We start from the raw sequence: 144,179 nt of genomic DNA, 5'->3' as shown, positions 1-144,179 counted from the left end.
AAGATTATCTTGCCTACAGTCAAGCATGGTGGTCGGAGTGTCATGGTCTGGGGCTGCATGAGTGCTGCCGACACTGGGGAGCTACAGTTTATTGAGGGAACTATGAATGCCAACATGTACTGTGAAATAATGAAGCAGAGCATGATCCTCTCCCTTCAGAGACTGGACTGCAGGGCAGTATTCCAACATGATAACGACCCCAAACACACCTCCAAGACAACCACTGCCTTGTTAAAGAAGCTGAGGGTAAAGGCGATGTACTGGCCAAGCATGTCTCCAGACCTAAACCCTATTGAGCATCTGTGGCACATCCTCAAATGGAAAGTGGAGGAGCTCAAGGTCTCTAACATCCACAAACTCCATAATGTTGTCATGGAGGAGTGGAAGCGGATTCCAGTGGCAATCTGTGAAGCTCTGATGAACTCCATGCCCAAGAGGGTTAAGGCAGTGCTGTAAAATAATGGTGGTCACACAAAACATTCACACTTTGGTCCCAATTTTGACATTTTCACTTAGGGGTGTATTCACTTTTGTTGCCAGCAGTTTAGACATTAATGGCTGTGTGTTATTTTGAGGGGACAGCAAATTTACACTGTTATACAAGCTGTACTCACTACTTTACATTATAGCAAAGTGTCATTTCTTCAGTGTTCTCACTTTTGTGAGATACTGTATGTTTACCTAGAAAAATGGTGATGTGTTCAGTTCATTTTCCTGGCATAAAGCCAGTCTGATCAATACTAATCAGGGAGGGTAGGAACTACATCAATCTCATATCTCTCAATACTTTAGCTAGTATTTTCAGGTCATAATTTAAAAGTCAGATGGATCTGTAGGAGGTGCCGTGCAAGGGAATTTTACCAGGTTTGGGTATTAGTATGATATGCACTTAAAACATGGAGGGGGGTTAGTGTCTGAACCTCAAAACATTTTGTAAATACATGGCAGAGTCATCGGGTTAATTCCTTAGCATATAACTTATACCAGTTCCTGGGCAATTGATCAGGCCCTGGTGTTTTGTTGAGAAAAAGTAACTGGATGGTCAATTCTATTTCAGAGATAGAAATGTTGTTGTCCAGGGCCGTCCGCCTCTTCCCCTGACAAGGTCAACAGAAAGAGACTCTGAAGAGTATCCAGCAAGGTCAATATTAGGGAGAATAGGATGGTAGAGAGACTGGAAGTATTGCTAAAACTCAAAATACAAAATCAAAATACAAAATATAGGATGGATCTGAAACAGTCCCAGAAGCTACCAAATTAGCAAAAAGCCTGTCATTTTTGTCCCCCCGATTCAAATAGATGCCACGCTCGGGCAGTAACATCAAATTGGGTGTGGGATGTAAGGTGAAGTTCAAACTCTCTACAACAGGGGTCTCAAACTGGTGGCTCTCCAGCTGTTGCAAAACTAAAAGTCCCATGAGGCATTGCAAGGCTGACAGTTACAAGCATGGCTCCCACAGCCAGAGGCATGATGGGACTTGTAGTTTCGCAACAGCTGGAGGGCCGCCAGTTTGAGACCCCTGCTCTATGAGCATGGGCTAACCTAGAATAGTTCTCTTCATTGGCAAAAGTAGCAAACACAGAAGCTCTGTTTGCTGTAGAGTAGCAGTATGGGCAGCATGATCTTCTCTCACAGACTTAATGGCAGAGACATATTGACCATGTATGTAGGCCCTAAATGCATCCCATACCATCTGAGGGGTGCTAGATTGGTCATTAATTTCCCAGTAATGGGCTATTTGGCCAGACAGCAATTCCTACATTTATGCAGGAAAGTAACAAACATTCTGTGTGCAGCTGCAGAATCCCCACAACACTTAACTGAGCCCCATTGTGATCCAGCGATACACAAGAGAGCCTTGGCTCTCCGCTAACACTTCCTCGTTGGCTGAGACAGCAGCGGTACCCCCAATACTTAACTGAGCCCTATCATGATCCACCGATTTGCACGAGAGCCTCAGCTCTCTAGGGTTTCTGGGGCTCTCCTAATTGGCTGAGACAGCAGCTTTAGCCATCGGCTTCCACTATTGTCAAACATAGCCAGTGAGCCAATGAGGAGAGAGCAGGGGGCAGGGCCGAGCAGTACTCCGTATGTGAATGGACACAAAGAGCAGCGGCTCAGGAGCAAGCTGTTTGCTATAGGGGTAACTCAGCAGATGGGAGGGACCAGGGGTGCTGGCGGGGCTGCTCTATACAAAACCACTGCACAGATCAGGTAAGTATAACATGTTTTTTATATATTAAAAAAAAAAAATCTGCCTTTAATAACACTTTAACATTGAAGCCAAAGTCAAGGTAGATATACAGTCAATTACACAGATTAATGTAACTTTGTATGCATTAATAATTTTTTTTATACCAACCGTGTAAGTATTAGCCTTGTGTAGTGCCTGTACAGCAGAGCTGCCTCTCCAGTTCTTATATAATCACAGACTGGGGGAAGGACAAGACCTGTACTTATTACTTTACTGTAGCAGAGAGAAAAAATCCTGCCCATCCAGCCAGGACTGTGCTGTGTGGCATAGTTGTCTAAATCTCAGGACTGGATGAACAGAAAAACAAATGCTTTGGCTGGTAAAACAGCTCTATTATATGTATTCTACCTATGTATCAAGCTGTTTGTATGGAGTTTAGCATTAAATCATAGCTCCGCTAAGTTATATTTGAAAGATAAAGGTGTCCAGTGACATAACTCCAATATAATAAAGTTGAATAAATAAACAATTTAAGTAAACAAAACAAACTTTTATATAATGTATCCATACCTCTGTCATCCACATGGCTACTACATGGGTTGTAATATTCTGGATGGCAATATCGCTGCATTTCCAAAGTTAAGATAAGATTTTAATCAGTATATTAAGTGATATCCATAAGCTTTTCATTTAAAAAAATCATCAACAATATAACACAACTGGAGCGCTTCTTTAAATATTCTTCTATGGTCAGAATTAATTCAGCTTAGAAGTTACATTTAAAAACTGCAACATATTGAACTCATTCTGCAGCCAGTTAAAGTGTATATTCTTGTAGACATCCTTACTTGTCAAATGAACCATATTATAATATGTATTGGGCTCCTATTGAAATATTGGTGTAGAACCCATATATATATATATATATATATATATATATATATATATATATATATATATATACCCTGGCACCAACAAAAAAAGCAAATTCTCCTATACAAGTTTAATTGCACAGTGTACAGTCACAGATCATCTATTCTGCCGTCATACATGGGATATTTATTCTTTCTGAATGACTTGTGAATGGTCTTCTGAGATTCACAAACCTCACTGGGATAAGTCTCTGAATGAAATTTGCTCTAATTATTTTTAATTTTGCAGTAGAAAGTGTTGACTCTATCTATTAATGAAGGGATTAAACAATAAACACATTCATGCACAGAACATCCCCTAGTAAACTAGATGAAGGACCAAATTTGTAAAGTGTCAAAAAGTTTATTATACAAAATTTAAAATAGCACATAACATAAACATGAATGATATTATAGAGAAAACACCAATGTTTAAATAGTGATACTTTCTGTATTTTTCTCATTAACCCCACTGCAGTCATGGCTTTAATACAAATGTCAAATGTCCCATTAAAGATTTATAGTAGGCAAATATCTACAGTGAATCACATAAAGAGGTCAGAAAGAATGTGGTTAAATGGGGCATTCATAAAGAATGTGGTTAAATGGGGCATTCATAAAGAATGTGGCTAAATGGAGCATTCATAAAGAATGTGGCTAAACGCCCCTACTCCACACATTCATGCATTTATGTATGCAGATTGATAGAGATATGTAAATTTTAAAGGATGTAAGATACATTTTGATGTAAAAATATATATACTCAGGCGCGTACTGGCCATTGGGCACAGCGGGCATTTTCCCGGTATAGCAGACAGAGAAGCTGCACAGGCTTGTCTTTCCTCTGTGGTGACTACCGCTCATGGATGGGAAGTGACGGGGAGTACAGCGATGTCAGATACTTAGCAGGACCGGACAGCAGAGGAGGATGCTGCAATTACTACCTGGGCTGGCAGTAGGGGGCCCTATGAGTGGTGGTTGCAGCCCCCACAACCATCCATCTGCACTGTGTTGGAATTGGCTCCTAGTGTACAGCCCGAAGTCACTGAGCTGCAGAGCTCCCCACGGACCCTGTCGCATAGGGGGACACAGGACCAATTAGCGTCTTTTTCCAGGGTGGGGGCGGCATTTAACAGTCAGCCCTGCACTGGGAAAGCTACACGGGGAGGTGGCTCATGACCCAACAAGTACAATAAGGAGGGCATCGCCACCGAGAGAAGTAGTGACAAGGGCAGTCACATCACTACTCCTGTCACTGGCAGGTTGTCAGCCTAACGCTGGTAGCAGGACCGGAAGGAGGGGGGGGGGCATTGGGAGCAGCACCGGGTGGGTACTTCAACACCCCCAGAATTTCTCCTACCACCTTCATCTGCAGCCCATATGACAAGTCATGCTGCAGTGTGTTGCAGCCTTTTGATTTCACATACTGTCTTTCGCTTATGTTCCTTGTCTTTCAGGCTATCTCTGCTGTCCATGCCCCCGGCTCAGCCACACCCCCTCCCTATGTGTAGCAGAGAATGCCCGGAGCATGCAGTGAAGTTTACAAGGTCTGTTTTCATGTGTTGTAATGCAGAAGCCTAAATGTGAAGGGGGTGAGGGGTGCCTGCATAAAATTGGCTGGGGCAGCTGTAGTGATATGGTGTCTGCATGGGGCCAAATATTACTATTGTGTGACATTGATTGTCAACCCTTACATAGCCAGTTTTGTGTCAACCAAGAGCAGATAAATCTTATGGGGGATTTGAGGGCTTCAACATCTGCTTGTCACTGAACTTTATTTCAAGCAAGGACTACTGTTCCAACTCACTCCAAACCTCCAAAGTGTTATGTGCGCACAGCCTGTAAGCATGCAATGTTTTGTAAATGGGAATTCACCTTGTTAAAGATGCATATAGTTCCAGTAAGAAAAGGACACAGAGTTTTTATGCGATTTTACTCCAGTACCATTTTGGTGCGATTTTATTCTCAGTAGTCAGTGCACTGCTGCTGCTTCTTTGCCTTGAAGGAGAGTTGGGGGTTAAACAGCTCTGTACAAGTCTAGAGGAAAAGAGATTTAAACTCCAAATTTGGAAAGGTTTCTTCACAGTAAGAGCTGTGAAAATGTGGAATAGAGTCCCCCAGGAGCTGGTTCTAGCCAGCACAGTAGATTGCTTCAAAGGAGAAGCCCATCCTGGGCTCGTTTGGCTGGGTTCTCCCATGGGTCACAGGAGTGCAATTTGTTTTCTGTGACCAGTTTTCAGCAGAGAGCAGTCTGAAGTCCGCACTCTGATGACATCACCAGGATCAGTCCAGGCTGCACGTCATCCCCGACTTAGGAAGTCTGGATCTGCCAGCTGCCTGGACTGATGGCCGTCTCAGCCTCTCAGCAAGCCACTGAGACAGCCGCTCCCTGCCCCTCCACGGGTCAGCGCTCCAATGAGTGTGGAGGAGCAGAGCAGGAGAGATGCTGACTGACAGGCAGCAGCTCTCTGCTCAGGGAGGTGAGGGAACTGAACGATCAGCGGTGTTTGGTGGCTTGGTTCCCAGCGAAGAGGCGGTGGGGGACAGATGCTTCATCCACCTAGGTAAGTATGAATAGCTCAAAAAAACATACTTCTCTTTTAAGAAAGGTCTGGATTCTTTCCTAAATGTACATGATATAACTGGATACTACCATTTATAGGTAAAGTTGCTCCAAGGAAAATCTGATTGCCTCTCGGGGAATCACGAAGGAATTTCTTTACCCCCACTGGAGCACATTGGATCATACTTTACTGGGGACTCTGGATCAACTGTGGGTATAGGATTGTATATATGGAGATTTTATATTTGTGTTTTTTTTCTATGTTGCTGGATGGACTTGTGTATTTTTTTAACCATGTAACTATGGGGGTAGGACTTTGTGGCAATATTGCAGTGGTACAGATCCCCCTCCTGCATGTAGCCACCATAGTGTTAAAGCCTGTTAGCCCTTATCACTGTAGTTAGCTTGGGAATTTGAAGACTCTGAAGAACCCTATAGGAAGGGAGAGGAAGATGGATCTGACACCAACAATGGGGATTACATTACTTTAGTGACAGTAATGATGGTATTTTAGTTGCTGATGGCACAGATGGAAATATTTTACCCAGACAGTAGCCGCAGAGCCCACTGTAGATGCAAACAAGATGCAAAAGTCAACAAGCTGTAATGTAAGTATTTCAGACTCACAAGTTATGATTTAAGATGACCATACACTACACAGTCTGATTGTACACTCTACTTTAGATCTACCAGAAAATATAGAGTACAGTGGTGTGAAAAAGTGTTTGCCCCCTTCCTCATTTCCTGTTCCTTTGCATGTTTGTCACACTTAAGTGTTTCGGAACATCAAACCAATTTAAACAATAGTCAAGGACAACACAAGTAAACACAAAATGCAATTTGTAAATGAAGGTGTTTATTATTAAAGGTGAAAAAAAATCCAAACCATCATGGCCCTGTGTGAAAAAGTGATTGCCCCCCTTGTTAAAACATACTATAACTGTGGTTGTCCACACCTGAGTTCAATTTCTCTAGCCACACCCAGGCCTGATTATTGCCACACCTGTTCACAATCAAGGCATCACTTAAATAGGAGCTGCTTGACACAGTAAGGTCCACCAGAAGATCCTTAAAAGCTACACATCATACCGAGACCCAAAGAAATTCAGGAACAATTGAGAAAGAAATTAATTGAGATCTATCAGTCTGGAAAGGGTTATAAAGCCATTTCCAAAGCTTTGGGAATCCAGCGAACCACAGTGAGAGCCATTATCCACAAATGGCGAAGACATGGAACAGTGGTGAACCTTCCCAGGAGTGGCCGGCCGCCCAAAATTACCCCAAGAGCGCAGCGACAACTCAACCAAGAGGTCACAAAAGACCCCACAACAACGTCCAAGGAACTGCAGGCCTCACTTGCCTCAGTTAAGGTCAGCGTTCATGCCTCCACCATCAGGAAAAGACTGGGCAAAAATGGCCTGCATGGCAGAGTTCCAAGGAGAAAACCACTGCTGAGCAAAAAGAACATCAAAGCTCGTCTCAATTTCTCCACAACACATCTTGATGATCCCCAAGACTTTTGGGACAACATTCTGTGGACCGATGAGACAAAAGTATATCTGGCGTAGAAGGAACACTGCATTTCAGAAAAAGAACATTATACCAACAGTAAAATATGGTGGTGGTAGTGTGATGGTCTGGGGCTGTTTTGCTGCTTCAGGACCTGGAAGACTTGCCGTGATAAAAGGAACTATGAATTCTGCTGTCTACCAAGAGATCCTGAAGGAGAATGTCCGACCATCTGTTCGTGTACTCAAGCTGAAACGAACTTGGGTTCTGCAGCAGGACAATGATTCTAAACACACCAGCAAGTCCACCACCGAATGGCTGAAGAAAAACAAAATGAAGACTTTGGAGTGGCCTAGCCAAAGTCCTGACCTGAATCCTATTAAAATGGTGTGGTATGACCTTAAAAAGGCTGTTCATGCTCGAAAACCCTCTAATGTAACTGAATTAGGACAATTCTGCAAAGATGAGTGGGCCAAAATTCCTCCAGGACGCTGTAAAAGCCTCATTGCACGTTATCGCAAACATTTGGTTGCAGTTGTTGCTGCTAAGGGTGGCCCAACCAGTTATTAGGTTTAGGGGGCAATCACTTTTTCACACAGGGCCATGATGGTTTGGATTTTTTTTCACCTTTAATAATAAACACCTTCATTTACAAATTGCATTTTGTGTTTACTTGTGTTGTCCTTGACTATTGTTTAAATTGGTTTGATGTTCCGAAACACTTAAGTGTGACAAACATGCAAAGGAACAGGAAATGAGGAAGGGGGCAAACACTTTTTCACACCACTGTATATGGGCCTGTATATTTTATACAAACACAATGCATTGTTTAGATGTGTCCTCATATTTCATTGCTTTTATAAAATCTAAAGGAGATTGTACAATCAGATTTTGTAGTGTATGGCTACCTTAAGTCTCTGGGTGGGAGGAAAACTTTAAGAGAGTAGGCGCTGTGTGTGAATGGACAAGCAGATCAGGATTGAGCCTGCTTGGCTGCCCCCCATTGCAAGCTGCTTGATGTGGGGGCACTCGGCAGGAGGGAGGGGCCAGGAGTGCCGACGAGGGACCCCAGAAGATGGGGATCAGACTGCTCTGTGCAAAAGCGACTTTAATAACACTTTAAATGTCACATTGTGCTGCCCTGCCTCCTCACGTGGTGGTCATTTATATTGATGTGGTGGTCCATAGTATTGGTATGGTTGTCTGTAGTATTGGTGTGTAGTATTGGTGGGCTGAAATATTGGTGTGGTGAGCAGAATCAGCTCAGCTGCCTCCCCCAAAGCATGTACACAGCAAATTCCCAACTCCTTTGCACAGTAAGGAGTGAAGACAGGTCCCATAGGCGTGCACATGGGGTGTGCCTGGGTACACCCTAATCTGAGGGTCAGCAACTGTCGGAAACCTGCTAGTGAGGAGGGTGGTGGGATGGCATTTAGTGGAACTGATTGGCTGTATAGCTTTCTAATAAGCCCGGAGGGGTCTTGGTCCTCCTCTCAAAGCAAGTTTGTGAGAATCATCATCCCTGTCACAGTGATTGAACCAGGCTAAATATAACAAAAACACTGAGAAAGGGTTAGTTGTCATTATATGTAATTTGGTTTAAAAAAAAAATAATAAATTGGTCAGTCCAAAATGCCCAGGCCTATTTTATAGAGGGAGAGTGGGTTACAACTTGACACTTATCATTTCAAAAATAAAGATATTACTCATCAGGTGTAAATAATTTGAACTAGTAAAATATGCAAGCAAAGTATTGGCCACATAGTTAAGCAAAGACAAATCTGACCAAAGCAGATTTGAAGCTTATAGTGTATGTAAACCCTTAGACAGTTATCATGGATGCCAAGCACATTTAGTCTGTTTTGGTTTATCTATAAACAAATGCACATCTGTATCTGTACTGAAGGTTTGAGATCACTTCCCAGAAACCAATAGTCAGATCGTATTGAAAATGAACTGATTGAATGACCTTCACCTCTGGACACAGGATCCTAGCCCCCATCACTAAATACTGGGAAATTTACACCCAACACAAGGCAAAATGACCATATGAGGAGGCCCCGCCCTCCTCATATAAGAAACCTCAGGCTGCCAGGATCCTGCAGTGTCTCCGACAGTGGAGACGGAGGAGGGATGGATGGACTGCACTGCGCTGGACTGGACCCCGGAGAGATGATCATCCGTCACTGGATAGAGTGGATTACCACCACTGGAATCCTTTTTTATTTTTAATAAAGGACTTTTTCAAAAGTGTGTTTGTCTTATTTAACAATTTTTTACACTTTCTTTGTGAAATGGTAGGGGTAATTTTGTACCCCCTTACCATTTCAAACAGGGGGGGCGGGATCTGGGGGTCCCCTTGTTAAAGATTCAGATTCTGATAAGCCCCTCGCCCGCAGACCCCCACAACCACCGGCCAGGGTTGTGGGGATGAGGCCCTTGTCTCCATCAACATGGGGACATGATGCTTTGGGGGGGACCCCAAAGCATCCTCCCAATGTTGAGGGCATGTGGCCTGGTACGGTTCAGGAGGGGGGCGCTCTCTCATTCCCCCCTCATTTCCTGCCACCTGCCAGGTTGTGTGCTCCGATAAAGGGTCTGGTATGGATTTTTAGGGGGAACCCCACGTCAATTTTTTTTTAAATTTGACGCGGGGTTCCCCTTAACCACTTTCAGACCGGACCAATTTGCTGGTCAAAGACCAGACCACTTTTTGCGATTCGGCACTGCGTCGCTTTAACTGACAATTGTGTGGTCGTGCGACGTGGCTCCCAACAAAATTGACGTCCTTTTTTTCCCACAAATAGAGCTTTCTTTTGGTGGTATTTGATCACCCCTGCAGTTTTTATTTTTTGCGCTATAAACAAAAATAGAGCGACAATTTTGAAAAAAACGCATTCTTTTTTACTTTTTGTTATAATAAATATCCCCCAAAAATATATATAAAAAAAATTTTTTGCCTCAGTTTAGGCCGATACTTATTCTTCTACATATTTTTGGTAAAAAAAAAATCGCAATAAGCGATTATTGATTGGTTTGCGCAAAAGTTATAGCGTTTACAAAATAGGGATAGTTTTATAGCATTTTTATTAATCATTTTTTATTAATTTTTTTACTAGTAATGGCGGCGATCAGCGATTTTTATTGTGACTGCGACATTGTGGGGGACCCATCGGACATTTTTGACACATTTTTGGGACCATTGTCATTTATACAGTAATCACTGCTATATAAATGCAGTGATTCCTGTGTAAATGACACTGGCAGTGAAGGGGTTAACCAGTGGGTGGCAGTGTAGGGGTTAAGTGTTCCTAGGGGTGTGTTACTAACTGTGGGGGGGTTGGGCTTTCATTTAGTGAACATTGATCTCTGCTCCAATCACATGGAGCAGAGATCAGCGTCACTAGTTGCTAGGCAGAATGGAGAAATGCTGTTTACAACGGCATTTCTTCATTTGGCCGCTCCGTAAGACGATCGCGGGTATGCCCATGGCGATCGAGTCCGCGGGTCCCGCGACCGGACTCACGGGAGATGGCAGGGCGGCAAATTTAAAAGGACGTACATGTACGCCCATTTGCCTGCCTGTGCCATTCTGTCGACGTACATCGGCGTGCGCTGGTCGGCAAGTGGTTAATATCCATACCAGACCTGAAGGGCCTGGTAATTGAATTTGGGGGTACCCCACGCTTTTTTTCTATATTAATGACTTTCAATGAGTGTTCTCTGTATTACGGGAGCCGACAATTCATTATAGCGGCGAGTGATTTTAAATGACTTTTTTTCCTGCAGAAATTACACTTTGTGCAGGGACAGTTCTAAGCACGGGAAACATGCGCCCCTTCACAGGCATAATATAGACACCTCCCAGGTACGAAATTTAAAGGAATATTACACTTTTATTGTTTCACTTTAATCATTATTAACCACTTGCTTACTGGGCACTTAAACACCCTTCCTGCCCAGACCAATTTTCAGCTTTCGGTGCTCTCACAATTTGAATGACAATTACTCAGTCATGCAACACTATACCCAAATGAATTTTTTGTCCTTTTTTTCCCATAAATAGAGCTTTCTTTTGGTAGTATTTGATCACCTCTGGGGTTTTTATTTTTTGCGCTATAAATGAAAAAAGACCGAAAATTTTGAAAAAAAACGCATATTTCTTTGTTTCTGTGACAGAATTATGCAAATTATTAATTTTTCTTCATAAATTTTGGCCACAATTTATACTGCTACATATCTTTGGTAAAAATAACCCAAATTAGTGGATATTATTTGGTCTTTGTGAAAGTTAGAGAGTCTACAAGGTGTGGTGCGAATCGCACAAAATTGATCACATCTGATGTACTGGTGGCCTATCTCGCTTCTTGTGACCCGAACAAGTCAGGAAAGTACAAATACCCCCCAAATGACCCCTTTTTGGAAAGTAGACATTCCAAGGTATTTAGTAAGAGGCATAGTGAGCTTTTTGATGTTGTCATTTTTTTCCCCACAATTCTTTGCAAAATTAAGATTTTTCATTTTTTTTTCTCCACAAAATTGTCATTGTAATAGGTTATTTCTCTCACGTGGCATGTGTATACCACAAATGACACCCCCCAAAAAATTCTGCTACTCCTCCTGAGTATTACAATACCACATGTGTGTGACTTTTTCACAGCCTGGCCACATAGAGAGGCCCAACATGCAGGTAGCGCCATCATGTGTTCTAGGAACATAAATTACACATCTAACTTGTTGACTATTTATTACACTTTTGAAGCACCAGGACAATGACACGTGACACTGATGACAGATGGCACTGATGACAGATGGCACTAATATGTAGCACTGATGACACGTGGCACTAATACGTGGCACTGAAGACACGTGGCACTAATACGTGGCACTGATGACAGATGGCACTAATACGTGGCACTAATACGTGCCACCGATGACAGATGGCACTAATACATGGCACCGATGACGCGTGAAACTGATGACAGATGGCACCGATAAGTGGCATTGATGACACGTGACACTGACAACAGATGGCACGTGACACTGACAGGTGGCACTGATGACAAATGGCACTGATACGTGGCACTGATGACAGATGGCACTATGTGGCACTGATGACACGTGGCACTGACGACAGGTGGCACTGACAACAGGTGGCACTGGGGGCAGGTAGCACTGGGGGCAGGTAGCACTGGGGGAAGGTAGCACTGGGGGTGGATGGCACTGGGGGCAGGTAGCACTGGGGTGGATGGCACTGGGGCAGATGGCACTGGGGCAGATGGCACTGCTGGGGGAGGATGGCACTGCTGGGGGAGGATGGCACTTTTTGTTTTATTTTTTTACTTTTTTTTTTTTTACTACAGGCAGAACGGCTGCCACTGCAGCCGTTCATCTCTCCCCTCTCACACTGTCTGTGCGAGGAGGGAGAGCGGCGCTGAGAGATGATCTCATATGTTTACATATGAGATCATCTCCCATTGGACACGCCGATCACGCTGTAAACGGCCGCTGTGATTGGCCGTTTACAGCGATCTGTGTTTGCCTGTCCCCGGGGGACACGGCGAACACAGAACTTCCGCGATGTGCGCCCGCGGCGGCGCGCATTGCGGAAGTAAACATCAGGACCTCCAGGGACGACCACCCGGACGAACGCGCCTGCTCTACGGCCGTCATTCGGCCATAGGGCGGGCGCGAGGTGGTTAAAATCACTGCTCCCGAAAAAATTGCTGTTTTTAAAACTTTTTTTTGCATCGGTACATGTCCCCCGGAGCAGGACCCAGGTCCCTAAACACTTTTTAGGACAGTAACTTGCATATTAGCCTTTAAAATTAGCACTTTAGATTTCTCCCATAGAATTGAACAGGGTGTTCCGTGGCTTTTCGAATTTGCCGCAAACACCTCAAATTGTTCACTGTTCGCCGAACAGGCAATGTTCGAGTCGAACATGAGTTCGACTTGAATCCGAAGCTCATCCCTACTGAAAACTAGCACTGCACAACAGGAAACTTCTTAAGAAATTTTAAATAGTAGACACAAAGAAATTGCTCACTACCATTGGACACATAGGAAATGGCCACCAATACTGGACACAGATTACTAGCCATTGCTAGAGAAATAAAAACTGGCTTCTCATGTTATACACAGAAAAACTATTCACTGCCACTAAGTAAGGGGAGGCTAGTCACTACCATCAAACACAAGAAGACTGACCACCATCACTATACGAAGGGAAACTGACCATTAAACATAACACCCACATAAAAAGCCACTACCAGACAAGAGAAACTACAGCCACAAGACAAAGTTAGTCACTAGGAATTTAAGTTCGACTCGAACATCAGGTGTTTGCCCATTTGGTGAATAGCAAACATTATGGGGTGTAAATATGAGCACCGCACAATGCCCCATAATGCGCAGCGAGATCGCAGTGTATTGGTGTCTTATGACCTGACCTGCATTCTTTGGGCAATCACAGCATGCTCTGCTGAGAGAGCCATAATTGGCCAAAGGCAGGGTGCCTTTGGCCAATCGTGCTCAGGGGGCTAAGTCCACGTCCCACATTATATAAGGTTGCTTACTTGGCAGTGTATAATGTAATTATGAATAAAGAGAGATTAGGCAGGTTAGTTAGTGGCATGCAGGCAGTGTATTTGAGATTTTATATATATATATATATATATATATATATATATATATATATATATATATATACTCTGCATTTAGTGTAGATATTCAATGTAGACTCTATATTCAGTCAGTGCAAGCAGTGTACTATATATAACAAAGTGTAATTAAGTGGTTAAGGGGAACCCTGCGCCAAAATTTTAAAAAAAATGGTGTGGGGGGGGGGGGGGGGGGGGGGACCATCCATACCAGGCCCTTAAATTTTCCCTTTTTATTTCTCGGGACTGTCGGACGTTGTGATTGAAGATGGATTTACATTGTGGGACACTTTTTTTTTTAATGAAAGAATTGTCAAAAACTGCTGTAATTTTTCCTTTTTTGACACTTTTTTGGTGAATGAGTATTGGTACCATGTACCTGATAGCCATTCACATGGGGGGTGCAGGACCTGGGGGCCCCCTTCTTAAAGGGGGCTTCCAGATTCTGATAAGCCTCCCACCTGCAGACCCCCACAACCACTGGGCAAGGGTTATGGGGATGAGGCCTTTGTCCCCATAAACATGGGGAAAAGGTGTTTTGGGAGGGACTCAAAAGCACCTCCCCATGTTGAGGGCACGTGGCCTGGTATGGTTCAGGAGGGGGGGGCGCTCTCTTGTCCCCCCTTTTCCTGTGGCCTGCCATGTTGCATGCCCGGGTAAGCGTCTAGTATGGATTTTGGGGGGGACCCCCTTGTAATTTTTTTCCAATTTTTGCACGGGGTGCCCCTTAAAATCCATACCAGACCTGAAGGGCATAGTATGGATTTTGGGGGGGCCCGAACCCCATTTAAAAAAAAAAATGTTGGTGTGGAGTTCACCTTAATATCCATACCAGAGCCAAAGGGCCTGGTATGGACTGGGGAGGGGGAGACCCGCGCTTTCTTTTTTAAATGATTTTTTATGTATATTGCCGGGATACAATACAATACAGCTGAGAGCAATTTTAAAAGACATTTTTTTCTTTTAAAAATGCAATTTTGCTGCGGTACTGTTAAAAACATATGAAAGATGCGCTACTTTACAGGCAGACTAAGGGGACCCCCAGGGATAATATTTATAGAAATATTTCCCTTTTTTTTGTTTCACTTTAAGCATTAATAAGATCACTGCTCCTGAAAAAAACTTTATTTTTAAAAGTTTTTTTTTTTTTTGCATTGATACATGTCCCCTGGGGCAGTACCTGAATCCCCATATTCTTTTTATGGCAATAACTTGCATATAAGCCTTTAAAATGAGCACTTGATTTTTCATGTTTGTGTCCCATAGACTTTAACAGTGTTCGCACAAATTTTTTACCTGTTTACACGTTCTGGTGCAAACCAAACCGAGGGGTGTTTGGCTCATCCCTATTAGCCACTGACCACCACCATTAGACACAGGGAAACTAACTACAGCTGTTAGACACAGGAAAACTGACTACAGTCACCAGACACAGGGAAACTAGCCACCACAAATAGACATGGGGAGACTGGCCACAACCACTGGATTTAAACGGGAAGGATCTCCACTTGTAGACACAGGGAAAATGGCCATGACTACTAGAAATGAGACTGCCCAAACCCCCTCGAATAAGGGGTTACATGCCCCCACCATTTGATACAGGGAGAATGACTATTGCCCTATAAATCAGAGATACTACACAAACAACACTAGACAAATGGATGGAGACCACCACTGGACACACAGAAATTTACCATCAGTAGAAAAAGGAGATGTTCATATTTTCTGTCAAAAGCATCATTAGTTTCTTTCCATTCTCTGAATACTTTCAGTTTCCATTTCTCACTCCTGACTCTTACACAAACTTGTGTTTGCAAACAAAAACCTTTTTATCTACAGCTATTAAAAGGGCAAGGAACTGATTCATTAACTAAGAATTTTACATACTATATTAGCAATAGTTGTTTACAACAAAAAGTATATTTAGAAATACAACAATGCTACCTCACCCAGCCAATTCTTGACTGTGTCAATGTAAATAGGGAGAGGCAAAGATCAAAATTAGCATCATCACTAGATACTGCAGTTTAAAACCCAACCATAGATTCTGGACTGCCAAACGCTCAAGAAGAGATTCAACTGTACACAACACCAGGTCAGTAGTAATCGATTTTACATTTTCTGGTTTATATTTTTATGTATTTATCAATTCATCAACTATGCATACTATCTTTCTATTTATATGTCATGATGAAAGGATAAGAAACTAAAAAATACTGTATTTTGTATGAGGATAACACATGTAATTATGAGTATACAGTATTAGTTTCCTTTTTTAAATTCTGTATTTATATTTGGGGTTTACACAAACTTTAACACTTCTGGATGCGCTTAGAACAATTAGTTTTTAATTACTATTGCTTCAGTTTTTTTTTCTCATGTTGCTTTTTTTTTTTTAAGAAAGTCATATCCAGAATTCTATAATTACATGTATTAACTTTATATGGCTAGGAAACTACATTTTTTGAGACTGTGCCCCTTTCTGATTCTGAAACGTTATGTTCTCCATACCTAGATCTATTCTTAAAAAAATAAATAAATAAACCTTCTTAGCTTGTAAGCCACACAAATGGCTGCTTGTATAGAACCTACTTAGAACAATCAGTTTAAATAACATGGTTTCAATTTACTTCATGTTGTTCTTATGGGGTTTTTTTTTCTTTAAAAAAGTAATATTCTGAATTTTAGCATTGCATATATAAACTTCAGACATTGAAGAAAATACACCATCATTTCGGATTTTGTAATGTTATGCTCTCCTTACCTAGATCCATTCTTGAAAATATATATATAAACTTTCCTAACTTGTAAGCCACACAACTGCTTGTGTTGCATTCTATTAAACATGTTATTTTTGTCATTGTTACAATCAACAGTGTTATTGTTAACAATCAGATAGACAAACAGGTAAAACAAAGGTTATTTTTGGCCCATATGGACAAGTAGTAGTCTAGCATGAATAATTAATACAAATTAAATGTATACAAACCAGGTGACACCTCTAATATGTCTTTACTGACAGGTTCTATTTATTAAGAAGTGTCTCACAGCAATCAGTCATGTTCAAACATTCACTGAGATTAAGTGTTGAAGAATTGTTTGAATACAATAGTGTCTGTGTGTGTCTGTCTGTGTGTGTGTGTATGTCTGTCTGTGTGTGTGTGTCTGTCTGTGTCTGTTTGTGTGTCTGTCTCTCTATCTGTGTGTGTGTCTGTCTGTGTGTGTGTGCCTGTCTGTGTGTGTCTGCCTGTGTGTCTGTCTGTCCATCTGTGTGTCCTTCTGTGTGTCCGTCTGTCTGTCTGCGTGTCTGTCTGTCTGCGTGTCTGTCTGTCTATCTGTGTGTCTGTCTGTGTGTCCGTCTGTGTGTCCGTCTGTGTGTGTGTCTGTCTGTCTGTGTGTGTGTGTGTGTGTCTGTCCGTCCGTCTGTGTGTCCTTCTGTGTGTCCGTCTGTCTGTGTGTCTGTCCGTCCGTCCGTCCGTCCGTGTGTCCTTCTGTGTGTCCGTCTGTGTGTCTGTCTGTGTGTGTGTGTGTCTGCGTGTGTGTCTGTCTGTGTCTTTTCTCACTCCTGACTCTAAGCCCTTGTACACACGGTCGGAGATTCCGTCAGAATGTGTCCGATCGGAGCATTTTGCCGGATATTCCGACTGTGTGTGGTCTGTATCGGACTGTTTCCGTCGGAATATCCATCGGACCAACTTTTTCCGACAAAATTCTCCGATCGGACATACTCCAATCATGTGTAGAAAATTCAGATCAGACAAAGTGCCACACATGCTCAGATCAAATTCCTACACCAAAGCTATTGGCTACTAGCGTGAACATAGTCCCGTCGTAACGAAATAACGTCATCACGTCAGATTTTCCGACAACTTTGTCCGACCGTGTGTATACAACAGTTTCGGACAAAATCTGACGGATTTGGTTGTCGGAATCTCCGACCATGTGTACAAGGGCTTACACAAACTTGTTTTTGCAAACAAAAACCTTTTTATCTACAGCTATTAAAAGGGCAAGGAACTGATTCATTAACTAAGAATTTTACGTACTATATTAGCAATAGTTGTTTACAACAAAAAGTATATTTAGAAATACAACAATGCTACCTCACCCAGCCAATTCTGTGTCAATGTAAATAGGGAGAGGCAAAGATCAAAATTAGCATAATCTCTAGATACTGCAGTTTAAAACCCAACCATAGATTCTGGACTGCCAAACGCTCAAGAAGAGATTCAACTATACACAACACCAGGTTGGTAGTTATCGATTTTACATTTTCTGGTTTATTTTTTTATGTATTTATCAATTCATCAACTATGCATACTATATTTCTATTTATATGTCATGATGAAAGGACAAGAAAGTAAAATATACTGTATTTTGTATGAGGATAACACATGTAATTATATGAGTATACTTTCTGCAGCACTTAGGATCTCTCTATCTATCTATCTATCTATCTATCTATCTATCTATCTATCTTCTATTTCATATAGAATATATGAAATATAAGAATATTGAAAAAATAATAGAATGAAAAATAGCTATATATTTTTATCTTTAAATTGTCATATCTATCTACCCACCCAGCTATTCAATTGTTGATACAACAATAGAAATTAATTGGTGTAAACTATCTCCTTTTCTATCAAACTATCCCTTTCTATTGTACAAAAGTTGAAAAAAATATATATCTATATGTGATTTAAGTTTGTTTTAAATAGCCCCTGACAAGGATAATTCCAAAGTACCTTTGTATTTTCAACTCCCACTATGAATCCCAACTGAATCCTCTGCACATATTACTGTAATGTACATGCATTAATAAAGACATTCTCCTTTTGGGGTTTTCCTTAGTTGCTATGTGTTGTAGTTAATATACTCTGTGCTCTCAGCACCTTACAGACTGCTGCTCTTACACTCAAGCATTGGTCTGCATCCCAAGCAGTCAGTCATGTCCCCTGCACATTGCTCCAATCAGAAAGGAGAGGTAATGCAAGTGCATAGCAGGTTGGTGGGTGTTATAAGGAGTCCATTAATAGTCCATAAAATGAATGGCAGTCATAGAATTCCATGAGGGCTGTCCTCATAACAGACACACGAAAAGGAAAGGTAAGCTCTTTGAGGAGTATAGCTTACTCTGTATGTCCAAAAGGAATACGTAATATCTTCAAGATTGTTTATTAACACATAAAAAGGGAAACTCATAGAATGCAAGAAATCAGGCTCATAGTGACTGGTCGACATCTAGATGGGAAAAAATGTCCAAGGTCTGCACACTGAAAGCCACGATGCAGGAGGAGAAGTCACTGGTCACTCTCTTCCCGAATCGCTCCAGGCAGGACTCAACAGTTACTACAAGTAAAAAAAAATAAAAGGTGCTCACACCTAGTGCATTACCAATTATAATTTAATGAATAAAAAATTCATAAAATGTGGGTACTCACAAAGTATTACTCTCAAATGAGCCATAAAAACACACACACTGTGTATGGACATGTGCAGGACCATATCACAGGGTACAGCTGATGTGTTTCAGGGGCGCACCCCCTTTCTCAGAGCTAGGGCTCAGCAGCTGCCCCAAGGGGTTGGGAATGGACCAATCAATAGTGCCCTAGCTACCTGAGCAACACTATTGATTAAAGCAGTGTGCAGGGGGAAAATCATTGGAAAGCCAGACTGATGCATTGTGTGGGAGAGCAACAGCCAAGCTCTCCAAGGTGCTGCCAGCATGGAGGATTTGCTGCAGCACTTAGGATCTATCTATCTATCTACTGTATCTACAATTCTAGTTTTGTAAAATAACAAAATCTATCTGTATTCTGTACCTTTTAGGTTTTTTTATTACATAACCCTTTACAAGGATGATTCCAATGTCACCTCGTATGTTTTACTCCCACTATGGGCTTGACACCAATCCTCCTGCCACCCATCTTTGCTATGAGGTCTACAGGCAGGCAGATCTGATTGCCTCCGGACACTTAACAAACACTAATGAAGAACACGCAGAAGAAGTTTTTATTGGGGAAAGATTCCAAGAAGCATGGAGAAACTGCACAATTATTTGGTATATCTCTTGGAGCCCATGTGACCACTGCATGGAGATTCTGCTGAACACATTTCTTCCCAGGAATCCTCTGGTCAAGTTGCACATCATTTTTGCCAAGAAGTACAAATTATCTTCAATGAGTAATGTTCGAGAACTTTTCCATAGAGGAGTGCAAATTCATGTCATGACTTTTCAGGGTAAATATTATTAAAAAATACAGTGATAGAGAAAAATTATGCAATCTTCATACTATAATTTTACCTTCAAGGGGAACATACTGCCTTGTAGATATTTGTAGCAAATTTCCGGGCTTTCGGACCAGTTGTGTATTTATTTAAAAAAAAAGAAAGAAAGAAAAAAATATTTTTCTTTTTGTAGTTCTGAAAATCTGGCTCTGAATGTTGAACCTCTCATAAAGCTTACTGTTGTCCAGGGCATCATTTAGCGAACCTTCCCCTTACTATCAAGTCTGACAACTGTAAAATAGAAAAGAAGCGTGGGTAACCTACTCAATGGGTATACTTTTCTCTAGGGAGCTAGGTAAAAATGATAAATGTATATTGTGTGAATTCTCCTTTAATGCATGTGACATAGCATGTGGTTAAAGTGATTGTAAAGTCAAATATATATATATTTTTTTGTTCAAAAGACAAACATGTTATAGGTACCTGCTCTGTGCAATGATTTTTCACAAAGCAGACCAAAACCTCTTTTTTTCTGGTCCCCCACTGGTGCTTCTGGCTCCTCATTTTCTTGATGGTACCCCATAGAGTGCCACTTCCTATTGGGTACCACCTGTGGGCTTAATCCCAAGCCTCACTGCGTGTGTCTATAGATACAGGCAGCACAGTTTAGCCTAGCCTCCCTTGTACCCAGGATCTGACTGACAGCAGCGGTAGCTCCTGCTGCCTCAATATAATCTGTAAGTGCAGGAAAAACTGCTACAGATGGGTACCGTGCTGAATTGAGTGAGGATTCAGGTATGTATATGATGGTTGAGGGGGTGATACTGTTACCTAAACATAATTTTCCTTAATACAGGGAATGCATTAAGGTAAAAAATGTTCAGGCTTATGGATCACTTTAAGAGTTAGTGAACAAAGGCAAACTTGGTATCTATTCTTAAGAACAATATACTGTATGTGCCTACTCTAAAGTCCTGCCTGAGTCAGATTCTGGACAGGTGGCATTGTGGAATAAATTATGGTCATTAAAGCAGTAGTAAACCCTTTTTCCCAATTCACACCTACAGTTAGGCTTATAGTAAGTCTTACCTGTTTATACAGTGAATATCTCCTAAACGTGCACTGTATAGGAGATATTCACATGCGCAGTGTCGCTCTGTATTCAGGAAACACTGAGTGTGCCATGAATGCAAAGCGCCGTGCCATGGTAATGACGTCATTGTGGCCTGGCCAATCAAATAGTCAGAGAGCATGAACCGGAAGGATAACTGTGTAAAGATGGGAGTGTTGGCAGCGCTAACAGTGCAGTGCTGGAGAGCTCCATTTTATAGGCAAGTCTGCCACAATATGCTAGTATCAGGGGCATAGTAGCATATTATGGCATGCAACTGCCGGGGGCCTATTTAAAAAAAAAAGTGGTAGTGTTTACTACCACTTTAAAGCCAATCAACTGTAGTCAGAGAAATAGAAAAGCAGTCAAGTAGCTATTGTACAAACAACATCCATTTGTAGAGTCTTACCTTCACTTTCCAGTTACAGTAGTCAGTATGTCTTAATATGACTGTGCAGTCTCATAGGCCCCAGAGGTAGACCCATTGCTCTCAGTAATTAACACTCAGTGAAAGAACTTGTAAGACATGCCCCTCTCCTCTTCTGCAATACAACTCTACAGTATGTGAGGGTGCTTGTGCTGAAGGATGTGTCTGTTTCTCAGCTATGTCAACACAGAGCACTGCAGTGTGAATGCAGGAAGCAGTAGCTTCATAAAAAAAAGGTATTTAACCTACCTCTAGGCCCTTTAAGAGGATCTAAAAAACATAACATGTGGGGGGCAGGCTTAAAAGGAGATAAAAAAAAAAGCTTGAAACTTTAGGCTTTAATGAAAGGGAGTCCAAACTATTTTACTGCAAAAGGGGAGCATTGCAAACTTTGCCTCCAACTGTGGCAGAATAAAAATGAACCAGTATATGCAACCACCACCTTGGCAAAGTTCTCAGATTTTTTTTTCTTCTTTCCAGATTTTCTTAAGTGTTGGAATCGTTACGTCGAAGCTGAGGAACCTTTTGTGCCTTGGAAGAATATTGACAGAAATTACCAGCGAGTTTCTAAATGGCTTTCTACAGCTATACATGGAACTCATTAACACAGCACCTACATTAAATATATTTATTTTAGCTTTATTATTTTTATCTTATGCTCCTTCTTGTATTTATATTACAATTAATAGAATACATACCATATATTACAATAAACAACAAAGCTCCATTCCCACTTTTACGACTCCAAAGTTGCATTACTTTGGAGTTCAACTTTGATGCAATTTTGGATGAGAAACTGCAAATACAAAAAATATTCAAACAACTGAAATCATAGTAAAATTTTAAGTAGTACTAAACCCAAAACAGTAAAATCAGTCTGTATATGCAGTAAAGCATTCTTGTTATACTCACTGTGGAACCTAAGGAGCTAATCCTCTGCATTGTGTATAAAGGATGTGTGATCCTGTCTATCTGATCCATCCCTTCTTCCAATTACTCCAGTCCATTTCCTGATAGAACAGAGCATTAGGGGACAAACGGCACATGCTCAGTTTGGTGTGTATTGCTAGGGAGTTATTTTTTTTGGGAAGAATGCATGTGATCAGCACAGGGCCAATCAGCACTATCCAGACAAAGGATCAGGAGTCCTGCAGTCTTATAGGTCAATCAGGGTAAAATGAAAACTCCTCCTACAAGTTTTAACCAGACACTGATAGAAGTCACAAGACTACTCTAACTGCTGACGAAAAAGGATATTTAACAGTTAATAATTACATGTCCATGTTCTGTGTATTAGATATAAGGAATGCAGGGTCCTGGGTTTACTAACACCTTAATCACTTCAAACCAGGGCACTTATACATCCTTCCTGCCCAGACCAATTTTCAGCTTTTAGTGTTCTCGCACTTTGAATGCCAATTACTCAGTCATGAAAACACTGTACCCAAACAAACCTTTTTTTTTTTCACACAAATAGAGCTCTCTTTTGGTGCTATTTAATCACCACTGGGTTTTTTATTTTTTGCGACATAAGTGAAAAAAAGAGCAAACATTTTGAAAAAAAAAAAAAAAAAAACTTTTTTTTAATTTCTATGATAACATTTTCCAAATAAGGAATTTTTGTTTATTAATTTGGGCCAAAATGTATACTGCTACATATCGTTGGTAAAAAAAGGATTTTTAAAACAGCTTACCTGTAAAATCCTTTTCTTGGAGTACATCATAAGACAAACTTGGTGGGTTATAGGCCTACCTTCAGGTGTTGACACTGGTATAACCAATACAGGAAGTTGACTCCCCTATATAACCCCTCCTCCTTCCAGGAGCACTCAGTTTTTGTAGCCAAGCAATATAAATAATATACTCTCACCCCATAAAACAGAGGGGCTGGAGCTCTTTGTCCTATGATGTACTCCAAGAAAAGGGTTTTACAGGTAAGCTGTTTTAAAAATCCTATTTTCTTTATCGTACATCATAGGACACAGAGGCTCAAGTAATTACATGGTGGGATGTCCCATAGCAATGCTACTTGAGGGGAGGGAGACGCAACCTGTAGGGTAACCCCCAGACATGAGGACTTATACTGCTGCCTGCAGCACACTGCGCCCGAAGGTGATATCCTCATTCCATCTTACATGCACTTGATAAAATTTTGCAAATGCATGTACTGAAGGCCATGTCGCGGCCTTGCAGATTTGAGACCTGGAGGCCTGGTGGCGCACTGCCCAAGAAGCACCAACCGCTCTGGTAGAGTGCATCTTAAGTTGAAAAAGGGGAATCTTTCCCTTTAAATCATAAGTTTGAATTATAAAACTTGCCAAATGCACTTAGCGACAGTTGATTTTGACGCTGCCTGTCCCTTCTTAGGACCCCCTGGCAGAAGAAATAAGACATCAGTCTTACGAATCGGAGCAGTTTTCTTAAATGCATTTTCACTGCTCTCACTACATCAAGACAATGTAGTGACCTTTCTTCCCTGGAACAAGGTCTTGGGAAAAAAACCCTGGCAGGACAATATCTTCATTCAGATGAAATATGACTCCTTTCAAGAAAGAGCAGCCAATTCTGAAATCCTCCTTGCTGAGGATATAGCAAAAGAAAATATCAGCTTCCTAGTCAGAAGGACTTAGCCCTTGTACACACGGTCGAAGAATCCGTCGGAATGTGTCCTATCGGACCGTGTTGTCGGATAATCCGACTGTGTGTGGTATGCATCGGACTGATTCCGTCGGACCCAAATTTTCCAACTTGTTGGAAATATTTTTCAACTAACTGGTTCGATCGGACATACTCCGATCATGTGTAGAGAATTTTGATCGGACCAAGTGCCACGCATGCTCAGATCAAATTCCTACGTCAAAGCTATTGGCTACTAGCCTGAACGTAGTCCCATCGTAATGAAATTACGTCATCACGTTCTGAATGACCGGATTTTTCGACAACTTAGTCCGACCGTGTGTATGCAACAGTTTCGGACGAAATCCGACGGATTTGGTTGGCAGAATGTCCGACCGTGTGTACAGGGGCTAAGGGAACATGCTGCAACAGTTCGAATTGCTGTTTTTGTAACACTGACAAAACAAAATTTAGGTCCCAAGGGCTTAAGAGTGATTTAACTTGCGAATTAATCTGCAGCAGTCCTTGCATGAAACCCTGGACTAAAGAATGCATAGCAAGCAGTCTTTGAAATAAAAATTGATAAGGCTGAGACTTGGCCCTTAATAATACTCAGGGCCAACTTCATCTCTACGCTTAATTGTAGAAAGGTAAGAATTCTGCCTATGATATATCTCAGAGGGTACCAACCCTTGGACTCACACCAGGAAACAAGCTTTCCAGGCGCTATAATATATAGCTCTAGAAGCTGGCTTCCTAGCATTAATCAAAGTAGAGATAACTGACCTGGAAAGCCCATGTTTATTCAGAATGTGGGTCTCAATAGCCAAGCCGTTAAATTTAGCATTCGTAGAGTAGGATGGAATATCGGCCCCTGACATAGCAGGTCTGGCCTTAGTGGGAAGAGCCCTGGACCCTCCACTGCCATCCTTATGATCTCTGCGTACCATGACCTTCTGGGCCTTGCTGGTGCTACCAGTATTACCGATTTTCTTTCCAGCTTGATCCTGCAAAGAACTTGAGGTAGCAACTGAATCGGGGAAAAGTGCATAGATCAGTAAAAACTGATCCCACGGGGTTGCCAACACATCTGTTCCGTATGCAAGTGGGTCCCCTGTCCTGGATGCAAAGATGACTAGCTTAGTGTTGAATCTGGACGCTAGAAGGTCTACGTTCCAGAGTCCCCCATCTTTGGCAAACAGCCTGAACCACCTTGGGGTGAAGAGACCATTCTCCTGGGAATAACTGCCGCGACTTAGATAGTCCACCTGCCAATTATCTACTCCCAGAATGAAAACTGCCGATTGGCATGGGACATTCTCTTCTGTCCAAGTTAGAATCTGGTTCACCTCTCTCTGAGCTGAGAGACTCTTGGTGACCCCTTTTGATTGATATATGCCACAGAAGTGGCATTGTCAGACTGGATCCTGGCAGGACAATTCTTTAACCTGGAGGTCCAGCTTTCTAGAGCCAGATAAACTGCCGGAATCTCTAGGATGTTGATGGGCAAGGCTTCTACACCCCAGCCTGAAAAGGCTGGCATCTGTCATTACTACCTTCCAGATAATTGATCTGAAGGACTTCAGCAGGTTCCAAGATAGTAACCACCAACTGAGGCTTTGGGACACTCATGGGGACAGCCACATTGACAAGTCCAAAGCTTGAATCGTTTTGTTCCAAGCAGACAGAATACTGCTTTCAGTTTCAAATGGAATTGAGCATAAGGAACTGCTTTGAATGAAGCTACCAAGTGGCTTTAAGGAGGATTTCTTTAGGTTGAGAATCCAACCCAAACCTTCCAGGTAACTGCTTGTGGTGGCTACACCTTGCTTCAAGCAAGTCACTGACTGTCTATTAACAATAGATCGTCTAAGTAAGCCAAGACAGTTATGCCCTGTGCCCTTAACCTGACTAGAGGTGGGGCTAATACCTTAGTGAATACCCGAGATGCTGTAGCAAGCCCAAAGGGCAAGGCTATTGACTGAAAATGCTTCTGTTCTACTTTGAACTGCAGAAACCTCTGGTGAGGAGGAAATATATGGACAAGCAGCTATGCATCTCTGATGTCGATGGACGCCAGAAGTTTTTCTCCTTGCAGGATGGAAACCACTGACTTGATTGACTCCATGCAAATGGAGCGGATTTTCAGGAACCGATTTAGATTACGTAGATCTAGACTTGGTCTGATATCCCCATTTGGCTTTGGCACCGTAATTAGGTCTAAGTAAAACCTCAAACCTTGCTCTTGTTTGGGAATCTGTCTGATCACCCCTTGAGCCAATAATCGGTCTAATACTTGCAACAGGGATTGCCTTTTCCCTGGATCCTTGGGAACGTTTGAACTCAGAAAACTAGATGGTGGAAACTCTCAAAGCTCTAGCTTGTATCCTAGAGACACTGGAGGATAGAGTCCATTTGTCCTGAATCTCCCTTTGCCAGACTTCTGAGTACATCAGAAATCTTCCCCCCACCTTGGTGAGGGGAGATGACTCTTCATAAGGAGGTCTTGTATTCTGCTTTGCAGATTTGTAGCCCCAGGTCTTCCTTTATGCCTGGTTTGATGGCAGAGGCCGAACAGTTTAAATGAAAGACGCTTACATTTTCTTTTGACTGGCAAAAGAGTACCATTTCCGCTGGAAATTGTTTGAATGTATTTATCCAAACTATCATCAAATAATCGTTCTCCCTTAAAGGGGAAACTAGTTAGAAGGTTCTTACAGGGCGTCTCAGCTGACCAACCCTTTAACCAAAGGGTCCTTCGCATATGTACAAGTACAAACGCAAGGCATGATGCCTGGTGAATAGAATGCTTTATAGCGTCTACAGCAAAGCATAATGCTTTAGGTAGCTCGGCCAGTTCCTGTGCTTGTTGTGCAGGGAGCTCATCTGAGAGCATCTGTGAACTGGTCCTTTAAGGACTAACAGATGCCTATAGCTGCAATTGCAGGCTGAGCAACAGTACCTGCTAAGAAAAAAAGGATTTTAACAGACCTTCCAACTTCTTATCTGTTGGATCTTTAAGCATAAGCGCATTGTCCACTGGGTAAAAAAAATATATATATATATTTTTTTTTTCCACATTGGAAATCGCAGCATCAACTTTCCATCATTTAGTGAATCTTTCTTCCATAGGATAGAGCTTTGCAAGTCTCTTTGGAAGGCAAAAAATGCTTATCTGGATGATCCCATTCGGTATAAATAAGCTTTTTTAGTAATGCATGGATGGGAAATGCATGCAAAGGCTGTAAAGGCTTCAAAGAACCCAAGGAAGAGACCGGCCCTTTAGCCAACTCTGTTAGGGGTAGCATGCAAGTAGAGCGAACCATCTTTGCAAGCCTCTGTACTTCAGATTGTGAAGTAGGGATAGTTGGGAACTTCAAGTATTGTTTCCTCCACAGAGAAATAATCGCATGTCTTTCCTCCCGATCATCTGAGGGCAATACCCCATCCTGTCCCCATAATTCTCCTGGACCCTCCACTGACTGTAAAGAGTCTAAGGTGGGGGAGGGGGATCTAGGACGCTTCCTATACACTGGATTGAGGATGCGATTAAAGCCGCTAATCTTCCTTCTAAGCCTTGCAAGGCAGAGGAGAATGCATCTTCAGTCACCTCTACAGGGGCTGAAGTGTGTGAAGCAGTTGCACCACCGCTAGCTTCCAAAGACTCACCCTGGCTTGCCATGTCTGATCTCTCCGAAGAGGAAGACAGTATGGAGGCATAACTGGGTTCCCAGCTCCTGGGGGGGTGACACCTTAGGTACCTTTACGGTAGGTCTGGAAGACATAGTGCAAAGCACAAGCAGAGGTACACACAAAATAACAGTTCTTTTGCTACTAAGTAACAATCTGTCTGGAAATGCCTGTTTACACCCTTACGTGCCCAGCGCTCTGGTGTCTCTTAGTGTGACAGACTGCCTCTCTTCAGTTAAAATGTCTTTCTGAAATGAGAGTGTCTGTGATATAAAGCCTCAGGTGGAACCTGTTTGGCATCCTCAGCGCTTCCCCTCAGCTATGCGGCGAGTGCTGTGTGTGTGTGGACGTTACATCCATACACAGCGCCATGTGACCTTGCGGACATGCCCCTCTGTGTTCTCAGGCCCTGCTAGGGACCCAGATGGCCAACACAAAGTAAGGTGAATGTACTATACACCTCTACAAGGGGGAGCGGAAGGGGAGGGAGGGTTCTGTCAGCAGATTTATATATTTTTTTAAACCACAGAAGCATAGGGCATTTCCCAATGTTATTAGGTGGAAGTGCTGGGTTGTAATTAAACCATGCAGCTAAAGCAGCTGTGTCAACCAATCAGCCACCGCCCATATAGAAGTTTATACCCACCTCTGTATTAGATACTGCTGTATTTTTTACCAAATCCCACAAGATCTATAGTAAGAACCCCCTCTGCCGCTGGGACCACACATGTTCTGAGACAGAGCTGCACTAAGACACATCATAGGTAGTGTAAGTTACTCCTTATAGAGGAGACATTTATAAGGCATATAAGGTATATTGAAGGAAAAAGTAAAGCTTCTCCCCTTACCTTGTCCTCGCTGCAGGATACTGCTGATTTAACAGACAGATCCAACTTTCTCCCATCACGGCGGGCTGCGTTTAAACACGCTCAGAGACTGGGGCCCTTTTAAAAGGGGTTCCACTCCTTTGGGCCTTGTAAACCCCCCTTCAGGACAACTTTAGGAAATGTAGCAAGACCAAAAAGCGTCCTGGTTCCTAGGGTCCAGCTCTCAAAGAGAAGCATTACAGGCAAAACCTCGTTCTTGCATCAAGGTCCAGGTACCATCCTATGGCCTCAGTGGCAAGGATGGATCTGATTGTGGAGGTTTCTTTAAATCCAGCATGGATCCCTCCTGGAGCTCCGCAGAGCACATCTTCACTCGTGACCAACACCTTAGACACTGGCGAAAAAACTGAGTGCTCCTGGAAGGAGGAGGGGTTATATAGGGGAGTCAACTTCCTGTATTGGTTATACCAGTGTCAACACCTGAAGGTAGGCCTATAACTCACCAAGTAATTACTTGAGACTCTGTGTCCTATGATGTATGATAAAGAAAATAATCCAAGTAAGTGTATAGTATTTGGTCTGTGTGAAAGTTAGAGTCTACAAGCTATGGTGCAAATCACTGAAAAATGATCACACCTGATACACTGATTGCCAGATTCCTTGAACATGGCTGAATAACTCTGCTGGCCTTGCACCCCTAATTCTAAATTCTCTATTACCCAATTGAAGGCTGGGCTTAAATATCTTACCCACATAAAACAGGAAATATACAGTACATATACAGTATATTTCTTTATGTCTCTAACTCTGGTATACTCTTACTGCTGCAACTCCAGCTATAATTGCAATATTTAAAACTGCTCTCATTATTATTATTATTATACACAATTTATTATACACTATTTATATAGCACCAACAGTTTATGTAGCGCTTTACAATGTATGGGGGGGGGGGGGGGTGTAACACAATTACAGTACAGTTCAATATAAAAGGTACAGGAGGGCCCTGCTCATAGAGCTTACATTTTAAATAGAGGGGGTGTTGGTACAAAAGGTAATAGCTGCAGAGAATGATTTGATGGGGGTGGCTGAGGGACAGTAGATGTTAGGTGGGTGTGGGATAGGCTTCCCTGAATAAATCAGTTTTCAGGGATCTCCTAAAGGTGGATAGGGTAGGGGCTGATCGGACAGATTGGGGCAGGGAGTTCCAAAGGATGGGAGAGGCTCTGGAGAAGTCCTGAAGGCGAGCATGGGAAAGGGCGAAGATGAGCTATAGAACAGGAGGTCCTGGGAGGAGCGGAGGGGGCGATTTGGGCAATATCTGTAGATGAGGTTGGTTATGTAGATGGGGCGATGTTGTGGATGGCTTTGTATGTTATGGTTAGCATTTTGAATTTTACACAGTGGGGTAGGGAAAGCCAGTGAAGGGATTGGCAGAGAGGGGCGGCAGTCACGGATCAATTAGTGCTGTGCATTAGTCTAGCAGAATCCATAATAGACTGAAGGGGGGATAGATTCTTATGTCTCTTTAACTCTGGTATGCGATTTTGCTTAACCACTTCAGCCCGGAAGGATTTACCCCCTTAATGACAGAGCATTTTTTTGTGATACAGCACTGTGTCGCTTTAACTGACAATTGCGCGGTCATGTGACACTGTACCATGTCGTTGCAATAATTTTTGTTACACTGTATTTGTGAAAGATGATGTTACACCGAGTAAATTGATATCCAACATGTCATGCTTCAAAATTGTGCCCGCTCGTGGAATTAGCGACAAACTTTTACCCTTAAAAATCTCCATAGGTGACATTTAAAAAATTCTATAGGTTGCATGTTCTGAGTTACAGAGGAGATCTAGGGCTAGAATTATTGTTTTTGTTTTAACAATCGTGGTGATACCTCACATGTGTGGTTTGAATATCGTTTTCATATGCGGGCGCTACTCACATATGCGTTCGCTTCTGCACACAAGCTCGTTGGATAGGAGGAAAGTTTAAAAAAAAGAATTTTCTTATTTATTTTACCTTTTATTGTTCATTTTACACTTTTTTAACCACTTGCCTACTGGGCACTTAAACAACCCTCCTGCCCAGAACAATTTTCAGCTTTCGGTGCTCTCACACTTTGAATGACAATTAGTCAGTCATGCAACACTGTACCCAAATTAATTTTTTGTCCTTTTTTTCCCCACAAATAGAGCTTTCTTTTGGTGGTATTTGACCACCTCTGGGTTTTTTATTTTTTGCGCTATAAATGAAAAAAGACCGAAAATTTTGAAAAAAAACGCATATTTCTTTGTTTCTGTGACAAAATTATACAAATTGTTAATTTTTCTTCATAAATTTTGGCCACAATTTATACTGCTACATGTCTTTGGTAAAAATAACCCAAATTAGTGGATATTATTTGGTCTTTGTGAAAGTTAGAGAGTCTACAAGTTGTGGTGCGAATCATACAAAATTGATTACATCTGATGTACTGGTGGCCTATATCACTTCTTGCGACCCGAACAAGCCAGAAAAGTACAAATACCCCCCAAATGACCCCTTTTTGGAAAGTAGACATTCCAAGGTATTTAGTAAGAGGCATAGTGAGCTGTTTGATGTTGTCATTTTTTCCCACAATTCTTTGGAAAATTACGATTTTTTATTTTTTTCCACAAAATTGTCATTGTAATAGGTTATTTCTCTCACATGGCATGTGTATACCACAAATGACACCCCCAAAAAATTGTGCTACTCCTCCTGAGTATTACAATACCACATGTGTGGGATTTTTTCACAGCCTGGTCACATAGAGAGGCCCAACATGCAGGGAGCTCCATCACGTGTTCTAGGAGCATAAATTACACATCTAACTTGTTGACTACCTATTACACTTTTGAAGGCCCTGGAGCACCAGGACAATGACACGTGACACTGATGACAGATGGCACTAATATGTGGCACTGATGACAGATGGCACTAATATCAGTTCATGCCGGAAGTTGACCTAGTAGGAACACACGATCTGTCTCTCCTCTCCTCACAGAACAGGGATTTGTGTGTTTACACACACGTCGCTGTTCTGTTACCCCCACAGGGCAGCACGCGCCTGCTATCATGCTTAAAAGGACCAGCGTACAGCTATGACGGTTCGGGGGAACGCGCCGACCTGCCGCAGTATGATGACAGTGGCTGGTCGGCAAGCGGTCAAAGCGCCCCGTATTCGCGTGCAGAAGCGAACGCATGCATAGGTCGTGCCCACATATGTAAATGACATTCAAACAACACGTGACGTATTGCCATGAACATTAGAGCAAGAGCAATAATTATATATATATATATATATATATATATATATATATATATATATATATATATATATATATATATATATAATGTTTGGGGGTTCTGAGTAATTTTCTAGCAAAAAAAATTATGATTTTTACATGTAGGTGCGAAGAATCAGAATTGGCCTGGATAGCAAGTAGTTAAATATACTTTTTAAATACAAGCAGTGTAAGGGCTCTTTCACATGGACAGACTTTGCTTTGCTCAGCGATGGCAGCGCTCACTGTGCATAGACAGACCTGTCAGAGCCCCACTCTCCTCTATGATCCGATCCTCCAGACGGATGGAAAATAGGGTTTCCATCCAGCTGGATTTCATGGACAGGATCAAATCGGATATCAGCTGATGCCAGCGGACATATCACTGTTGACATCCGCTGCTCCATAGAGGTGAATGGAGCGTCCAGTCAGGTCCACCTGAAAAACTGACAAGTGAACCTGATCGGAAAGCCCGTGCAAAAGGGGCCCAAGGACCTCAATTTGACTCGTCTTGTCTTGAGCAATCAATGCGTAGCAGGGCTGGAATGTGGGAGAAGAAGCAGTGCAAGGAGCCATTCAGTTTGTGTGCCAGCAAAAAGAGAAAATAAAGTTGCAGAGAGATGAGCTTTGCTGCTTCTTTTTTCCCTGTCCAGTCACAAGCTAGGATGAGTCCCGGATGACCTTGGAAGTGGCTTGCATGATGTTGGCCATCAGATTGAGGGCATCTAGTGCTAGGAAAAAAAAAACTGTGTGGGGAATTTCTGGGTTGAAGGTGAATATTGCAGCAAAAGCCGGTTTTGTAATTTTAGCTTTTTTTCTAGTATCTATTCTATTTAATTTTTTTCCTCAAGTATATGAGAAAGTGCTAATACTAAATAATTTAAGCAACTCCAATCACGGCACAACTTAAACTTGAGGCGCAACAGGATTTAAGAAAGGTTTTAAATGTCATCATCTACTTCCACCTTACACTTTACCATGTTCTCTCTGCATGTCCTTTTCATCTATTTTTTTTTATATTACATACTATACATATTTGGAGTCTTTTTGATCCTTGTGCCATCCAACATTCTTATATTGTAAAACTTTGCATATAGATGCAAAGGCTGCATGCACTGCCTGAATGCTGGTTTTCCAGCGGGACCTTTTGACTGAAGCTTCTGTTTATAAGAGAGAGAGAGGTAAACACCTGCTGAATTGCAATACATGTGTACCCAGCTGTAGTGAGAAGGAGGGAAGAGCCACAGCTCTCAGACAGCACCCCTGACCAATCAGTAGACTAAGATACTTGCTTCGACCTGGCTGTGGAGAAATCGGAGGGGGGAGCTAGCATATGAAAGAAATCTCTGACATCATGACATCTCCAAGTCAGGATATTGAGTTTTCCCCATTTTAAATAGTCAATGGGGCGAGTAATAGATCCTATTTAAGTATTTAAGTTGGATTAATTTATAGCCTGCAGTGATAACCTTGGTAAAGTGGGACTTCACCACCTCTTCCCAGATCTCATCCTCCAGATTCTGTACAGCAGACCTCCATTGTAATTTAATTTTATCCAACGGTGGGGAAGAATCAGACAAAAGGAGAGAATAGTATCTAGAGATTAGTTTTGTATGATCTCCATTTATTAGCTCTTTCTCCAATCTTAAGGGATATAGATGAACTGCCCTTAAGCCGAATTGCTCTGCCACTGCATGTCTAATTAGAGAACAATGCATATAAGAGAACAAATATTTGGACAGGACCCCCAATTCAGCCCAAAAAATGGAGAGAGATTTAAACTCTCTTTTGGAAAATAACTGATGAGCATATTTAAGGTCAAACTTTGTCCAGCATTGGACTGCAGCTAGTTTGTACAGTTCTCCCAAACTTGGGTTATACCACAAAAGGGACATTAGGGGATTTACTTAGAGATGTTCCATGCAGCCTTTTATTGCAGGTGTGAAATATTTTGCATGAGAATACTGCCCCCTAAGGTATGGACCATTTCTATATAATATAATATTAATTGGAGCCTCATATGATTTCATTAATGCTGCTTGGGTTGTAACCACAGTATTTGGTAAACCCAGGAAAAAACACACATGTATATGCATTAGTTGGGATGCCAAATAGTACCTTTGTAGATCAGGCAACACTAACCCTCCCCCTTGAGTAGGCAATTTCAGTGTATCCAGTGAAATTCTAGCAGGGCCCCGGACCCCACAAAAAAGGAGGGAAGGGCATAAACCTCCGAAAAAAGCTTCTTAGGGAGATAAACCAGGGCTTGCCAGAATAGATATAAAAAATGAGGAAGGTATATCATCTTGAATATGTTAATTCCCCCCAATAGATTTAGGGGCAATTTGGTCCAGGTAACTAGAGTATGCTTAAGTCTTTGTATCAGCGGGGAGATATTATTAATTACATAGCATTGTACAGGTTGCTGCACCTCTACCCCAAGTATCTAAATTTAGCAACCACCTGTAGAGTAATTGATGGGGGCAGCTCTGGAGTATATTGGGGATCAAAAGGAAATATAACAGACTTATATAATTATATTATTATTATATTATATTTTTGACTCAAACTAGAGAAGTGTCCAAAATGAGCAATTGTCTCTAAGGCAGTGGATAGGGGAGTGTCATCATCTGCTAAACATAAGAGCATATTGTCCGCATATAAGGATGTTTTCTCCTCCAGAGTGCCAATTCTACAACCACGGATAGATGTATTCTGCCTCAGCAGTGCCGCCAGTCACTATCACCAAGGCAAACAGCAGGGGCGATAATCCAGTGGATTGGAAATGGATCTGTAATATGATTGCTGACCCCAAGTCGAGCCACAAGGTGGACATATGACATCTTAACCCATCTAATAAATTTGGGACCAAACCTGAGGCGGTCAAGGACCATAAACAGATAAGGCCACTCGATGGAATTGAATGCCTTGTGCGTGTCTAAAGAGACAACAATTCTTGTGTCTGGAGGGTCTGATGAGATCGTTAAGTTAGTAAACAGACTGCTCAAATTTATAGCCGTAGAACGGCCTGGTATAAAGTCGGTCTGATACAGATGAATAATCTTAGCAATTTCCACATTTAATCTTCTGGCTAAAACTTCCGCTAGAATTTTTATATCAACATTAATTTGAGATATTGGAGGATAGGATTCGCAGTATCCCAGGTGTTTTATTTGTTGTGATGGTGGATATAGCCTTGTCTATTTCTTCTTCAGTAATAGGCAAGTCTAAGGTAGTGGCATCCTCATCAGACAATCATGTTAATGAGGCATCATTCAAATACAGAACCAGCTCATCTTGAGTGTATGTTATCCTGGCAATATATATAGGTCAGTATTAAAACTTTTGAAAATATTGACTCAGATCATGGAGGCCACCAAATTCTGGGTATGATACACCCAGACTCTGGGTATGATACACCGAAGAACCATCATATATAAGGGAAATAGAGGTAGGGGAGACTCAGTTCGGGAAAGATATGCCAGAATTTTACTATTCTTATCACCATGTTCAGAGATGTTGCTTCTGGTATAAATGTATTTTGGGTTTTCTCTAGCAGAACCAATTTAGTTGCCTAGCACAATTTCTCTACAGACCATAATTTGAGGAAGAGGGATTCTTAATATACTCCACAGCATTAACTGCTTGTTCATGAGAAGCCACTTTTCAGGCCCTTGTTTTCATCCATTCCATCAGAAATTCCTCTGGCTGTCTACCCTCTGATCCCTCTGGGAAACCCAGGAATCGTAGGTTATGGTGGTGGAGACGGTCCTCCATGTCCTCATGCTTTGCAGCCTGAGACTTTTGATCCACCTGGAGGTCTCTAATGGATGCTGGTATGGGAAAGAGGTCATCCTCCACAGAGCTTATGCACTGTTCAGCATTAGATACACGATGGCACAGCTTACACACATCTTCCTTCGTAAGTGAGAAATCAGCTCTGAGTGTATCAATCTGGAAGGTTAAGGAGGAATGGTGGAATTTGGTGGCCTCCATGATCTGAGTCAAGCTCGGTTCTGTTACCTGCTGCTGTGTTGAATCTGTCTCATCAGGCATAGTGTCAGCAGATAGAGCAGGATCCACAGGTGAACCCGAGGAGCACGGCCACTCCATGTCCCCCTCCTGCCAGGCTCCATCCACAGTATGTGCAGAACTGCTCCCTGGAACCACAACACAGGCGCCATCTTGAGACATCTGGGAGAATCGAGTCAGATGGATATTTAACCATACCGGAGTGTGGATGGGCAGATGAGGAAGCAAATGAAGTCCCAGCCCTCGGGTTAGCAGAAGCTTTGCGGGATCAACGTCAGAATAATCGTGCTGCAACAGAGCACAGATTGAGAGCTCCCCACATCCCCCATACAAACCATCAGAATATTGTACAATATTGTACAAAAAATACCACTTTCGAAACGATCGTACAATAATCTGATCGTTGGTACACAGCTGTCATCCGAAATTTTCCAAATGGACAAACAGGAAAAATTTTCTTCTACAATACCAGATCATAAAATGTTTGGTTAATCAGTACAGTTTTCATCTGAAAATACAATACAAATACACTACTACAGCACATTACATCACTTTCAAATTTTTATTGACGTACGAAAATTTTTGTACTTTGGTAACCTATTCATTTTTGATATGGAGACTAGCATCCAAAAATGCGCTATGGCCCATTTGCTGAATACAATAGCTTAGTAATACAGATTACCATTTATAGTATCTATAGCTTACAGATGGCTTTCTGCCCTGGGTATTTGGCAGATGAATACAGGGACAGAATGTATCAGTGGAAGGGGAAATAAAAATGCCTGTCCCTGTATTTAATGAGTAAAGTGACAGATGCCCTACTTCCCATCGCCCCACAGATTGACTACTGGTCACTCCATTTAAAGGAGGGTTATTTAAAAAAAAAAGAAAAAAACAGATCAAGCTAATTGGTTCAAAATAATACATTTGGTGAAGGCACAGTTCTAATACTATTAGAGCTACATTTCTGTGACTACACATGATCATAAAAACATCTAATAAAAAAAAATCATACAAAACATCCAACACAAGAGTGCTTGGAACTTACTGCAGTAGGGAGCACTGTATCACTTAATTAATCACTCAGTTAATTGTTACTACACATACAGTATATTATTCACAGAGTATACTGCATAGGCATATAATACTAATATATATATATATATATATATATATATATATATATATATATATATATATATATATATATATATATATATATATCATGTGTATATATATATATATATATATCATTTGTATAATATACATATACAGTATATATATTTGTTTTAAGTTGTGTGTCTAATTGCGTAAGGTATCCAAGCCCAGCTTTCAGTCTGGGGTGAAGGGTAATAAGGGATTTAAGATCAGAAGTCCAGGGCTAGCAGAATTATTCAGCGCTTTCAATAAGTCTGGCATCATTTCAGTTGTCAGGAATGTCCAGTAAATTACCAGGATCCATCCAGTTCAAGACATCTGGTGAAAATATTCTACATCCCATTTATAATAGAATATATAATGTCAAAGGCAGAAATCAGACCAGGGTAGACAGTACCATGGAGGGACCATGAAGGTTTTTTTGTAGCTTCCAGCCTATTGTACTTACCGTAATTCTTCTATACAGTATAAGCTGTGACAGTGGTGATTGGTGGGATATTGAGGGAACTACACTTTCTTTGTGAAATGGTAGGGGTACTTCTGTTCCCCCTTACCATTTCAAACAGGGGAGCTGGGATCTGGGGGTCCCCTTGTTAAAGGGGGATTCCAGATTCTGATAAGCCCCCACCCGCAGACCCCCACAACCACCAGCCAGGGTTGTGGGGATGAGGCCCTTGTCCCCATCAACATGGGGACATGGTGCTTTGGGGGGGGGGGGGGGACGCCAAAGCATCCTCCCAATGTTGAGGGCATGCGGCCTGCCAGGTTGCGTGCTCGGATAAAGGGTCTGGTATGGATTTTTAGGGGGAACCCAACGTCATTTTTTTTTAACGCGCGGTTCCCCTTAATATCCATACCAGAACTAAAGGGCCTGGTAATTGAATTTGGGGGAACCCCACGCTTTTTTAGCAATGACTTTCAATGAGTTCTCTATTACGGGAGCCGACAATTCATTATAGCCGCGAGTGATTTTAAATGACTTTTTTTCCTGCAGAAATGACACTTTGTGCAGGGACAGTTCTAAGCACGGGAAACATGTGCCCCTTCACAGGCATACTATAGACACCCCCCAGGTACGAAATTTAAAGGAATATTACACTTTTATTGTTTCACTTTAATCATTAAAATCACTGCTCCCAAAAAAAAACGTCCGTTTTTAAAACTTTTTATGCATTGATACATGTCCCCTGGGACAGGACCCAGGTCCCCAAACACTTTTTAAGACAGTAACTTGCATATTAGCCTTTAAAATGAGCACTTTAGATTTTTGAACGTTCAAGTCCCATAGACTTTAATAGGTTTCTAAAGTTCACGCAGTTTACGTCTGTTTGCAGGTTTTGATGCGAACCGAACTGAACATCCTTACTGAACAGTGCCTGCATCCAGAAGCAAGCACTGTTCAGGTATTTTAACAGCCAGTGTCACCAGCTGTCAGAACAGAATAGTTGATGCAGGAGATTCGTCCATCCGCACCGTTTAGAGTGGACAGAAGAAACTTTTTTTTTCCTTTTTATGTTTGGCGCACCTAAAGATGGCCTCTCAGAAAGATTACACTTCTACATGAATACATTCCTGATATGTCACCATATTAAGCAAACGCTATGATTGTTTTAAGAAAAATTGGTCATTGTAGGGAAATTAAACCCTCCTCTCAGCTGTGGACGATGCCATCTTGAATTTAAATCTGCAACTGCCATGGTGGTGCACATGCGATTAGCTATGACACCGGCCATTTGAGGGCTTGAAAGTGTGGTTGAGAGTTCACACAAGCACATTGGTAATTGTGATCGTTCTCACCGAGGCATGCCTTTAATGTAGCATACACTGCACAATACTAGAACAGTGGTCTTCAAACTGAGGCCGTGGGCTAAATGTGGTCCTTTGCTTGCCATTACCTAGCCCTTAGGGCACTGTTTCTCCCACTGATACAAGGACATTGTACTTTATATAGATTTTCTTGATTTTTTTTTTTGCTGTTGTATCACCAGATAATACAGCTTGTTCTACAACAGCTTTTGAAGAAGAAATTAAGTATCTAAGCATATATTGTGAAACATGTTGGGACTTCTGTGTACATGGACTTTGTTTGGCCTCAAACAATGAGAGCAATACTCCCACTAATATCAGTTATGGGCATCTATTCCTACTAACCACAAGTGCTATTTTTTTTTTTTTACTCCCACTAACCACCGAGCCTGAGACATTGTTTATTCCCACTCACATTACAAATTTTATTTTCCCCCTTGCCACAGTTTGGCCCCCTTAAAGTATGAAGGGCAGCAAACTGGCTCTTTGTTTAAAAAGTTTGGAAACTCCCTGTGCTAGAAAGTAGATTGTAAATAAAAACACTGCATAAAACACTGGCATATTTGATTAAACATTAACTTTATTGAACATTTCTATGTCAGACATTTGTGAATACAATCAAGAACACAACAGGAACCAGGATTTACATGATGGGTCATCTCTGAGTCAACATTAGTAGTCGAGGATGCTGGTTAACACCTGTATACTTACGGTTCTGGCCTTCTGATTGGAAAAGAAAATGAAGGCATTGTTGGGGGATATATTGTCATCACTGAGAGGTAAAAAATACCTGTAAGGTCTCGTTCAGATATCAAGCTGCAGGAATGAGCGTTCCTGAATGCAATTTACAAGGGGTTAGCACTTCTGGATTTTGCATTCTACACTCAAACTACAGCACTACCAACCTGGATTTTGCATGTTCTCCAGGTATTCCAGGTTTCCTCCCACACTCCAAAAACATGCTGGTGGGTTTATTGGCTCCTGTCTAATTTGTCCCTAGTATATGTGAGTTACGGACCTTAGATTATAAGCTCCTTGAGGGCAGAGGCTGATGTCAAAAAAAAAAAAATATATATATATATATATATATATATATATATATATATATATATATATATATATATATCTTCTTAAATTGACGGCGCTATACAAGTACCTGAAAAAAATTAAATAAATAAAAAATTCACTTCAATGGGCTTCTCTATGTGCGTTTGTCTCCCAAATGAATTTCCTGCTCCTTTTTGTGCAACAATCTTGCAGAATCGCACCACGTTTGGGGTGCTTTTAAGAATAATGGCACCCAAATGTACATTGCAAGTTTTTGATGCAATTCCAAATCGTCTAACGTGAACAACTGTTAGGCGATATACACATTACTTTGCAAGCATGCGTTTACAGCGGAACTAAACCCTGCCATCATTTCAGTCAAGGAAGCTGTCATCTTGTCTTCTGTTTGATCTGCAGTTGCTATGATGCTGCACATGTGATAAGTTATGACACCAGCCATTTGATGGTTTGACAGTTTGGTTGAGAACACAAGCGAATGTGACAACATTCCCAAAATGCCCAGGAACGTAACTATTTTTTTGAAACTGTTAAATGGATGTGTTTAGTTCCACTTTACCATGAAAACATATCTGGGTTTACATTTAAAGCTCTTTTTAAGTTCTTATGACCCTACTCCTGCTCCATCAAGTAATTCCATGATGATCCCTCCCTATACAGAGGTCTATAACCTGCACATTGTTATCTTTCCTCTGCGTTTCAGTTTAAAACTAGAAAAAGGCACAAAAACATGTAAAATTTACATAAAACATATGACAATTTACCAATAATACACATTTACATGCCTTATTGCAATATGAGCGTTAAACACAGACTAACAGGAATAACTATTACATAGGAAAGACACCTTGTGACTCTTGTAACAAAAAAGTATTGTATAAGTGGGAATTTTGGGACAAGATTATATGACAGTTCTAAAGATGTCCAAGAGGATCTTGTGATTTTTTTTCTCTATACGCTTATCAGTACAGTTGTTCTGAGGAGCACATCAGCCACGTTGACTGCGTCTTCTTTTCTGAAATGTGTCCTATTAATTTTAATGAATTTTATAGTTCAAGAGCGAGGCTGAGGACAATATATGCTGAATTGCTGCAAGCAAAAACCAGTGACAATATAGAGGGGCGTCTAGAGAAGAAAAAAAAGCCGCCAGAAAAAATCTTAGGTTAGCCTTCAACACAGCATGGCTGAAAAATGAAAAAAAATAATATAAAAAAAAGCAAGGATTGAGTTTTTGGGGAGTGACCATTTTTTACATACACGATTAAAGAGATAGCCATACAGATTGAGGTAGAGAGTTCCAGAGGATGGGAGAGGCTCTGCAGATGTTCTAAATGTAAGCATAAGATATGGAGACAAGGAAGCTAGAGAGCAAAGGGTCTTCTTGTTTGAGAAATTTAAACTCCGTTGTTCATCAAGCACAGGTTCACCAGATGAGAGGAGAGTCTTTAAGAATTGCCTAAAGGCAATCACCTCAAAAAGTGGGGGTAACAAATGACAATGACAGGAAAGAGTTATGAAAATATCCCTCTCCACTATACCACCTTGGTTTTACATGGTCACCTTTTGCATATTCAGGGAGAAGTAAGGGTGCCTTTGCAATGGGCCTCCTTGAACCCCCGAAGGCCACTCTTTCAGGTATTTGTATAGTTATAAGGGGAAAGAACTCAGATAACCCACCTCATCCAAAGTAGTATAACAATATCAAAATCTCAAGAAACCCGTGGTAATCACAGAAGAGAATTTTAAAGGTGAGTGGGCCCTCAGAAATAGGTCACGATAAAAATCAAAACATTTTAATTCCATAGAAATCTTAAAACAAATAGGGGATATACCTTCCCCCGTACCTAAAAAAAAAAAAAAAGAGAAGACATACATTGGAGCATAATTCCATATAAGACATCAACCCATCAATATAAGGTAATATGTAAATTGCAACACGTTTTGCCTGAATAAGGCTTTTTGTTTTTTGTTCTGTAGAATGAAGACAAATACTATAGAAATTATATAACCGGGTGTAGGATAGAGAAAAAACACAGAAAGATGGAACCTTACATAATTTAATTTACATAGTATTTGCTTTGACTCTATAGAACAAAAAAGCCTATCCCCAAAAGTAGCCCTTTTCGGGCAAAACACGTTGTATTGTTGATTTAAATATTTCCTTATATTGATAGGTTGATGTCTCGTATGGAATGATGCCCTAATGTATGTCTTGTTTTTAAGTACAGGGGAGGTATATCTCCTATTTGTTTTAAGATTTCTATGGAATATAAAGGATTGATTTTTTTAAGTTGTTTGTGACATTTTTCTGACCACCCACCTTTAAAATCAAGTTCCATGATTATCACAGGCTTCCCGAAATTTTAATGTTGGTCTTTCACATATCTCCTACCTCCATTCCAGCAGATGAGAATACCCGGAGCTTCTGAGTATGGGGGAGCATGTGATCTCTTCCTATTTACTCTGTTGTAGTCTAGCAGCCAATAACTAGGCCTGAGCACTGTCACATGACCAGGGCAGTAAGAAGTTGCCATTTTGCTCTGCATGGGCATGATGGCAGTGTGTCTTTAAAGGAGAAGTCCAGCCTGAGCTTTTTAGGCTGGGCTTCTCCTATGAGTCACAGAAGTGCAATTCGTTTTGCACTCCTGTGCCCCATTTTCAGCAGAGAGCGGTCTGAAGTCTGCTCTCCAATGACAGCACTGTAATCAGTCGAGGCAGCGCTTCATCCCGACTTAGGAAGTCTGGATCCGCCAGCTGCCTGGCCCGATGCCAGTCTCAGCCTCTCAGCACTCCCCATCCCTCCACAGCTCAGCGCTCCACTGAGTGCGGAGGAGCAGAGCAGTAGAGATGCTGACTGACAGTTAATAGCTCTCCGCTTGGGGAGGTGAGAGAACTGAGCCATCGGTGATGTTCAGTGGCTCGGTTCTCAGTGCAAAGGCGATGGGGGACAGATGGAGTATTGGTCCAATGCTGCATCCACCTAGGCAAGTATGAATCTAAAAAAAAAAAATCACCATACTTCTCTTTTAAACATCTATTCTTCTAAAAAGCCCCCCCCCCCCCCCAAAAAAAAATCTGACAAACATTACAAAAGCCTCTTTATGTATGGTCAACTATAAAGCCTGTGTGGATTTATGGAGCAGTCAAAGGCCAGAAAACTGCACTAAAAACTTTGCACATCATGGAAATAGGACACATCTCAAGGTTGTTGAGTAGATATAAGATGGCGCATGCACTACAGAGCAACTGCATTGAAAGAATGTGACTAAATATCTATTGTTTGCTGTCTGGATACTAGAGGGTCCACCAATATCAGTTTATTCGTCATCTAGTGCATGCGGTACGCTCAACCACAAATCCATAGTTGTACTGTAAGACAAAAGCAACATATTGGATGTTAGAAGTTCACTCTGTTATAAGGTATGTAAGGATCATTTTGCAACCTTGGTTTTACAGTACAAAACACTGAATACTTATCTAGTGCATTTGTCATTGTATTTGCCTGGTCATTTCCATATTAATTTGGTTATAAACAATCAGCATGAAAGTAGAACTAAATCCCACTGTCACAAACATTGAGCAGGCAGCCTTTTTATTGCAGAAGGGACATGCAATGATAAAATACACCTACCGGTCTGCTCACAGTCCTCTCTGGTGTGCAAATTGAGCTGTGCATGCGCAGCACATCTTATATCTAGTATGGTCCCTGTGTGTTGGGATGACTGCACATGAGCAGGAAAGATATCATACTGTGCTGGCCAATAAATTCAGCTAAAGACACTAATAAGGCACAGGTACCATTGAAGTAAAAGTAAGTTGGAGCCGTTTAGAGTGTGAGCAGCAGTACATTTTAGGCTGCAGTGACCTTCAGCAGGGGGTGGTGTGTTGTGCTTTTTACAGCATAATACAGCTTCCTTTTTCTTTTTCAGGAACTTTATTTGACATGTATAAAGTGACTCTTCATACATATTATCGCACAGCAGCACATTGCATTACAGTACCGCGCACCGACTGTGTTGTAGTGAGAACAGGAAACAAAAAAACTATTGATTTCTATGTGCTCTAGCTGATTTAGGATGAACAGGCCCTAATTGGACACTTCCAAGGAATATAATGTGAATGGAAGGAGTGGAATTTGCTTGAGAACTGAATCTTCCTGGAGTAGTTCAAAAAGTACATTACAAGTGGATAAAAAAATAATTCACGGAAAGAAAAAAAACGCTCCAAAGCATTTAAAAGTCACATTTTTTCTGCTGTGGCTGGAAAGTGCACAGCGTGATGCTAATATTTAGGATACTTTGACGAATCACTGTAATGCCACGTACACACGATCGGATTGTCCGGTAGACCAGAGTCCGCTGGACAATCCGCCTGTGTGTGGGCTCCGGCTGACTTTTTCTTCCCAAAAGTCCGGTGGACTTAGAAAGAAGTTTTGACTCAAAATTGTCCGCTGGACTCGGCAGTCCGGTGGACAATTCTCCAGTCTGTGTGTTAATTCGCCGGACTTTTGAAAGGAACGGACTTGCCCACACATGGAGAAAAGACCGTTCATTTTGAACGTGGCTCCAGGTAGACAGAACTAGCGAAGAAGGTCAATGTTGCCGCCTCCATCGGCGAGATTGACACCTCACTAGCCCCGTCGCCTGGTATGGATTTAAAGGGGAGGCCTTACGCTGAAAAAACGGCGTGGGGCTCCCCCCAAAGTCCATAACAGACCCTTATCAGTCCACGCAGCCTGGCCGGTCAGGAAACGGGACGGGGATGAGCGAGCGCCCCCCCTCCTGAGCTGTACCAGGCCGCATGCCCTCAACATGGGGGGTGCTTTGGGGAAGGGGGGTCCTGCGGTCCTCCCACCCCAAAGCACCTTGTCCCTATGTTGATGGGGACAAGGGCCTCTTCCCGACAACCCTGGCCATTGGTTGTCAGGGTCTGCAGGCGGGGGGCTTATCAGAACCCGGGAGCCCCTTTAATAAGGGGGCCCCAGATTCCGGCCCCCCACCCTATGTGAATGAGTATGGGGTACAATGTACCCCTACCCATTCACCTGGGGAAAAAAAGTGTAAATAAAAAAAAAAACACAACACAGGTTTTTAAAATACTTTATTAGACAGCTCCGGTGGTCTTCCATCTTGATGGGGTCTTCTTGCCGGACTCCTCTGCTATCTTCTGCTAGCTCTTTTACTAGCGGAGGAGCCCGGCTTTCTCCTTCGTCGCCGCCGCCGTCCGGGGGTCTTCTTCCGACTTCGGGGGTCTTGTCCCGCTCTTCGATTCTTTTTGCCGGGCCTCCGCTTTCATCTTCCAGCTCTTTTACTAGCGTTGGCCCGGTCTTGTGTCGCCACCTTCTGCTTCTTTTCTTCTTCTTTCTTCTGATGTTGACACGACGCTGTCTCTGGCCATAATGCTGGGGCGCGTTGTGCGGCAACTTATATATGGACACGGGGCGGGGGTCACTGGGTGATGTCACATGGTGACCCCGCCCCTTTATGATGTCACAGCCCCGGAGGATGCTGGGACTGTGACATCATAAGGGACGGGGTCACCATGTGACCCCACCCCCTGTCCACACACATATAAGTCGCCGCACAACACATCCCCAGCATTACGGCCGGAGACAGCGCCGTGTCAACATCGGAAGAAGAAGAAGAGAAGGAGAAGAAGAAGCAAAAGGCGGCTGCGGCGACAGAAGATGGGGCCAACGCTAGTAAAAGTATTATAAATTCTGAGGGAAACCGCGCTACTTACGCACAGGTAGAGGGGAAAATGGGTGGAAAATTTTTTTTACGGATAGAAAATGTCCTTACAGTAAGGACTAGACAGGTTGCAGCCCCCCACCAAAGAAAACCCCCAAACAGGGTTTTCACAATATTATAACCTAAGAACCGGGGTATCTGGCGCTACCTATGATTAAGTAAAAATTAGATAAAGTATAGATTGGAGATACAAAGTGAGTATTTTTATAGTCCCTAACAATACCAGCAATCTCATAAAATGCGCTCTATATCAGATATCCTATTCCCACACTAATGGGAATATTAGCCTCTATCAGGGACAAGGTTCAATAATCCCAAAGACTGCTGGGAGCCAAAAGCTCTATGTGATTTAACCAATGTGAACCCCTATGCGACTTTAACAATAAAATCACATAAATAATCTTGGATGTGGCCTGGTCCGGAAATAATATGCACTTGTATCAGAAGGACCTAGACCTCAGCTTCCAAAAGGTGCTTATGTGCAAAAATATATAGAAATATGTGATATGGTGCTCACATGCAACTTATGTCAGAAATCGCATAGATGTTGGTGCATGTGAACTCATCCAGCTACAACTCACCCTCACGTATAAGCAAATCTACTCCTAAAGTGCAAATCTGTAACAGATTAAATCAAACATACAAAATGGGTGTGCCTCTATCCGAAGTGAATCAGAATTATAAAGTGCAAATTATTGTAAACATAGGCTCCAAATCTTCCTAGTGAAATACCCAACCACAAAAAATATATTGAGTAAGACTGAAAAATAAATAAAATGATTAAAAAAATAGAAAAAATAGTCAGAATCTAGAAAAAAACAACAAAAAAAAAAAAACAGAGCCTGAAAACAAGAAGAAAAAAAGCACAAAACAAACAGGCACCACACCCTAGATTGAGGTGTATATAGAAAAGACCTAGAAATCATAGGCCAAAAACCCTATCACAAAGTGTAAATGTATATTACAGATCAAAAGTCCATATATAAAAAAGAAAAAAAGGAAAAAAAAATAATAAAAAAAATCCAAAATATAAAAATGTATGGCTAAGTGTACCACACCACCCTTAAAAAATATATATAACCAGAAACCAAGAACCACAAACATTAAATTAATATATTAGATGTCCATTGTTGAACAATCTGCTATTGTGCAAGTCCAAAAATTATATTCATAAGGTGACTTTCATGCTGGCTGTATATCCTTCAAAGTGACTTCCGTGCTCGCCCACAAGGTTCCCCACTCACCAGAAAGATGCACCCCAGCTGGGGTAATTCGCCTTTAATCAGCCTTTTAAAATTCCGGCTCCTCGCCCATGTAATCCTTCACATCCAGACGGGGGTTCCATTTATCCCTCATAGGAAAAATATAAAGTCTCCATAGTGTAGTATGTACAGTGCCTTGCGAAAGTATTCGGCCCCCTTGAACTTTTCAACCTTTTGCCACATTTCAGGCTTCAAACATAAAGATATAAAAATTTAAATTTTTTGTGAAGAATCACCAACAAGTGGGACACAATTGTGAAGTGGAACGAAATCTATTGGATAATTTAAACTTTTTTAGCAAATAAAAAACTGAAAAAGTGGTGCGTGCAAAATTATTCGGCCCCCTTTACTTTCAGTGCTGCAAACTCACTCCAGAAGTTCAGCGAGGATCTCTGAATGATCCAATGTTGTCCTAAATGACTGATGGTGATAAATAGAATCCACCTGTGTGTAATCAAGTCTCTGTATAAATGCACCTGCTCTGTGATAGTCTCAGGGTTCTGTTGAAAGCGCAGAGAGCATCATGAAGACCAAGGAACACACCAGGCAGGTCTGTAATACTGTTGTGGAGAAGTTTAAAGCCAGATTTGGATACAAAAAGATTTCCCAAGCTTTAAACATCCCAAAGAGCACTGTGCAAGTGATCATTTTGAAATGGAAGGAGTATCAGACCACTGCAAATCTACCAAGACCTGGCCGTCCCTCTAAACTTTCAGCTCAGACAAGGAGAAGACTGATCAGAGATGCAGCCTAGAGGCCCATGATCACTCTGGATGAACTGCAGAGAACTACAGCTGAGGTGGGAGAGTCTGTCCATAGGACAACAATCAGTCGTACACTGCACAAATCTGGCCTTTATGGAAGAGTGGCAAGAAGAAAGCCATTTCTCAAAGATATCCATAAAAAGTCTCGTCTAAAGTTTGCCACAAGCCACCTGGGAGACACACCAAACATGTGGAAGAAGGTGCTCTGGTCAGATGAAACCAAAATCAAACTTTTTGCCCACAATGCAAAACAATATGTTTGGCATAAAAGCAACACAGCGCATCACCCTCAACACACCATCCCCACTGTCAAACATGGTGGTGGCAGCATCATGGTTTGGGCCTGCTTTTCTTCAGCAGGGACAGGGAAGATGGTTAAAATTGAGGGGAAGATGGATGCAGCCAAATACAGGACCATTCTGGATGAAAACCTGTTGGAGTCTGCAAAAGACCTGAAACTGGGACGGAGATTTATCTTCCAACAAGACAATGATCCCAAACATACAGCAAAATCTACAAAGGAATGGTTCACAAATAAACGTATCCAGGTGTTAGAATGGCCAAGTCAAAGTCCAGACCTGAATCCAATCGAGAATCTGTGAAAAGAGCTGAAAACTGCTGTTCACAAACGCTCTCCATCCAACCCCACTGAGCTCGAGCTGTTTTGCAAGGAAGAATGGGCAAGAATTTCAGTCTCTCGATGTGCAAAACTGATAGAGACCTACCCCAAGCGACTTGCAGCTGTAATCGCAGCAAAAGGTGGCTCTACAAAGTATTAACGCAAGGGGGCCGAATAATTTTGCACGCCCCACTTTTCATTTTTTTATTAGTTAAAAAAGTTTCAAAAATCCAATAGATTTCGTTCCACTTCACAATTGTGTCCCACTTGTTGGTGATTCTTCACAAAAAATAAAATTTTTATATCTTTATGTTTGAAGCCTGAAATGTGGCAAAAGGTTGAAAAGTTCAAGGGGGCCGAATACTTTCGCAAGGCACGGTATATATTTGAGAGAAGCACTAATGGTTTATTTAGGCAAAAAAACTGTTTATTTCCACAAAAATGTATAAAAATATAAAAAAATATATCAAAACAAGCTACGTATAGCATATATATGTATTTAAGAAAATATAGTCCAGGACTCCCACTTTCTAGAACATCCGTGGGTCAGTGACCATCAGAAAAATCAGAGAGCCCACAAGCAGATCAAGATATGAGCTGGGAAATATAGAAATACATTTTAACCATAAAAATGAAAAAGACCAAGTTAAGCCGCGTACACACGGGCGGACTGTATGGCCAACTTAGTCCGTCAGACAATCCGACGGACAGTCCGTCCTACTTTCGAATGAACGGACTTGACCACACACGGATGCACAAACAGTCCATCGAAAGCTTGCGCGATGACGTGTACAGCACGTACGACGGGACTAGAAATAGGAAGTCCAATACACAGCAATGCAACCTTTCGCCGTGTAAATCCTTTCTGAGCATGCGCCATACTTAGTCCGTCGAGCTAGCCTACTGAAGAGCGGATTGTCCGCTGAAACCAAAGTATGACGGACAGTATTTCGGAAATTCCGAAATACTTAGTCCGCCAGACTGCACGCTGAAAAAGTCCGCTGAAGCCCACACACAAGCGGACTGTCCGCTGAAATGTGTTTCGATGGACTAAGTTGGCCAGACAGTCCGCCCGTGTGTACGCGGCTTTAGACTTACCGGTAACTTGTTTTCCAGAAGTCTTTCAGGACAGCACCTGAGAGATAGCGACTCCTCCCTCCTCGTTAGGAAACACCTTCTTCCTACAGACTTTAAAGGGAGGCACCTCCCTACCACACCTCAGTTGTAGAAGAGAACCTCCGGCCCCGGCTGGAACACATAAACATATGTTAGTCACAGCGTAGCATAATACAATACCATGGGGCGGGATGTTGCTGTCCTGAAAGACTTCTGGAAAACAAGTTACCAGTAAGTCTAACTTGGTCTTTCCCAAGGTGTCTTTCAGGACAGCACCTGAGAGGATAACAGAGACTTACCCCTTAGGGCGGGACAACAGCTTGAAGGACCTTTCTGCCAAACGCCTGTTCGCTGGCCGAAATGAGGTCCAGTCTATAATGTTTCACAAATGTGTGAAAACTCGACCATGTCGCCGCCTTGCAGATCTGCTCAGGGGTGGCACCAGCTCTCTCTGCCCATGTAGACGCCAGAGCCCTGGTTGAGTGTGCACAAATTCCTGCTGGAGGGGATAATCCTGCCTGGGAATATGCCTCCGAGATAGATAATTTCAGCCATCTAGCTAAAGTGACTTTAGAAGCTTGGAAACCCTTTTTGCTTCCTGAGAAAAGTACAAACAGTGAATCTGAACGTCTGAAGGACTCCGTCCTTTCTAGATAACTCAACAGAGTCTTCCTGATGTCCAACATATGGAAAAAAAGAGTCTCCTTATCTCCTTTGGGGTTAACGCAAAAGGTTGGAAGTACTATGTCCTGTATACGGTTCTGAACTGAAGCTACCTTCGGTAAGAATTTTGCATCTGTTCTAAGAATAACTCTGTCAGAAAAAATGGATAGATACGGTTCTTTAACTGACAGAGCATTTAGCTCACTGATCCTGCATGCAGAGACAATGGCAATCAGAAAAATGGTCTTTAATGTGAGAAACCTAAGGGGCGCCTCCTCAAGGGGCTCAAAAGGACCCCTTGTTAGAGACTGTAGGACTACCGACAAATCCCATCTAGGAAAAACCTTAATAGGTGCTGGCCTAGACCTTTTAAGGGCTCTAAAGAATCTGATCACCAGCAGATCTGAGGCCACAGATCTTTCTAAGAACACTGTCAGAGCTGCTACCTGCACTTTCAGGGTACTAACTGCTAGTCCCTTGTCTGCTCCATCTTGTAAAAACTCCAAGATGGAGACAAGGCTCCCTGGCACCTGGGCGGCTGAAAAACACCATGTTTTATAACGCTTCCAAATCTTAGAATAAATGGCCCCTGTAACCCTTTTCCTACTTGCCAAAAGGGTTGAGATCAAACGGCTGGAAAACCCCTTGCCCCTAAGGAGCTGCCTTTCAGAAACCAGGCTGTGAGGGCCAAGCTGGCCACTCCTGGATGGTTTACTGGGCCCTGCAACAACAGATCGTGTCTGAGGGGCAGATGCCAACAAGGCTTGATTGCCAGACCTAGAACTGTCGAAAACCAGGCCCTCTTTGGCCAAAAGGGCGTGATTAGAATAACTGGCACCTTTTCCTTCTGAATTTTCCTTAAAATTAACGGGATTAACTGAAATGGGGGGAAAGCGTAGCAAAGACGGAATTCCCATGGATATGCTAGCGCATCTGTGCCCAGCGACCCATCGCGACTGTCCAGGGAAAAGAACTGGGGAACCTGGGCGTTCTCCTTTGAGGCGAACAGGTCCACCTCTGATAGCCCCCATTTCCCGGCAATCATTGCCAATACCTCCGGGTTTAGAGACCATTCCGCTTCCCGAATAGCGTTTCTGCTTAGGAAGTCCGCTAACCTGTTTAGATCCCCTTTTAGGTGGACTGCTGATAGAGATAACAAATGTTTTTCCGCCCACCGAAGGATCTCCATGGCCAGTACTTGAAGCGACCTGCTTCTTGTACCCCCCTGCCTGTTTAAATAAGCCACCGCCGTGGCATTGTCTGTTAGGACCTGAACGTGATGAGACTGAAGCTCCTGGACAAACAATTCCAGAGCCAAGGCAATCGCCTTGAGCTCCCTCCAGTTTGAGGACCTTACTGCCTCCTCTTTGGCCCAGGATCCCTGAGTAAAACGTGTTCCTAGATGGGCTCCCCACCCCCAGGAACTGGCGTCGGTTGTTAGTCTTTTCTCGACTGGAAAAGCCCAGACTAACCCTTCTGACAAGACATCCTGTCTTTTCCACCACCATAGGGACCTTTTTACCTGGGTTGGCACCCTTACCTCTGCCTCTAGGGATGCCACTGTGTGATCCCAAGATTTTAGAAGAAAAGCCTGCAGACACCTGAAATGCATTCTTGCCCACTGGACTGCCGGCATTGTTGAGGTTAGAACCTCCAAAGCTGACATAACCAGTCTTACTGTCAGATTTTGGCTGGTCTGCAGTAAAGACACTGCACCGGAAATCCTGTCCTTTTTGTCTAAGGGAAGGAAAATTTTTTGATCCACCGAATTTATTAGATACCCTAAAAACCGAATCTCCTGGGATGGGTTTAGGGACGACTTTTGGAGATTCAAAATCCACCCCAGAGCCTCCAGATGGCTGCGAGCTTTGCCTAGATTGATCTGCAATTCCTCGCTGGATGGGGCGAAAAACAGCAAATCGTCTAAATAAGGAATAACTGCGATTCCCTGAAGTCGCAGCGAAGCTAAAGCTTCTGCCATTACTTTGGTAAAAATTCGGGGAGATGATGACAGACCGAAGGGTAAGGCCCTGAACTGGAGATGATGAGCCACACCCCCCAACCTCACCGCCAGCCTGAGGAACTTCTGAGACTGGGGAGAGATCGGAACATGTAGGTATGCATCCTTTAAATCCACTGACGCTATAAAACATCCTGGCGTCAACAGATTCCTGACTGAAAAAATTGAGTCCATCTTGAACTTTCTGTACCTGATGGACTCGTTTAACGGTTTTAGGTTGAGAATCAACCGAAATTTTCCTGTCTGTTTTTTTACTAAAAAAACATGGGAATAAAACCCCTCCTGCTGTTCTTGCAGGGGTACCTGTACCACTACACCCTGCTGCATCAGTTCCTCTAGAGAGGACTTCATGGCCAGGGCCCTTACCGAGTCCCTCGGGGTGCTTGTAATCAGGAACCTTTTTGGGGGGTTGTTAGCAAACTCGAGTGTGTAACCCTGCGCGAGAGTGGTCAGAACAAACTGATTTGAAGTTATCCCTGACCACTGCAGAAGAAATTCTTGTAGTCTTCCGCCCACCCGCAGAGACGAGTCATTGAGATTTTTCGGCCTGCGTAGGAGGACGGAAGAGAATTCCGCCTCTACCTTTCGGCTTCGGGGCGGACCAATTTTTCCTTCTCCCCTGCAATTTGCTGTCCTGATCCTGAGTTTTTTTAGGTCGAAAAAGACGTTTTGGTACCTGCTTTTTCTTTTTGACCGGGAAGGATCTCTTTTTATCGGCTGTCTAGTCAAGAATATTATCGAGGTCAGGGCCGAAGAGAAGGTCCCCTGAAAAGGGTAACCCACACAGCTTGTTCTTTGATGCCGAATCACCAGGCCAAGTTTTAAGCCATAAGGCTCTTCTTGCAGCAATAGTTAGAGCTGCTGACCTGGCTGACATCTTAATTGCCTCAGCTGAGGCATCTGCAATATAAGCAACTGGAAGGGTAGGAAAAGAATCTAAGATTTCCTGTTTGGGGGAATCTGCAGCTATATGTGACTTTAACTGGTTAATCCAGTATTCAAAATTTCTGGCTACACACGTTGTGGCTATTGCTGGTTTTAAATTGCTCATAACTGATTGCCATGATCTCTTGAGCAAAAGATCCACGCGTTTGTCCATCGGATCCTTCAAAACTCCCATGTCTTCAAAGGACAGATCCATGGACCTTGAGACCTGGGAGAAGGCGGCATCCAGTCTGGGCGCCTTGTTCCACACTGCTGCAGGGTCCTCCTCAAAAGGAAAAACGCCTTTTGTGGGCTTTGGAGAAAAAGGGCTTTTTCTCTGGATCCTGTCATTCTTTCCTAATGGCCTCAGAGATGACCGGATGAACTGGGAACGTTCGGCCCTTAGGCTCATCCAACCCAGCATACATGCGGTCATGGAGTGATAATTCCTTTCTCTCCTCACTTAAGCCAAGCGTAGCATGAATGGCTTTAAGGAGCACATCAACCTCTTCAAGGGACAGTTTGAATTTAGAGGGGGCTACCTCGGACTCCTCCAACTCCTCTTCCGAATCTTTAACGGAAAGAGCAGTGGACTGCTTTTCCCTATCTGAAGGGTCTTCAGGCAGAGATTCCAATACCGGGATAGAGAAAGACCCCTGGGAAGACTCTGAAGTGGAAGGCTGACTAGCAGCCGGGTTTACTAGTGAGTCACGAAAATTCTGAATCGTGGCGTATAGCTCCTTCTTTACAGAGGCAACCAGATCCTCGCATACAGAGGCTGATTCCTCTTTAACTAAAGAAGTAATGCAGGCACTGCATAGGGCTTTCTTCCAATTTTCTCCCAGCTTGGCCCTGCAAGAAGGACATCTCTTCTTTGGGTCAGAGCTCTTAGCCTATGAAGAAAAAGACAAAAAAGGGAAAAAAAACAGGGAACCCTTAGAGAGACCCAGTCTCAGCCTTGATAGGGATCACCACACAGGTGCACCGAGAAGAAACCAGTCAGCTTCTAGTGCCCAGACAGGCCCCTTGCCACCAGGGGGGAAAGAAAAAAAGAGAGAGACCAAAAGCCAGGAAATAGGAGAAAAAAAAGGCAGACTTTAACCGCTGCCTCCTACCTGGGCTTTGCTGGTGCCTGTGCCTGTCCCCACCGCTGCAGACGCTGAATCTTCCATAACAGGTGTGCAGAATTCCACTTGTGGCTACACACCGCCTCCGGACTCCCATAATGAATCTGCACCGGACCGGAAGCGGAAATAGGCACAGGCTCCTGTCCTCCCTCCTCCCCCTGCGTCCACGCCGGAAACGACGTTTCAGCCGACCCAGTGACCCGCTCTGTCATTTCCAGCACGACCGCCGGAAAAAAAAATTGGCGGCGGCACATGTGCGCCGCCGCGCCTACGGACGTGCGGGCCACCGAATCTTCGGCTCTCTCCGAGCACCAAGAGGGGGAAGAGGAGCCCGCTTGTTACCGCTGCCGAGGCCTGGGTAGGTCGGGAGGACAGCGGGTCCCTTAAGGAGGAAAAAAAGGGAAGGAAGCCTTGTCCCTCAGGAACACCCAAGAGATCTGACTCTCTCCCAAAAGATGTTCCCTCCGGGCCGGAGGAAACACAATAACTGAGGTGTGGTAGGGAGGTGCCTCCCTTTAAAGTCTGGAGGAAGAAGGTGTTTCCTAACGAGGAGGGAGGAGTCGCTATCTCAGGTGCTGTCCTGAAAGACGCCTTGGGAAAATAAAGATAAAAAAATATATAAAAATAAAAATCAAAAATGTAAAAAATAATAAAAGCTGCACAAATGGCTGTCCAACCCAAAGGGATCAGGATCAGTTCTTACTTATGGTCACACTTCACTATAGGAAAACTCAAATAGTTAATTTTGGTTAGTGAGCCTTCTTAGTTGTAGGTGACCTTTAAATTCCGGGACTATCCCGTGTGCAAACTGCAATTGTAGATTCCCCTAGGGTAGGGCCATGTATTTCGCCTTCATAGCATATGTTAAAATACTCCAGGGTTTGCTCAGTGGATGCGCTGCGTGCGTGTCAAGTGACGTAGTGTGCCTGGTTCCGTCGAACGCATTTCGTCATAGACGTCTTCAACGGCGGTCTGAAAGTACCGCCGCTGAAGACGTCTATGACGAAACACGTTCGACAGAACCACACACACGTCACTTCTGGGTCGGTTTGAATGGTGGAGCGCAGATGACACGCACGCAGCGCATCCACTGAGCGAACCCTGGAGTATTTTAACATATGCTATGAAGGCGTAATACATGGCCCTACCCTAGGGGAATCTACAATTGCAGTTTGCACACGGGATAGTCCCGGAATTTAAAGGTCACCTACAACTAAGAAGGCTCACTAACCAAAATTAACTATTTGAGTTTTCCTATAGTGAAGTGTGACCATAAGTAAGAACTGATCCTGATCCCTTTGGGTTGGACAGCCATTTGTGCAGCTTTTATTATTTTTACATTTTTGGATTTTTAATTTTTTTTTTAATATATTTTTTTATCTTTATTTTTTCATTTTTATGGTTAAAAATTTATTTCTATATTTCCCAACTCATATCTTGATCTGTTTGTGGGCTCTCTGATTTTTCTGATGGTCACTGACCCACGGATGTTATAGAAAGTGGGAGTCCTGGACTATATTTTCTTAAATACATATATATGCTATACGTAGCTTGTTTTGATATATTTTTTTATATTTTTATACATTTTTGTGGAAATAAACAGTTTGTTGCCTAAATAAACCATTAGTGCTTCTCTCAAGTATGAACATACTACACTATGGAGACTTTATATTTTTCCTATGAGGGATAAACGGAACCCCCGTCTGGATGTGAAGGATTACATGGGCGAGGAGCCGGAATTTTAAAAGGCTGATTAAAGGCGAATTACCCCAGCTGGGGTGCATCTTTCTGGTGAGTGGGGAACCTTGTGGGTGAGCACGGAAGTCACTTTGAAGGATATACAGCAAGCACAAAAGTCAGCTTATGAATATAATTTTTGGACTTGCACAACAGAAGATTGTTCAACAATGGACATTTAATATATTAATTTAATGTTTGTGGTTCTTGGTTTTTGGTTTTATATATATATATATATATATATATATATATATTTTTTTTTTTTAAGGGTGGTGTGGTACACTTAGCCATACATTTTTATATATTGGATTTTTTCAAATTTTTTTTTTTCCTTTTTTTCCCCATTTATATATGGACTTTTGATCTGTAATATACATTTACACTTTGTGATAGGGTTTTTGGCCTATGATTTCTAGGTCTTTTCTATATACACCTCAATCTAGGGTGTGGTGCCTGTTTGTTTTGTGCTTTTTTCTTCTTGTTTTCAGACTCTTTTTTTTTTTTTTCCTAGATTCTGACTATTTTCTATTTTTTACCGTATATACTCGAGTATAAGCCGAGATTTTCAGCCTCTTTTTTGAGGCTGAAAGTGCCCCCCTCGGCTTATACTCGAGTCATCGCCGTCTGACTGCTCGATCAGCGTATCGAGCAGACAGACGGCGGACATACTACAATTTGAAAGCCGCGCCTCCTTCTCCGCCTCCGCCTGTGATAGGCGGAACACTGAATTTCCCAGCAGCCTGTGTTCCGCCTATCACGGACATCGTCTCATCCTCGTCCGTAGTACGAGGATGAGACGATATCGGTGATAGGCGGAACACAGGCTGCTGGGAAATTCAGTGTTCCGCCTATCACAGGCGGAGGCGGAGGCGGGGCTTTTGAATTTTAGAATGGCCGCCGAGGCGATCCTGGCAAGGCACGGGACGGAGGCAAGGCAAGGCACGGCACGGGACGGGACGGAGGCAAGGCACGACACGACACGGGACGGAGGCAAGGAGGCAAGGCACGGCACGGGACGGAGGCAAGGAGGCAAGGCACGGCACGGGACGGAGGCAAGGAGGCAAGGCACGGGACGGAGGCTCGGGACACAGGTAGGCTGGACACACACACACACACACACACACACACACACACACACACACACACACACACACACACACACATGGACACACACACACAGGGATGGATGGATGGAGACACACACACACAGGGATGGATGGATGGATGGAGACACACACACACAGGGATGGATGGATGGATGGAGACACACACACACAGGGATGGATGGATGGATGGAGACACACACACACAGGGATGGATGGACGGACACACACACACACAGGGATGGATGGATGGATGGACACACACACACACAGGGATGGATGGATGGATGGACACACACACACACACACAGGGATGGATGGATGGATGGACACACACACACACACACAGGGATGGATGGATGGATGGACACACACACACACAGGGATGGACGGACACACAGGGACGGACACACACACAGGGATGGACAGGCATATCTCACCCTCGGCTTATACACGAGTCAATAAGTTTGCCAGTTTTTTTGGGGGTAAATTGGGGGCCTCGGCTTATATTCGGGTCGGCCTATACTCGAGTATATACGGTAATCATTTTATTTATTTTTCAGTCTTACTCAATATATTTTTTGTGGTTGGGTATTTCACTAGGAAGATTTGGAGCCTATGTTTACAATAATTTGCACTTTATAATTCTGATTCACTTCGGATAGAGGCACACCCATTTTGTATGTTTGATTTAATCTGTTACAGATTTGCACTTTAGGAGTAGATTTGCTTATACGTGAGGGTGAGTTGTAGCTGGATGAGTTCACATGCACCAACATCTATGCGATTTCTGACATAAGTTGCATGTGAGCACCATATCACATATTTCTATATATTTTTGCACATAAGCACCTTTTGGAAGCTGAGGTCTAGGTCCTTCTGATACAAGTGTATATTATTTCCGGACCAGGCCACATCCAAGATTATCTATGTGATTTTATTGTTAAAGTCGCATAGGGGTTCACATTGGTTAAATCACATAGAGCTTTTGGCGCCCAGCAGTCTTTGGGATTATTGAACCTTGTCCCTGATAGAGGCTAATATTCCCATTTAGTGTGGGAATAGGATATCTGATATAGAGCGCATTTTATGAGATTGCTGGTATTTTTAGGGACTATAAAAATACTCACTTTGTATCTCCAATCTATACTTTATCTAATTTTTACTTAATCATAGGTAGTGCCAGATACCCCGGTTTTTAGGTTATAACGCTAGTAAAAGAGCTGGAAGAAGAAAGAGGAGGCCCGGCAAGAAGAACCAAAGAGCGGGACAAGACCCCCCCAAGTCGGAAGAAGTCCCCCGGACGGTGGCGGCGATAAAGGAAAAAGCCGGGGCTCCTCCGCTAGTAAAAGAAATAGTAGAAGATGGCGGATTGCTAGTTCCGTCTAGCTGGAGCCATGTTCAAAATGAACGGACTTTACTCCATGTGTGGGCAACTCCATTCATTTCAAAAGTCCAGCGGACTCCCGCCATAGTCCAGCGGATTGTCCTCCGGAAAAGTACGGTCGTGTGTGGGCAGGTCCGCTCGTTTGGAAAGTCCGGCGGAGCTCTGCTGCAAAGTCCAGCAGGTTGTCTGCTGGACTAAGTCCGCCGGATAGTCCGATCGTATGTATGCAGCATAATGCAGACTACCTAAATAAAAACATAAAAATGCACTCACATTAACTCCAGTTAAAATCAGCATTGAAAATCCACTTGGGAAAGTCTCCAACCTAAAAGGCCCCGACTACATCTTTATTATGATGAAACACATAGGGTGGAGGCTGGCATGTGAGGTCATCGTGGCACAAGAACAAAGCGGAGTGCGGCCATGCTTTAGGTTGGAGACTTTCTAAAGTGGATTTTCAATGCGGATTTTAACTGGAGTTAATGTGAGTGGGTTTTTATACTTTAAATTGTGCTATAAAAAACTTATTAGTCTATGAGGAGACCTTATTTGTTTTAAGGCGAGATATACATTGCGGACCTCGGGTGCTTGATGGAGAGACATCTCTGGCGCAGACTATTAGGATCTGGAAAGGAACCATATTTGACAGGGTAGCAGAGGAAGGGGTTAAATTCTTGAGCTGCCTGGGAAACACGTGTTTGACTCTCAGTAATAGTAGTCAACCATATTCAGTAAGAGGCTGCGTGTGCTGATTGTGGAGGTTTCTAATCAAGATCTCTGTTCCTGCTCACTTTATCAAGCTGTGATTTCTCCTAAGGGAAATGGACTTTATGTGCACGTTAGTTTATTAATGAAAGCGCTTCATTTTTATGTTGTTCTGTTTGTGACCAGCAAATGTGCTAGCAGCTGTCGGGACTTGTTAGCCAGTCTGAGCACAGATAATCTTGTGTTTTACATTGCAGACTACTTGCATTCTGGGCATTTATCCCTGGGCACATACAGCCCTAAACATTAGTACCACTCGGTGTACTATCCAGTCCTGTGCAGCTACAGCAGGTTTCAGAGTTCTTCAAGCTGCTGGAAGCTGGGCTGGATGGTATTTCAATGCCTTCTGCTCACACCTAAACACCAGGCTATCATACATTGCATGCATGCATGAGGCTTAACCAGTTAAAAAAATAAAAATAAAATAAAAATCTCACATAACCAAGCCCTAAAGCAAAATTTTTAAGTTATCTTACCTCATTTTCAATGTCAGCCAGGGTTTTGATTCGAAGGTCATGCAAGCTTGGTGAGATTATCTAGTACGGGAAGCAATAAGAACACATCCGTTGAAGAGATACACTTTGGATATAATTTAAAGTGACTATCACATATCATATAAGTTTCCTATGTTTCAAAACTATAACTTTGAAAATCCAAAGAAAGTGTTTAAAGTGGTTAGCACTTCCGCCTAGCAGCACTGGGGTTATCAGTTCAAATCTTAAACCACAACACTACCTGCACAGAGTTTACATGTACCTGAGTGGGTTTCCTCTGGGTACTCCGATTTTCTCTCACACTCCAAATACATGAATGAATGTATGTATGAAAAAAATGTATGAATGTGAGTAGGAACTTGTAGGAATAGGAGTAGGAATGTGAGTGGGAACTTAGATTGTAAGCTTCTTGAGGGCAGAGAAGTTCCCAGCTAGATGTTATTGGTAGGTGGTGGGCCTGAATTTATTTTTCCACATTGGGGGAATGCCACTTGAATGTGATCACAACGATTTGCAAAATTGGGTTCCTCAGCTTTTCCATCATCCTGTGATGAAGAGTAACATGAATCTCAATCGGTGATGTGACTAAGTCATGATCTGAAGTAACTATATATTTGTTTTTATTGGATTTCTAAATAGTCAGGGAGGGGGTTGCAGAACCTCAATTTTGTCTTTAAAAACACATTTTTGCTCCCAATTTAAAGGGCTGGCTTTAGAATTCTACATAAACCTGTTCACTTAATACTGGTGAAAAAGCAATGCCACCTGAGAAAGATTAGAAGATTGATCTAATGATTTCTGTGTCATTTCAGTGCAAAAATCAATAGGCAATGCTCCCATTTTAATTAACATGCAGCTTTTTTTGGATCAAATAAATATTTCTGATTGGATCTATTGCATGTAATAAAAAAGCTTTAGATTGTAAGCTCTAGTGACCAAGGACATCATACCTTTTCTTCCCTTTATTTTCTGTATTAAGGTCCAAGAGGTTGATTTACTAAAACTGGAGAGTACAAAATCTGATGCAGCTCTGCATAGAAATCAATCAGCTTCTAGGTTTTATTGTGAAAGCTTAATTGAACAAGCTGAAGTTAGAAGCCAATTGGCTATCATGCAGAGCTGCACCAGATTTTACACTCTCCAGTTTTAGGAAATAGACCTCTACATCTCTTGGCAAAACAAACATTTTATCAAGGCTTTTCTTTTTTTCACCTGATGCAAGTACAGAAAAATACCTCTGAATCCTGCCAGAAACCCAGCAAGCTCCCAACTTCCTGTAGTGAGCTGTGACCAGGATTCTTCCCCTGCCCTTAAATCTCAAGCAGTGTTGTCGGCCCTGCATGAGTTCTCCAATGATAGACCAAAGAACACCTCCCCTTTTTCATAACATAAAAGAGGGGAGTACTGCATTTTTTTGGCCAGGCATGCATCGTCACCATTTATCTATAGCTGCTTTACACATTACTGTAAAATACTGTGGTATGTCATGACATCATATGATGACAGTAACAAATACCAGAGGTAGAATAGGTAACACAAAGATGAGTTGTTGAAGCTGCGCACCCCCCATTCATTGAATTGAATAGAAATTCCCTCAGGGCAAGGAGGTATTAATGCAAGCAACAACTATTTTTTGTCTTATTTTTTTCTTATAGCTGTAGTAACCAGAAAAAAAAAAAAAATTATATCATGAATATGAATGCAATGCCAGCCATTATCGGCACCTTTAGTGCATGAAAAGCTCAAGAAAAATGCATCCCTTTAAATTATATGTATGTCTTCACACTGGTCCCTTGCGCTTCAGTTGTGGTGTTAAAAAAAATCTTGCTTGCTGCATTTTAGGTCAGTTAAAATAATAAAAAAAACGCACCAAAAGCACATTGAAATGCATTGAAAATTCAGCAAGAATGCATCAATGATGCACCGAAACATTTGATTCCGTTTTTGAGTCAGTTGATGTATGAAAAACACAACGTAAGCACAGTAAAATTGAAGTAATTTTTCAGCCATCATCGTCACTTTTCTTTCGATTGGCAAAATGCCGAAAACACAATTTTCTGGCCGCCAAAATTTTGTTGCATCTTTTAACAAATACCACATGAAATCACGTGCTACAGTCTTATTATATAGTAAAAATTGCCCAAAGAACAATGGTGCCATGTAGAAACTGATCATTTTGAATTGAAGGCAAGACATAAAATAGTTAGTGGGGAATTTTACAGTGATTTGCATAATACTCACAGAAGGCTCTACAATTCTGCTTTCAAACATTGGGTGGATTGTGAATGGAATTCCATCAACAGCTGGAAAAGAGCATTGTGATTAAAAAACAACCACTATATTCACCGTATTGATTTTCATGACCATAAAATAAATATTTAATATATTTTTTTCCCCCTAGGCATTAATAACCTATAGTCAAAAGAATTCAGACATAAGACTTTAGCTGACCATGCACTAGTAGAATTTTGTTGGGAATTTTTTGTGTTAGGAACATTTGTTCGATGTGCTAATTGTTAATGGGGTCAGACTGGTTTTCCACAGTAGTGGTGAGGAAATTTGAATGAGGTGAAATTTTTTTTTTATCAATTGCTAATAGTAGGGTTTGATTTACAAAGACTGGAGAGTGCAAAATCTGGTGCAGCTGTGCATAAAAACGAATCAGCTTCTAGTTTTTTCTTTGGCAAAAAAGCAGATTTTCTACCATGCACAGCTGCACCAGTTTTAGTAGATCAACCCCAAAGTATGTGGCTTTTTTTCGTTAAATTAATTCCAAAATGTAATGTTAAAAGCAAACAACATTTTGTCTTGTTAAAAAGATTTTATTGCATGTACAAATGACATACCGTATTTTTCAGACTATAAGACGCATTTTTTTCCCCCAGAAATATGGGGGGAAATGTGCCTGCGTCTTATGGGGCTAATATACAATTGGCACCGCCCCCCGCCACGATCCAGAGCGCTCCGCGGCCTTCAGAAAGGCCGCGGCTTCGGCCTAGCTCCGGAGCGGCGGCCATCTTGGTGCACCCGGCGGCCGTTTACAATGTGATTGTTCCGTCAAATGACGGAGCGATCACTTGTAAACAAACCGGCATCATGACGAGGTCGGTTCCTCTCTCCCCTCTGTGTACAGATCTGTACAGTGGAGGGGAGAGATCGGATGGCAGCAGCGCTGTGGGCTGCATCTATAGTGCCCACAGCGCTGCTCTGCGACAAGTGCAGTGACAGCCATCCCTCCATTCCCTGCCAATACTCTATCAATATTTTCTATGGTACTGGTCACTCTGCATTTTCTATGGTAATGGTCACTTTGCATTTCATGGGCACTGGAAAAATGTTTAGTACACCATTGTGTTCAGAATTTTTTTTCTTGTTTTCAACCTCTAAAACCTAGGTGTGTCTTATGGAGAGAAAAATAAAAGGTACATATTAGATACAATAATGATTATACAATCAAGGTAATGAAGTTTACTCACTCAGATCCAAAAGTATTATTATCATTATCTGATTTCATTTAAAGACATAAATGGTAAATTATTAATAAATCCTTAACTAACAATAATATGATTAATAATTTATAAATCAAGGATCTTGCAAAAGTAGATGCAATCCTCTGAACTATAAGATAGAAACAACTTGTATGCATATTTTTATAATGATATGTGAGTATGAGTATAGTAAAAGAAAAGAAGATGAGAGAGAAATGAAAAGATATAAAGAGAAAAAAGGAAAGGAAGAAAAGAAAGAGGGGAAGGGAAAGAATCCGCGGAATTGGGCCGAGAGCCGCCACTATTTCTGAAATGAGTGTATTCAGGATGATATCTTTTCAATTAACTACCTTGGCAAAAGCACTTTCAAATCAAATGATGGAGATAAAAAGTTATCTATCCATGGCTGCCATATTTTTCAAATTTAGGAATTGTGTTCGACTCGAGAGCTATCCATTCAGCATGAGACATAGTATTGTTCATTCTATTCACAGCTTTGTTAGTCACCAAGTCCGGAGTTCTCCAACAAACAACATTTTGAAGTACTTTCAAACAACAATTCGTCCAGTCGTCAAATTTTCTTAGGAAGGTTTGCCAGCGTATAACCAGGTTAACATCCAATTCTCATCCCAACTATTTAACCCTTTATACCACACTGTATTTATATTGCATCTTCTCTTTCCTCTTAAAAAAAAAAAATAATAATTTCCCAAACAAAGGCATTACATGTGACCCCCAGCTATAGGATGGAGGCTACTGTTTCACACTACCTATATTGACAACTCACCAGTTGTTCCATAGACATTGGCCTCATATATAGGATGTTCAGTGACGGAAGATCCTCGACTCAGTTTTGGAGCAGGAGTTTCCTTTGTGCTGTGGTTGGAAAAAATTGATAATTCGCAAAAAGTCAGTAAAAGTAGATCAATTACTTTTTTTTTTTAAATACATGATATTACCAAAAGTATTGGGATGCCTGCCTTTACACGCACATGAACTTTAATGCCATCTCAGCCTTAGTCCATAGGGATCAATTTTGAGTTGGCCCATGCTTTGCAGCTATAATCGCTTCAACTCTTCTGGGAAGGCTGGAAAAGCTGATTGGTTACCATGCACAGCTGCACCGGATTTTGTACTCTTCAGTTTTAGTAAATCAACTCCATTGTCTTAGGGAAAGACGGAATTCCCAAATTTTACAAGCAAATCTTCCAATGAAGATCCACTCCTACCTCTCTAATCACGACTATGGAAAAGCTCCGCAGACCCAGAAACTCTTGGAGCTTCTCCTAATGGCGCTCAGATCAGCAGAGGTACCTAACACAGGTCTTCTACTACATTCCATTGAGATTCTAATGCCACGTACACACAACTGGACTTTCTGGCAGACTAGGTCTGAAGGTCTTCCCGACGAACTTTCGGCGGAGTTCCGACGGACTTTCCCGAATGAACGGACTTGGCCACACACAATCACACCAAAGCCTGATGAATTTGAACGCGATGACATACGACCGGGCTAGAATAAGGAATAGGGATGTGCTTGGATGTGTTCGCACACTCCACTTGCAAAGTCCGCCATGAAGTCGGCACAGCGCTGCGCTAATCACAGGCAGTGAGACATTGTCCCGATGCACGGCTGCAGAGATCGGGAAATATCTCACCGCCTGTGATTAGCGCAGCACTGTGCCGACTTCCTGGTGGGATCTGCGCGTAAAGTGTGCGAACACGCCCGAGCTCATCCTAAATAAGGAAGTTCATAGCCAGTAGCCAATAGCTGCCCTAGCGTCGGTTTTCGCCTGTCGGACTAGCATACAGACAAGTGGATTTCTCCATAGGTACTGGGTCCGGCGGAAAAATTTGAAACATGTTCTATTTCTAAAGTCAGTCAGATTTTTGGACAGCAAAGGTCCGATGGAGCCCACACACGATCGAATTGTCCGACTGACCTTTGCTGTCGAAAGGTCCGGTCGTGTGTACGCGGCATAACAACATCTACTGCTCAAGTCCTGAGAAGGAGGAGGCTTTCTTTTCTCTGAAATGCGTTGGCTGTATTAGATTTTAACCAATAAATGATTTTAAAAAAATATAACACAAACACTTGTGTACTAGGCACCCCTCAGTACACATAGGGGGGGGGGGGGGGGTCTTACCAAGTCCAGGACACTTACACTGGCTGAGCTGGACTGTTGCTGTCTAGAGAAAGTCCTCTGACACCCGTTGTAATGTTTCGAGGCTTTGGTGTCGGTTTGGGGGAAGTTACTGGAACCTTCTTGCACCATAAAGCCAGGCCACTCATATCACTGTGGGTATAAAACACAGAAAATAGAGTTGATATAACACTGAAAAAGAAATGGTAAGTATCTATGACGTCCATTCTTTAGATTCTCCAATTTCTTTTCGAACCAGCACTAGTGAGAATAAAACTATTGTTGTCACCCATTCTATTTCCCAATTTTGGAACTGGGTTTAAAGGCTTAAAGAAAATAGTGGAGAAAGGGGGAATCTGGAGACATTTTTATTAAAAGTGACTTTTCGGTCATATCACTGGTCTACAGGAATGAATTCCTGATGTATCGGAATATACAGTAACAATATAATTTCTTAGAAAAGCTACACCTTATTAAAAAAAAACTTTCCATGAACTCCAATCAGCAAATCTGGCTAGGCTGAGAGGATGTCATCTTTTTGCTGCCAGAAGCAGGAAACATTTCCTCAGTGCCCAGGTGATCAGGCTGCAACATTGTTACATCTGGCAAATCAAAGGTGAGAGGCTGGAGCAAGAAATGCTCTGCACAGGTGGCAGGATTTACATGATTGCGTCATCTCTGTGCTGGAACTTCAGTCGATTTTGACCCTGGGTGAGGACTGAACATAGATGCATAGCTCCCAACTGTCCCTGATTTCGAGGGACTGTCCCTGATTTCGAGCAATGTCCCTCATTTTGGTCTGATCTATATAGATGTACCGTATATAAAATGCACTTTTCCGCTTTCAAAAAAGTGTTTTCCAGCACTAAACCTTTTACCCAAATTTCTAAATTGCTGCATTTGTAAATTGCAAAAGCCAATGTAAAGGAATAGTAGTGGTAAAAAAAAAAAGGCTTGTGGGTTTAACCAATATTTTGTACAATCCTCCTTTAAGGGGGAGTGGCAAGGGGTGTGTCCTATGCCTGCATACATTTGCTCATAGAGGTCCCTCATTCCCATCTCAAAAAGTTGGGAGGTATGTTGATGGCCATAAATACTTTAACCACTTCAGTACTAAATGCATCTTACATTTGCCTTAGTTTGTCTCTGCATCTTTGAAGGCTGCCATTTCTGACCTTTCCTTTAAAAATTCTGAATTTTACTTAGAATGCATTGAAGTCAGAAGGAGGCAGATGATCAGATTTTCCAAAAGAAGATCCGTCATGGGGACTCATATTTCTTTGTAGGGAATTCCTTTAAACAGGAGTCGGTTTCAATGGCAATCACTTGGATTGTGTGCTGCATTTTACAGCAACGTAGCGGTTTCATTAAACAATATGATCTTCCCATATTAAAAATGTATGTCTGGGGGGAAACATACATTCAGCCCATCTCTAAGTCACATGCACATTTCATCATGTTTTGTTTCTTTAAACACTTACCTATTGGGCACTGTTATCCTCTTCCTGCCCAGACAAATTTTCAGCGCTGTCACACTTTGAATGACAATTGTGCAGTCGTGCAACACTGTACCCATATGACATTTTTATAATTTTTTTAGACAGATATAGCTTTCTTTTGGTGGTACCGTATATACTCGAGTATAGGCCGACCCGAATATAAGCCGAGGCCCCCAATTTACCCCCAAAAAAACTGGCAAACTTATTGACTCGTGTATAAGCCGAGGGTAAGACATGCCTGTCCATCCCTGTGTGTGTGTCCGTCCATCCCTGTGTGTGTGTCCGTCCATCCCTGTGTGTCCGTCCATCCCTGTGTGTCCGTCCATCCATCCCTGTGTGTGTGTGTCTCCATCCATCCATCCATCCCTGTGTGTGTGTGTATCCGTGTGTGTGTGTGTGTGTGTGTGTGTGTGTGTGTGTGTGTGTGTGTGTGTGTGTGTGTGTGTGTCCAGCCTACCTGTGTCCTGAGCCTTTGTCCCGAGCCTCCGTCCCGTGCCGAGCCTCCTTGCCTCCGTGCCTCGCCGCCGTGCCTCGCCGCCGTGCCTCGCCGCCGTGCCTCGCCGCCATGCCTTGCCTCCGGTCCCGTCCCGTCCCGTCCCGTGCCGTGCCGTCCTGTGCCTTGCCTCCGTCCCGTGCCCTCTTCGTTCGTCGGCGGCCATTGTAAAATTCAAAAGCTGCGCCGCCGCCTTCGCCTGTGATAGGCGGAACACTGAATTTCCCAGCAGCCTGTGTTCCGCCTATCACAGACGTCGTATCATCCTCGTCCGTAGTACGAGGATGATACGAAGTCCGTGATAGGCGGAACACAGGCTGCTGGGAAATTCAGTGTTCCGCCTATCACAGGCGAAGGGGGAGCCGGAGGCGCGGCTTTTGAATCAGAATGGCCGCTGTCTGTCTGCTCGACACGCTGATCGAGCGGGCAGACAGCGATGACTCGAGTATAAGCCGAGGGGGCACTTTCAGCCTCAAAAAAGAGGCTGAAAATCTCGGCTTATACTCGAGTATATACGGTATTTAATCACTACTCTTTTTATTTTTTGCTAAACAAACGAAAAAAATACAGAAAATAAAATGTAAAATTAGTTTTTCGTAGTTTGTCATAAAATTTTGCCAACAGGTAATTTTTCTCCTTCACTGATGTGCGCTGAGGCTGCACTGATGCTCTTTGATAGGAAGCCCTGACTGACAACACTGGTGGGCACTGGCGGGACTGCACTGAAAATCAGGACACTGATAATCAGTTCCGATGTCCCTTTGGACGCAACCCGGTTATCGGCTCTCCTCTTCTCACCTCACACTGTCAGCACGAGGAAAGAAAAGCTAATAACCAGCTTGTGTTAACATCCAAGATCAGTTGTCATTGGGCACAGCTGATCACATGGCAGAGGGCTGCTGCAATTGGCCCTTTATCCCGATATGTGATCAGCCGAGTCCAAAGGACTCAATCACAGAGCGCGGTGTGCATGCAGCGAAACCATGGGAAGACGTCATGGGAAAGCAAGCTTGCACTATAGCGATCTTTCGGTTATAGCGTGGGCGGGAAGTGGTTAAAATTGCAGCAATACCAAGAAATACTTGTTGATCTGCCAGAAATCCAGTGAGCTCTGCCGCACTAAAATTTCAAAATGTGATGCTAGCCCTCCCCTAATCTAATTTTTCATTTTTTTAATGTTAATCATCAGTGGCTGCTCTATGGCCATAAGAGAGCATCACAAGACTGAGAAGAAGTAGTGAGGAAGATGGCCAAGGCAACATGACAAGAGCCCCAACTCCCTTCCCAGCCAACCAGATTTAGTTGCTTTAAAGTGGTTCTAAAGACTGAAGATTTTTTTTACCTTCATGCATTCAATGCATAAAAGGTGAAAAACCTTCATTATGCAGCTCCCCGGCAGCCTCCCCGCACCCCCCCCCCCCCCGCCCCAATACTTACCCGAGCCCGAACACAAGCCAGCGATGTGATAAGAGCCCCTGCTCACCCAGGTCTCTGCTACCTCACTGGCTGAGAAACACAGCTGATGGGGAGGGAGGGAGCAGTGTGGTGAGGCTCAGTAGCAAGCACATGTGTGCCCCCATAGCAAGTGGTTTGGCGAAGTGGAGGAGGAGCCAGCAGATCAGGGCTTTTTTTTTATTTTTATTTATAACCTTTAATAAATACCTTTAATATTTAAAATTTAAAGAATAAAACATTGATAAACCTTCATTTACTGCAGAGCACTATACACGTTAACAATATCAGGCCAGGGTAACTTTTCTTTTTTAAGAAAAGAGTCAATGAAAGATGAGGACATACTACAGTATACATTTTGTTGGCCTTTCACATACCCAAGTCGTGTATATGGTGCACCAATCGACTTATTCTTCACAGTCAGTTTAAGATCAGCGACGGCAGATTCTGCAGTATGTATCGGAGTCAGCTTCATGCAAAGCCTTTTCTTCTTTGGCACAGTAATCTCTGAAGAGGCAGGAACAGTGAGTGTAACAAAACCAAACCTAACCTAAAAAGATCTGGTAATATCTACAGTGGTTCTTGGACCTAGTAACTCCTCATATAGTCTTTAAATCCAAGCTAAATCCTTTAGAGCTCATTTACACTATATGCAGTGATCTGCATTTTCTGTACAAAACGCAATCTCTGCTAGGACACATAGAAAACAATGGTTTCTTTGTTCCTCAATCACAATACAATGTTGCGTTGGTGTGCAGTAGAGAAAAATGCAACTTGCTGCATTTTGCAGCAGCACATCAGATGGCATACTCTGGCGACTCTAAAATTATTGGGAAAGGATGATAGTAATGAAAACTGGCTAAGTATAGCAAAAACAGTACTGCTTCAATGAATAACCATATCCATGGATTGCCAGATCCATCCCTGTGAAAATAATCCCAGCACAACAGAACTATTATGGACAGTCAGTCCACTTTATTGACTCACAAAAGACTGCATGTAAAAACTTCACAACGGACAATATCTATCTTAATATGTGGCTCACATAATGGTTAACCAAGCTCCGTGGTGCAGGGAATGATGTCAGATTAGGTTTCACCATTTGGGCCTGGGAGCGGACACCGTTCTTCAGAAGCGACTTTTCTCTCCAGGGATTGGGCACCCCAAAGAGCAGCATCATTGCTCCTTTGTCATCATTTTTCTTTTTTACATCATTAGGACCTGGCTATCTCTCCTTGCTTTTTCAGCCATACCCATCCCACCCCCTGATAATGCGACGGCAGGTGTTACGCATGCACATTAGAGAGGTCTGGGGGCGGAGACCATTTACACACAGTTCTATGAATGGAGAATAGTATTGCCTCATAGGATATCAACAGCACATATCCTGGGGGCATGAGGTGTTTCCTCGATTCACAGAACTGTACTGTATGCAAACAAACAGTCACATAGCCACATCTCTCTCTCACACACACACACACACACACACACACACACACAGTATCTCACAAAAATGAGTACATCCCTCACATTTTTGTAAATATTTTATTATATCTTTTCTTGTGGTATAACCGGTATAAGTTATATACGAAGGAATTAGCCCGATGACTCCACCATGTATTTACAAATAGTCTTGAGGCTCAAACACTACTACCCCTCTATGTTTTAAGCGCATATCATACCAATACCCAAACCTGGTAAAATTCCCTTGCACTGCACCTCCTACAGATCCATCTCACTTTTAAATTATCACCTCACAATACTAGCTAACGTATTGGCTATGAGATTAATGTAGTTCCTACCCTCCCTAATCAGTATTGATCAGACTGGCTTTATGCCAGGAAAAATCAAGTGACATTAATCTACGTAGAGTCTTCATGCATATTCAACTCCTGCCTGATTCAGTTTCCGAGTCATAGTTATGCTGGATATAGAGAAAGCGTTTGATTCAGTAGACTGGGTCTACTGCCATAGGCTCCCACAATTGATCTCTGGAAGTCCTTAATTAATGTGGCAAACCACTTATATACAGTGGGTAAAATAAGTATTGAACATGTCACCATTTTTCAAGGTAAATATACAGTATCTCACAAAAGTGAGTACACCACTCACGTTTTTGTAAATATTTTATTATATTTTTTTTATGTGACAACACTGAAGAAATGACACTTTGCTACAATGTAAAGTAGTGAATGTACAGCTTGTATAACAGTGTAAATTTGTGGTCCCCTCAAAATAACAAAACACACAGCCATTAATGTCTAAACCGCTGGCAACAAAAGTGAGTACACCCCAAAGTGAAAATTTCCAAATTTGCCGCAATTAGCCATTTTCCCTCCCCATTGTCATGTGACTTTCTAGTGTTACAAGGTCTCAGGTGTGAATGGGAGCAGGTGTGTTAAATTTGATGTCATCGCTCTCACTCTCTCATACTCATGGAAGTTCAACATGGCACCTCATGAGGATCTGAAAAAAAAAAAAATATATAGGATTTTTAAAAACGGCTTACCTGTAAAATCCTTTTCTTTGATGTACATCAGGGGACACAGAGCCATAGTAATAACTATGTGGGTTATATTGGCATATCAGGTGCTGGACACTGGCACGCACCTTAAAAGGTGTGAACTTCCCCCATATAACCCCTCCCATTACTGGGAGTCCTCAGTTTTGTAGCCAAGCAATCAAAGTGTATAAAAGAAGAAAGGAGGGACCTCTGTGCCCCCTGATGTCCATCAAAAAAAAGGATTTTACAGGTAAGCTGTTTTAAAAATCCGATTTTCTTTTCTTACATCAGGGGACACAGAGCCATATTAATAACTATGTGGGATGTCCCATAGCAATGGCAACTGAAGGGGTGGGGGACAGAATCAAGGAAACAGGAGGCCAGAGGACTCATACTGCAGCCTGCAGTGTATGCTGTGCCCAAAGGAAATATCCTCGTGACCTTTAATATCGTTTTGAAAAAATAAAAATAAAAAAATAAAAATCGGATAAACGTCTGAACCAAAGACCAATGTTGCAGTCTTACAGATCTGAGCCATAGAGGCCTGATGATGCACCACCCAAGAGGCACTAAATCGCCCTGGATGAATGTACTCTTAATATGAGAAGGAAGAATTTTCTTTAAGCTGAAGCTTGATCAATCACATGACAAACCCATTTGGAAAATAGTGGATCTTGACGCTGTCTGTCCAAATCTTGGACCCTCTGGCAGTACAAACAAAACCTGTGTTTTGCGAACATGAGCGGTCGCCCTTAAATAGATTCCGATCGCTCTTACTACATCAAGAGACTGTAGTGCTTTCTCTTCCCCAGATTAAGGCTTCTGGGAAGAAACAAGGAAGAATAATATCTTGGTTTAAATGAAAACCTGTTACCACTTTTGGTAAGAATTCAGGATGAGGACATCAAACCACGCGTCCTTCCTTATGCATGATGAAATATGGCTCTTACAAGACAGAGCCGTCAGTTCCAATACTCTTCTAGCAGAAGAAATGGCAACCAGAAAGTTTACCTTTTTTGTCAAAGAACCAAGAGAATTTTCTTGTAAGGTTCAAACGGCTGATTTAACAAAGCCGACAAGACCAATTTTAAATCCTAAGGCTTTAGAGGTGCCTTGATAGGGGGAATAAACCGTGTTACCCCCTGAATAAGCTACGCACCAAGAGTGGGAAGCAAGAGGCCGTAGGAAAAGACAGACACAGCCTGGACCTGGCTCTTGATAAAAGTCAAGGCCAGCTTCATTTTAGATCCCATATGCAGGAATTAGGAATCCTGCCTACTGACATACTTCCTGGGGTACCAACCCCTGGATTGATACTAAGAAACCTATGCCTTCCAGATTCTATAGTAAGTGATTCTGGAAGCTGGATTTCTGGCATTAGTCAAAGTAGACACTACCGAAGGAGATCACCCACAATCTTTTATAGAGTGGGATTCAACAGGCAAACCTGTTAAACTCCTTGTCCATAAAGTAGGATGAAATACCAGACCTTGTGCAAGAATTGCAGAGTCCAAGGACTTCTACTGCCCTCTTTATGATCGATAAGTTAAGATCTTCTGGGACTCAGCTGGGGCCACCAGAATCACCTCCTCATGTCCCTGCTTAATCCTGCAGAGAAGGCGCGGAAGAAGCAGAACTGGAGGAAAAGCATAGATCAGTGAAAACTGATCCCTGGGAAGACGAATGCATCTGTTCCGCCTGCTAGCAGAGACGCCTTGTTTGACATAAAGTTGTTGACCTTCTTAATGAATCTGGACGCGAATAGGTCCATGTCCGGAATACCCCATCTGACATATTGCTAGGAAGATGTCGGGGTGAAGAGATCATTCTCTCGGAAATAATTGTTGGCGTCTTAAGTAGTACGCCTGAAATATTAAAATTACCACTAGGCAAGGAGTGTTATGTTCTGCCAAGGCTAGAACATTATTCACCTCTTTTTTGGGTAACACGACTACCCATGCCTCCTGTGGTGATTGATGTAAGCCACTGCCGTGGCTCTGTCAGACTGAATCCTGTCAGGACAGTCCTGTAATCTGACCACCAAGATTCTATGGCCAGCTGTACTGCCTGAAAACTTCCAACAAACTTGATAGTCAAGGTCCTCTAACCTGGACCATCTCCCCTGGACAGAATCTTCTTCCAGGGCTGCTCCCCAGTCTAGAAGGCTGGCATCTGTTAACACCTTGCAGGATAAAGATTTTCTCTCCTGCTGGATAACAACCACCAATTTAGGCTCTGACCTATGTTAGGAGTAAGGATGAGCCAAACACCCACCTGTTCAGTTCACACCAGAACCTGCGAACAGACCTAAACTTCGTGTGAACTTTAGAACCCTATTAAAGTCTATGGAACGCGAACGTTAAAAATCTAAAGTGCTAATTTTAAAGGCTAATATGCAAGTTACTGTCCTAAAAAGTGTTTGGGGACCAGGGTCCTGCCCCAGGGGACATGTATCAATGCAAAAAAAGTTTTAAGAACGGACGTTTTTTCAGGAACAGTGATTTTAATAATGATTAAAGTAAAACAATAAAAGTGTAATATTCCTTTAAATTTTGTACCTGGGGGGTATCTATAGTATGCCTGTGAAGGGGCGCATGTTTCCCGTGCTTAGAACTGTCCCTGCACAAAGTGTCATTTCTGCAGGAAAAAAAAGTCTTTTAAAATCACTTGTGGCTATAATGAATTGTCGGCTTACGTAATACAGAGAACTTGTGCGGCTACTTCCTCTCTGAAGAGGAAAAATAAGTATCTTCCAATATTTGGGAAGATCTACCTGATCCCAGCCTCCTGCACCTCAACAAAAGGGCCCAGAGGACTAGATGGGAATCTGCTATGTTTAGTCCTACTATGGAGAGACATCATAGCAATAATCTTTTAAATGGTAGAAGAAAAACCTGTTTGTATGAAATACACAGGGACAGAAGCAGAACCAGTACCAGCAAAAGAATGTTTCACTTGCTAGGTTATAGTACAGTACAATAACTGCTATTAGTCCTAGCTATACAGTACAATGTTGCCAAAAGGAAAAAATGCCTGTGTTACCAAACCTGACCAGCAACCACTCCGCTCTGTCCCTCCACCGCCAGGCAGTAGCTTCTCTTGCAGAGCTCTAACTACTTCCTACAGGTGTGGCCGGCTTCTGACGCCATTTAGTCACGCCCCCCCTCGTGTTTTAAACAGGGAAGCGAATCTTCTTCGTGAGCACCGGCATCATGGTGGGCGGGGGGGGGGGGTAAATCCTCCGCTCGGCGAGCGGCTGCAACTTGCCCAAAAAAACAAAAAAAAAACACTTTATTTCTTTTTAAAGAAAAAAAAGAGGCAGCTGGCTGGCATTCAAATAGACCAAAATCACCAATCTGGGGGCCCAGGAAGTGATCAGACCCCCCTTCATACCTGAGGGTCTGAGCTGGCTTGAACGGAGAGGAGAGTGGAGTTTCTGCTGTTTCCAGAGTCAGAATGGTGAGTGCTCAATACAGCCTCCAGTGGTGATACAGACATGACAACATAAATACATGGAAGGAGAGATTCCTTGCAGAAAATCTCCCCTACCTTTCTTCGCCCCAGGGCTTTATCAGAGATAAAAAATAAAAAAAAAAATAAAAAAAACTATCTTCGCCCTTCACGGTAGGCTCCGAGACCTTGAAAGGAAACCTTCAGGAACAGGGGTACACTCAGGTAATCCCGCAATCCTGGACCTGCGAGAAGACCCTGCCAGTAAACTTTTATTGGCCTCACTACCAAAAAGCACTGGATCCCAGGGCCCAGCTTAAAAGCATTCGCAAGAAAAACCTTGTGTCTTCGGATGACGATGCCCGGGTACCGTTCATTTAGTCCATTATGGAGACATCAGAACGGATCCGATCAGGATGGCTGGCTCTCATCAAAGTATTACTGCCCGTGGAGCTCAGTACACATATCCTTACATGTGCCCAACACCTTAGACACTGGCGAAAAAAACTGAGGACTCCCAGTAATGGGAGGGGCTATATGGGGGAAGTTCACGCCTTAAGGGGTGTGCCAGTGTCCAGCACCTGATATGCCGATATAACCCACATAGTTATTAATATGGCTCTGTGTCCCCTGATGTAAGGAAAGAAAGTATTGTTGCTTTACATAAAGATGGCCCAGGCTATAAGAAGATTACCAAGACCCCGAAACTGAGCTTGCAGCAAAGTGGCTAAGACCATACAGCAGTTTAACAGGACAGGTTCCTCTCAGAGCAGGCCTCGCCATTGTTGACCAAAGAAGTTGAGTGCCCGTGCGCAGCGTCATATCCAGAGGTTGTCTTTGGGAATAGACGTATGTGTGCTGCCAACACTGCTGCAGAGGTTGAAGGGGTGGAGGGTCAGCCTGTCAGTGCTCAGGCCATACGCCACACACTGCATCAAATTGGTTTGCATGGTTGTCTTCTCAGAAGGAAGCCTCTTCTAAAGTTGATGCACAAGAAAGCCCACAGTTTGCTGAAGACAAGCAGTCTAAGGACATGGATTACAGAAACCATGCCCTGTGGTCTGATGAGACCAAGATAAACTTATTTGGTTCAGATGGTGTCAAGCGTGTGTAGCAGCAACCAGGTGAGGAGTATAAAGACAAGTGTGTCTTGCCTACAGTCAAGCATGGTTGTGGGAGTGTCATGGTCTGGGGCTACATGAGTGCTGCCGGCACTGAGGTCGGGTTCCAGTTCATTGAGGGAACCATGAATGCCAACATGTACTGGGACATACTGAAGCAGAGCATGGTCCCCCTCCCTTCCAAGACTGGGCCGCAGGGCAGTATTCCAACATGATAACGACCCCAAACACAACTCCAAGATGACCACTGCCTTGCTAAAGAATCTGAGGGTAAAGGTGATGGACTGACCAAGCATGTCTCCAGACCTAAACCCTACTGGAGCATCTTTGGGGCATCCTCAAATGGAAGGTGGAGGAGTGCAAGGTCTCTAACATACACCAGCTCCGTGATGTTGTCATGGAGGAGTGGAAGAGGACTCCAGTGGCAACCTGTGAAGCTCTGGTGAACTCCATGCCCAAGAGGGTTAAGGCAGTGCTGGAAAATAATGGTGGCCACACAAAATATTGACACTTTTGGCCCAATGTGGACATTTTCACTTAGGAGTGTACTCGCTTTTGTTGCCAGCGGTTTAGACATTAATGTGTGTTCAGTTGTTTTGCGGGGACAGCAAGTTTACACTATTATACAAGCTGTACACGCACTACTTTACATTGTAGCAAAGCCCCATTTCTTCAGTGTTGTCACATGAAAAGATATAATAAAATATTTACAAAAATGTGAGGGGTGTACACACTTTTGTGAGATACTGTATATACCCACACATGTTGTATATATGTCACACATGTATATACTGTATGTCACTATGTTTCCCAAGGTCTGTGTGGTCTTTACAGAAAATAATCCCAGAGGGTTAAACACAGAAGGTCAGACAGTCCCAAGAAGTGATTACTTGGAGGAGTACAATCCTTAACTGATCAATAAAGCACAATTGTCAAGCTTCTGCTAACAAATCACTCCAGACACAATACATACATCTGGTGTAAAATATAATTATGGGATAAATGAGTGAGCTTGCTAGGGTGACTCAAGCACTATGTAGTCTTGGGTTATAAATCGACAACAGGTTATTCAGGAATCACATGGTCCAGGCAAGTTATACCAGTATTATTAGTCAGTCAGCTTAAACAGACACTATATGTTTGTATATATGTATGTGTGGTGTTATAACATATGTTCTATCCAAATACATACTTGGATCTATGTATTCCCCAATAAAAGCATATCCAATCGGTAAAGGGGACTTTTCGGTCAACATAATAACATCTGTGATCACTTGTTCTATATTCTGGAAATAAAAAAATAAATAAAAACAACACACAATGTGAAGATCATTGTTTCTAGAGATTTCATTTTCTCTCAGCAATTCATTAATATACAACTCCAGGCACAAAAACAAAATATAACCTTGCAGTGTACCCCACCAGTTACATTTTCACTAAAGAATCACTGAAGACAAAAAACTTTTCATTTTTTTTTTTTTTAAGTTTTAGAATGGAGAGGGATTAGAATACCTGTCATTTTTTATTGCTGCCTGTGCCCCCACTGGGGAGAGTTACCATCTCTATTTGTCTTGTTTACCATTATCATCAAAAGCTAAAAATAAATAAATAAAATAATAAAAAACAAAAAACTTTTGGGTTACCATTAAAAACAGGAAGAGAGTGGAAATCTTCAAATGGGGACACTAGTTCTGGTGACACTCCCTGGATTCCTTCACTTTGGTGGAATTTCTTCTAGTTATGGCTATGCCACGAGAACTGAAGGGAAATCACCCAACTGAAGGGACACATGGCAAAAAAAAAACGAAAAAAAAAAAAAAAAAGACAAAAACTACACCAACAAGGGTTATAACCCTTCATTGTGCTATCAGAAAAAACGTTTTACCTTTAGTTCTACTTTAAGTCTAGGGGTAGAGGAATAATGTGTAATAAACAGTTCTGTCTTTCTGTGTGACTGTTCCCCCACAGCCTCCTTTCCAAGGTGCTCTCAGCCACTGTCCCATTCTTATATCCCTGCATAAAAAGAGACTACATTGTACATGATGACACTGGACCCATGGCCTGGAGCAGAAGAGGAGAAAGGAGAGCACAGAGCGGAGAAATTATGTCAGTAACACAGCATGCTGGACTACCCCCCTAACATTATCAAACATATAACCCTTGCAGTGCTGTGGAGCTCCACTGGGCTTTAATGTTTTATAAAGTTTCTTATCAAATTCTAATAACTTTAGTTAACCACTTACCTACTGGGCACGTAAACCTCAATCCTGCCCAGGCCAAATTTTCAGCTTTCAGCGCTGTCGCACTTTGAACGATAATTGCGCATTCATGCTACACTATACACAAATTCAATTTTTATCATTTTTTTTCACACAGACAGCTTTCTTTTGGTGGTATTTGATTACCACTGGGGGTTTTTATTTTTTTCCAAATTAAAAAAAAAAGTTTTCATAGTTTGTTATAAAAAATGTCCACACCCCTGACGTAAAGATCTGCCTATTTATATTGAAAGACCTCCATTCTGTCTCTCTCAGGAGCGATCTCTGGTGCCCCGCGGACTTTGCGACCGTGGAGCACACACACATTGGTTGTCGTGCCACGGGTGCCCCCTAGTGCTGTTAAAGTGGCCGACGTACAGCTACGATGACTCGCCCAGGGGAGCCAACCTGCCGCGGTATAACTGCGGCAGCTGGTCGGGAACTGGTTAAACCTTGAATCTGAACTCAAAAAAATTATACCCATTGTGCCCAAGTAGTACCCTAAAAAATCTACTCTTTGTCTGAAATTTCTTCTGAAAACCTACAGTGCACTTCCTAGGATGTGAGGGTGCCTAGGCACTCCTGCGCCCTATAGGCTCATAGCTGTATATATACTGTGTGAAATCAAAAGCACTGCTGCTTATGATTGTAAAGCTGGCCATACACCTATAGATTATCTGCAGATTTTCTATGGTTAGATGGAAAAAGTGGGAGATTCCTCCAACCACACAGTTTAGCGAACATGGAGAAATCTGTTGCACTTTTTCCATCCAAACATAGATTATCTGTAGAGTTTCTATAGGTGTATGGCAAGCTTTAGTCTCAGGAGATTTGCTGATGACACTATTGTGCTGCTCACTGTTCTCCTTTCTGGAGGTTCTGATATCAGGAAGCAAAACCCTGCCTCTAAACAGGATGCCCACCTCCACACACACACACAGACACAACACAGAGCAAAGTACAAGGGTTCTTCAAAAAGTTCCCACACTTTTTTTTTAACTCTAGTAAATAAAAAAAGAGCAGAAACTTTTTGAAGTCTCGTCAGAAAAAGATCAGCTGCGGGGGTGTTTTGCTTAAAGAATTTGACAATACCTCCGATGTTGACTCTGTGCTGCAAGTCAGATACAGAGCAGATTTCTGATTAAATCCCTTCAGAAAATTGGCAGATGCTCCTTCCACGGTGGCTACAATCTGCAGGAACATCAAATCAAAGTAAGCAAGCAGAAATAAAAAGTACAAAATTTATATCAACACCGAGACAATCCCACTATTTGTGGCTTAGTGGCTGTAGTAGAGTATTGGTGTGTGTTATCCACTGCACTGACAAATGAAGAAAGTTTGGAGTTCAAATGTTACCCTTTATTGGCCAATTTTACCACTGAGATTTGTTGTTTACATGTTAAAACTGTTTTTTTGCTAGAAAATCACTTAGAACCCCCAAACATTGTCCATTTTTTTCTAACACCCTAGAGAATAAAATTTCAGTCGTTGCAATACTTTCTGTCACACTTTCCGTTTGTCACATGCAGCGGTCTTACAAGCGCACTTTTTTTTGGAAAAAAAATAAATAAATACTTTTTTGAATTAAAAAAATAAGACGATAGTAAAGTTAGCAAATTTTTTTTTTTTTATATTGTGAAAGATAATGTTACTCCGAGTAAACTGATACCCAACATGTCACCCTTCAAAATTGCGCCCGCTCGTGGTATGGCAACAAACTTTTACCCTTAAAAATCTCCATAGGCGATGTTTACAAAATTCTACAGGTTGGATGTTTTAACCACTTGCCACCCGCCCTATAGCAGAATGACGGCAGCAAAGTGGTTTCAAAATCCTGACCAGGCGTCATATGATCAGCCGTGTCCAATCACGGCTGATCACAGTGTAAATAGGAAGGGCCGTTGATCAGCTTTTCCTCACTCACGTTTGTCAGATGCGAGTAGAGGAGAGCCGATCGGCTGCTCCTCTGATGGGGGGGGGGGGGTGGTCTGTGCTGATCGGTCAGCGCAGCCCCACTGAGGATGCCCACACTGGACCACCAGGGACGCCGCCAGACCACCAGGGATGCCAATCAGTGCCCACAATGGGCATCACTGATTGGCATGCATTGTTTGGCATCCATCAGTACAATACAATGCCGCCCATCAGTGCCACCTATCAGTACCCATCCATGCCATCTATCACTGCCCATCCATGCTCATCCGTGCCGCCTGTCCATGCCCATCTGTGCTGCCTATCAGTGCCCATCCATGTCACCCATCCGTGCCAGCTATCAGTGCCCATCAATGCCACCTCATCAGGGCCACCTCATCAGTGCCCGTCAGTGCAGCCCCATGGGTGCCCATCAGTGAAGGAGAAAAACTTATTTACAAAGTTTTGAAATTGAAAAAAAAAAAAAATATATATTCATTTTCAAAATTTTCGGTCTTTTTTTTTTTTATTTGTTTAGCATAAAATAAAAACCGTAGAGGTGATCAAATACCACCAAAAGAAAGCTCTATTTGAGGGGAAAAAAAATGATAATTTCATTGGGGTACAGTGTAGTGAGACCGCGTAATTGTCATTCAAATCGCGACAGTGCTGAATGCTCAAAATTGGTCTGGGGAGGAAGGTATTTAAGTGGTTAAGTTACAGAGGTGGTCTGGGTCTAGAATTATTGCTCTCGCTCTAGCGATCACGGCGATACCTAACATGTGTACACGAGAGCTCATCGGGAGGGGGCGCATTTAAAAAAAAAAAAATGTACACAAAAATGCATATTTAGACTAAAAGGCAATAAAAAAAATTAGCATTTAAAAAAATAAAAAAATAAATGGCCCCTTAAGAGCCATGGGCAGAAGTGACGTTTTGATGTCGCTTCCGCCCTGCAATGATATGGAGACGAGGGGGGGCCATCTTCCCCTCACTCGTCTCCATGTTAGGCCACAAGAAGGACACGATCGCCTCCGCCACTGCCGGCGGCTCAGGTAAGCGGCGAAGGGCACCAGAGCGCGGCAGGATGTTCTCTCCCGCCACCGATAAAAGTGATCTTGTGGCAAATCCACCACAGAGACCAGTTTTATCTGAAACCGGACCGCTCACTGAAGAAGAGGTTATGGCAGCTGGCTGCTGCAACAACAACAACGATATCCTCCTTCAAACAGCAGTCATATAACGACGGTGGGCAGTTCGGAAGTGGTTAAAGCATTACTTCCCTTACTAAAGGAAGTTCCACTGACTGTCCTCCTCCCTCCGTAACAGTACTGAATATATTTATTTCTGGGAGCGGATACCTACAGTATTTCTCCTACTTCCATTTGGCTTGCCTAGGCAGTCCAAATGGAAAATCGTTCCTCTACCCCAACCCTCCCATTTCTCCTAACCTCCTGGGACACATCACAGGTCCCGGGATGCTGCAGGCCATTCATAAAGCGCAACGGGGAGCTGGCTGCGAAGCTACAAGGAGTCACAGCCAGCTTCCCACAGTCAACATGGCGGCACCCGGAATCCAAAGACCAGCAAAGAACTGGCCTGGGTGAGGACAGTGCTAACTTATATTTAAGTTAGCAAGTAAAGGGCTTGTTTAGACTTGGGATGCCTTGTGAAGAGCAATCTGAAGTGGAATGCTCCTCAGATGATGTTTGACAGGTGGTGAGGAGATGTTATGTTTCCTCCTCTGCACTGTTTTTAAACCCTAAGGGTCCACACCATACGCAACAACTTCAACTACATGCAGCTGTGGGGTGATTGCAACAAGGCTCCGTTTAGTTGAAAGGGTCTTGTTCAGAGGGCGGTACAGTTGGCTTCCTCTGGGTGGGTGAGGTGGAAACTGATCTCAGCCACCCAGAGAAAGCCTTGTATTCATTCATAGAGCACTGCTCAGTCTGACTCGGTTTTGCTCCAGGAGCAGAATGGGATGTCCCCGTCCCGTTGTCAGAGCACAGCGCTGCTATATACAGTTTATACAGCATAGATAGGGCACATGTACTGTATTAGTAAAGGAAATCACCTCTTTGGGCTAGCCCGGCGAAAGTAAAAATAAAAAACTTAGAGTTAAGCTTTAGATTATGAAGGTTTTGTTATGAAAGATTTACAGATTTAAAAGATTTACAGCCTTGGAAAAGTATTCATTCCCCTTGACATTTTCCACATTTTGACATGTTACAACCAAAAATGTAAATGTATTTTATTTGGATTTTATGTGATAGACCAACACAAAGTGGTACATAATTGTGAAGTGGAAGGAAAATTAAAAAAGGTTTTCCCAAATCTTTTATAAATAACTATGTGAAAAGTCTGGCGTGGATTTGTATTCAGTTAATACTTTGTAGAACCATCTTTGGCTGTAATTACAGCTGCAAGTATTTTTGGGGATATCTCTATCGGCTTTGCTCATCTAGAGTGACTTTTTGCCCAATCTTCTTTGCAAAATAGCTCAAGCTCTGTCAGATTGGATGAAAAGCGTTTGAACAGCAATTTTCAAGTCTTGTCACAGATTATCAATTGGATTTAGGTCTGGCCTTTGACTGGGCCATTCTAACACATGGATATGCTTTGATCTAACATAAAAAAGGGAAGGCGCACTGACCTAGTGCATTACCATAAAAAGAGCTTTATTTAAAACAAAACAAATAGCAAAATTTAAATAGCAAAAGCTATTGATCTAAACCATTCCATTGTAACTCTGTATGTTTAAGGTCATTGACCTGCTGGAAGATGAACCTCCATCCCAACCTCAAGTCTTCTAATGCTGTGTACACACGACTCGACTTTCCAGCAGAAAAGGTCAGACAGAATCATTTTGTCGGATATTCCGATTGTGTGTGGGCTTCATCTGACTTTTTTCTTCAAAAATTCTGACGGACCTAGAAATAGAACATGTTTCAAATCTTTCTGACGGAACTAATTTCTATCGGGAAAAACTTTGTATGCTGGTCCGACGGACCAAATACAACGCAAGGGCACCTACTGGCTAGTGAACTTCCTTTTCTAGTCCCATCGTCATCATCACGTTCGAAACGAACAGACGTGTGATCGTGTGTGAGCAAGTCTGTTCGGTCGGGAAGACCGTCTGACCTTTTCTGCCGGAAACTCCAGTCGTCTGTACACGGCATAAGATTGTCATGTATTTGCATCCATTCATCTTCCCATCAACTCTGACCAGCATCCCTGTCCCTGCTAAAGAAAAGCATCCCAACATGATGCTGCCACCACCATGTTTCACAGTGGGGATGGCATGTTCAGTGTGATGTGCAGTGTTCGTTTTCTGCCACACATAGCGTTTTGCTTTTAGGCCAAGAAGTTCGATTTTGGTATCATCTGACCAGAGCACCTTCTTCCACATTTGCTGTGTCCCCCACATGGCTTCTCGCAAACTGCAAACGTGACATCTTATGGCTTTCTTTCAACAATTACTTTCTTCTTGCCACTCTTCTATAAAGGCCAGATTTGTGGAGTGCACGACTAATAGTTGTCCTGTGGACAGATTCTCCCACCTGAGCTGTGAATCTCTGCAGCTTCTCCAGAGTTACCGTGGGCATACTGGCTGCTTCTCTGATTAATGTTCTCCTTGCACGGCCTGTCAGTTTAGGTGGATGACCAAGCCAAGCCGCTGTTGTGTGTCCATTGAGACATGGAGCCGTGGCTCAGCCCTGCCCCCTCTCTCTCTCTCCTCATTGGCTCATTTACTTTGATTGACAGCAGCAGGCGCCAATGGTGCCCACTGTGTTTCTCAGCCAGTCAGGTGGGAGAGCCGGACAGCCGGGTCTCCCGTCCAACATCGCTGGATTAAGATGGGGCTCAGGAAAGTATTGGGGCCTGCCGCACACAGAACGTTTTTTTATGTTAAAGCGGAGTTCCAGGGAAAAATTTAACTCGCAAACAAAACAAAACCCGTTATTTATTTATTTTACCTTTTTGGCATTTTTACTTCTGGTCTTCCGTCCCATGTCATCGCGGTGGGTTATATCACTTGCGTTTTTATCACGCTCTACTCCCCCCCCCCAGTTGCCTTCTGGGACTTGTGTTTCTCCCAGAAGATGATGGGACCATTCAGGAAGTGCCGCGCGACCGCTGCATGAGCTTCACTGCCGGTTGCCCTCGCTTTCAATGCCAGTACCTGCACCCAAAGCTGGTAGACGAATCCGCTTGGGGTGCCAGCATCCTTATATTAAAAGTCAGTAGCTACAGTATTTGGAAGGACGGCAGGAACAGTCCACTGCTGGATGTGGGAGAGCGCTGTTTTCTGGAGGATCGAAGGATCAGGTAAGTATAGTCTTTCTGTGCACACCTGGACAGTTAACCCATGCAGTGCGGGCACAGGCCCACTGCATTGGGGGGGGGGGGGCACAGGCCCACTGCATCTGCTTTAACCTTTAATGCCTATTTAGTATCATCATAGACAATAGGAGTGAGGGTAGATGTGAGGGTGGGTTGGAGGATATTACCTTCATCCCAATAAAGCGGATATATTACATTTGAAAATCCGCCCTTTGGAATCGCCAAATTCTCAACAGACAACACTGGCCTCTGCTTTCGTGGCTGTCCAGAAAAAGTTACCTATATACATACCTGGTGGCATTGCTCAATTGTACAATCATTTTGGAAAAAGATCTTTCTGATAATTACAAAATTTTTTGACCGTCCAATTTTTCCAGACCCAATTATAGCTCTCCTTAATTTAAAACCAGCCTTTCTGAATCAGAAACAATTCAAATTAGTTCTTACACTCCTGATAGTCGCAAAACAGACTATAGCCAATGCATGGAAAACAAATGTGGTGAATATTGCAGAAACCAAACGTAGAATGAATCAATCTTTCATCCATGCTAAAATGGACGCTATAGATAAAAACCAGATGACAAAGTTTGATATCATATGGAAACCCTGGATTAAATATTATACGTCAGATAATATTGACAACCGAGTTTTATTGTTATGGTGATTACCGTATATACTCGAGTATAAGCCGAGATTTTCAGCCTCTTTTTTGAGGCTGAAAGTGCCCCCCTCGGCTTATACTCGAGTCATCGCTGTCTGCCCGCTCGATCAGCGTGTCGAGCAGACAGACAGCGGCCATTCTATGATTCAAAAGCCGCGCCTCCGGCTCCGCCTTCGCCTGTGATAGGCGGAACACTGAATTTCCCAGCAGCCTGTGTTCCGCCTATCACGGGCATCTTCTCATCCTCGTACTACGGACGAGGATGATACGACGTCCGTGATAGGCGGAACACAGGCTGCTGGGAAATTCAGTGTTCCGCCTATCACAGGCGAAGGAGGAGGCGCGGCTTTTGAATTTTACAATGGCCGCCGATGAAGAGGGCACGGGACGGAGGCAAGGCAAGGCACGGCACGGGACAGGACGGGACGGGACGGGACGGGACGAAGGCAAGGCACGACACGGGACGGAGGCTCGGGACAAAGGCTCGGGACACAGGTAGGCTGGACACACACACACACACACACACACACACACACACACACACGGATGGAGACACACACACACAGGGATGGATGGATGGATGGAGACACACACACACAGGGATGGATGGATGGATGGAGACACACACACACAGGGATGGATGGATGGATGGATGGAGACACACACACACAGGGATGGATGGATGGATGGACACACACACACACAGGGATGGATGGACGGACACACAGGGATGGACGGACACACAGGGATGGACGGACACACAGGGATGGACGGACACACACACAGGGATGGACAGGCATGTCTCACCCTCGGCTTATACACGAGTCAATAAGTTTGCCAGTTTTTTTGGGGGTAAATTGGGGGCCTCGGCTTATATTCGGGTCGGCCTATACTCGAGTATATACGGTAAGATTTTTTATAGAATTACAACATTAGATGATATATAAAACCTCCTCCGGAGAATTATTCCCTCCCCTTCCCCTCCTATATACCTTTTATGTTCTTCCCTTACTATATAATACTTACTATAAACATACTTTAGAAGTTATGGTCAAAACTTTAAAATCATATATTTTCTTTTAGACATATTTATATTTTCTTGGGATTAAAATGTTTAAAACTCAGCTATAAGAATGTTTTCAAATTCTAAAATATATAAAGGCCATTTATCGTCATTCCCACGAGAATATCTTGAAATTCTTCTTTTCTTTGTATCATTCGTACTTCAATATGTCTACTTTTAATTTCTGGTATCACATAATTTGTCTTATATTCTGTACATGTAATTTATTTTAACATAAAATAAAAAATTTTGAACGAGAAAATCCGCCCTTTGGAGCATAGCTCTTTCATAAGGTGGATTTTATCAATGCGCAATGCCAACTCTATAACTTCACTCAGAGGCGATTTTGATGCTCCCCACCGTTCAGGGATTAGGTACTGCATTTAGTAAATAGGGAATAGTGTTTTTTCCGTACTTGGGGGATGCATCCTAGACATATTGTGAACCCAAGTATCCCATGGGAGGGTACCCAGTAAGGTTGAGCATAACCACCAGATGTGCAATAACGTTCCTGGAACTAGTCCACACCTCCATCAGAGTTTAGATCAAGATGTTCCATTAACTCAGGCCCACCAACAAGCCTTTCAGTTCTGATTTCTTGCCCTGTAAACAATCTTAGCACTCATAACATTCATCAAGAAGAGAACCCAACAGTGAAGACAGAATATGCATGTATATGAATAAGCCCAGCTGTGATAAGTTCTCTTCAAAATGGCTGTAGATGGTAGGAGCAAACAAAACAATAATAGACATGCATATCAGCTGTGCATTTAATTGTTTGAGCTAGAATTACCCTTATATAAAAAGGAAAATAAATAAATAAAACTTACTATGTTGTGGCCTTTGGGGCACAGTGACTGGCCCGATGTCCATGCAAGGCCTGTAAAAGGCTTGGAATTGCCCTCCATTTTATGGAATGGCCTATAAAAGGCACTGCAATAAAATTATGGAATTATTAAAAAAGGTTTATCAAAACAAGCCTGGCACATTTATCTGCCCATGTAGAGTATTCAATAGCCGCACAGAAACTGCATTTTTTGCACTCAATCTGACTCAAGTGACCAAGGCCACCCCTTGAGACTGACCACGAGTAACCCTGACCATCCTTAGAGCATGCCCACGAGTGACCCTGACCATCCCTAGAGCATGAGTGACCCTGACCATCCCTAGAGCATGAGTGACCCTGACCATCCCTTGAGCATGCCCGGCCCTGACAATCCCTAGAGCATGCCCACGAGTGACCCTGACCATCCCTAGAGCATGCCCACGAGTGACCCCGACCATCCCTAGAGCATGCCCACGAGTGACCCCGACCATCCCTAGAGCATGCCCACAAGTGACCCTGACCATCCCTAGAGCATGAGTGACCCTGACCATCCCTAGAGCATGAGTGACCCTGACAATCCTTAGAGCATGAGTGACCCTGACAATCCTTAGAGCATGCCCGACCCTGACAATCGCTAGAGCATGCCCAACCCTGACAATCGCTAGAGCATGCCCGACCCTGACCCTCCCTAGAGCATGCCCACGAGTGACCCTGACCATCCCTAGAGCATGCCCATGAGTGACCATGACCATCCCTAGAGCATGCCCACAAGTGACCCTGACCATCCCTAGAGCATGAGTGACCCTGACCATCCCTAGAGCATGAGTGACCCTGACCATCCCTAGAGCATGAGTGACCCTGACCATCCCTAGGGCATGCCCGACCCTGACCATCCCTAGAGCATGCCCGACCCCGACCATCCCTAGAGCATGCCCACCCCTGACCATCCCTAGAGCATGCCCACAAGTGACCCTGACCATCCCTAGAGCATGAGTGACCCTGACCATCCCTAGAGCATGAGTGACCCTGACCATCCCTAGAGCATGAGTGACCCTGACCATCCCTAGAGCATGCCCGACCCTGACAATCCCTAGAGCATGCCTGACCCTGACCATCCCTAGAGCATGCCCACGAGTGACCCTGACCATCCCTAGAGCATGCCCACGAGTGACCCTGACCATCCCTAGAGCACGAGTGACCCTGACCATCCCTAGAGCATGCCCACGAGTGACCATGACCATCCCTAGAGCATGTCCACGAGTGACCATGACCATCCCTAGAGCATGTCCACGAGTGACCATGACCATCCCTAGAGCATGACCATTCCTAGAGCATGTCCACGAGTGACCATGACCATCCCTAGAGCATGTCCACGAGTGACCATGACCATCCCTAGAGCATGTCCACGAGTGACCATGACCATCCCTAGAGCATGCCCACGAGGGACCATGACCATCCCTAGAGCATGCCCACGAGGGACCATGACCATCCCTAGAGCATGCCCACGAGTGACCATGACCATCCCTAGAGCATGCCCACGAGTGACCATGACCATCCCTAGAGCATGCCCACGAGTGACCATGACCATCCCTAGAGCATGCCCACGAGTGACCATGACCATCCCTAGAGCATGCCCACGAGTGACCATGACCATCCCTAGAGCATGCCCACGGGTGACCCTGACCATCCCTAGAGCATGCCCACGGGTGACCCTGACCATCCCTAGAGCATGCCCACGGGTGACCCTGACCATCCCTAGAGCATGCCCACGAGTGACCCTGACCATCCCTAGAGCATGCCCACGAGTGACCCTGACCATCCCTAAAGCATGTCCACGAGTGACCCTGACCATCCCTAAAGCATATCCACGAGTGACCCTGACCATCCCTAAAGCATGTCCATGAGTAACCCTGACCATCCCTAGAGCATGAGTGACCCTGACAATCCATAGATCATGCCCACGAGTGACCCTCACCAAAGACTGACTGGGAGTGAACCAACCCATTCCTAGAGCCTGAACATGAGTGACCCTGACCATCCCTAGAGCCAGACCCCATACATCTGACTCCTACACACTGTCCCTAGGCTCAAGTTTTACGCCCCTCCCACTATTACCTACATTTTGCCACACCCACTATTTGCCAGTATAGTGAGCATTCCCAATCCCTACAGATCGTCCTGCCGGTACAGTGATCAGTCCTGTACAGAGAACACTGCCTGTACACTACACACTGTAACACACATTATGGCAATGTCATGTACATCCAGCCCCCATCCGTGCCCGGATAATAACAATTCCCCATGTACCTTCTATAGGACGAAGTTCTGTACAAGTCCAACAAGTTCTCCTCTTCCTGGATGGGAGTTACCTAGGGACAGGTAAACACTCCCCCTATAGCACAGAGAGCCATGCCGCGCAAGCGCGCACCCCTGGATGAGTGACAGCTGTGGGCGGGGCAGATCGTGGTAAAGTCTGAGCGAAGTGACGAGGAAAAGGCGGAGCCAAGCGGGGAATATCCCCGAATCACTCTGATTTCTAACGTGCTGTGTAACCGGAGAGATGACGTCAGCTGAGCGGATCCCTCCCCTTGTCTCCTCTCCTGATAGAGCCAGTAATGGGAAGAGAGGTTTCCTATAAAACGGTTCCCAACTTTTCCTGCTTTTTACAATAATGACAACTTGATTACCAGGACTTTTCTGGAACTTTTAGTTTAAATTTGTATTTTTTGTTAGAAAATTACTCATAAACCCCAAAGTTTTATATATATATATATATATATATATATATATATATTATATATATATATATATATATATATATATATATATATATATATATACCTAGAAAATAAAATGATGATCTTTGCAATATTTTACGTCACACTGTATTTTCACAGCTGTCTTTCCAATGGAAATTTTTGGGAAAAAATTCACTCTTTTGAATAACAAAACAAAAGAGTAAAGTTAGTCCAATTTTTTTATATAATGTGAAAGATGATGTTATGCTGAGTAAATAGATACCTAACATATCACTCTTTAAAATTGCGCATTCGTGGAATGGCGGCAAACAATGGTACTTAAAAATCTCCATAGGTGTCACTTTAAAAATTTCTACAGGTTCCCAGTTTAGAGTTACAGAGGAGGAATTATTGCTCTCGCTCTAACTTTCGCGGTGATACCTCATATGTGTGGTTTGAACATCGTGTACATATGTGGGCGTGACTTAAGCATGCACAGAGGGACGCTTATATATATATATTTTTTTTTTAACTGCCCATATATTTATTTATTTATTTATCACTTTTATTCCTATTACAAGGCATGTAAACTTCCCTTGTAATAGAAATAAGCATGACGGGTCCTCTTTATTGAGAGCTCTGATGTCAATAAGACCCCCAATCTTTTCTTTACCTCTAAAGCAAAAGAAAAAAAAAAAGTCAATTTTGACTTTAGAAAAAAAAAAGTTTATCTGCCAGAGAACCTGGAAGTGACGTCGGAGGTCGCTCCAGTCCTCCAAGTGTGTAGAGCCGAGTGGGGGGCCATCTTGCCCTCACACAACTTCCTGCCTAACCATCGGCCAGATTGGAACATGTTCCATGTTTTCCAGTAAGCTTGGAAACGACCGAGAAGCTGGTGGGGGGGGGGGGGGTGTGGTGGGGGTTGGTGGCACCTTTCCCGTGTCCTATAAAAGTGATTCTGTATCAAATCCGCCACTGGGACCACTTTTATCTTGTAGAGAATATTATTGTTATTTATTATTATTAATTCATTACGTTCCATTCGTTTGCATACGGCATGCGTTATTTCGGATAAATTTGCATTTGTTACATTCACTAACAGCCAAATATGAAAGGAAATTACAATACCTATAATTTAATAGTTATTAATAGTTAAGTTATTGTTAGTTAAGTATTATTTCAGATTTACAAATTTATGAACGTACGAATGTACAAATTTACGAATGTACAAATTTACGTGTGAATGTACGAATGTGCAAATGTATGAATTTACGAATGTACAAATTTTTGAATGTTCAAATTTACGAATATTCGGAAAAATTATTTAAACGGGTTTTTGTTAATTTGGATATTTCCAAAATAATGATTTTGTTGAAATTTGTTAAAAAACTAATTCGGAACGAAACAAATTGCACATGCCTACACAGGACCCTTTTCCAATGCGGCCTTTTAATAGTCGGTCAAGAGTCTCCTGTCAAGGAAACCCACCTCCAATTCACATCAATGTGAACTCTGCCTCAAAGTAATGATGTATATTTCCTGTGGGCTGTCGGCAAGTGGATAATAATAATTAAAGCAATTAAAGACTTGTCCCCAGCGGATGTATTAGCCTGTTTCCTACAGCACAGCTACAATCCATACATATCAGTACATCCATTGCTTTCCATAGTGTGTTTCCACATACAGTTGTGTGAAAAAGCACTTGCCCCCTTTCTGATTTTTTTTTGTTGCATATTTGTCACACTTAAATTACTCAGATCGTCAAACAAATTTTCTTATTACACAAAGATAAGATATTTCCAACACATAGCATTTACATAGCAAAGATGACACACCACCCCAAAAACACCTCACATTCTGCCACTCCTTCTGAGTATGGCGATACCAAATGTCTGAGACTTTTACACACCCTGGCCACATACAGAGATCCAACATGCAAGGAACACCGTCAGGTGGTCCAGGGACACATAGCATGCACATACCAAGATTTACAATTCCAAAATACATTATGCTGAGCAAATTGTAAACAAAAAATTACCTGTGGTTTAAGTAGTGCAGTAGTCAGCAGGAGGATAACACTGGTCCAGGCAGCAGGCAGGGACTTGGTCAGCAACGGCAAACACAATTGTCCAGGCATCAGGCAGGAATACTGTCCATATACAGTCCAGGGTCAGTGCAGGCAGGGATATAGTCAGCAGTGCCAAAAATATTGGTACTGGTAGTAGGCAGGAACATGGTCCATGTGCTGTGGTCAGTGCAACAGGCAGAGGTATGATGGCAGTAAGTCCTACAGGCAGAAGTACAGAATGGGGACGGGGTAGAGGCTTCTCCCACCTAAATCTCTTTGAAACCTCAGAGTCTCCAGACCCTAGTATAGAGAATGAGAAAACAAAAAAATAGTTTTCTTCATCCAGAAAAACTATTCTGGAGCCCTTTACATATGTGAGACCCCTGTGTTGAATCTCACTAGTACAGTAGCAGGGTACAAGATCAGTCCAAGAGGCAGGCAAAAAACATGGTCAAACAGTCCAAGGTCAGTTCCAGATCAGGCAGAGGTATGTACAGAATCATTAGGCAGAAGCATGGTTGAATAACAGTCCAGGGTCAGTTCCAGGTCAGGCAGAGGTGTGTACAGAATCGGTAGGCAGAAACATGGTTTCGAATAACAGTCCAGGGTCAGTTCCAGATCAGGCAGAGGTATGTACAGTATCGGCACGCAGAAGCATGGTCAAATAACAAGCCAGGGTCAGTTACAGAGCAGGCAGGGGCATAAAAAATGTGAAGGTAAATGGCAGGAACTGAGGATTACATTTACCATACTTCACTAATAATTTACTGAAATATGGTAACGACGAAAACAGTCATCTATGCAGAGGCCTGGTTGGGAAGAACACTGGGGGCAATAATAAGATGTGTCTCTTCTGACTCCTCCACTGGTACACACCTTACATTTTTTTGATGTCTTTGACTTGTTGGTTTGGGAGGGATTTTATCGTGAAAGTGGCATTTGGAGAGTCGACTAAGAACATCTGATCTGATGTTTTCTGGTGGGCCGTTTGGGAATATAAGGGCAGTAAAAAATACAAGGGGTTACTGCAGATCTCGTGGGAAAAGGTCTGCCTATTAGAGCTGCAGGCGCCAGCTGGTCTGGAAGCTTGGGGGTGGAGCCACACCCCAGTGGAGACCTTCTCAGAGCAAGAGAGAGAGGAGCAGGATGGCGGAGGGAGCTTGTGTGCTCCCAGTGCTGACCTGGATGCCTGACATGCAGGAACAGACACTGGTGGACACCGGTAGTGATGGCCGAACGGTTTGCCCGGCGGTCGTTTCGCGGCAAATTTCGGCTGTTCGCGGTCCGCCCGATCGGCGGACTTCCGTGTTTTTACTGTGTAAAAGAACTTTGACCTGATGACACATCCATCATGGGGTACAGGACAGCCAATTGAGACATTACAGCACATGGACACTTGGACATTCCCCCTAACTTATAAATACACCCAATCCGGCGACCATTTTACATTCTTTCTTCTGTCACTATAGGGAGAGGTTGCTGTGTGGAGCAGGGAGAGATTGCAGTGACCCAAATCGCTAGCTATTTGGTACACAAAAGTTCTTTTCAGGACTGGTATAGGTGTTAGGTGTATATAGGTTTGCTGTGCTACTGATTGTTGCAGCAGCCTGAGTGTCTTTTGTCAGTTTAGAGAAAGGGACAGGACGGTGTGTCTGCTGTAGGGACAGTCAGTTTAGTCATCATCATTAGCTGTTACTATCAGGTCCACAAAAGTGCTATTCCAGTTATTGTTCCAGTAGTCTCTGTTTTGTCAGTTTATATAGGGACAGGCAGGAAGCAGTGTGTGAGGCAGAGAGGGTCAGTTTAATCAGTAGCTGTTACTATTAGTTCCACAAAGGTTCTTTTCAGGACTGGTATGGTAATAGGCTTGTACACGTATAATATTCTTTCTTCCAAATATAGAAACAATATTATACTTGACTGCTGCCCTTCTGCTGCAGTCTGCTAATCACTCACACACAACCTAATTGTTCCACAAAGGTCCTTATAAGGACTGGTAATGACCTGGTGTAGGGTGCTATAGTACATAGGCTTGAGTGAGGTACAGTCTGCTATTCTATAAGGACTGGTATAGGTCCACAATACATAGGGTTGAGGTGCACTACTGCTGACCGCTGCCCTATACTGCAGCAGTCCTTCATCAGTATAGGGACTGTCGTACAGTCTGCTAATCACTCACACACAACCTAATTGTTCCACAAAGGTCCTTATAAGGACTGGTAATAACCTGGTGTAGGGTGCTATAGTACATAGGGTTGAGTGAGTGAGGTACAGTCTGCTATTCTATAAGGACTGGTATAGGTCCACAATACATAGGGTTGAGGTGCACTACTGCTGACCGCTGCCCTATACTGCAGCAGTCCTTCATCGGTATAGGGACTGACGTACAGTCTGCTAATCACTCACACACAACCTAATTGTTCCACAAAGTTCCTTATAAGGACTGGTAATAACCTGGTGCAGGGTGCTATAGTACATAGGGTTGAGTGAGGTACAGTCTGCTATTCTATAAGGACTGGTATAGGTCCACAATACATAGGGTTGAGGTGCACTACTGCTGACCGCTGCCCTATACTGCAGCGGTCCTTCATCGGTATAGGGACTGACGTACAGTCTGCTAATCACTCACACACAACCTACTTGGTCCACAAAGGTCCTTATAAGGACTGGTAAGGTATAGGGTACTACAGTACATAGGGTTGAGTGAGGTACAGTCTGCCATCCTATAAGGACTGGTATCGGTCCACAATACATAGGGTTGAGGTGCACTACTGCTGACCGCTGCCCTATACTGCAGCAGTCCTTCATCGGTATAGGGACTGAGAGTTTTGTCACAGGGTCATTTAAAAAATGACAGGCAGAGGAAGAGGCAGGCCCTTCCGCAGGGGTGGTAGGGGTAGGGCAGGAGCAACAGGCTTGAGCCAAAGTGGGAAGTTGCAGAAGGTGCGTTCAATTACTTTAAAGGACGCACCAGACTTGGTTGAGTGGCTCACTCAGCCTTACTCTTCTGCACCCTCCTCATCCTCTCGATCTGCACCCTCTTCTTCACTCTCTGCTATGTGCACGCCCAAAGACACTACCACCAACAACACCACCACCACCACCACCACATACCTTCCGCTTGAGTCACAGGAATTATTTTCCGATCCATATCAAGAAGACATTTCTGATGCGCAGCCACTCTTGGTATTGGATCAGGAAGAGGAGGCAGCAACTACCGCTACTCAGCAGTCTGACGGCAGTACCCAGATCAGCCCAAGGAGGAGGTTGGTCCCCAGTGTTGCTGCCTACTCCGAGATCTCTACTTATAGCGGTGGGGAAGGTGACGTTGATGATGACGTGTCTAGTGATTTCACGTCGGTGCCCACACGAGAGGAAGAGGAGGGGAGTTCAGAGGGAGATATGGACCAGCAGATAGGGAGGAGAAGCAGGAATAACTTACATTGCACAGGAGGGACAAAGCAGACTGCAAATGTATCAGGAGCGAGTCATCGACCATGTACGGTCACATCTGGCACTCCCAGGACACCGGCACATGGCTCCGCAGTGTGGGCTTTTTTTAACGTGTCCGCTGCTGACAATAGCGTTGCCATCTGCAATTTTTGCAGTCAACGCATTCGTTGCGGTAAGCCCAATACTCACCTAGGGACGACCGCCTTAAGAAGGCACATGAGCAGCCATCACCAAGCCCAGTGGGAGCAACGGAACACACAAAGCCACACTCCAGGCTCTCACCGTCCAGCCTCGACTTCTACTTCTCCTTCTCCTCTCTCCTCACAATTGTCCTCCACTCCACCTTGCATCATGCCAAGCTCACGTTTTTCTGCAAAAAGGCAGGCTTCCGTGGGCCTAATGTTCGAGCGTAAAAAAATGATGAAGCCGTATAACTCTCTTGCCCAACGGTTGACGGCTGGCTTGTCAGAACTCATAGCCCGCCAACTACTGCCATATAAACTGGTGGACTCGGAGGCCTTTCACAAATTTGTGGCCATTGGAACACCACAATGGAAGGTCCCAGGAAGGAAGTATTTCTCAGAGAAGGGCATCCCAGAGCTATATGGCCATGTTCAGCAGCAAGTGAATGTATCTCTGGCACACAGTGTCGGTGCCAAGATACATCTGACCACAGACATGTGGTCTAGCAAACACGGGCAGGGAAGGTATATCACTTTTACTGCCCACTGGGTGAACCTTCTGACGGCCGTCAAGCATGTAACCCGTGGCACCCGTGGTGTAGATTTGGTTTTACTGCCACAGATTGCATGCAGGCCTGACTCTTCTTCTCCTCCTCCTCCTCCTCCATCCTCCTCCCTCTCCTCCTCAGCTGACTCCTCCTTTTCCGCTGCTAGCGTCTCTTCCGCTGCACCGCCCAAGCTCCCCAGAACCTATTCGACATGCCAGGTGAGAGTTTGCCATGCCGTGCTGCGTCTGTTGTGCCTGGAAGCCAAGAGCCACACTGGCCCGGCACTCCTTTCAGCTTTGCGTTCATAGGCAGATCAGTGGCTAACACCGCTCAATTTGACAGTTGGTAAAGTGGTGTGTGACAACGGTGCCAATCTGCTTAGCGCATTGAAACAGGGCAAAATCACGCACGTGCCATGCATGGCACACGTCTTAAACTTGGTCGTGCAGCGATTCCTTGTCAAATACCCTGGGGTCCAGGACATCTTGCGGCATGCAAGGAAAATCTTGGCCCTTTTTTAGAAGATCTTACACGGCCATGGCTCGCCTTGCTGACATTCAGCGGTGATACAATCTGCCGGTCAGACGTCTTATTTGCGATTGCCCGACGCGATGGAACTCAACCTTCTATATGCTTGATAGGCTGCTCCAGCAGAAACGTGCAGTTAACGTCTACCTGTATGAACTCTGCGGCAGAACCGGTTCTGGGGAGCTGGGTTTTTTTTCACCGCGCCAGTGGCTGCTCATGCGCGACGCATGCATACTTCTGCGCCCATTTGAGGAGATCACCAAACTGGTCAGTCGCAGCCATGGCGCCATCAGTGACATGGTACCTTATGCCTTCTTTATGGAGCGTGCATTGCATTGTGTCATTGATCAAGCTGTGGAGGAGCAGGAGCGGGAAGATGAGGAAGTCGCAATGCTGGATGAATTCCCAGGGGGGCTACTCTATCTGAGACAAGTCAACAACAGGAGTCTGAAGAGGAGTCAGAGGAGGATGGTGCCGGGGCGGATGAGGAGGAGCAAGAAGAGCATGCTTTAAACCTTTCTGGGATCCCTGTTGTGCGTGGATGGAGAGATGAAGAAGAATGAAGAGGACGACATTATCCTGGATGATGAGCAGGAGCCAGGCCACCACACAGCTTCCACTTTAGTGCAAATGGGGGCCTTCATGCTCCAGTGTTTTATTAGGGACCCCCGTATAAAAAGCATAAGGGTCAAGGACCAGTACTGGGTGGCAACATACTTAGACCCCCGGTACAAATACAAAATGGCGGAAATGTTACCGCCATCACAGAGGGCTGTCAGAATGCAGCACTCCCAGGCCTTGCTTCGAGAAATGCTGCATTCTGCTTTTGCGTGCGCTGGCAGAGGAGCAATTCCCACTCCCAGAGAAGGAGTTGCGGGTACCAATCCAACAGCGCCTGCAAGAAGAGGCCGGTTTGAAGATGTGTTGGTGACTTCGGATATGAGGTCATTCTTTCAGCCGACCCATCGACAGGTGTCATCCGGATCCAGCATCAGGGAACGCCTAGACTGTCAGGTGTCCGACTACATCGGGTTAAAGAGGAAGTAAACCCTGATGAGTTTACTTCCTCTTTTTTTCCCTGCAAAGGCAAAGCATAATGGACTACTATGCATCGCATAGTAGCCCATTATGTGTCACTTACCTGACACAGGAGCCAGCGAAGTCGCGCTGTCCCCTGTAGTCCGCCGCATCCATCTTGCTTGTGGCGTCTCGCAGCTCCGCCGCTGTCATTCGGCGAAGTCGCGATGACGTCACTCCCGCGCATGCGCACGGGAGTCGACAAATGCGGCAGCTCCATTTTTGGAACTGCCGCGTTCAGTGCGCCTGCGCGCCGCTGTCTTCAGGCAAATATCTCCTAAACCGTATAGGTTTAGGAGATATTGCTTGGACCTACAGGTAAGCCTTAATCTAGGCTTACCTGTAGGTCAAAGTGGTTTGTAAGGGTTTACAACCACTTTAACGGCCGATGTGGACGCTCTGAGGAGTGATGAACCCCTGGACTACTGGGTGGGCGGGCTTGACCTCTGGTCAGAGCTTGCCCAATTTGCAATCGAACTGTTGGCTTGCCCCTCATCCAGTGTCCTGTCCGAAAGGACGTTCAGCGCAGGGGGGATCGTGACCGATAAGCATACTCGCCTAGCTCACGACAGTGTTAACTACCTATTTCTACTGGGGCTGCTTATTATGAGGGGTTCCCACCATCCCTGTGCTGTGCTGACATCCTCCTGGGGCTGTACCTCTGCTGTGCATATTATGAGGGGCTCCCACCATCCCTGTGCTGTGCTGACTTCCTCATGGGGCTGTACCTCTACTGTGCATATTTTGAGGTGCTCCCACCATCCCTGTGCTATGCTCATTATGAGGGGCTCCCACCATCCCTGTGCTGTGCTGACTTACTCCTGGGGCTGCTTATTATGAGGGTCTCCCACCATCCCTGTGCTATGCTCATTATGAGGGGCTCCCACCATCCCTGTGCTATGCTGACTTCCTCCTGGGGCTGCTTACGGTGCAGGTGTCAGTGCTGTATATCACGGTGCTGATGTCAGTGCTCTCTATCACAGTGCTGCTGTCAGTGCTGTATATCACGGTGCTGGTGTAAGTGCTTTATGTCACGCTGCTGATGTCAGTGCTCTCTATCACGGTGCTGCTGTCAGTGCTGTATATCATGGTGCTGGTGTGAGTGCCTTATGTCACGCTGCTGATGTCAGTGCTCTCTATCACGGTGCTGCTGTCAGTGCTGTATATCATGGTGCTGGTGTTAGTGCTTTATGTCACGCTGCTGATGTCAGTGCTCTCTATCACGGTGCTGCTGTCAGTGCTGTATATCACGGTGCTGGTGTGAGTGCCTTATGTCACGCTGCTGATGTCAGTGCTCTCTATCACGGTGCTGCTGTCAGTGCTGTATATCACGGTGCTGGTGTGAGTGCTTTATGTCACACTGCTGATGTCAGTGCTCTCTATCACGGTGCTGTTGTCAGATGACTCTATCACGGTGCAGGTGTCATTGCTGTATGTCACGCTGCTGATGTCAGTGCTCTCTATCACGGTGCTGGTGTCAGATGACTCTATCACGGTGTAGGTGTCATTGCTGTATGTCACGCTGCTGGTGATCATCTCCTGCACCCTCTTCTTTGCCTTCCCTGACCTTCCCTCTCCTCCATTGCCTTCATGCGCTCCACAGTCCTGAATTGTCACAACAATTTCCCATATAAAAAAAAAGAATGCTTGTAGTTGTCGATCCTAGATTCACCTCATACATGTGTTATGTCATTGGCCATGTGGTGGGACTATGTTTGCACAGCTATTAATTATTTTGTGACTGCAAATTTGACCTGTAGGTTTGCAAAGTTCGCCTCCCATTGAAGTCAATGGGGCCCGCTGCGAACGTTCCGGTTCGCAAACTATCGGCCGCGTTCGCGGTCTGCGTTCGCGAAACCTCCCGTCGGAAGTTTGTCCATCACTAGACACCGGTGTCAGATTGGAGCATCGCGGGGGATTTGCCCTCGGATTAATAGAAGGGGCTGAGAGACTGTGCTTGCTATGCCCTGACTGCAGGAGGCTGATTGCAGTGATCGGTGCTTGGACCTAGTGCGGGCACTTCAATGAGCCACTTACCAAGCTGGTACTGAGTGAGCAGGAACTGCTTGTCTACATCATGGACCTGCAATCTGCAGGATTCTGCAAGAAACAGCCACGAAAAACCCAGAGGGCTGGAACGGGCCTACAAGTAATTGCTCAATGTGGGATTGAGTCTGAGCCTGGTGACTTCCCTGCAAAGAACAGTGATACAGAAAGTTGGAAGACTGGCACAGCCTGCAGCCCAGTTGGGGACCTGGCGCTTCTAAGTACTGCCCAGCGGGAGCCAGAAGACAACCCTGAAGCCCTGGTCGTGTCCGTTAACCCTGCCAGCCCGCTAGGAAGGAGCCTTTGTGGGAAGACAATGTTTCTTCAGGTGAGCCTGTGGAGAGTGGTAGTGGTGGGTGCATAGACGGGGGGTCGCCCAGACTGCAGGCAGAATTCGGGCCCTTGGATGATGAGTTTGCAGATTGGTCATCGCATAGCAGTTCAGAGGCAGAGTGGGGACACTCAGGAGAAGATGGAAGTCCTGTCTGAGGTGCTAGACATGGCAAATCCAGCTCAAGGGACTGGGGGAGCCGCACAGCCCCTAGTCAGTGTCAGAACCTTTTTAAGCAGACCCTCTACCACCCAGACCAGAGAAGCTGAATATAATCAGTGGGTAGTAAGGTCACCCAACGCTTGCGTACTTCCATGAAAAGGGAAGCCAAGAGAACTGCTCAGGTTTTCCAGATTCCAGAGGGAGGTACAGCGCAAAACAGCTCTGGATGGTGTCTGGACTACCCCTATGTCCGTCCCGATATTATGGACATTGTTGAGAACACCTGGGGAGAGTGGGAGGATGATATGGTGCAGGATTATCTACGGGTTCCCAAGCCTCTGCGGGTGCTGGATTGTGAGAAGACCGGGGCCTGGTTTCAGGACATTCGTCAAGAATGGAGGCTGGGGCTGGCAATCAACAAAAACATTGTGGTGGTTGTAAAGACAGGACAGTCTCCTAAGAGCCGCTCTGTTGCTGTTCAGTAATTTGAAAAGGTTGTCCAATCCTAACTTTTACCTGTGTAGGAATGATGGGACATTTCAGCTTGCAGGTAACCTTTTTGTGCAAGGACAGCTGGGAGATTTCTGCCTGATGGATGACCCATTACCACCTGAAGAACTCTGGGTAAGGCCTAGTGTACTGACACCATGCTTTTTAAAAGAGCCAAACAGCAAAGAGGAGGGGCTCCTCCCACCAGAGACTCGTCATAACCCATAACCCCCTGCTGACAGACTCTACCTAGAAGTAGATAGCAACAGTTAGTGAGATAGTATGTTGTTTCTTCTCTGTTTGCAGGTATCATTGTGAATGGCTGTTCATCCTGCTCTGATGGATTCAAGACTTACAGCTTGCACAGTGTGCACATTTGCTTGATGCAAGACTGCAGAGCATAGATGTAGACTGGAGAAGGCTGCTTTTACAGCTTTCTCCAAGTTTTGGTATTACGTCATGGGACTCTGTAGTTTGGTGATTCCACAGTGTCTTGTGTAGGACGGGATCTCCAACCCTGTGTCCAGATTTTGTAGATGACCAGCAGGGTGTGTGCTCAGGTGAGCACAGCCCTTATAATGAGTTTATGGGAATACTTTAGGGCTCCCAGTTGGAGACTGCTCCACACTAAGAGACAGGAGGTCTCCAGAAGTCAGAGGGGCTGCAGGAGGCAGCCAGAACATGTGTGAATGCAAGAGGCAGTGAAACAGCCTGAGGACTAAGGCCAGAGTGGAGCTGTGGGCACTAGATTTTTGTTATGGGTAACAGAGTAAAGGAGGCTGAATGAAAATACACATCACACTTTTCAGATATGTACATTTGTTGATTATTTTCCTTCCAATTCACAATTATGTATCACTTTGTGTTGGTCTATAACATAAAATCCCTTTAAACTACATTTACGTTTTTGGTTGTAACATGACAAAATTTAGAAAATTTGAAGGGGTATGAATACTTTATTAAGACACTGTATGTCTTACTGAGCTTCCTCAGGACCTTTTATATCTTGGTAGCAAAGACAATGGCCAAAATAATTCCTGGGAGAATATGCCTAGAGAATGGTGGCGAGTAGTCGGTCAAAGGAAACATCTAAAATCATTTATGATAGCTATAAAGGGTACTTTAAAAGAAATTGTTCCAACACCAATTAGCCAAATATTGTGCCATATTGTATGACTAGCGACTATATCAACAGATAGTAACCCATCTGCGACAATACTTTGCCCACATAACATTCGATCACAGTGGGAGAATTCTCAACCAACACAACAAAAGGACCATTCAGAGTGTATGCAAAGAGATTAAGGTTCATTGCCAATGTACCACTCTTCTACCTCTCAGCTGACTATAGTCCAGCCAGACTGCCATGTGCCACCATAGAGCACAAACATTAGGTGGCCCAACTGTTTGGAACATCTTTAAAAAGAAAGAACGCACCAGTGAGCTCAGCAACACCAAAAGAACCAGAAGACCATGGAAAACAACTGTGGTGGATAAACAAAGAATTCTTTCCCTGGTGAAGAAAACACCCTTCACAACACTTGGCCAGATCAAGAACACTCTCCAGGAGGTAGGTGTATGTATGTCAAAGTCAACAATCAAGAGAAGACTTCACCAAAGTGAATACAGAGGGTTCACCACAAGATGTAAACCATTGGGGAGCCTCAAAAATAGGAAGGTCAGATTAGAGTTTGCCAAACAACATCTAAAAAAGTATTCGAAGTTCTGGAACAACATCCTATGGACAGATGAGACCAAGATCAACTTGTACCAGAGTGATGGGAAGAGAAGAGTATGAAGAAGGAAAGGAACTGCTCATGATCCAAAGCATACCACCTCATCAGCGAAGCATGGTGGTGGTAGTGTCATGGCATTGGCATGTATGGCTGCCAATGGAACTGGTTCTCTTGTATTTGTTGATGATGAAACTGCGGACAAAAGCAGCAGAATGAATTCTGAAGTGTTTAGGGCAATATTATCTGCTCATATTCAGCAGAATGCTTCAGAACTCATTGGACTGCGCTTCACAGTGCAGATGGACAATGACCCGAAGCATACTGTGAAAGCAACCAAAGAGTTTGTTTAAGGGAAAGAAGTGGAATGTTATGCAATGGCCAAGTCAATCACCTGACCTGAATCCAATTAAGCATGCATTTCACTTGCTGAAGACAAAACTGAAGGGAAAATGCCCCAAGAACAAGCAGGACCTGAAGACAGTTGCAATAGAGGCCTGGTAGAGCATCACCAGGGATGAAACCCAGTGTCTGGTGATGTCTGTGCGTTACAGACTTCAGGCTGTAATTGACTGCAAAGGATTTGCAACCAAGTAGTAAGAAGTAAAAGTTTGATGGATGATTGTTAATCTGTCCAATTAAGTTTGGTCCCTTAACCACTTCAATACAGGGCACTTAAACACCTTCCTGCCCAGACCAATTTTGAGCTTTCAGCGCTGTCGCACTTTGAATGACAATTGCGCGGTCATGCTACACTGTACCCAAATTAAATTTTTATCATTTTTTTCCCACAAATAGAGCTTTCTTTTGGTGGTATTTGATCACCTCTACGGTTTTTATTTTTTGCGCTACAAATAAAAAAATACCAAAAATGTTATTCTAGTAGAGAATGGATACAAAGAATAGAATACATCAATAATATGGAATATCTTAGCAAAATGGAGGAAAATAAAATGAAAAGATACGGCGTAATGTGGGAAAAGTGGAGAATATTTAAAAGGACGAAACATTATACACAAGCACTAACAGAATAAAAGATAGTGGATTCAGGAAGGGCCAACAGATTAGAGAGAAGAGGGTAGGGGGGGAGGGGTAAAATAAATAAATAAAATAGTTTAGTAAATAAAATATAGTATCTTAAACATGAATGTAAAAGTATTTAATGAGATGGTAGTTTTATTCTTTCTTTTTGTAAAGCTCTCCCTTTTTTTTTGTGAAGGAAAAAGGGAAGGAAAAAAAAAAAAAGAGAGAGAAAATGGAGAAAAGAAAGGAAAGAAAAAGAGAGACTGCCACAATGATGTTAAGTTAAGCGGGATTCTGAGAGTCAAGCTGATTAGAATCCGTCAGTACAAAGAAACTTACTGAGATGGCAAGAAAAAAAAAGAAAAAAAAAAAAGAAACCCTCTGCATTGAACTGGATCGCCCCCAAATCGATGGGGAAGCAGATCAGAACCAGGCATACCTCTTATAGAGGTAGTACTCGAGGCGGTTGCCTGCATAAAGACTGGCGCTGCAGCAGGGATGGCCTGCGACTCAGGTTGTACTGGAGCAGCCACAGTGGGGGATTCCAGGTGAGCCGTGCGACTCAGGAGCGTTTGTAACGCCAAGGCAAACTGATCCATGCGGTGATCTTGCTCATCCAATCTGGAAAAAATATTACCAACAAGTGGATTGACTGTATCTACTGAATTCATGGCCTTCGTCTACTGTCAGAAACCATGAATCAGACCGAGACAGAAGTACAATTAAATCACACTTATGTTTATTAAATAAAAATAAAAAGATAAATAGAGAAAGCGTAGTCAAAGCATAGCCAGAGTCCAGTAACCGAATCAAGTGGTCAGCAAGTCCAGAGTTCAATAACCAGATCAGGTAATCAGCCAGGCCAGAAGTCAGCCAAGCAGAGCAACAGCAAGCAGGATAAGGAGCCAGAAAGGATGTCAGCAATCCAGTCTTTAAACAGAACCGCAGGAGATGGTTTCTTGTGATGTGACCAAGGCGCAGGCAGATATGAAGTGAGCTGGACAGCTTTAAGTAGGCAGGTCAGACGCGCTGGATAAGGAAAAGCTGGTAACTGTGGAGAGAGATGGGAGCTGGCAATTAGCTGCCAGCTGAGCAGCCAGCCCAGAGAAGGAAGAGCTAAGCCAGCCCTGACACTGTCACAGTAGTATATGTTTGTCTGTATTGTCTTGTCTCTCACCTCACATGGAAAGAGAAATGCTCAAAAAATTAGCTTTAGGCAGTTCTCTTCCCTGCAAAGAGCTAAAAAGACATTGTAGACAGTCCACTTTGGGACTACACTACACTAATGAGAATACAGTGTTTGTCCTGCTGTCCTGTCTGTGTGTGCAGTCCCAGCTGTGAAGTGTGGGAAGAGGAATTACCACTTTACAGAGGATAGACAGCAAGACCTGTTCACCCAGAGTACAGTCAAATTGTCTAGAGATGAGAAGAGAGCACACTGGTCAACAGACCCATAAGAACAAAGAACAAAGAACACATTGCAGTACACAACTACTTCTCAAAGATGATGAAGCCAAGCATGCACACACAGACAAGACAGCAGAGAAGAGACAGCACAGTACAGCAAACACTGTATTCATATTTAATGTAGTGGAAGAGAACTGCTGAAAACTCATGTTTGAGCATTTATCTTTCTATGTGAGGCGAGAGACAAGACAGACAAACATATACTACCGTGACAGGGCGAGATTCAGATTCTCCTTCTCTGTGTGGCTTCATCTTCTTCAAGAAATAGTAGTGTACTGTTTTTTGTTCTTATTGCCCAATTTGCTCTCTTCTCTTTTCCAGACAATTCTACTGTACTGTGGGTGAACAGGACCTGCTGTCTATCCTCTGCAAAGAGGTACACCCTCTTCTCACACTTTACATCTGAGCGTGCACACACAGTCAGGACCGCAGAGATGAGATGTACAGCAAACACTGTATTCTTATGTAGTGTAGTCCCAAAGTGGACTGTCTACAATCTCTTTTTAGCCTTTTGCACAGAAGAGAACTACCTAAAGTTTATTTTTTGAGCATTTCTCTTTCTATGTGAGTGCACGTTGGCCCCTGTACCACGTGACCACTGAGACTAATCACAGAGATCACAAAAATACACAATGAATGGCTAGGCTACAAATAAAAGTCAATGTGTACTATTGGCATGTGATCGCTGAAATTGGTTGGTGATTGGTTTGTCAAGTGTCTGGTGGACACAGCAGGTAACAGATCACGCTGGTGCACCTTCCCTATCAAGCACGCAAGGCAGGTGAGTGGGAAGACATCATATGATGCCTTCCCAGGATTAATAGTTCTCCTATCCAGCTGTCATTTTAGAACGGTAGGGCAGGAGGTGATTAAGATATTTTTGCTGGACAGTACACAATTTCACTCATTGGGATTTATGATAATTGTATGGTACACTTTATTTTGACTGGATTATTGTTGTTTTCTACACCTTATTTTGGTTTAAGAGTAGCACTGCACTATATTTGAAATAATTTATAAATCTACCACTACCCCCATCCAAGGGGGTTCTTCTCCTACCAACCACCAATCTCAGGGGGCTGCACCAGTAAAGGGGGACTTCAATGACCCCTAATGTAAAGGGGCACTTTTCTACTAAAACGTTGTATGTATGCTGGAATCCATGTGCACCTACCTATGTGCATCATGGACACATAGTAAATATTTAGTCATATGGTCTGCTCAATTGGTCAATCAGATGTACTGTCACAGAACATAAATAGTGCTATGTTGGCATTTTCATTATGTGGGCAGCTTGTAAACATTTTTTTCTTGCATATGCAGAACATTGAGATATAATTATTTTATTGAATGTCTGAAAATTGTGGGAACTTTATTATTTACCTCTACAGTTCAACTGTTGACTAAATGGAACTTGCTTTATAATACCTATGTTATACCCATTATGAAATAAAACCTGTGATCCATCAAATATACAACAACATTTTAATAACATTCGTTGAAGAAAAGTTGAAAGGCTAAAAGAATGGTTTATTGGTCTTATTCACCAGTCGAAAGAAGGCGAGTTTCACATCTTTGTTTTTCAAACTGTAGATTAGTGGGTTTAACATGGGCGTTAGTGCTGTATAGAACAGCGAAACTAATTTATCAGAGTCCAGTGTGAATGCCGAGGTGGGTCTCATGTACAAACAGAAAAGTGTCACATAGAGCAAAGATACAACAGTGATATGAGAGGAACATGTGTAGAAAGCTTTCCATCTTCCGGTACTGGAGTGGATCCTAAGAATGGAACGGATGATGTAGATGTAAGACATAATGGTAAGAGAGAAGGGCAGGACCCCAACAAACAATGACATTATATATATCAGAAGTTCCATTTTATTGGCACTGTGGCAGAAAAGCTTCATAATAGCCAGAAGATCACAGAAAAAGTGGTTGACAATATTAGATTTAAAGCAATAGATGTCATAAATGATAAAAATAGCAGGAAGGACTTCCAGGAATCCCAGAATCCAACACACCGTTGCCATAAGTGTGCACACATTCTTGTTCATAATCATAGCGTACTGTAGAGGGATACAAATGGCAACATAGCGATCGTAACTCATGGCAGTTAGCAGCAAAAACTCACAGCAGAGGAAAGCAACATAGAAATACATTTGAGCAATACAAGCTGAAAATGAGACCCCTTTATTCCCAGAGACATACGTATCCAATGTCTTGTGCATTGTTACTGTACTGTAGAAAACATCCATGATTGATAAATGACATAAGAAGTGATACATTGGTGTGTGCAGTTGTGTATTCATGCATATTAGAAGTAAAATCATTAAATTTCCACCAAGAATTATGAGGTAGATGAGTAGAACTTGGAGGAAGATAGGAGCTTGCAGCTGTAATAAGTCAGTAATTCCACTTATGATGAAATAATTCTGCCAAGTAAGATTCTTCTCTTCCATCATGAGCAGTGTAGCTACAGTACCTAGAAATGTTAATTTCATATAGCCATAATATCCACTTACAATCGACACAATGGGTTTGTTTTATTGAAGAAGCAGAAGCTTTTCACTGGTAAATAAAGAGAGACCATGTTAACTCTGAATACCCAATAATATGCAAAGAGGGGAAAAAAAGATTCTAGCTTGCACATGATAGAATCATTTTACCGAGCACAGCATCAACTTATTCACTGAACTAAGCCAACCTTTACTTTAAGAAGTGACTATACTCTTTGCTAAGTATAAGAATAGTCATTACCGTTTTAGTAAATCAGTCCCCACTATCTAAGAAGATCTTCTTTCATGCAAAATGTGAAAACAATATTTATAAAGTTATGACAAGTACTAATAGCTCAGGATTTGTATGGCATAGTCAGTCAGTGTTATGGAGGTCAATATGTAGATTTTGCAGTCTAGTGTCAGTAACCTCTACATTAGCCGAATGTTTTCTCTGCATTATCATGCCAACTAGTAGATATGGAGATTTAGGACCGTATAGTGCCTTGAAAAAGTATTCATACCACTTGATATTTTACACATTTTGTCATGTTACAACAAAAAACATAAATGTAATTTATTGGTATTTTATGTGATAGATGAACACAAAGTGGCACATAATTGTGAAGTAGAAAGGAAAAGGATAAATGATTTTCACTTTTTTTTTTACAAAAAAATGTGTGAAAAGTGTGACATGCATTTGTAATCAGCCCTCTTTACTCTGATACCTCTAACTAAAATCTAGTGGAATCAATTGCCTTCAGAAGCCACCTAATTAGTAAATAGAGTCCACCTGTGTGTAATTTAATATCAGTATAAATACAGCTGTTCTGTAAAGCCCTCATAGGTTTGTTAGATAACCTTAGTGAACAAACAACATCATGAAGGCCAAGGAACACACCAGACAGGTTGGGGATAAAGTTGTGGAGAAGTTTAAAGCAGGGTTAGGTTATAAAAAAATATCCCAAGCTTTGAATCTCTCACAGAGCTCTGTTCAATCCATCATCCAAACATTGAAAGAGTATGGCACAACTGCAAAACCTACCAAGACATGGCCATCCACCAAAACTTACAGGCCTGGCAAGGAGAGCATTAAATGGATAAGCAGCCAATAGGACCATGGTAACTCTGGAGGAGTTGCAGAGATCCACAGCTCAGGTAGAAGAATCTGTCCACAGGACTATCATTAGTCATGCACTCCACAAATATGGCCTTTATGGAAAAGGGCAAAAAGTGGCAAGAAGAATCAATTTTTTTTTTTTGCCTAAAAGCAAACCGCTATGTGTGACGGAAAACAAACACTGCACATCACCCTGAACACACTATCCCCAACATGAAACATGGTGGTGGCAGCATCATGTTTTGGAGATGCCTTTTTTCAGAATAGACAGGGAAGCTGCTCAGAGTTGATAGGAAGATGGATAGAGCCAAATACTGGGCTATCTTAGAAGAAAACCTGTCTGCAAAAGACTTGAGACTGGGGCAGAGGTTCACCTTCCAGCAGGGCAATGACCCTAAACATATAGCCAGAGCTACAATGGAATGGTTTAGATCAAAGCATATTCATGTGTTAGAATGACCCAGTCAGAAACCCTAATAATAAGAAGAAAGCTCAAACCATTGTTGGACCAATTAAGAGAACTAAACATTAGATATAGCTGGGGGTTCCCTGCAGCATTGATAGTACATAAGGAGGGGAAGACAGGAAGGTTGAGATTTTTAGAAGATGTACAGGACTTTTGTAAAAATTTACAGATTCCAATACCAAAAGTGTACGAAGGGTTAATAAGAGAGGAGCTGTCGGGGGGAGGAGGGGGTGTGGCGGGGGTATGGGGGGGAGGGGGGAGGGGAGGGAAGGAGTATTAAAAAGACTGCTCTAAAGCCATAGAAGCATATTGAATATGGTGAAGGCTTTCCTCTGTGGGGGGGGGGGGGTCAGGGAAGGGTCTCTCTAGGAAGGCCCACTCCACTCGCTTCGCCCCGGGGGATCCCAGGACCCGGGGGTGGACACGGGGCGCCGGGTTGGGGTCTCCACCTCAAGGGAGGAGGTGCAGACACCAGGATGGGGATATATCCAGGTTGGAGGCACAAGGTCCGGATGTGGGCCATGGGGGGGAGGGAGGAGAATAACCTATAGCTCAAGACCTCGCGTAAAAAGGGCATTATCCGGGTTCTAGTATGACAATAGTAAACTGTGTGTCGTATAACGTGAGAGGTCTGAATGTAGCAAACAAACGGTTTAAGGTGCTAAGAGAATTGGAGCAACTTAACGCAGAGGTTGTGTTCTTGCAGGAAACACACTTAACCCATGAAAGTAAAATAAGAATGTATTCCCCAAGGCACCCGACATGGTTTTATGGAGACTCAGTTTCAAGTAGAACAAGGGGGGTAGCGGTGGGGCTAGGCCGGGATATACAATTTAAGGTAGAGGGCAGGATGGGGGACCCGGAAGGGAGGTTCCTGTTTTTAAAAGGAAAATTATGGGGAATAAAATATACCTTGGCAAACATATATAGCCCGAATAAGAACCCAATAACCTATCTGAGAAAGACACTGGGAAAACTCTGGGAATTTAAGGAGGGGAGGGTGATTGTAGCAGGAGACCTGCATTTTCCGATGAATCCGAGACTGGATAGTTCGTCCCATGCACAGGGGACGGGGAACGGACAGCGGAATGTAATTAAACAACGGATGGCCGAGTTACAGCTGATAGAGAATGCAACATCCGAAGAAACAAGATTATTCGTTCTACTCTCCTGTGCATGGGACGTACACCAGGATAGATTACTGGTTGGTGGAACACCAGCTATTGGAAGAAGTGGTAGATACTGACATCGGAATCAGGACCCTGTCAGATCATGCACCCATAAATATGAGAATTAATATTCCAGAGGTGAAGAAACCCCCGTTTACTTGGAAACTTAATATTAGAATTATTAGATGTAGAAGGAGAGGAAATAATAAGAAAGGAGTTGGATTTTTTTTTTGCCTCAAATGGGAAGGGAGAGACGGCGAAGAACATACTATGGGAGGCCCATAAGGCTTACATAAGAGGAATATATATTTCCCTTGGGGCAAAAAGAAAAAGAGAAAGGAATAACAAGGTAAAGGAATTAAGAGAAGAAATCAGAAGATTAGAATTAAAACATAAAATAGAGAAACAGAACGGACAAGGACAGATACAGGTGATACAACGGAATTTAGCTACTAAAAAATTAGAGCTAGAGGAAATAATGGAGCAAGAAGCGAGGAGAGAATATTATAAAATAGCGAAAGAGCGATATATGTGGGGAAACAAGAATGGTAAGAGCTTAGCTAGGATATTGAGGAAAAAGAAAACAAAATTTTTTTTCGAGAAAATATTAGATAAAAATAGTGAGACCAAGTATAAGACTAAAGATATAGCGGAGGTATTCAGGGAGCAATTATACTGGGTTAAAAAAAAAGGAGACAGAACAACAAGAGAACATTAGAAGGGGGAAAATTAAAGAATATATAATAAACGCCAAGGTCCCTAGATTATCACAGGAAATAGCACAGGAATTGGAGACCCTATAACAGTATCTGAAGTAAACCAGGCAATAAAAGAAACGACAGGAGGGAAAAGCCCGGGCCCTGATGGCTATACAATAGAATATCTTAAGAAATTCAGGGAAATACTGTCACCAAGGCTATGTGTGTATTTTAATGGCCTAGGTATAAACTATGGTCTGGGTAAGGAAGCCTCTCTAGCGATTATGACTAAAATACTGAAAGAAGGAAGCGAGGGCTTGATATGCTCAAACTATAGACCAATTTCATTGTTAAATACTGGCATAAAACTGTTTGCAATAATATTAGCTACTAGAATTAAAAAATGAGTCCCGAACCAGGTCCACCCAGACCAAGTGGGGTTTGTGGGAGGCTGAGAGAGAAGGGATAATGGAGTGAGGACATTATTGCTTCTCCAGAAAACCCAAGAGTGCAGAATCCCCAGTCTGCTCTTATCAATAGACGCAGAAAAAGCCTTCGATCGAGTAGACTGGGGATTCATGATGGGCACACTGAAGGAAATGGGATTTGGTACCCGAATCCTGAGAGGGATAAAAACACTCTATGACTGTCCAATGGCAGTGGTAAGGGTAAATGGTAACATGTCTGCCCCCTTTAGGATGTACAATGGGACTAGACAGGGATGTCCACTATCACCTATATTGTTTGTATTGACATTAGAACCACTGTTGGAGACAGTGAGGAAAAATCCTGACATAGGAGGAATAGAGGTCGGGGAAGAGACACATAAGGTAGCCGCATTTGCGGACGATGTTCTATTTTATGTGACGAAACCTAGAATCTCTATGCCAAACTTGGTAAAGACGATCGAGCAGTATGGAGAATTATCAAACTTTAAAATAAACTTAAAGAAGACAGAAGTGTTGAATGTTAATATGAGCAATAAAGAAGAACAGAATATTAAGGGTGAATTTCCCTTCCTGTGGAAGAAGGAAATTAAATATCTCGGCATAAAATTGGTAGCCTCATTAAGGAAAATCTATGAGGTAAATTATATTCCCCTACTGGATGAAGTAAGAGAAGATACGAAAAAAATAATGATGAAACCATTGTCCTGGATGGGTCGGATAAATGCCCTAAAGATGATCATACAACCAAAAATATTATACAAGTTACAGATGTTACCGATATATATCCCTCCAATCTATTTTAATATCATTTAATCCTTAATAACTAAGCTCATTTGGAAAAATAAGAAACCTAGAATAGCCCTAAAGGTACTACAACTGGGAAAAGAGAGGGGAGGTCTAAAGGTACCGGACTTTAAGAAATATTATGAATCTATAGTGTTAACACGGGTGGTGGAGTGGACAAAACTAGATAATGAAAAGAGATGGGTGTCAATAGAACACAGTTCAGCAGAGACACGATTAGGAAGGGAAATCTGGATACTCCCAAAATATAGATCACTATGACCAATAACACTTGCACTTACAAAAAATTTGTTTAGAATATGGGATGGAATTCATAAACATAAAAAATGGAAATACAATTCCCCATTAATTGCGTTAAAAGAAAATAATTTATTTCCACCGGGGGAAGAGCACTATGGGAGGGCACTGGGTTAAAAGAGAAGACACTCAATTGAGACACATAATAAAAGAGGGTAAAATAATCACTTTAGAAACACTACAAAAAGGAAAGGAGTATATGGATATAGATGGATGGCGGTACCTCCAGCTCAGACATTTTGTCTCATCATTGCCGCAACCGTTGAGAAGTGGAGAAGTCCTGAATGCTTTAGAACGGATGTGCGAAGGGAAAATAATAAGGGTAAACATCTCACAGATATATAAGATGCTGGGAGGAATGGATGAGATGGAGGAACCCACCTATATAAAAAAATGGGAAGAAGAAATAGGACCCCGAGGGGAGAAACAGAATATAGAAAAAATGTTGCACTTAACACACGGGACATCTAAAAACCTTAGCACAATAGAAATGAATTATAAAAGCCTTGTTAGGGGGTATAGGACACCAGATATGATGAAGAGATATCAAGAAGATCAATCCGGGAACTGCTGGAGAGGGTGTGGACAACCAGGGAGCGTGGCACACATTTGGTGGGAATGCCCAAAAATTAGAAAGTTCTGGAGAGAAATATTAGATCTGATAAAAATAATAACAAGAACTCAGGTACCAGAAAACCCTTGGACATGTCTTTTTCACAGTACAGATACCCCAACCCAAAAGTATAAAGAGGCCCTCACAGGACATTTAATAAACGCGGCAAAGAGCCTGATCCCAAAAAATTGGAAGCAGGTAGAAGTCCCAAAACTGAGGGAATGGATAGAAAGAGTGGAAGATATGTATAGAATGGAGGTATGGGAAGAAGATGAGGAGAGTGGAAAAAAAGAAATTCCGAAAGAAATGGGAACAATGGAAATTGTTCAAATTAACAAAGAAATATAGCGAGGCAGTAGGGCTATAGGTGGGGGGGGGGGGGGTGAGGGGGGAATGGGAGGGGGGAAATAAAGGAATCAGGTTGGGGTATTGAAGAATAAGGAGAAAGAAGTATTATATTTTTACCAGCCTGGAGGGGAAAGGGGAAGACAGGGTGGGGAAAGGGGGATTCGCTCCCCCCCCCCCCCCCGCTAGCTCAGAAAGAGGTATTAAAAAGGGAATCCCCTCAAGGCTTAAGGTTTAGGATGCTTCTTCCTTGCATACTATGTTTTATATTTTGTGTATAAAAAAAATATATAAAATAAAGAATAAAAAAAAAAGAATGACCCAGTCAAAGTCCAGACCTAAATCCAATTGAGACTCTGTGACAAGAATTGCTGTTCACAGACGTTCTCCATCCAATCTGACAGAGCTTGAGCTATTTTTCAAAGAAGAATGGGTAAAAATGTTACTCTCTAGCTGCGCAAAGCTGGTAGAGACGTCCCCAAAAAGACTTGAAACTGTAATTGCAGTCAAAGATGGTTCTACAAAGTTCTGACTCAGGGGGGCTGAATACAAATGCACGCCACACTTTTCAGATATTTACCGGTATTTGTAATACATTTTGAAAACCATTTATCATTTTCCTTCCACTTCACAATTATGTGCCAATTTGTATTGGTCTATCACATAAAATCCCACTGAAATACATTTATATTTTTGGCTGTAACATGACAAAATATGGAAATCGAAGGCACTGCTGCACATATAAATAATGCATGTGCACTTGAAAGATGAACTCCTTGCAAACAGCTAAATACGCAGATGAAACGCCTATGTGGAAACTTGTTTTTACCTTCCGGAAGTTTTGCATTTATATCCAACCAGTTCTGGGATTTACATAGCTCTTCCATACAGCATTTTTGTCTGCTGCAGTTAAGTTACAATTACAAGTCTTTTCCTTCTCCCAACATGTGCCTGGACAGTGAAAGGAGAAGCAGCAGACTGATGAGCTCATCTCTCTGTCACTGTGCTCCCCCCTCCATCAGTATGCACTTTGCTAGCTTCTCCTTCTCCTTTATGACTCTTTGTTGTACAGGGACTGCAAGAGGCTGATACTAGGTCAAATTTAGCTACTAACACTGCTTGTATTAAAGAGGAAGTAAACCCTGATGGGTTTACTTCCTCTTTTTTTCCCTGCAAAGGTAAAGCATAATGGACTACTATGCATCGCATAGTAGCTCATTATGTGTCACTTACCTGACACAGGAGCCAGCGAAGTCGCCGCTGATCCCTGTAGTCCGCCGCATCCATCTTGCTAGTGGCGTCTCGCAGCTCCGACCAATGACAGCGGCGAAGCCGCGATGACATCACTCCCGCGCATGCGCACGGGAGTCGCGTCTCGCAGCTCCGCCGCTGCCATTCGGCGAAGCCGCGATGACGTCACTCCCGTGCATGCGCACGGGAGTAGACAAATTAGGCAAATCCATTCTTGGACTTGCCGCATTTAGTGCGCCTGCGCGCCGCTGTCTACGGCGCATGCGCCGTAGACAGCGGTGCCCATTTTCGGGCAAATATCTCCTAAACCATATAGGTTTAGGAGATATTGCTTGGACCTACAGGTAAGCCTTAATCTAGGCTTACCTGTAGGTCAAAGTGGTTTGAAGGGGTTTACTTCCTCTTTAAAAGACCCAACCTTTTCTGGAACTTTTTGTTCAAAAGTTTAAATTAGTGTTGGTAGAGGTCTTTCAAACACAATGTTTTTGTAACAAAACACTTTAGTTACCCCAATTGTTTTCTGTAGTCACATTTTTCTGTAGGTCAAATTTAGCTACTTACACTGCTTGTATTAAAAGACCCAACCTTTTCTGGAACTTTTTGTTCAAAAGTTAAAATTAGTATTGGTAGTGGTCTTTCAAACACAATGTTTTTCTAACAAAACACTTTAGTTACCCCAATTGTTTTCTGTGAAAGATGATGTTCCACCGAATAAATAGATACCTAACAAGGCATGCTTTAACCACTTGCCGCCCGCCCTATAGGCAATTGACGGCTGCAAAGTGGTTGCATAATCCTGACCGGACGTCATATGACGTGATCAGGATTATGAGCCGCTGCGCGCCCCCGAGGGCGTGCATTGCGGCGATCGTTGTTGCAGGGTGTCAGTCTGACACCCGGCAACTACAATCTCGGTAAAGAGTCTCCGACGGAGACTCTTTACCACGTGATCAGCCATGTCCAATCATGGCTGATCACAGTGTAAATGGGAAGAGCCGGTGATCGGCTTTTCCTCACTCGCGTCTGTCAGACGCGAGTAGAGGAGAGCCGATCGGCTGCTCCTCTGACAGGGGGGGTCTGTGCTGATCGATTATCAGCACAGCCCTCCCGAGGATGCCCTTACTGGACCACCAGGGACGCCACCAGACCACCAGGGAAAAGGTAATCCTCCCTAGACCACCAGGGATGCCAGTCAGCACAATGGATGCCAATCAGTGCCCATAATGGATGCCAATCAGTGCCCACAATGGGCATCACTGATTGGCATGCATTATTGTTTGGCACTGATTGGCATCCATTACTACAGTATAACACCAATGCCGCCTATGAGTGCCCACCTGTGCCGCCTATGAGTGCCCACCTGTGCCGCCTATCAGTGCCCACCTGTGCCGCCTATCCATGCCCACCCATGCCCATCTGTGCCGCCTATCCATGCCCATCTGTGCCGCCCATCTGTGCCGCCCATCCATGCCAATCAGTGCCAGCTATCAGTGCCAATTTGTGCCACCTATCAGTGTCCGTCCGTGTCGCCCATCCGTGTCGCCCATCCGTGTCGCCCATTAGTGCCGCCTATCAGTGCCGCCTATCAGTGCCACATATCAGTGTCCATCAATGCCACCTCATCAGTGCCACTTCATTGGTGCCACATTGGTGCCCATCAGTGCCGCCTTATCAGTGCCCATCAGTGTAGCCCCATCAGTGCCTATCAGTGAAGGAGAAAACTTACTTATTTACAAAGTTTTGAAACTGAAACCAAAAAAAAACATTTTTTTTTTTCTAAATTTTCGGTATTTTTTTATTTGTAGCGCAAAAAATAAAAACCGTAGAGGTGATCAAATACCACCAAAAGAAAGCTCTATTTATGGGAAAAAAATGATAAAAATTTCATTTGGGTACAGTGTAGCATGACCGCGCAATTGTCATTCAAAGTGCGACAGCGCTGAATGCTCAAAATTGGTATGGGCAGGAAGGTGTTTAAGTGCCCTGTATTGAAGTGGTTAACATTGGAATGGTGGCAAACTATGGTATGTAAAATCTCCATAGGCGAAGCTTTAAAAATATTTTGATATCTTACATGTGTGGGTTTAACGACATTTACATATGCTTGCGTGACTTACGTATGTGTTCGCTTCAATTTTTTTTTGTTGTTGTTTATTTTACTTTAATTTTTTAATTTTTACACTGTCCCTTTATTTTTTATCACTTTTATTCCTATTACAAGGAATGTAAACATCCCTTGTAATAGGAATAAGTATGGCAGGTCCTCTTTATGGAGAGATTTAGTGTCAAAAAGACCCCATTTCTCTCATTTACCCTTAAAAGAACCTTTTTTTTTCTTTTTTTAAGTTTTATGTCAGACGTCCTCCAAGGGCATAGAGATGAGTGGCGGCCATCTTGGCCTCATTTGTCTCTCTGCCCAGCTAACGTCTGCATCAGATCATTCTCAAGCTTTACCAATGGGTCAGGTAAGCCCGGGAAAGGCCAGGAACACTGGTATTTAACGTCAAAGTAATGACATATTTTTACTATGGGCCTGTCCACAAGTGGCGATGTTATAATGACTACAGAGCTGCATTCATGTCTGTCTGTTATAGCTGCCCGGTATTTAATAGTTTTGTATCCTGTTCATACTATACTGTATGATAAAGCGGCGTTCCACCCAGAAATGGAACTTCCATTGATCTGGTTCCTCCCCCCACTCCTGTGTCACATTTGATACCTTTCAGGGGGGAGCAGATACCTGGCATTTTCTCCCACTTCCGGCGAATCCACAACGATCATGTCCGGCCCCTCCTCCGTCCCCCTGCTGTCTTCTGGGAGTCACACAGGTCCCAGAAGACAGCAGGGACCATGCCCAGTAGGGACTCGCACATGCCCAGTAGGGAGCCAGACCGTGAAGCCGCAAGACTTCACTTCCGGATTCCCTTACTGAAGATGCTGCCCCCCAGAGCCAAGGGATGGGTCGGCTTCGGGTGAGGACATCACGGGCACCCTGGACAGGAGTAAGTGTCCTTATTTTAAAAGTCAGCGGCTGTAATATTTGTAGCCGCTGACTTAAATTTTTTTTCAGCTGGAACACCGCTTTAAGTGTGGTAGTGCAATGCAAAGTTAACCACCCTTCCCTCCAGGGCAGTTTTCAGTAGACATGTGCAGAGTAAAATATTTCGTTTCGGAATTTAGTTTTCGTCCGAAAACTTAATTTATTTAGTTACTCCCGAAATTCGTTTTTATTTATTTCGTTTTTCGTTCAAAAATTGCATTAGTCCGAAAATCCACATGAATTACGGTCGAATCTGTCTTGGAAGGCTTATGGTGTCTGTCGAATGTATAAAGAAGATTCGACGGAGCTAACTATATAACATACTTTAGAACCCTATTAAAGTCTATGGGACTCCAACGTTCAAAATCTAAAGTGCTAATTTTAAAGGCTAATTTGCAAGTTACTGTCCTAAAAAGTGTTTGGGGACCCGGGTCCTGCCCCAGGGGACATGTATCAATGCAAAAAAAAGTTTTAAAAACGGCCGTTTTTTCGGGAGCAGTGATTTTAATAATGATTAAAGTGAAACAATAAAAGTGTCATATTCCTTTAAATTTCGTAGGGGGGGGGTTGTATATAGCATGCCTGTGAATGGGGGGCATGTTTCCCGTGCTTAGAACTGTCCCTGCACAAAGTGTCATTTATGCAGGAAAAAAAGTCCTTTAAAATCACTCGCAGCTATTATGAATTGTCGGCTCCGTAATACAGAGAACACTCATTGAAAGTCATTGATAAAAAAATAAATAAAAAAAAAGCGTGGGGGTCCCCCAAATTCAATTACCAGGCCCTTCAGGTCTGGTATGGATATTAAGGGGAACCCTGCCTCAAATTTAAAAAAAAATTTGACGTGGGGTTCCCCCTAAATATCCATAACCAGACCCTTTATCCGAGCATGCAACCTGGCAGGCCGCAGGAAAAGAGGGGGGGACGAGAGAGCGGCCCCCCTCCCTCCTGAACCGTACCAGGCCACATGCCCTCAACATTGGGAGGATGCTTTGGGGGTCCGTGACCCCTCAAAGCACCTTGTCCCCATGTTGATGAGGACAAGGGCCTCATCCCCACAACCCTGGCCGGTGGTTGTGGAGGTCTGCGGGCGGGGGGCTTATCAGAATCTGGAAGCCCCCTTTAACAAGGGGACCCCCAGATCCCGGCCCCCTCCCTGTTTGAAATGGTAAGGGGGTACTACCCCCTACCATTTCACAAAGAAAGTGTAAAAAATGGTTAAATAAAACAAACACACTTTTGAAAAATTCCTTTATTAAAAATAAAAAAATAAAAAAAAGATTCCAGCGGCGGTAATCCACTCTTGCTATCCAGCGACGGACGATCATCTCTCCAGCGATGTCTCATCTCATCCAGCGCAGCGATCCTCCATCCTTCTTCTGTCTCCTCCACGGAGACACTGCAGGCATTCCGGCGGCTGACGTTTCTTATATACGGAGGGCGGGGCCACCCGTCACCTGACCCCGCCCCCCTCTGACGCAAGGGGAAACCCGGGGTTCCCCGTGACGTATGGGTGACCCCGTCCCCCTCTGATGTAACGGAAACCTGCCTGTGTTACATCAGAGGGGTGCGGGTCACCCCTACGTCACAGGGAACCCCGGGTTTCCCCTTGCGTCAGAGGGGGGCGGGGTCAGGTGACGGGTGGCCCCGCCCTCCGTATATAAGAAACGTCAGAAGCCGGAATGCCTGCAGTGTCACCGTGGAGGAGACAGAAGAAGGATGTATTCGCTGCGCTGGATGACATGAGACATCGCTGGAGAGATGACCGTCCGTCGCTGGATAGCAAGAGTGGATTACCGCCGCTGGAATCTTTTTTTTATTTTTTTATTTTTAATAAAGGAATTTTTCAAAAGTGTGTTTGTTTTATTTAACCATTTTTTACACTTTCTTTGTGAAATGGTAGGGGTACTTTGTACCCCCTTACCATTTCAAACAGGGGGGGGGGATCTGGGGGTCCCCTTGTTAAAGAGGGCTTCCAGATTCTGATAAGCCCCCCGCCCGCAGACCTCCACAACCACCGGCCAGGGTTGTGGGGATGAGGCCCTTGTCCTCATCAACATGGGGACAAGGTGCTTTGAGGGGTCACGGACCCCCAAAGCATCCTCCCAATGTTGAGGGCATGTGGCCTGGTACGGTTCAGGAGGGAGGGGGGCCGCTCTCTCGTCCCCCCTCTTTTCCTGCGGCCTGCCAGGTTGCGTGCTCGGATAAAGGGTCTGGTATGGATTTTTAGGGGGAACCCCACGTCAATTTTTTTTTTATTTGATGCGGGGTTCCCCTTAATATCCATACCAGACCTGAAGGGTCTGGTTATGGATATTTAGGGGGAACCCCACGTCAAATTTTTTCTTAAATTTGAGGCAGGGTTCCCCTTAATATCCATACCAGACCTGAAGGGCCTGGTAATTGAATTTGGGGGACCCCCACGCTTTTTTTTTTTTTTATTTATTTATTTTTTTATCAATGACTTTCAATGAGTGTTCTCTGTATTACGGAGCCGACAATTCATAATAGCTGCGAGTGATTTTAAAGGACTTTTTTTCCTGCATAAATGACACTTTGTGCAGGGACAATTCTAAGCACGGGAAACATGCGCCCCTTCACAGGCATACTATAGACAACCCCCCCCCCCCCCTACGAAATTTAAAGGAATATTACACTTTTATTGTTTCACTTTAATCATTATTAAAATCACTGCTCCCGAAAAAAATGGCCGTTTTTAAAACTTTTTTTTGCATTGATACATGTCCCCTGGGGCAGGACCCGGGTCCCCAAACACTTTTTAGGACAGTAACTTGCAGAATCTTTTCTCTCTGTCAAATCTTTTTTCTCTGTCGAATATTTTCTCTATATAATCTTGGACTAATAGAGGTAAGGTTAAGCACATTCGACCACAGGTTCTATAGACATAGATTGTTGGCAGAGTCATGTCGAATCTTCTATTCTATATCGAACTGTTGTAACAATGAAAACAAAAATAAAGCATTTATTTATGTCGGATCTTTTGTTTTTCGGATTTTGTGCTTTCGTTATCGTTTGTCAAAACGAAAACGAAAATAGCTGAAATTCGGACGAAAATGCATTCGGACGAAAACGAATGCACATGTCTAGTTTTCAGCACTGTGATATATTGACTAACATTTTCCCAGACATGCAATACTGCTCACTAGTGATGGACGAACTTCCGATGGGACGTTCCGCAAACGCGAAACGTGAACGCGGCCAAAAGTTTGCAAACCACAGGTTTCGCAGCGGACCCCATTGACTTTAATGGCAGGCAAACCTTAAAAACCTGCAGGTCATATTTTCAGCCACAAAATACTTACTAGCTGTGCACACATAGTCCCACAACATGGACACTGACATAACAAAAGTATTAAGTGAATCTGGGATCGACAACGACAAGCATTTTTATCTGTGAAATTTTGACAATTCAGGAGCGCATGAAGGCCATGGAGGAGAGACATGGTCAGGCCAGGCTATGAAGGGGGTGCAGGAGATGATCAGTGCCACAGTCAGGGCAGCGCAGGCCTGTGCCAGTGTCCCAGTGTGCCAACCTGTGCTTGAGCCCCTCCCTCTGCCCGGCCCTTACCCCCACCTATGCAGGGCTCCACTGCGGTGATCCGGAGGTGCTAGTCCAGTGCTGATCCTCAGCCATGGTGCTGGCACTGCCTGCTGATTGGCATCTCCGCTGCTATCTCCCTCACTGTCTGAAACCAGAACCGCGATAGAGACTGAGCACTGACACCAGCACCGTGATAGAGACTGAGCACTGACACCAGCACTGATATAGAGAGCACTGACACCAGCACCAAGCTAGAGAGTACTGACACCAGCACCGTGATAGAGAGCACTGACACCAGCACCGAGATAGAGAGCACTGACACCAGCCCTGTGATAGAGAGCACTGACACCAGCACCGTGAGAGCACTGACACCAGCACCATGATAGAGAGCACACCAAATAGTACACCTAGTAGTAGCTAGCTAGTAGCTAGTAGCTAGTAAATTGCAGACTGTCCCTGCTCCAAACACCAAACTGTCCCTCCCTACACTGAAAAACGACAGCTGCATAATCGGTCAGCAGCACAGAAGTGCAGTGCACTATAATATGCTTTCTATATTTGAAAGAAAGTATATTATACGTGTACAACCCTATATAATGTACACCTATACCAGTCCTTAAAAGGACCTTTGTGGACTTAGTAGCTAGTGATTTGCAGACTGTCCTGGGCTCCAAAACACCAAACTGTCCCTCAGTCCCTACACTGATAAAAGACAGCTGCAGAATCGGTCAGCACTCAGCAGCCCATTTAATAGAACACTGTGGAAGACAGCCCAGGATCAGAAATGCGACTTTCTGTGTGTGCAAGAAATGCACTTTTCCAGTCAAAACCCCCCTAGATGCTCTCATAACAAATATCCACATATTTTCACAGCGAATGATTTTGGTAAACATAATGGTGTCTTAATTGCCATTAGAGATTCAATCACTTTCAACCTAATAGGCAAAATGATAGACTGTCGTGGTAGGTATATTATTGTTATAGCTGAAATCAACCACAAACTTTATACTTTGGTAAATCTGTATGCTCCTAACAAGCAGCAGATGAAATTTATTCGCAAATTATTATGGAAAGTTAAAGACATACAGAAAGCTAATCTGTTAATATGTGGGGACTTTAATATACTTATGAACGAGGTAATGGACTCCTGCTCTGTGGGGCGTAGGTGTAGACCGTCTCTGGGACAGTACTGCCTTTCAGAAGATCTGTATGACCCATGGCGATGCCTCCACACCACAGAAAGAGATTTCACTTATTATTCGCCAGTTTATGCAAATTATTCCAGAATTGATTTCTTCCTCAAGGATAAATACTTGTTACAATATGTACTAAAAGCTAGTATTCATAATATTACGTGGTCTGACCATGCCCCAATTAAAAATGATATAAAGGACTCTATTAAGTCAAATTCGGTGCCCCTATGACATAATAATACTTACCTCCTATCCCAACCTCAAATCCAGTCTGAAATCCACAATAACCTTGAAGAATACTTTAGACTGAATGAGCACCCAGGAACCCACCCGAATACGATCTGGTGCACCCACAAGGTGGTTTCCAGGGGAACTCTGATCAAAATTTCAGCTAGGGAAAAGAAAAAAAGTCACAACGCATAACACAACTGCAGGATCAGATTTCCGACCTGGAAAATAAAGACAAACACACAGCAGATCATTCCCTACTGCAGCATCTAGGCTCCTGTTGGGAGGATCTCAAACACATTTAAAAAAATGACTATGACCTCTACTTTAAAAGACTCAAACTAACATACTATTCACAATCCAATAGAGCAGGAAAACTATTGGCCTCACAATTAAAGAAACGGCAGAATCGCACAAATATCTCAGTGCTTACACACCACATACACAAGCGTCCATGTCACAACCCCAAAGACATTGCCAACACATTCAAGGATTTTTATGAGTCATTATATAATTTAAATCTAGATAAGCAAGTTTACCATCCCACTGAAGTAGAAATTAATAATTTTCTGAACAAAATTGACCTCCCCTCCTTAGATGAGAAATCAATACAACAACTGAACAAGCCCTTTACCGAGAATGAATTACATGCGGTGATTAAGAATTTGCCTAAACCTAAATCCCCAGGAGCTGACGTTTTTTTGGCCGAATATTATCAGGCATTTGAGAAGATACTTACTCCCAGACTAGTAGAGCTTTACAACATGGCTGCAAACCCTGGTATATTCCCCAAGGAAATGTTGCAAGCTATAATAGCGACTATACCAAAACCTGGAAAAGACCCCTCCCATCCCCAAAACTATAGACCCATCTCCTTACTAAATACTGATCTAAAAATTTACGCCAAAGCACTAGCAAACAGACTAATGACAGTGACCCCCGCCCTTATAGGATTGGAACAGGTAGGATTTATCAAGGGTAGACAGGCCCCAGATAGCACGAGAAGAATGATAAATCTGTTGACTTATGCGGAAATTACCAATAAACCCAGTATATTCTTTGCCCTTGGCACGGAAAAAGCATTTGATAAGGTACACTGGCAATATTCATCCAAAACACTCACCAAATTTGGAATGAAAGGCTTTGTCCATTCAGCAATAATGTCACTCTATACAAACCCAACTGCTAAGGTATATACTTCGGGAATGCTGTCTGACCCCTTCAACCTTACTAATGGAACCCATCAAGGCTGTCCCTTGTCCCCGGTAATTTTCTCTCTGGCCATAGAACCCCTAGCTGAACTACTACTGACATACAGGGTCTCCAAATAGGACAGAAAGAACACAAAATTGGGCTCTTTGCCGATGATGTTATTCTTACTTTGACCAACCCTGAAACCTCCCTACCTAAAACCACGGAAATACTACAAAACTTTGTCAAAATTACTTATTATAAAATTAATATCACTTAAAATGTCATGCGCTTCCCCTGAATATATCTGAAGATAGGAAATGTAAATTGCAAGACATATTTCCTTGCAACTGGAATTCGCCTTCCATTACCTATCTAGGTATTCAGCTGACTTATCCCACCTCTAGATTGTATGCTGTCAACTTTATTCCCCTACTGGCACAAATACAAGCTAAACTCTCCCAGCTCTCTAAGCTTCATCTTACTTAGATTGGACATATAGCTGCTTATCAAATGCAAATAATTCCTAAGTTGATCTACCTCTTCAGAACTCTCCTGATCCCAATACCACAAAAGTTTTTTTCTGACGTGGCCTCACGCCTGAATGAATTTATATAGCAAAACAAAAAGCCCAGAATTGCTTTAGCAACCTTATACAAATGCAAGAAAATAGGAGGTGGAGGATTACCCAATGCTTATGCATATTTTCAGGCCTCATTATTGAATCAACTCAGATATTGGTTCTCCTGTCAAGAGGACAACCTATGGTCCTGCATAGAACAGGAAGTGACTCCAGGCCATGACTTAACGGCTTTACTCATGGCAATCACTGTCCACCACAGACCGTTAATCCTGGCTTACCCAACGATACGAGCCAGGTCCCTCTTAACAAAACAAACCTTTACAGATGAAACACTCCATACCCTGAATATACCTCTGACAACTTATGCCTATCTCATAGAAAACTTCTCCACACATCACTGGAAACAAAAGGGCATCCACTATAACATCGATGACTTAGTGCATCCCACAGCGTTAGACACCTTTATGATACAACAAATTCAACATTACCACAAGAAAAACCCAATTACATCCGCAGCGATACCACAAAAAATCTGTGATTTCTTGAGAAATAAAAACAATCCACATGTTAAAGGCATATCGCTGTGTTATAAATATTCCAACTTTCATACTATGCATTCCAAATTACCATCTATGCACAAATGGAAAACGGAATTAGGCAACTCCTTTACTCTACCACAATGGTTGTCAGCTATTAAATATAACAATATATCCTGAGCGTGTGTAGACCATTGGTACAACTCCCATAAGATCCTTCATAGGTGGTACCTAACTCCCATGCGTCTACACACCATGAACCCTGCTCTTTCTCCATTATGCTGGATAGATTGCTAGCATAATGGCAACCTACTACACGTCCTGTGGCTTTGTAAAACTCTGAAAACATTTTGGATAGATGTCTTCTCTCTTATATCTGACACAATTAAATCCAAGTGTGCTCCCTCCCCAGAACTAGCATTACTTAGCCTGGGGATAGACTCATTCCCCTACAGACACAGAAGAGTAGTAATAAATATACTGTATGCGGCTTGTATATCAATGGCAGCCAAATGGAGATCTGCCACTCCTCCAGGCATTAAAGAAGTTATCACCAGAGTGAACTCCCAATGTCTAATGGAAAAATTACTAGCATATAAATAAGGCAGGGCAAACACCTTCCATACATTTTGGGATATTTGGATCTCATCTTAATATAACCTCTAGTGTTGATACTCCCAATACAAGTCATACCGGAGTTTTGGATAAATGATAGCATCTATTGGTGAAACCAGGGCTCAAGTCCTGCGGGAACGCATGGGAATGGAGTTCCTGTACTTTTTCCACAACAGGAACTCAGTTCCCCTTAGCAGCCATGTCATGTCCTACATGTGTGGCAGGTGCTACACCAGCAGCTGCCGACATAGCTCGCAATAGTAAGTGTCGCACACCTGACCATTCAGGCATTGCTGGTAGGGGGCCCCATGACAGCTTCCGCTTTGATCTACCTGTCAATCACAGCTAGCTGATGGTTAGATCAGGTCCCTGCTGCTAAGAGATTGTATTTAGTCAGACCTCTTGTGATGCGCTCCTCCCCACCGGCCTCTCCTGATTTTCTGTCTCCTCATCTTCCCCCTCCAGTCTCCTGCATACTTGATCTGTGTGTCCCGCTGAATCCCCCCTCCTCTATCTTCAGTGTCATATGATGAGAGAACCCAGAGGAGGAGCACAGCTATTCTGCTCACAGGACATGCAGGGAAAGAGGTGAACTGATGGAGGAACATCAGTTTGGGGTGGTAAGCTGAGCACAATACCTGGCAAAGTTTAATGCCAGGAGGGAAGTTTATGTGGAAATATGTGAAGAGTTGGAATAGCAGCAAGTGTGTTTTGGAGCCCTACAGAGTTTGCAGCCCCCCAATGTAACATACATCTCCTATGTAGGAACACATCACTATCTCCCCAAGCATTCTGTCCAGATAATGTGCAGTTAATTTATGACCTTTCTGTTTAACCTTGTGTTATCGAAACTCTGTTCAATGAAAAGTGTAAAGTTACCACATAAACACTCTATATACAAAATAAAATTCCCCAATAAAGATCAGACCATGATGTTCACATTTGCATGGAAGCAAAATTGAATGAATGCTGATTATTCAGAGAATTACCATATTTATGTTTATTGAAGATTTTTTTTTTGTATGTACTAACAGTTAAGCTTCATACACACAATACGAAAATTGGATGGAAAATACCGTGTTTGAAGCGTTCGTGCATATGAGCGTATAATTTTTTATTTTTTTTGGTGGGCGAGTGGATCTTGGGTGGGAGTTACCACACTTTTTTCCCCAGGACTTGACCCCTGGGTGAAACTACAACACCACTGCAGAGGAATGACATGACACTGCTGATCTGTTATGTTTGTTTGTTTGGTTAATTTGGTTTATACTTACACTACTATTTGGTTTACAAGCCAACTCATACCCGCAAACCAAATGTATATTTTCTTCCTCTATTGATGCATCACTTGATATCGGTACTAGTGTTATGCTATGATCCTTCAGTCTGCTATTGTTGGCCATGAGCTGGGCCGCAATCATAGTTCCTGAGATCATATTGCCTGATCACAGTTTGGTCCTGATCAGGATGACAGACTCTTTATGGTTCCTATTCCTTTCTGAAATGTTTCCTCAGGTACCCCAGTAAAAGTATAATTCAATGTTGTTATAAAGTACCAACAGTACCTAAAAGTGATTGTATAACTTAATTTGTAATCTATTGCTATTATTGTATGACTGGCTTGTATATATGTATACCTATATTCAGAAAAATAATAAAAATCTTTAATTAAAAAATAAAATAAAATTCAGTATCTACAGTATACATAGTTTGTAGACACTATAACTTTCATGCAAACCAATCCACATACACTTATTTTGATTTTTTTTTTTTTTTTTTTACCAAAGACATGTACTATAATATATTTTGGCCTAAATGCATGAAGTTTTTTTTTTACCTTTTTATTGGAAATGATTTATAGTAGAAACTTCAAAAATATATATATTTTTTTAATTTTCTGCATTTTGTTTGTTTATATCTCAACAAAAATGAAAAATCCAGTGGTGATAAAATACCACAAAAAGACAGCCCTATTTGTGTGAAAAATTATATCAGTTTATTTTGTGTACAGCTTTGCGTGACCATGCAATTACCTATAGTAGTGCAGTGTCGAAACGCAAAAAAATGGCCTGGAGCTGAAGTGGTTAAGGAATTTACTGGCAGGATTAACAAGTAATAACTCAGAAAAACAAACACTGCTGTGCTAATGCTAGTGACAAACTGCATCATATATGCAATTTGTTATTTTGTCTAAATTTACAGTTCAAACTTTTTAGTGTCTCAAACCCCCAGAGGATGCAGGATAATAAGACATTTGCCACTGCTAAAAGGAAACTCTAGCATTTTTTTTATATATCTTTAGGCAATAAAAATACTTATTAAGATAAAAAGAATAAGAAACACACACACACATATCTATCTATCTATCTATCTATCTATCTATCTATCTATCTATCTATAGATATAGATAGATATAGATATATATGTGTGTGTATATTTTTTATCTTTTTTATTTTAATATGTATTTTTATATATATATTTATATATATATATATATATATATATATATATATATATATATATATACATATATATGTGCCCTAGCAAAATAATTTGCATTGGGAATTCTGTAGATTTTTATTTTTAATATCGTATAACCTGTATTGTGGGACTGAACAATCATGAGTTATTTTCTCTATATGCTTTAAAGTGGTTCTAAAGGCAGGAGGTTTTTTTTGTTTTTTGTTTTTTTAATGCATTCTAAGATTGCAGATTGATAAGAAAAGGTCATTTTTATTATCATTAAATTACAATATGGCTTGTTCAGCAATTGTATATACTATATTTTTGTTTACTAGCTTCCTTTTTTAAATATTTTGATGAGATAAAAATACATGTTAAAAATTAAAAGGCTTTAAAATACTTTATAGGCTTTTCTTGCCTTAGCATAAGGTTCTGCATCTGGAATTTAAGAGTAATAGTGTTCTAGTATCAATTAATCAACCTTTATTGATGGGACTGGGCAATAATTATTTTTCCTGCTTGCTCTAATTGTCTAGAAGCAGTACTGAATGTTGGCTCCTTTTAAAAATGATAAAAAATATTCTTGCAGAGTTATAGTACACTATATTTCATATGTAACAGATTTTAACCGAGCATGCTACAGATCCTGTTAATGCATCAACAATAAACCTTTAATCATAAGCACCCTTTACAAATGGAAAAATATCAAAAATTTTATATTTAGCCATTGTGGAATGAAAAAAAAAAAGTCTTAATAAAATCTTCAATAATAAAAAAAAAAAATATTAATGCATTGTTCAACATACAAAATATACAAACAGTTCTACCAAAATATGTTTTCTCTAAAATATTTTGGCCTTTCTATATGATAAAGCAAATGGGTACCTGCTTGATCAGTGCCGACAGCTGCACTACAATCCCCTTATGGTCTGAATTTATTATCTTTTGGATGTCAGGAGAAAATGGTCTCGAAGGATACAGATAACTCTGGAGGTTAATATGTGATCTGAAGTTGCACAAAGCATTTAAGATCTTTTAATAAAAACGCTACAAAATGGAAGTTTTTGCCTTAATGACCAATTAAATTGCTTGTTTCGTTTTCCCAGAGAATGAAAAATGAAAGCTGACTGTTTGATATGGGTATGTTCTTCACTTATTTGGAGAACTTTTTCTGGTTTTCTTTTATTCGGTTATCTTTTATTTTTGAAAAGGGTGGTGAGGGGGTTAGAACCCATATACGATTTTCATTGCTATCTGTGTTCCCACTAGGAAGATTCCCTCTCTGAATTTGTACTAGTGACCATTGTCACCAGGTTGAATGTGAGGGAAAATTCAAAACACAACACAAATAAAGGTAAAAAATTTCCAATGGGGTACTTGTTTCAAAGACAACTGCCTAAGAGGCATTTCACCCACTTTGGAAAGATTTCCTCTGATTCCTTGTTGTGTCTACTGCACAGGATGTGAGAAATCTCCTGAATGGGGCACACATAAAAAAAAAATATTAAAAGGATTTTAACTATTCCCTATACTATGCCAAATGAAAAAAACAAATGGCTTTAGATATTCAGTAATAAAATATAAATGGTCCCATTATGGTACTGTATACATTTTATTGAAGTGTTGCATTAGTAGGCACATCAAACATATAGTTAATAAATATACAATGTGTAAAACTATTTACCATTTATTACTTTTTTTTTTTTTCAAATTTTTTATTTAATACAAGAAGACCAATATGAAGGGATCAGGACAAACAACCGTATAGATAGCAGTACAACTGTAGGTAAACAAACGGCAGTATATCTATATCAATGCAGACCGAACGCTCGTCACTAAGACTTCACCATTAGGTGGGTCTAGAGTGTAAGGCTATTTAGAAACATATGATTCCCATGGCCGACACCGTCTCCTCTGGGAAGAGGTATGGCCTGTCTAGGTGATGGGAGCAGCGACGTGTCCATCCCTGTAAATGTGGTCTTGCCTTTTTTCTTTTTTTATCTTAATCTTAAATTCTCCCTTCAGGGTTTCCACTAAAGTTACTAAAGGACCGGAATAAGTCCGCGGGGGAGGGGTGTAACAGGGCGAGACGGGACAGGTCAGTAGAAGGGGGGGATAAAAAGGGGGGGGGGAAATAAAAATAGAAAGGGAGAGGGTGGGGAGGGAGAGTATAGTGTCATTATCCTGAAAAGGTTGTCAGTCGACTCTCCTAAGAGCACGGCCTTCAGTAGAATACTTGAATGCATTCCATGCCTGCCACGTATTAGAGTATGTTTCCTGTCGGTGCTGGCTGGTGAGGATCAAGTCCTCCAGTCGGCTAATGTCATCCACTTTGTGTAGCCATTGGGCGATAGTTGGTGGGTTCAGGGATTTCCAGTTAAGAGGTATGCACGTCTTAGCTGCATCCAGAAGGTGCCGTATCACGGATCTGCCATATTTCCGGGAAGGTATATCCATCACGTGGAGAAGAAAATAGGCTGGTGAAAACGGCACCACTCTGTCAGTGAATGTCTGGGTAATACGCCACACCTCTCTCTCCAGAAACCATTTATTACTTTTGCTCTACAGCATATCTAAGATTTTGGTAAAAAAAATGGATAGTTGGCCACTGTCATGGGGGACATGTACCAATACAAAAAAAATTTAATGTATTTATTGGCGTACAACATGCACTTTTTCCCCCCTAAACTCAGGGGGAACTAGGGGGTGCATGTTATACCCCGATCCCCCGCTGTCTATAATCCTTTCTGGCGTTCTCCACGGCTTCCCGGTATTTTCGGCTATCTTCGGCCATTCTCTGTTATTTTCGGCCATTCTCTGCTATTTTCGGCTATTCTCTGCTATTTTCGGGTGCACTTGGCCTTTTTCAGCGGCTTTCGGAAAGCCAAAAGCCGCTGAGAACGGCCGTGTGTGGCCGGAAATAGCCGAGGACGGCCTAATGAGGCCGAAAATACTCGAAAGCCGCCGAGGATGGCCGAGAATGGCTGAGAACTACTGAGCACTGACGAGATACACGGGACATCCGCTCTGTATCTTGGCGGCGCCATTTTTAAATGGCAGATGCACTGAAAAGACTGCAAATGACTTACAAGGCTAAATAGAAAGCTGCAAATGACTGACAAGGCTAAAGGCTAAATGGAAACTGCAAATGACTGACAAGGCTGCAAATGACTGAAAAGGCTGCAATGGAAGGCTGCAAATGACTGACAAGGCTGCAATGGAAGGCTGCAAATGACTGACAAGGCTGCAAATGACACTGACAAGGGTGCAATGCAAGGCTGCAAATTACACTGATAAGGCTGTATTGATGGGCATTTAAATGTAAGTTTTTTCCGTAAACTTCCCTCCTAAAAGTTTTTTTCTTTTAAATCCCCTCCTAAACTTGGGGTGCGTGTCATACGCCGATAAATACGGTAGCTTAAAGTGCAACAATGGCACTCAAATATTTTAAGTAATATGCTGGGGGAGATACCATAAACCTACATGTACAAATTAACACTTTAAAAGTGACATTAAAAACAGTGATCCTTATAAGCAATTGTAGCACTGACCCCCGAAGGAGCTGCTGGTTTGATTTGGGCTTACCATTACCTTCTTGTCTGTTTCTCCGTCTAGGGATTCCCGTGGTCGATGGCCCAAAGAAACATGGAAACTGACACTGAATCCTCTTTTGGGTTATTTATTTAGAACAGAAACAGAGTCTTTCAATAAGGGTAGAGGGTTAGGAGTGAGTTCAGGTACTTGGATTGCAAAAATTGGAAATCTTTTATAGGAAAATCCAGGGGATAGCCACCGTTTCACGGCTGGATTTCACAACCCCCGGATAGGCCTAGCAACCAGTAGGTTGCTCAGTAAAGTCTCTGCCACAGACTTATGATGGACACTTGAGCATTACTGAGGGACGTAGACAAATTTAAAGAGCTATCATATGGTACCAGGTTCTCTCAGCCGATCCGGCGATACCGTATAAGTGTTGATCCAGGTTGCGTCCTTCAACTAAGCCAGCCAGCCCGAGATTTGTAATGCATGGTTCCATACCCCAGGCCAGGAGGGCCATGGGGCTGGGTCAGGAGGACCACCAGAACCGAACAGACAGAAAATAATCTCCGGAAACCCCAAAGCATGTGGCACCAGCACCTTAAATACCACCTCCCAGAATGCACAGCAGAAGAACACTCCCACTGGGCTGGTTCCCAGAGAATCAGTGACATTCAATACACCCAGCTAGACTGCATTTCTAACCTTCCCGGCAGTGACAGGGACACCTGTGGTCAAGGAGTACCAAGTGCAACCCAGCTGGACTGGTACTGAAACCAGAAATTTAGAAAATAGCCCCAAAATCCAACTGTGGTTTCAGGCAAATTAACTTTGAAAAAATAACATAGCGCCTGCTCGTCAGGAGCCAGTGCTACATACTCCCCCCTCCCATTTAGACAATGTCCTCATTGTCTGTGAAGAAAAAAAAAAACTTTCAGTCCTTAAAGTCAGGTACCTGAACTCAAAATTTGGGATGAGGGATGGAAAGGAAAGGAAAAAAACACATTGAACATACAACATGTTAAACAGTTGACATAACACAGGTCACATAATACACAAACCCCAATGCCTGACTATCTACACCACCCACTCTCCGGCAGCTTGATAGACGATCTTGGTGATTCCTGAAAAGAAAAATTCACACAAAAAAAACAGCAAACACATACTATGTGTACAATCCTAGTAGGCAAAATCCCATTCTCATCAGAAAATGAGACTCTCTTTCCAGTGTTGCTATCCTACATGTACTGCGTGCAATAATCCCAGTGTTTGTGCAGACTCCCACCATCCAGTGGCAAGAGGAACAAAATGCAAGTCCTTTCATACAAGTGCTGTGGCCCATAGATGACCTTGACACGGAGCTCTCCTCTTAGCAAACCTAACACTGTCTAACTAGCCCCACAGTCCTTGTAATTTTTTTTTCAAGCAGAGGTAAAATAGTCTCAGTAATTGCTTTACCAATAAAAAAACAAGGGTCTGGCAAAGTTAATGTTTTCCCCTTGGCATCGACAGTTGTGATGAAATATACTACGGCGTCCTTTCCCGGCTGGCAAATGACATCTTTATCAGAGTATATGTGTCTCCCAAAGCTCCAGTGCTGAAGACACCCGGTGAAATATTTGTACATACTGGGGGAACATCCTTGTTCCCTAAAGGGCTTAGGTACTTTCAGGTAGTCCCACACATCACTGGCATACCAATGCTCTTGGTTCTTCTCAATCTCTTGCATAATTTCCTTGGAAACATAAGGGAACTCCAAACCATATTCTGTAGCCACCCGCTTGTTCAGCAGCCGCTGGGACCGTGCGAACCTAGGCAGAGCTCGGGCACTTCCATGCCCGGGAGGCACACAAGAATTTGGTGATTTACGTACCATGGTAAAAGGCATTCTCTTAGATTCTGACAAACTGACATTTAGGCAAAGTCAAGTCAGTGGTTTTAGGGGTTTCGGCCCGAGGCGATGCACTCCCCGAATTTAGAGCTAACCAGCCAGAAACATTCCATGTTGCGGCCACATCATCTGCATTGGCCCATAGCATTTCCTGGGACAAAGTCTCAAACAACTCATCATCGCCTGACAAGTTGGACAGGTAATCTATTTCTGTGACAGCGACACCTGCGCTCAAGGAGAATCCAGTGCAACCCAGCTGAATTGGTACTGAATCCAGAAATGTAGAAAATAGCCCCAAAACCCAACTGTGATTTCAGGCAAATTAACTTTTAAAAAATAACATAGCGCCTGCTCATCAGGAGCCAGCGCTACACAATAATAGTGTAAAAAAGCAAAAATAGTGACACTACAGGGACACTGAACTACTCTAAAGACATTATTTAAAAAAAATAGTACAATAAATAAATAAAAGAAATGTTAAAAAGATGAATAAAAATGATTCAGCCTGTGCCCACCAATGCAGCCTGTGCCCACCAATGCAGCCTGTTTCCACCATGCAGCTGCACAAGCTGCATAGGTGGACAGAGGCTGCATAGTGGGCACAGGCTGCCTTGGTGGACAGAGGCTACATGGTGGGCACACCACCATGTAGCCTCTGTCCACCAAGGCAGCCTGTGCCCACTATGCAGCCTCTGTCCACCTATGCAGCCTGTGTCCACCATTCAGCCTGTGTCCACCAATGCAGCCTGTGTCCACCATGCAGCCTCTGTCCACCAAGGCAGCCTCAAGCAGCCTGTGTGCAACATGCAGCCAGGGAACTTTGATTGACAGATCGTGCTTCCCAGGATTGGACGGGTGATCTGTCTATCAAAGTCCCGGGACCAGGAGGAGGGGCAGTATGTGACTTCGAGTGGTGGGGACCACAGCAATTGAAATGAAAGCTGTTATAGCTGTGTTACCTGTGCTCTGATCATCCGATGGCTTTCCTTTCTCCTCCCCTCCGTGATTTCTGAACTCCCATTCAAGAGGGATTATATGATATTTTTTCCCCTTTTATAGGTTAAACTAGATGGACTTGTGTCAATTACAGCTTCAAAAACTCCTGATGCCTGTTACTAAATATCTTTGACTGTCTACTTTCCTAAAAGGGGTCATTTGGGGATTATTTGGACTGTCCTGTCATTTTAGGGTCTCAAGAATTGGCTGCCAGTACATAAGGTTTGATACATTTTCAAATATATATATATATATATATATATTAAAAAAAATATCTCAAAGAAGTGACTCAGCGCACAGCCATTAATGTCTAAACTGCTGGCAATAAAAGTGAGTACAATCCTAATACCGCGTACACACAACCGGACTTTTCGATGGACTAGGTCCAACGATCTTCCCACCGGACTTTTGGCAGAGTTGCGATGGACTTTCCAAACGAACGGACTTGGCCACACACAAGCACACCAAAGTCCGACGGATTTGAGCGTAATGACGTATGACCGGACTAGAATAAGGAAGTTCATAGCCAGTAGCCAATAGCTGTCCTAGCGTCGGTTTTCATCCGTCGGAATTGCATACAGACGAACTGATTTTTCGACCGGACTTGAGTCCGTCGGAAAGATTTGAAACATGTTTTATTTCTAGGTCCGTCTGACTTTTGGGGAAAAAAAGTCAGCTGGAGCCCATACACGATCGTAATATCCGACGGATTCATTCAGTCGAACCTAGTCCATTGAAAAGTCCGGTTGTGTGTACGTGGCACTAGTGAAAATGTCCAATTAGCCATTTTCCTGCTCAGGTCTCTGGTGTTAATGGGGAGCAGGTGTGTTAAATTTGGTGTTGCCACTCTCAATCTCTCCTACTGATCACTGGAAGTTCAACATGGCACTTCAAGAATTATTGCTCTACGTAAAGATGGCATAGGCTATAAGAAGATTGCCAAGACCGTGAAATTGAGCACCAGAATGGTAGCCAAGACCATACAGTGGTTTAACAGGACAGGTTCCATTCAGAATGCTGCCAGCATTAGTACAGAGGTTGAAGGGGTAAGGGGTGAGCCTGTCAGTTCTCAGACCATACACCGCACACTGCATCAAATTGGTCTGCATGGCTATCGTTCCAGAAGGAAGCCTCTTCTAAAGATGATGCACACGAAAGCCCGCAAACAGTTTGCTGAAGACAAGCAGACTAATGACATGGATTACTGGAACCATGTCCTGTGGTTTGATGAGACCAAGATACATTTATTTGGTTCAGATGGTGTCAAGCGTGTGTGGAGGCAACCAGGTGAGGAGTACAAAGACCACTGCCTTGCTAAAGAAGCTGAGGGTAAAGGTGATGGACTGGCCAAGCATGTCTCCAGACATAAACCCTATTGAGCATCTGTGGGGCATCCTAAAATGGAACGTGAAGGAGCGCAAGGTCTCTAACATCCACCAGCTCCATCGTGTCATCATGGAGGGGTGGAAGAGGACTTCAGTGTCAACCTGTGAAGCTCTGGTGAACTCCATGCCCAAAAATGTGAGGAGTGTACTCACTTTTACTCACTTTTATGAGATACTATATCTGCTATACTATACTATATACTATATCTGCCCTCTGGATCTATAATAGCTCTGGATACGGAAAAGGAGACCGAGTTTCTAGCCGCCATCATGACTCCTCTCTTCTTGGCTTACATCGATGCTATAAAAATGTGCGGGTAGTTCTTGTGGGCGCATTAAGGTGTGAGGTATTTGTTAAAATTGGTTTCCTGAATGGCGATGAGGTCAGCTTTGTTGGAGATGGATTTCTTCCATAGAGAGTGGCATTTTGCAGGGGGGTTCAGGCATCTGGCATTTAGGAACAAGATCTTAAGTCCCATTTAGATGTATCCAGCTGATCTGGAGAACGATGTTGTGGATCAAAAATTTGAAGTTTTGAAAAGTGTGGACAACTGTGGATGATAGGATGAGGGCATCAGGAGGTGTTGATTGTAGAGATTGTTCCATATATGAAAGATTATTTCTGAGGATGAATGGAGGTCATACAGCCAAGATGGTGTAAGGAGACAAAACTAAATAAGGAGTGTAGCTCCAGTGGGTTCAGCTCCCCAAGGAGTTCTTGAAGTCAAGTAGGCAGGACAACTGGGAGAAGCTCTTGCAGCATAAACATAGGTTGGCAAAAGAAAACAAGAAATTTGACCCGTCCAAACCAAAAAACGAGAAATAAACAAGTAAAAAAAGAAGGTCCATATAGAACCACGTGTGCAATATCCACTGCAAAAGTTTGTGGGGTATAGGGTACGGTGGAATGTACTCCATCTAATTTCAGGGTTCCTCTGTAGAACTGGGCAAGGATGTAGAGATGATTGCTTCTCTGACCTTTTGGCTAAGATCAATCTGGGGACCATATATTAAATGGATTTTTAGAACAAGGAGATGGAAGAAGAGCTTGCTCTGTCGACTCCACGCATCAACCTGGTATTGCAGTACCTCCAGTACCGGTGCACAGAAAAAAAAAGACATAGAGATGTCGACTCTAGGTGTTTTGTAAAGGTGGTGAGGACTTCTTGGAGACTACTTGCCAGTCTGGATGAACGTGCCTTAGAGCCTGGCATGAGGAGCTAGTGGACATAGTTTATATCTCAGGTATGATACGCCATTGTTTGAGAATATTAAGGCCATCATCTAGGGAGGTAATTATATGTGATTTCCCTTGATAGGTCACACTCAGCTTGGCTGGAAACTTCCATTTGTAGATGACCTTAGTGATAGAGTTCAGCTTATGTCAGAGTTGCAGAGTGTATTGGGAAAAATCTGGTAAGACCTGGGCCTGCACTGGCTGCTGGTCGTTGCAGTGGAAAAAATTAATCCACATTAGGAGATCACAAGGTACTTCCAGTGAGAGGAAGGATGCAGGGAATTATTTCTATGGAAAGGTCCTCTGGTGTAAGATTAGGAACCACTGCTTTAAATTGTTCCCATACGAAATGGGGTAATTTAGTGGCCTGAACCATTTCAGATATGCCTCTGATTTTTAAACAGAAAAACAAAGAAAAAGTGCCTCTAAGTGTAGAATTAAAAGCTGTTTAATTTGCCCAAAAAGGGCTAAAAACACTTACAAGATATGTAGACTGGCAGAGCATATCATTAATATCCATGTAGGTGGTCCGGCATGAATGCAATGTTTTTTTTTTTCTGTTACTCCTCCTGTCCTATACCTTTATATTGTGATAACGCACCATTTACATATTCCCTGCCCCTAAGGTCCGCCCATGTAGTATAAATTAGTCCCATACACATACAGTCATCAGGTTGATAAAGGAACTAATGAGATGCTCCAAAACACGTCCCTCTTTGATGACTGCTTCCTGTTTTTCTTCCTGTTTGTGTTCCACACTGGTTTCTGGTTATTGTCTCCTGCCACTGACGTCACTTCCGGGATCAGCGTTTCTCGTGTTTTGAGACTGATAGGGGGCTGGCCTGTCAGTTCTCTTGGAGCTCCCTGCTGGATTTCCTGCTACTGGATACACACAGCCTAAAGAACTTATATATGCCAGTGACCACTGCCTTCATGCCGGACCACCTACATGGATATTAATGATATGCTCTGCCAGTCTACATATCTTGTAAGTGTTTTTAACCCTTTTTGGGGAAATTAAACAGCTGTTTTTCTGTTTCCTATTCAGAGATTGCTTCTCTCCATAAGTGCAGCCCTAAGTGGTGAAGATACCCTATTATAGACTTTCTGGTTCATAAAGACATCTGTTTTTGCTTGGTTCTGAAGTTCAGAGCACCCTTACAAACTGTATCTCTGATTTTTAAACTGTTGCAGCGTGACCTAGCCTCAAGGTAAGCCACCTTGTCCTTAAGGAACATCAGGTCACCTTGATGAGATGCACGTGGATCCATTAGGACGTTAAATGAGGTAGTGACCTTGCACATTTTGTGTTCAACGTGACACACATTTCCTCCCAATTTATGTAGCTCCAATTGGCATTGGTTCAGGGAGAGAGCATCAGATTGTATTGGTGTGTGGAGAGATATTAACATCTCCTTTAAAGTGGTATCAGAAACGGGCTGTCCTGATGTGGGAAATGTTACAATGGGGTCAGGTCGTGTGGTAACAGAGTGTGTTTTGGACTGGGTGTTGCTCCTCTCCATCAATGGTTCATTAGTCTGCAGCTGAGTTTCTCCTAGGTTTTGATTTGGCAGGGCTCTGGTGGATGGTGTGGAGTGGCCTGACTGCAGGGAATCTCCTGCCTGGATCATTGTAAGCCCTCCGTGTTTCTGCAGTGGCACCAGAGCCGCCGATAGAGGTCTGGAATCGGCACTGGTTATTTGGTCTCCGCTGCCATTTTGGTGGAGACCAGCTCTTGTGGATGTAAAGAAACTGGAGAGTTTTTTTTTTTTTTTTAACTTAATGTTTATTGAAATTATTGAGAAAAAAAATAAGTACATAGACATCACCAAATGGGCATATCCCGGTGTGAGTATAAACAGAGATGATAATAAAGGCAAGGTATTCAAACATTCATAAAAGGATGAGGAAAGAAAAGTAAGGATAGGGGGGGGGGGGAAGGTAGAGGGGCATAGTTACATACGTAACTAGAGTTAGTCAGTGATCACCAAACATAAAGAGCAATTAAGTCCTTAATAAGATATAGACGATGGGTATGATCATAATAGAGGGGCACTCCTCGGGTTAGTAATCCAGAGCTCCCAGGATCTGCGAAAACGACTTGTGGAATGGTTAGCTTTAGCAAAATAATGTTCCATCTGAAAGTTCTGGTTAAGGATTTGAATGACTTCTTCCAATGTGGGGGGGAGGTGTCACGATCGTCCTGGCATTCCGGTCGTACACGGGAGACTTACCCGCAGAAGCCTGGCGTTGAGAACCCGTCGTTTCCCCTTGACGCGCGCTAAAGCGAACGAACGCACCCGTGTCGACATGAACGAGCGCACGCGTGCACGCGGGGTCACGAACGGGTGCACGTCCACTCGCGGGGGCACGCTGACCCGTCGTGCGACCGTTTTGGCGCCCTAAGGACTTCTTAAGGCCCTTGCTCCATCCCATTCTTGCTGTCCAGTCTACAGCGTGTTCTGTGATCCTGCTATTCTATACCTGTACCCGTTTCCTTGGTTCCTGATACCCGGCCAGTTCTTGACCTTGATCCGTTGCTGCCTGCCTACGACTTCTGCCTGTCTGACCACGTCTCTGCCTCATCCTCTTGTACCACGCTGACTGTTTCCTGCTGACCCGGCCTGCACCCGACTCTGCTGTTCCTGCCTACCCGTTGGATTTCCTGTGACTGCCATCCTTGCTGACGTCCATCTGCCTGCCAGTCTACCCACTTGTGCCTGTCTACACCAGCCAAGTACCACCAGCCCTACCTACTCGCTGTCGGTATCCTGCTGCTTATCTGGACCGGTCTCCATCTGCCAGGCACTTGTGCCCTCTGAACTTTTGAATTCCTGTCACCATCTCCAGGGGTTCATTAGCCAGGGGATACGAGGGGCCGCTCCCTGCATTCCGGGCTCGTCCACTAGGTACGTGACAGTACTGGACAGCCATGTCCGAGCCTGCGCAGGAAGCCTCCCCCATGGACGAGCTTTGCCGCCACCTGGCCAGCCTTACCCAGGCAGTTAAGAGTCTACAGGAAGGATACGGCAGACTGGAGGAACAAGTCCAGGCGCTATCTGCCTCTTCACCTGCTGCTCCGGGGGCCCATGCCCCACCATCAGTGGTGATGATGCCACCCGAACCCAGAGTTCCAACTCTGGAACGATTCGCGGGGGACCGGAACAAGTTCAGAGCCTTCCGCAACTCCTGCGAGCTCTATTTCGCCCTGCAGCCGAGGACCTTCTCCCTTGAGGCGACTAAGGTGGGGTTCATCATTTCCTTGCTGACGGACGAACCCCAGGCCTGGGCCCACCATCTGCTGGAACGAAAGGATCCGTCCTTAGACTCCATGAATACCTTCTTCCAGGCGATGTCAAGACTCTATGAGGATCTCCAACTCGCTGCGACCGCAGAAGCAGCCTTACATGCCCTGCAACAAGGTCGCAGGCCTGTGGAGGATTACGTTTCGGAATTCCGACGTTGGAGCGCTGACACAGACTGGAACAACGCGGCCATGCGGTATCAGTTCCGCATGGGTCTCTCCGAGCCCCTGAAGGACGAGTTGGCACGAGTGGGCGTTCCCGAGACCCTGGAAGCTCTGATAGACATTTCAGTTCAAATTGATAGGCGCCTGAGAGAGCGCCGCCAAGAACGTTCTTCCACAGCTACTCACCCGGTCTGGATGCTTCCGCGGGTGCCTAGCTCCACCCACCCAGCGCCTCCTGTTCCAGCCGCATCCACACTGGACTCCCCGGAACCCATGCAGCTGGGGCTACTCCGTCCATCCCTGACTCCAGAGGAACGCCAACGTCGCCGGGTCAACAACCTCTGCCTGTACTGCGGAGAACCAGGGCACTTTGTTCGCTCTTGCCCAGCTAAGATGCGTAAGTGCCTCCTTGTTCCACCTGTCCCCTCACCTGTGTTGTCTGATAACACCTCTCATCTGGCTGTTCCTGTTCTTTTGCAGCTTCCAGGAAGGACTATTCCAACCCACGCAGTTATTGATTCCGGGGCATGCAGTGGCTTTGTAGACTCGTCCTTCGCCCTGAAGAACAGGATTCCCCTTAGACCGAGAGAGAAGGGGCTCTCGGTATACCTGGCCGATGGGTCTACTTTGGAATCAGGACCAGTGACTCAGGAGACTAGTCCCCTATCCGCTGTCATCGCCGGGTCTCACCAAGAATTCCTATGCCTAGACGTCATCAAGTCTCCTCTGTTCCCCATCATTCTAGGTATGCCTTGGTTGAAAGCACACAACCCACGCATTGATTGGGTCACTGGAATGATTGAGTTCCCTTCGGACTACTGTCTCCAGCATTGTTGCCCGACTCCCAACGGGGACTCCTCGACCCTCCTCTGTTTGGAAGCAGACGATGAAACCCGACAAGCTGTGCCCAAGGAATATCATGATTTTCTAGACGTTTTCAGTAAGAAGGGGGCCGAGACTCTGCCACCCCATAGGCCATATGACTGCCCTATTGAACTGCTCCCGGGGGCAGAAATCCCCTTCGGAAGAATCTTCCCTCTATCCGAGTCTGAACTGAGTACCCTGAAGTCCTACTTGGATGATAACCTTGAAAAAGGATTTATCCATCCCTCTACCTCCCTGGCTGGCGCTGGAATTTTCTTCGTGGAAAAGAAAGACCACTCCTTACGTCCATGTGTGGACTATCGGGCTTTGAACAAAATCACCATTAAAAATCGCTACCCCCTGCCATTAGTACCCGAACTTTTCCAGAGACTGGGTTCTGCTAAGTTGTTCTCCAAGCTGGATCTTCGGGGTGCCTACAACCTCGTCCGTATTAGGAGGGGTGACGAGTGGAAAACGACCTTCCGTACCCGCTTCGGGCACTTCGAATATTTAGTGATGCCATTCGGGTTGTGTAATGCCCCAGCCACATTCCAGCATTTTGTCAATGACATTTTTAGAGATTACCTTGATCTGTTTGTAATTATTTACCTGGATGACATTTTAATCTTTTCCCCCACTTTAGCCGACCACCGGGAACACGTCAAGAAGGTCCTGACTCGTCTCCGCCTTCACGGCTTATACGCCAAACCCGAGAAATGTGTTTTCGAACGGCAGAGCATCCAGTTCCTCGGCCTGGTCATCTCGGTAAGAGGGATTGAGATGGATCCCCAGAAGATCTCGGCAATTCAGGACTGGCCTGCCCCTTCCGATAAAAAGGGAGTTCAGCGGTTTGTGGGGTTCGCTAATTTCTACCGCAAGTTCATTAAGGGATTCTCTTCGATTATCGCTCCCATTACCGGGCTGACCAAACAGGGTCAAAGGTTCCGTTGGACCCCCGAAGCGCAAGAGGCCTTCAAGACCCTGAAGGATTTGTTTGTCTCGGCCTCGGTCTTGAAACACCCTGATCCCGCTCTACCATATACCCTCGAAGTTGACGCTTCAGAAATAGCAGTCGGAGCGATACTTTCCCAGAGGCAGGGACCCAAGTCCTTACTCCACCCGGTTGCTTTCTTTTCCCGCAAATTGTCAGAGGCAGAGAAGAATTACGACGTCGGAGATCGTGAGTTACTGGCAATTAAATCTGCACTCGAGGAGTGGCGCTATCTGCTGGAGGGAGCCATCCACCCGATCCTGGTCTATACCGACCACAAAAACTTGGAATACCTAAAGACAGCAAAGAGATTGAAGCCCCGTCAGGCCAGGTGGGCACTCTTCTTTTCGAGGTTTTCATTCCACATCACATATCGTCCCGGATCCAAGAATACCAAACCAGACGCTCTATCCCGCATGTTCAGTCAGCCGGAGAGCTTACCACCTACTGATACCATCCTTTCTACTGGGAACTTTCTCCTACTCCAGGGGGATGTGGTGTCCCAAGTTAAGCAGGCTTCCGTAGGCACTACACCTCCATCCGGTATCCCGCTATCTTCTAGTGATGACCTTCTGTGGCATGAGGACAAGATCTTTGTTCCCCAGGAAGTTCGGACCCTGGTTCTGGCTTCCTGTCATGACCATCCACTGGCTGGCCACTTTGGGGTATTCAAAACCTTGGAATTACTCAGACGTACATTCTGGTGGCCACGAATGAAGGACGACTGCAAGAGGTATGTGGAGACCTGTGCCACCTGTATTTGAAGTAAGGGCAACAAGTCAAGAGCCTGGGGTCTACTAAAACCGCTGCCTGTCCCTGATAGACCATGGAGGATGATCTCCATGGATTTCATCGTCGAACTCCCTCCCTCGGAGAACTATTCAACGATCTTCGTCGTAGTCGATAGACTCACCAAAATGGCCCACTTCTTGCCCATGAAGGGCACCCCCTCAGCCACAGAGACAGCTAACACCTTCATTAAGGAGATTGTAAGACTCCATGGCATTCCCGCCAACATCACATCTGATAGGGGGGTGCAGTTCACCTCAAGATTCTGGAGGGCGCTCTGCGGAGCCCTGAAAATCGACCTTTGCCTGTCCTCAGCCTACCACCCGCAGACCAACGGTCAGACCGAGAGGACGAATCAGACACTGGAGCAGTATCTTCGCTGTTTCTCGTCCTTCTCCCAAGACGACTGGGTCTCTTTTCTACCTATGGCTGAGTTCGCTTACAACAACACAGTCCACTCGGCCACCAAGCAGTCCCCTTTTTATGCGAACTTTGGCTTCCATCCATTGTTCTTGTCCGGCAGTCTTCCCGAGTGTTCGGTGCCAGCGGTACAGGAGAGTCTTAACTTCTCTGAAGCGAATAACAAACTCCTACAAGAAACCCTGACCAAGTCACAGGAGCACAACAAAGAAGTTTTCGACAGAAGGAGAAGGGGGGAGCTGGACCTTAAGGTTGGGGATCAGGTCTGGTTGTCCACCTTGAACCTTAGACTATCTTGCCCCTCCAAAAAGTTGGGCCCGAAATTCGTGGGTCCCTTCCCGATCAAGAGGAAACTGAACGACGTGGCCTTTGAACTCAAACTCCCTGAATCCTTCCGAATCCATCCAGTCTTCCATGTATCACTTCTCAAACCCGCAGTCCCGGATCCCTTCGCTGACAGAATCACCAGTCCTCCGGAACCCGTGATGGTCAATGGGGAGATTGAATTTGAAATTGAAGCCATACTGGACTGCAGGAAGAGACAGAACCAGACTCAATTTTTGGTCAAGTGGAAGG

At 43.4% G+C, this 144,179-nt stretch overlaps 3 protein-coding genes, 1 long non-coding RNA gene and 1 pseudogene across 4 annotated transcripts in view; 2 read left to right on the top strand and 3 right to left on the bottom strand.

Annotated features, from left to right (window-relative positions):
- Positions 1-3,069, bottom strand: part of LOC143979099 (olfactory receptor 5B12-like) — an 8,585-nt gene extending 5,516 nt beyond the window's left edge. The window contains exon 1 of the mRNA XM_077478905.1: positions 2,766-3,069. The gene's annotated coding sequence lies outside the window, so the exon portion shown is untranslated. The remainder of the gene's footprint in view (positions 1-2,765) is intronic.
- Positions 3,070-15,508: 12,439 nt separating this feature from the next.
- Positions 15,509-22,251, top strand: LOC143979088 (uncharacterized). Its single transcript, XR_013274008.1, has 3 exons — positions 15,509-15,935; positions 17,977-18,089; positions 22,090-22,251. It is a non-coding gene; the product is annotated as an uncharacterized LOC143979088 (long non-coding RNA).
- Positions 22,252-39,611: 17,360 nt separating this feature from the next.
- On the bottom strand, positions 39,612-89,510 carry MVB12A (multivesicular body subunit 12A). Its single transcript, XM_077478904.1, has 10 exons — positions 89,369-89,510; positions 87,066-87,168; positions 79,346-79,444; positions 77,188-77,281; positions 69,299-69,428; positions 65,499-65,630; positions 64,121-64,209; positions 62,087-62,148; positions 59,828-59,887; positions 39,612-43,483 (listed from the first exon to the last, which is right to left on the bottom strand). Exons 2-10 carry the CDS (start codon positions 87,141-87,143, stop codon positions 43,439-43,441), a joined length of 789 nt encoding a protein of 262 aa, XP_077335030.1. The 5' UTR covers positions 87,144-87,168; positions 89,369-89,510; the 3' UTR covers positions 39,612-43,438.
- A 16,857-nt stretch (positions 89,511-106,367) lies between these two features.
- LOC143988559 (olfactory receptor 8G17-like) lies at positions 106,368-129,010 on the bottom strand. Its single transcript, XM_077488237.1, has 2 exons — positions 128,910-129,010; positions 106,368-107,474 (listed from the first exon to the last, which is right to left on the bottom strand). The coding sequence occupies exon 2, from the start codon at positions 107,405-107,407 to the stop codon at positions 106,424-106,426; it is 984 nt and encodes a 327-aa protein (XP_077344363.1). The 5' UTR covers positions 107,408-107,474; positions 128,910-129,010; the 3' UTR covers positions 106,368-106,423.
- A 7,787-nt stretch (positions 129,011-136,797) lies between these two features.
- Positions 136,798-136,944, top strand: LOC143989415 (U2 spliceosomal RNA; annotated as a pseudogene).
- Positions 136,945-144,179: the final 7,235 nt, after the last annotated feature.

This window comes from Lithobates pipiens, unplaced genomic scaffold (assembly GCF_037356315.1).
Source record: "Lithobates pipiens isolate NorthernLeopardFrog02 unplaced genomic scaffold, aLitPip1_a1.2 Scaffold_1, whole genome shotgun sequence".
Lineage (NCBI taxonomy): Eukaryota > Metazoa > Chordata > Amphibia > Anura > Ranidae > Lithobates > Lithobates pipiens.
This window is presented reverse-complemented; position numbering and strand designations above follow the sequence as displayed.

Excerpts from the sequence above, each read along its gene's own strand:
- MVB12A (XM_077478904.1), bottom strand. The coding sequence starts at position 87,143 with ATGGAGGGCAATTCCAAGCCTTTTACAGGCCTTGCATGGACATCGGGC. Across the intron at positions 64,210-65,498 it reads AACAGTCCAGCTCAGCCAGT|CACAAAGGAAACTCCTGCTC; the intron begins GTAAGTGTCCTG and ends TTCCAACCACAG. Across the intron at positions 62,149-64,120 it reads CAATGTCTATGGAACAACTG|CTGTTGATGGAATTCCATTC; the intron begins GTGAGTTGTCAA and ends GCTCTTTTCCAG.
- LOC143988559 (XM_077488237.1), bottom strand. The coding sequence starts at position 107,407 with ATGAAATTAACATTTCTAGGTACTGTAGCTACACTGCTCATGATGGAA.